The 121,896-nt window shown below is 40.3% G+C and overlaps 1 protein-coding gene across 13 annotated transcripts; it reads left to right on the plus strand.

Moving 5' to 3' along the window:
• The first annotated feature begins 9,797 nt into the window (after positions 1-9,797).
• On the plus strand, positions 9,798-111,799 carry SORBS2 (sorbin and SH3 domain containing 2). 13 transcript variants are annotated; one of them, XM_047092125.1, is made up of 23 exons: positions 9,798-9,894; positions 16,094-16,120; positions 16,367-16,491; positions 33,060-33,198; positions 37,450-37,622; positions 42,326-42,392; positions 43,088-43,132; positions 46,157-46,346; positions 48,891-49,005; positions 56,013-56,171; positions 56,892-56,975; positions 58,752-58,808; positions 63,283-63,332; positions 65,935-66,119; positions 68,503-70,086; positions 73,332-73,420; positions 75,018-75,064; positions 80,537-80,651; positions 80,737-80,865; positions 82,787-82,990; positions 105,575-105,624; positions 109,496-109,602; positions 111,479-111,799. In XM_047092125.1, the coding sequence occupies exons 1-23, from the start codon at positions 9,834-9,836 to the stop codon at positions 111,538-111,540; spliced, it is 3,864 nt and encodes a 1,287-aa protein (XP_046948081.1). In that variant the 5' UTR covers positions 9,798-9,833; the 3' UTR covers positions 111,541-111,799. The 13 variants fall into 13 exon arrangements, with proteins under 13 accessions (XP_046948081.1, XP_046948082.1, XP_046948083.1 ...); XM_047092120.1 differs by lacking the exon at positions 58,752-58,808 and having other exon boundaries at positions 9,834-9,894; XM_047092122.1 differs by lacking the exon at positions 58,752-58,808 and having other exon boundaries at positions 9,834-9,894; positions 16,436-16,491.
• Positions 111,800-121,896: the final 10,097 nt, after the last annotated feature.

Genomic DNA, 121,896 nt, shown 5'->3' on the forward strand with positions numbered 1-121,896 from the left:
AATACTTCTAATCCTGGGGCGCCTGGGTGGCTCAGTCGGTTGAGCGTCCGACTTCCGCTTAGGTCATGATCTCGTGGTTCATGAGTTCCAGCCCCGCACTGGGCTGTGTGCCGGCAGCTCAGAGCCTGGAGCCTGCGTCGGATTCTGTGTCTCCCTCTTTCTCTGCCCCTCCCCTGCTCGTGCTCTGTCTCTCTCTCAAAAATAAATAAACATTAAAAATAATAATAACAATAATACTTGTAATCCCTTTTAAAAAGGGGGGAGGGGGTACCTGGGTGGCTCAGTCAGTTAAGCATCCCACTTTTGATCTGGGGTTGGGTCATGATCTCACGGTTGGTGAGTCGGAGCCTTGCATCTGGCTTTGCGCGGACAGTGAGGATCCTGCTCAGGAATCTGTCTCTCCCTCTCTCTGCCCCTTTCCTGCTTGCACTTTCTCTCACTCCCTCAAAAATAAATTTATTAATTAATTAAAAACTTAAAAAAAAATACTTCTAATCCTACCACTGCCAGGGAAAGAAAGACAGAGCCAGACACGCATTGGCCACTCAATAGTTTATCCAAAGAGAATGGTACACACGATCCATTCCAAAGTTAATTCTGGTCAAAATCTGGTGCATAACCTCAGCATGCATCATTTGTATTCTTGTGTTTAAACTATGTCTCTAAAAAATCTAACATCCCTCAATGGTTTCCTACCGCTTAGACTGTGCGTCCTTTCTTCTAAGTAACATCTGAACTGTAAATAGGTCAATTTCAAAATAACCCTAGCGATTATTGGATTAAAATTATTCTATGGAAAATATTTCGGGCAACTTCTCGCATTAGCTGAACTAAAATTTAGTCCTATAGTTTTATAGATGTTCTTGGTGCTTCAATTTGGGTCTACAAAAATAAAATGACTTACACAGAATTCTTGGCCAAACTTGAGGAAAGGATTTTGCTCCTGCTTGTTTCAGAATAGGATACCCGATAAACAAGCGAATTCAAGGAGAATTACAAGATTATGAGCACAAAGTCATGTTGGTGTCTTAGCCTGAACAATCAAACATCTTCTCAGGACCCTCATTCAAAAGGTAAATTAGCCAATCTACTGTTATATGCCTGTTGAGAATAAAGATTGCTCTGATCCATAAGAAAAAAAGTGGACATTAGATCATCAAAAGAAACTCAAGCAGAATTAAAAGATTACAGACACAAGGTCATTGATGAAGGTTTGGGGGGGGGGTGCAGTCCGTGGGGTCTAGAGCCAAAGGCCAAGAAAGAATTCTTGGGGACATATTTGGTGCAAAAAGGTGATTTTATTAAAGCACACGGACAGGACCCTGTGGGCAGGAAGAGTTGCTCTGGGCTTGTGTGGAGTAACTCATTATATGCTCTTAGGTTGGGAGGGGGTCAGGGATAGAGTCAGTCTCTAAGGTATTCTGGAAGCACGGTTTCCAGGACCTTGAGGGACTAGCTGTTGCTAGGGAAATGCCATTTATTACCGTTTAATACAACCTCAGTCATGAGACCCTTTAGATCCCGGGGCCATAAACTTGGAGTATGATTGCCAGCATATATGTTGGGGCAGTTGAGATAAAGGAAGTAGACTTACAGGATCCTGGAGGTTACAATAATGTTAAGCTAAGGTTCTCTTTTGCCCCCGGCAAAGTGTCATCCTTGAGGCAGCTGAACTTCTAGAAGGAGGTCACTCTGCCAGTTTCAAGGACGTGTCAATGGGCTGCAGGCAGTAAGGGAATTTAATATTTCATTTGCCTTACTTTCCTACACTACCATGGCAAACACTTAAACCCCTTTCCTTTGTTTTTGGGTAGCCAGGAGTATCTGAGGAATATCACACATATTTCACCTGGCAGGGGGGGGGGGGGGGTGATTGGGGAGGGGAGCCTGTATTTTGCCCTCAGCTTGCTCCACACTCCCCCATCAGTCACGTTTTTCCCAAGCATGAACAACAAACCCAATCTATTGCCATATGCGTATTGGGAAAGAAGGCTGCCGTGACCCACACCAAAACAAATAGGTTGCTATATGCAACTTAGTATACATATAAAGTTGTTTTTTACATAAAACTTTGGCAAGAACTGAACTTAAGTAAATACAGCTCCCCACCACCTGTTGAAAATCATTTTGACGCTAATGCACAGAGTTCTTTGCTCTGTGGGTTATTTGCTGAGGTTCAAGGTGGTCTGCATTTTATCATCAGTTTTCACTCTCTTGGCCCTGGTTCAATTCCAATTTAGGAGAATACTTGAAATACTGTCTCTCCTCGTAGCATGCAAACGCTCTAGGAATTTGATGCTTTCCAGAATAATCTATGCTTGTTCTGTAAATACGATCAAACACATTTTTCCAGGAAAGAACAGAAGAGATTGGATTTGCTTTAGCTTAAATTGTCTAAAGAGGGTTCTCAGTTGTGGACTTGTTAATGGGTTTAGTACAAATCATGGAAATTGAATCATGCATTTTTATTAGTCACCCAAGAAGCCTTTCGGTTTCAGGTTCTTCTGGAAAGCTCAGTCACCCGTGGCTCTTCTTTTCACAACGTGGAAAATGTCTTGCCTGATCAGGAAGTTAGTCATTTTACATTTTGACATCTAAAACAATGAGAAGCTTAAAAACCTCACGAAATTACATTTATAAGCAACAGGATACATCACTTTAAAGATGAAAATCTCAAGGATTTGTGGCGCCTTTCTTTGTTCCTGCTCATCCTATTTTACTTTTTGAGTGGCATATATTTTGTAAACATCTGCATTTGAATTCAAACAACAAATGTTGGCAATTAGTTCCCTAGCTTAGAGTGAAAACATTATTAATTTATATTGGCAGCTTTTGTATTCTGAGAGTGAAACTTCCTTGTGTTTGTTTTCTTTACCGATCAGTAGTGTTCCAAGGCAAACACTAATCTTTGTCATTCAATTCAAAAACTTAGGACAGGGGCGCCTGAGTGGCTCAGTCGGTTAAACGTCCAGCTTCAGCTCACATCATGATCTCACGGTTTGTGGGTTCAAGCCCCGCATCGGGCTCTGTGCCGACAGCTCAGAGCCTGGAGCCTGTTTCAGATTCTGTGTCTCCTTCTCTCTCTGCCCCTCCCCTGCTCATGCTCTGCCTCTCTCTGTCTCTCAAAACTAAATAAATGTTAAAAAATAAATGAATAAATAAATAAACAAATAAAAACTTAGGACAGGTTTCAACATAAAGTGTTCTGAAAAGGAGTGATAAAGCACAATTTGGGAAATGTCTGTCCTTTACAGTTCTCATTTTCTGGAGACTGTTTATCCCTTCTTGTTTTAGCAGTTGCCTCTGACTTGGTCACAGACATCCCCTGAGGCTTTTCTTTTCCATTTATTTTATCCATTTAAGGTTAACATGCTAAGAGTTTTGCTACCGAGAGATTAAAATAAATATGTTCGATGGAGCTTTCTCAAGGCTCCTGCACTGACCACTGCCTCGTTCCCTCACTTCTCTGGCGTCTCTTCAATACGGGCCATGCTGAGGCTACCGAGTAGAGCTCTTCGCAAAGGGCCACATTTGAAGGGGGGGACGGGGAGGGGGAGCACGTTCCTCTCGTTTGTGTGCACGGAAAACGAAGAGAGAAAATTCATCAGGGTGAAGTTTCCCTCACTCACTTTTTAAAATCACTTGGCCTGTGAAATTTCACTGTAAAATTCACTGTAATCTTTAGTCACTCAGTGTCGGACACGGCAGCTCCAGGCAAGAATAGGACACCCAACACGATCAGGTGACACAAAAACTACACAACTAGGATTCTATCGTCTGTATTGTTTTCAGTTTATAGTTCTAAAAAACAAGGTGGGGTGGAATATCATTACTGTGGTTTTACCCATTCTGTGTGTTTGCTGCTTTAGTGTTTACCAAGTACGAAGGTATTCGGAAGTTAAGCTAATCATTAAAAAAGAAATCCTTGTTGGGGCTGCCTGGGTGGCTCAGTCAGTTGAGCCTCTGACTCTTGATTTAGGCTCAGGTCATGATCCCAGGGTCGCGGGATCCAGCCTGGCGTCAGGATCAGCACTGAGTGTGGAGTCTGGTTAAATATCTCTCTCTCTTTCCCTCGGCCCCTCTCCCAGGCTGGTGCTCTCATTCTCTCTCTCTCTCTCTCTCTCTCTCTCTCTCTCTCTCTCTCTCTCTCTCAACAAAAGGAAATATTTTTCCTCTTGGTTCATAATTAAGTCTCCTATGATTTAAGTGTGTTTTTTCCAGGCTATATATTTCACCATCTTCTCCCCGCCCCTCCAGGTCCTGGGAGAGAAGATAGGTATCATTGTACTTAGCTGGTGTTTGCATTTTGATTTTGTTCTTATAATTTCACAGTAGTGATGGACAAAACCAGGCTTTCTGGAAGAGGTGAGCTTCAGTGGCCATATTGCAAGACAATGATAGCTGATGAACAGAGCCAACCATTTGAGGGCAGGAGAAATGGTCAGAAAGGAGGAGAAGGCAAGAACTCTGGCAGGGACAAGAAACACAGGGAGTTCATTTGGTGCTCTTTGCAGAGACTGAGGGAAAATGTATTTATCAAAAGTCTTTCTTGACAGATCATGACAGACTGCTTCATTTCAGCCTATCCCCACTTGTCCATAATGTCTAAATAAGTATTTTAAGTGATCAGATGAGAGAGTGCTGACGTACCTGGAAACCGAATATATGGGGGCTAGAAAAGTTTGTGTTCATCCAACTCAGGAGCAAAGGCAGGTTGTCTGGGGGTAAACCTCTCTTTCAGAGCTCTCGCTCTTAAAAGAATTGCTTCCTATGACAGCACGTCCTTCCCTTTTGGTCTTGGTGTATGGAGAAGTAAGAAACTCTAAAAATGGGCTGAAAGAATATGCCAGGGAAAGAACTAGGTCATCTCACATGACATAAAATAATGCACAATATCTCAAAACTTTTTCTGCAGCCGGCAACATTCCACCAACCATTTCTAGTGAATTAACCTCAATTGTTACACAGCAAATACTAAATTGGGAAGAACCACAGCATCAGGTACTGAAGCAGAAATAGGTTTTATATTTCCTGTGTCTTAAGAAGAAAAAATAGGTGCATCTCATCTTTCTTGACTGTTTCCTCAAAATATATGCTCAATTCATTAACTATTCCCTGGTAAGAAACTGACCCACTAATAAATTAAATAATGTAAGGTCATGATCTCAAACAAAATAAATTAAATAATGTAATAAATTGAACAATGCAAGGTCATGATTTCAAAGTACAGACTACCTTTCAAAATTCTGGAAGAGGACACTTAACAACCAATGACCCTTTGGGGCTTAGAAAACAAAAACTCTTAGCATAAATGTTTGTGAAAGAAATTTAATTTTTAACACAGTTGAATTCCTCGCCATTTTCATCCATTAGTGGTCACCATTAAGCAAAAACCTAAGTTTATGTTTATGATCAAGGACCAATAGTAACTGAAGTTTAATTTGAATAGAATTATACATTCTGCCTACCTTATTCACCCCGATTTAAGATAAGACTAACGGTAATGTGCTATTAACTCCCAGGTACACCAAAAGCAAAATGAAAACACTTGTTCATGGTATTTTGTTCCACATACTAGTGAGCAAATTAATGCATCATTTTCTTTCTACAGGAAAACTGAAGATTTTAATAACAAACCCTCCAAGGTCAAAATGAATACAGGTATGCTGTTTCTGTTAGTTTCGACCCTTTCAAAATCATCTTGGCCCTAAATCATTAAGTTTAGTACTCTGCTGATCTGATTCATCTAAATTCATTACTTGACTTCTCTGTTTTTGTGCTCCAATCTTACAGCTATCAAAAGTAGACTTTTCTGTTTTGTTATCTACTCTTACTCCCTTTTTCTATGATCGTATCTTGAAATGAACAGGAGTTCCTAAGCCCTAGGAAAAAGTAGCGTATCATTTGATGCATACATTTGTAATTTCTCACTTAAAATAGGCTAAATTCATAGGCAACTTGCTGCAGTAGAAAATATTCAAAGTCCCCCTTTTGTAAACACTTCACATTAATGATGTTAGCAGACAGAGTGCCAAAGCTTCATGTGAGATCAGCTTAATTATTCTAGACATAATACACATAAAGTCATAAGTACTATATTTTTAGAATGAGAACACTATCTCCAAATAGCTTTAACAACACCGAGGTCTCTGAACTCTGTATTATGTAATGATACACGTTAATGGTGACAGTGTTTACGACACATGCTAGGTACATATGAATTTTCTTTCCACAGTAGAAATATTTTGAGTTCTATTTTCACCTTTGCCCCCTTGACACTTTTATATGGGCTATCAACTGATTCTGAAAAACAACTTTCTCACTGCAATTCTGGAACCTGTGTTCACAGATAATGCCATTTCCTTCCACAAGTGGCCCCTGGAAAGCTAGCCAGTTACTCCGTGGCAAAGGGAAAAGGGTGGCCCGAGATATTTTCTCACATCAAGCGGCTTGCCTGGTTGCCATCTCTTAGTGTTAGCAAAATGCTCTGAGGGACGACTAACAACCATTGGTGAGAACCAATATCCGATCCCTAGATCAAGTGTAGAGATATGGACACTTGTCTTTCTGTCCGTGATCCTGTGGTTGCCCCTTAGCAGAAACCTGCTCTAGCTGACCTCAGAAAAGTGTGGGTCAGCTGGCCCCCAAAAATGCAGTTATAAATGTGGAGAGTAACAGGCAAGATGAGGATATTGGAGACAGTCAAAACATATAAGGAAAGCTGAGAAATCAAGAGAGATGATAACCCTAGAGAAGAACCAAGTAGAGGCATTTGGACAGTTGGAGATGTGGGACCGATGTGGGAGAGTTAGACATGGGAAATGAAAGGAGAACTATTACAAGGCAAAAGGATTGAAGAAAGCAAATAGAACAGAGAGAACACAGCTGAACAGGAGAAAGCATGGTGTGAGAGTTGTCACTCCAGCAAACCGCCCACTTGAGGAGGTTATATTCATTAATTCTTTGCAGGCATCTCCTCACGGATTAAAGTTGAATCTAACTTCCCAATAGCCTTCATTTTGTGGAGTGCTGATTTGCCTTTATAGTATAACCCTATTCATGACGGAGGTGTAATATGTGATCATACTAAATATGCCATATTCATTACAACGCATGTGGTAATTAATCTTCCTAGTGTTGGAATTCAATCCTTAAATAGTAAAGTAGGCAGGGAGAAATTCGTGCGTTTGTTTAGGTCTCTGGGGTACTTGAGCCAAGTTATCACTCCAAGTCTGTTACATGAATGCAACCCCCTCTAAAGCATGCTCTCATTTAAAAGGAGTGAGTGTGGCTCTGTATAGAATGCTGATTTGCAAAGTTACTTTGCTTACCTGGGTGAATTTACACACATACAGGCATACAAAATATGATATTCGAACCTATGCATACAAAGTGGGTTAGAAGTGACTGGACCCTTTTGTTTAAAACGCCACAGTACTAAAGACAGCATCCTCACTTTGAGATCTCACACCTATCTTCAAGGAAGAGCAGAAAGTATCAACACGTGAGTAAGTAGATACAGAATACAATAGATTTTTCTGTTCTAGCAATTTCACAGATGTCTCAGCTTTTCGAGGGGAGCTCTTTATTAGACGGTGAATAAAAAACGGATTCTCATGTCATTTTATGTAGGTCTTAGCTTAGAATACAGACACAGTTTAACACTTTCTGGTTTTACAGTGCCGAGATAGCTTGGGAATTTTTAGCCATCCTCTCAAGCCAAAAGAAATACTTCACGGTTCTATTTATTAAGCAGTAGGTGCAGACAATAAGTACCCATGTTCTACCAACTGAGAAGCAATTTGAAAAAATAATGCACTTTAACTTAAAAAAATAATCATTTTTTTATTCTTTATAACCACATTAATATACTTATTAATGGGATGTGTGTGCCTGTTGGACGCACACACAACTTCTCAGACCATGGAATTAGAGTGTACATCACCACTCTCTTTTCCTGGCCCCAAATTATTTTCAGAGGGTCCTTGCTTTTTGCCGCAGTGATCACCAAAACCCAGCTTTTCAAAGATGTGATATCATCTAAAGGCAGACCACACAACTGACTACGTTGAAAATGGGACTAGCTCAGGCTAGTAGTTTCGTGCAGTGTCTGATAGGGATCGCTGTGTTCTCCTCAAGAACATAAAATATCCTCCCAAGCCCTTGTGAAGCTCCTGATGGGGCCCGGGGCGCCTCAGCACGCAGTTTTGGAACCATGGGTTGAAGGAGTAACCCTGAGTCTCCTTACTTTGAAATTTTCAGATGTTCAGAATTAACAGAACTAGAAGATAAAACTTCCCGGAGGTCAGTGTCCGCTTTCGACACGCTTGACTACACGATCCTTTTAGACCACTCATAGCTGCTATACAGCACACATTCAGTGACATTGCCTCCATTTAATCCGAAACACTCCTCTCTTGTAGATTTTATTTATTTATGTATTTATGTATTTATTTATTTTTGCCATTTGCTAAAATCCTCTTGGTGCCCCCCTTAAAGGTATCTTTAGTACTGTGTGTTTCTACCATTTGTGTCTCTCTATGTTTGGCCTTTGATTTATTTGACTTCGCTTCTGTTGCTTCGTTTTTCTGCTCTAGTTATTATCTGCATTAGGAAATCGTGATTTTCAACATATATTCAAGAAATTCTAGTTGGATATGGGAATCATTCCACCACTTGTAAATTCTACTGATCTTACTGCTTACGGTTTTGCCAATAATTAATTCAAGTTTCACTTCCAAGCTCTCTTAAATTCTCTCGCTTCCCATAAACAAAGTGCATCCTTTTCTTTAAGAAATAAAGGAAAGGGGAAAAAAAGGAGATTAGCCTGTGGCAATATACAATGATGATGTTATCACATTGGTGGTTATAGGATTTGTTTTTCTTGTTATAGCCTCCAAAAAGAATTCAATTTCAGTTGTTTTCATTCCCGGGGAAGGAGCAAAACTATTTATTGCACATTCCATACACAAAGGAATGTGGGAATGAAATTGGAATCTGTTCCTAACTAGAACATGAACCTTCCGATTTTAGAAGTCTTGCTACTCTGAACTTCTCATATCATGTTAAATAGCTGATGCATTTTCACTTATTTTATTTCATGTTGTGATTTCCATACAGTGTAAGTATATAGATCATCATATATATTGTTCAAAGGTATAAAAGCAATTTAATTTTTTAAACATTGGTCATTTCAATCCTGTATATATCAATATTGCCTTTGATTCCAAATAGGAAGACAGAGAATTTCTAAAATGATACATGTTTCTTTATGAGTCCTACAGATCAAATAGACCATGCCTGTATCAGTTAATAACTTTTACTTCAAGAAGTGATTCAAGCTACTTTTAGGAACCATAAATAGCTAAAATACAGTAAAACCTAAATGATGGATACAAAGCATACTACATCATATGTCTCAGTCCTGAAATACAGGCTGTCCATAACTCCAAAAGCTACTCACACTGCTTATAAATTTAATATTAATTGAATCTAAATGGTACAAACGAAGTTGAGCTCCCTATTTGTGTTTTCATTAAAGAAAACCATTAATATACTAAGTGTAAAATCTGTGTTTTCACTAAAGCATCGGCATCTATTGCTAAAACAGACTCCTGGTTGTTTGGTTCTGTTTCGTCTTAGTTTGGGTGGGTGTGAAATTTTCAGATGTATCCCATGGTTACTCATTCTGGCTGTTCACCTTCCTCATGGATGTCTGGCACATTCCACCTGAAAATGCATGATAGTGCATGTGCTTTCTCCTTTGCTGTGGCCTCTGCTATATCATTTTTTTGCTTTCAGATAGCGGTGGGTGTGCTCGCAAACGTGCTGCCATGTCTGTTACATTAACATCTGTGAAGAGAGTTCAAAGTTCTCCAAACCTATTGGCTGCAGGTATAATATCACTAACTCACAGAATGTCACAATCTACTGGCTTTATCTGACCTTTCTCTCCTTCCAGAATTATCCTGTGTGGATGATGAAAGTGGCTGTAAATACCTTTCTGATGCCCTATGAGTTCTTATTTTTCTTGTCTCAAGAATAGCTCCTATCCCTTATGACTGTTTTTATTCTAAAAATAAAAAGCCAAACGAAACTGATCTCTGGCAAAAAGCATCTTAAAAATCTAATTAAAAACAACAGTCCCCTGACAAAAATGTGTTGCGTAACAGCTACAAGTGTTAATAACGAATTCAGTTTTTTTTTTCCACGTGAACTAAAGCAATATCATATTTAGTTAAGATAACTTCCACATGATTTAGTTGTTTTCTTTTTATCTGAAAACTGTCGGGTGGTGGGGGCACGGGGTCAGGAAGAGGGATTTTCAGAAAACTGAATCATTATGAATTCACTTCTTCACCAAAGGTTGCAAACAATATGATAGAACAATAGTTTTGAAAAAGACCCTAAAACGTCCTTTAATCCAGTCACCAAAGACCCTTCTAATATATATTTTAAACGTCTTGATCCAAATAAGATTAATTGGTACCCTCAGATATAAATATCTGCAGAAAGCCATTGAGAACGTGATATGTCAGCATCCAATGAGGTGGGTCTCTGGATGACAAATGTCTATCTGACTTACCTAAGCCTGTGGGCACAACGTGCCCTGAGAGGGGCTGTTGCTGCGGAAGGTGAAAGTGAACCCAGCACCCCCAGTGTCTGTAGGCCCTGAAATATGCCTAGACCTTATTGTGACTGGTTTGTGGGTTGGCTGGTTGGTTAGTCGGTTTGATTGTGGGTTGGTTGGTGGGGCTTCCTTGTTTTTTTATTTATAATATTTGTAAGTTCGGGAGAAGTTGGAAAGAGATTGAGAGTGTTTAGATCATTTTAATTCATACTCTGCATATCAGTGCCTTTAATACACATACATTTAGTGGTTAATTATAGTGAGAATGTCCTTGGTTAAAGCCACTTGATCCTAAAGTACTCAGCTATGTTGAGGGAAAAAACAAGCTTTCACGTGCAGAATCCCACTCTTAGCCACCACCACCTCCAGGTCACAAGTGTATTTCAATGTACAAGTTTAAATACCGGTCCAGGTGGTTCCATAATATATTTCATTTTTTAAACGCAAATCTCATTGCAAAGTATGTAGTATGACATCATTTTGGTTAAGAGAGATCTTCGTGTATGTATTTGTACATGTTTATTCCTGTGTATATGAGCGTGGAAAAATGTTAGAAAAACTCAAGTGTAGTTTATGTTGGATACCCGAGAGAAAAGGGAAGAAAGGGCAATAGGAAAATAAATAAATAAATTGATTGATTGGTTGGTTAAGTAAATAAGTAAATAAATAGAATTCCAGGGCCAGCAGGTGATTGGAATGCCTAACCACAAATGCCACCGGCATTTCAACCAAGTAAAATTCTGGCCCAAGCTGCTCAGACGCGGACCATCTGAGGGTACCATCTAGGGAATGTGGCACTACTTTAACAATGCCAGATTGTTATGATTTACAAAAGTTTACTAATGGAATAGTAGCATATTGAAACAGAGATTGCCATTTTGGAGACTCAAAACTAGAACACCATCAGTTTCGTAACACTCAATTTAGGAGAAAATATTTAATGCTTCAGAATCCAAATAATGGACAAGATTTAGTACTTTAGGAATATGAAATAATCTTCAGTAATAAGAGTATGCAATGGCTCTGGACCATTTAAACTTTTTAAAAAAATATTCATTTTTGAGAGAGGGAGTGCAAGTGGGGGAGGAGCCAAGAGAGGGAGAGGGGGACAGAGGAGCCGAAGCAGGCTATGCACTGACAGCAGCAAGCCTGATGCAGGGCTCGAACTCACGAGCCATGAGATCATGACCTGAGCCAAATCTGCATGCTCAACCACCTGAGCCACCCAGGTGCCCCAACCATTTAAAATTTTATATCATTAGGGGGCCCCTGGGTGGCTCAGTCGGTTAAGCCTCCCACCGTGGCTCAGGTCATGATCTCACCATTCCCAGGTTCAAGCCCCGTGTTGGGCTCTGTGCTGTCAGCTCGGGGCCTGGAGCCTACTTCGGATTCTGTCTCTCCCTCTCTGTCTCTGCCCCGCCCCCACTCATGCTCTGTCTCTCTCTCTCTCCCTCAAAAATAAATGAACATTAAAAAAAATTTTAATTTTGTATCAGTAGGAGTGAGATTTCTAGAGAATGAAGTCCCCCTGAACTTTGCTTTTCATTGTTACATTAAAACTGGATCTCTTTTGTATTTATTAGACACATAAGACATGATTCCTTTCTCGAGGAACTTTTAATTATGTTTTGAAGAAAGAAATCAGCCTCTTTTTATGCCTCTTACATGATATGGTAGCCTTCACAAGAACTAATTCGACATAGTGTTTTTTTGTGAATCAAAAGAGGATTAGCAAGTACTTACTACATTAGGTATTATTAAAATAAAACAACCTTTAAGTAAAAGACTACCTCTGCAAAAGAGTCTAAGCTCCTCTCTCTCCCCGCTCAGTCACAGAGTCAGTATGAGCTGCTAGCGATCAACTATTTGTCCTTTAAATCAGTGTCTTCCTCTTTATCTTTTAGGAGAAGTAATGTCCCAATGGGCAATTCGTAGCACACAGAGATTTTCAACCTAAGCTAGAGCCACAACAATAAGTATGCTGGCTATAGACTATAGAGATAGCATAAGCCTCTCAAAGGACATTTTATTTTACCAAAATGCGTGGCAGTCTACGATAACACCAGTATGGTGTTATGCTTTGGGACTGGACCACTGTGGTAAGAAACTGGGTCTTACCAACACCACCTGTGTATTATATATACACCCTTGGGAAATTCCATCTGCTTGGACTTCAAGTTTCCTTTCTTAAAAAAAAAAAAAAAAAAAAAACCAAAAAACAAAAAACAAACCAAGAAAAAATGAATTTTTTGACATTTCCTACCTCTCTGAGAATATAATCATTTCCCAAACTCACAAGGATTTGTCAAAATTAAATAAGAGTAAATGAAGAAAATAAATAAAAAGGCTTATCACAGCACTTAGAGACACAGTAGGCGTTCAATTAGTTGCCTTGAATTAATACGTTTAATTAATTCTTGCAAAGCATTTGAACCCTCTAAAGAAAGGAACTATAAGAATTAAAATCATCATAATTTTCACAAAAGTATAGTTTATGATGTCTAATATAGCATACCAGTGGAAAGGAATTTAAACAAAACCTCAGGGGAGAGATTATGATATAACAGGTACCACAAACACAGCTACATAAACATCGTAATGGTGGAATCATCAAATTGGAAAGGACCTTTGAGGGCATCCAGCCCAATCCCCGAACTGAGCCACGGAATGCCTCAACAAGTTCTGTGACAGGTGTCCACCACCTTCTGCCTGGACACAGGGAGTGTTCATTGTACCAGAGAAGAGACCTTGTAGTTCTTAATTCTCACACACCCTATTTACATGCACATGCAAAAGAGTCAGGGAATGATAAATCTGTCCCATTTACTCATTCTTTAATTTCCAGAGAAGCAATGACCATCAACTATACAGAACATTAGAAACTAAAATCTCTGATCCCTGGAATTCAAGCTCTATTTTTTCACAAATGAACAATCATGAATCACGCTCGAGATACTGGGCAAAAACCATTTCCCCCACGAATCTGCCAAATCATTTACATGCTAGACCTTTAAAAAAAAAAATCCTATATTCTCTTTATTTGACATGGTTCCAAGACGCTTTCTGTTACCTGCTCCAAATCACACTTGCCCTCCCTTTCCTCAGCTTTCTTGGCAGAAATTAAATAAAAGCAAGGCTATGGTGAACAGTATTCACGTGGGATGGTATTTATCTTTCAGTGCCTCTGAAAAATTATAATAAAATAGCAAATCAGGACTTGATGTATTAGCTTTATACAACTGGATTTATTTTAAAGAAACAAATGTTGTACATTTGACTATCCTTAAGAGACCACCCCCTTAAGAGTAGACTTTAATCGTTAACATAAGACTCATTAACATATGGGTTCATCCTGAAGTTTTAATCCATGGCCATTTTTCTCCTTTCTCCTTGCTCATAATTCTACACACTTGTGTCTACCATGGTAAGCAGGGCTATTCAGTAGAACTCATTTGAGTTCAATGAGTAGAACTCAATTTGAGTACAGTTTGAAAAGCTCGCCATTATTAATATCTCATATTTCCTGTAGCATATGTACAGTTTCATTTGGAAGTCCCTGGGCCCAATACAGGGGAAGAGGGAAGCCTCTGGTTGAACCTAGAGTGACTATCTTGTGAGTCTTGCACTTAATGTTTATTCCCCCGTAGATTCCATAATCTCCAGCATGGTCACCAGTAAGAAGAAACAGAATTGCCCCTCTACAAACGACCAATTAGATAAAGTGTATTTCAAGCATCCTTCAAATCTGCTCTAAATATACCTTCCTCCCCTTCACTGTGTCTATACCTCTTGTACTTCCAAGCATCTGACTCCTTCCACCTCCAGCCCCGGCATATACCCACACACCCTTCATTATAAGCTCAGTTTTATCAAACTAAGGTGAAATAAACTCCCTACGCTTACACAGATAATTATGATATAAATAATAATTATTAATGCTCCTTCCCTTTCCATTGCCATTCCAGGTCCCAAAACTTGTTCCTTGTCCACAAACAGTATGTGACACCCAGGTGGTTATTACATCTCTCTCCCTGAGGGCCCCAGAGCAGACTTCTAATGATTGCTCTTTGTTGCTACACCATGTTTGTTTTCTTTATAGAGTCCTCATCTTTATGAGGTGATTGAGAATTTCAATCACTTCTGCTTCCATTAAATCCTAGAAATAGAATCTAGTAGTAAGCATTTCACATGTAAGTCTTCAAAGTTATTGCTTTTCTTTGCGGTAGCCATTTTATTATGGCAAAATGATTTTGAACTCATTGGAGACAAATTCCATACTAAATTAGCAACTATCACAAAGGATGAAGATTTGTCAGTCTTCTCTAACTCACGTGAGCTGGAGACATGGTAATGGACTCTGTGCTATGTCACATGTTTGTTCCTTTGATTTGGAAAGAGTCTATACCAAATATTTTTATCTAAAAATCAAACTCTCGTTTCTCAACTCATTTTTATCACTCCAAATTCATGTGTTTAGATTTCAAAGTATCCCATAAGCGTTAGAAAGAAAATGAAGAGTCCTTTTCACATGTAACATTCGTGTTCTATCAGGCATTGAAATACAGCAATTTAATAATGGTCTCGGGAAACCTTGAGGAGGAGTCCAGGACTGGACAGAAGATCAGGCTGGATGACCCCTAAGGTCCTTTCTAAAGTTCAGGCTTTATGATTCTGTGAGAAGTTGGCCACGTGGTATAAAAGAACAAACTGATTCCCTCAAGTGTACCTCGGTTACAGAGTATTCGTGAATGTATAATTCAAATAAACCCCATAGTAAATATGCCATTGAGCCATTTTCCAACTATGTTAATACTGAACTTGTTTTCCATAGCTTTCTGCAAGACAACGGAATATACCGTAACAGCTCTTTCATATTTGAATACAAAATGATTTTAAAATGGCAACAAGAAGAAAATTCAAAGTCCAGAGAACGATTTGAAAATATTGCAGAACATGGTGGAAACACCTACACTTTCTTAAAATATAAAAATGAAATGCAGGCTACAAAAAATTGACTGCTAGCTAACATAGGACTTGAGTGTGATTACTAACACGAGGGCAGTGAAAACTAAGTGTCTCGTGGCTTGATTTAATGCTTGGAGAAGCAGTTATTGTTTTCAAACCAGATACCTTTTGATCCTTTAATTTGGTATTTAAAAATTCATATATCCAGCTTGGGCAATAAGAACATAAAATTACATGGTTGCAATATTATTGAGGGGGAAAAATCAGTGTTTGTTATATGTGTTAATTACATATTATGTTTAATGAATGATATTTTAATTGAAATAAACATAAATGCACAAACCTCTCATTTAGTAGATTGGACTTACTTCGAGTTTTAGAAATGAGATCATGTTTGCAAAAAAAAGAAAGTGGTTGTGGTTCTTTCCCAAATGATCTTTACTAGACTGTTCATTTCTTTTACCCTGGTATTAATTTCAGCATTTCTTTTTCTTTTAGGACGTGATTCTCAGTCACCAGACTCAGGTACAGAAAAGCTATTCTGAATGACCATTACATTTGTTGTGAGTTTTTTTTGTTAACATATTTGTAGTCACATTGTTGACCTCACAGTAAACTTCAATTGCATATACACTTATGTCTATGAAACTGAATTTAATTTCTAGAAAGAAATTAAATTCTATTTTGGAAATAAAAATAAATTTTACCAAAAAAAATGTTAAAAGTGAATGTAGATATTTTTGTATCCAATTTGTCTTCCCTTAATAAAAGCTTGGAGCTCTTACAATGATCGAAATCAAGAGACACTGAACGGCGATGCTACATATTCCTCTCTTGCAGCAAAAGGTTTTAGAAGCGTTCGACCAAACTTACAAGAAAAAAAGTCACCAACTCAGGTAATCTTGCACAGCCTTGTTTACTGTGTTATTTTAAACATGGTTAAAAATATGCGTTAGAGTCTCTTCTCCAGCAACATGTGCATATTTAGATGCATCTTTTATCTTTAATGTGTTTTTGCTTTCGGATCTGTATTCCTTGCCAAACTTGAATTCACAACATAGAAGACAAGTTTTAAGCTCAAAACGGGCTTTGTGGGGCTTTTTTTCTGATTCAGTTCATAAAAGTACGATCACTTTCTACATAATGTTTATGATATTTCCTTAAATTCATAAAAAGCTGTCAGCCGATGCTTTGGTTTCGAAGTTATGCGGTCGGCCATACGTTTATTCAATAAATAGGAGTTATGCAACTGTTCATTACATTAACTGAAAGAACCTTGTGTTGGAGATCTCAGTAAAATTGTGCCCCAAATCTTAAAAGTGTTACCGAAACAGTGTGAATAAATATAGGGTACCTATACCTCAAAGTCTAAAATTATGCATATATCCCAAGGTCTAAAAAATTTGCCAAGAGAACACATGTTCATTTTTAACATAATTTTCAAAAATATAGATGGAGTCAAACTTCATAATGTATTCTCCATAAAAACCGTTTTCTACCAGAGGGCAACTATCGAAAATAAATTACAAGGCATTCTAAATGGAACAAAAATGATCGTTTAATCTAGCCAACAAAATGTGTAGAATAATAAAGAGATATGACATTGTTTTACTTTCTTTAAGGGTAAGGTTGACGCTGGTTTCTTTAATGACTAACTTTGACTTTCTCTCTGTTTTTCCTTCAACATTATTTCTCTCTCCGGATGCTTTTGGCAATCCAGGCACCCTTTCCACCGCCCAGAAAAGAGAGCTTTTGTAGTTCCTTGATAACCAGCCACACACAGGGTGACATTTTAGATCAACTAGTAACTAACACACAAACTCCCTCCTGTACCAAGTACTTTACTAGCAGAAAACCTCTTGAAGGAACTATGTATTCCAATGATGACTCAAACCAGACAATTGTGTATTCGGAAGAATCTAACACAACTGTGTCATATACCCAAAAAATCACTAACCCACTCCCAGCAGCTGCCAGCACTGGTCCCCCAACAAATGCTGACACCAGCACCCCATTTCTACAAGAGGATTACACGCAGGACTCTCAAACTCGACGAATTTCTACACTGAAACTAATCCATAACCAGGATCTAGGAAGTAGTGTCCACTTTAATACTCCACGGTTGTCCCAACCTGTTGAGGTACCATCGTGGCTCAAAAGGCCTTGCTCACCACCCCCTAACCCAGTGCCTGGGATATACACAGCATCTCTCTCCATTCAGATAACTCCCGTTTCAGGACACGATCCTGAAAGCCACAAACAGCTACCTGAGCTTTCTCCAGAGACCACAAAGATACCTCTTCAGCAAGAGAGACAAAAATCTGCAGTTGCTGCGGCCTCCCAGTCCTCAGACTGCCGGGTGGTACATTACACTTTCCAATCTCTTCTTACAGGTGCTCAGTAGAGACCCTAACTCCTCTGATTTGGGCTTCTTATATAACCAAATGCTTTGTTAGTTTCCGAGCAGGAAGGGAAAGGAGAAAGAAACCGTCTTCTTATTTCAAACCCTACTAAGTTCATCAATAGATTTCTAGGTATCTTTTAATTAAAAAAATACATATCAACCAATGTATATCAAGCAATATATATTGTGTATATGTACACAATATATATATATATATTGTTGTATATATATATATACAACCAACCAATATATATGTGCATATTATATATATAATATACATATATATTATATATATAATTTTATATATATATATATATATATATATAATATGCACAGATTTTTAATCCAGAAATCATGTGCTAACATTTCTTCCCTCTAAGTATTGATGAATTGGTTACCACTGAATACTCTGCAAACCACCTCAGTGCTCAAAGTATTTTTAAGTTTCACAGAAATATTTTTTATGTCAGGCCTTTGAGTGCCTTGATTTACCTCATTGACCTATATAACATAATTAGCAATTACGATTCACTTCGGCAGGGAACATGTATTTTAATTCATCCAGCATTTACTCCTTTGTACCTCAATATTCATTTTCACTGAAACTTGATCCATTTCTACCTCTTAAAATTTATTTCAGGACATAGAGTCGTCAGTCTTTAATATCCAGACTGTTAGGAAGTAAACCCTTATTTCCCTATATGTAAACTGCTCTCATAGTGTCATTCTACTGGCATTTATTAATCATTTAGAAGATAAATGTTCCTCTTCTTGGTTTCTGCAACACGATATAGTGTTAAGAGCATAAGCTTTAAGGATAAACAGCAGGTTTCAGTTCAACTCCATCACTGGCTATGTGATGAGGCAACCTTCTTAACTTCTCTGTCGGTCTGAGCAAAGAAATGAGAATAATAATTAATCCTTAATTCCTAGGTTATGGTAGGACTAGGGAGATAGTGGAAGAAAACTACTCAGCACAGAGCAAGCACTACATATGAGGTAGCCATTAATAAAGATAAAATACAGCTACAGCAGTAGTGGGAGTACTGGAAACGCTAATACCCAAGTAAATAATCTCTATAATACGATTTCCTGTAGCTGCACTATTAAAGATCATCCAAAACACATCCTTGAAGAGATATATTTTTAAACTTTGTAGAAAATCAGACATCTGATTGACACCACATCCCTTTTCCCACCTGTACAGCAGAAACCTTAAGCTTAGATGATTAAAAAGACAAACAGGGCGGGGGGCGCCTGGGTGGCTCAGTCGGTTAAGCATCTGACTTCGGCTCAGGTCACGATCTCGCGGTCTGTGAGTTCGAGCCCCGCGTCGGGCTCTGTGCTGATGGCTCAGAGCCTGGAGCCTGTTTCAGATTCTGTGTCTCCCTCTCTCTGGCCCTCCCCCGTGCATGCTCTGTCTCTCTCTGTCTCAAAAATAAATATTGAAAAAAAGAAAGAAAGACAAACGGGTATTTTCATACCTCTGCTAAAAAGATCTCCATCAGCTGATTGTGATATGCAAAATTAATTCATTAGCGAAATTTCTTTGAATTAAGGTAATATCTTTTGAAAGCCCCTATGAAATATGATAACAATAATTATAATAGCAACTAAAAATACTAGGAGTTTATTATATGCAGGGAAACTGAAGTTCGATAACTTTCTTTTTCCACGGTTTTGTCACTATCCATGCCGACCAGAGATAGTTGGTTTCACTACATAATCCCCAGAGAATCAGCATGAAACACAAATTAAGCCGTTGAGAACCTGTCACTGTTATTCACTGAGCAATTATTTACTGGGTATCTACTATGTGTCAAGTCTGTTCTAGTCACAGAGCTGTATTTGAAACTATCGAGAATTAAAATCTTGCCAGAGAGAGGCAAAACTTAATAAAAAAAAAAAAAACTTAGATTATATACATCAGAAGGAGATTCTGTAAATAACTAAGCAATACTAAGCAGGAATCCGGGGAGCAGAGTCCACGTTATTTGGGGTAGTCCAAGGATCCTCACTGAGAAGACCGAACAGCTTTGAAGGGGCAAGACTATTCCTGTCAGAGAGAGCATCGTGTAAAGGCTTTAAAACTGAAGCATGCTGGGGCTGCTCGAGGACCAGCAGGGAAGCCAGTGGAAAGGAGAGGGAGAAAGGCAGGCACGGAGGAGGCAGAGGGGACGTCAGAGGTGACAGTGGCCAGATGACAGCAGTCCCTGCAAACACTGCAAGGATTTCAACTTTTACTCTCAATAAAAATGGGAGCCACTGGGAAATCTCAAGGCTACCGCAATTGTCATTTAACTCGCGGTCTAACTGAATCATTCTGGCAGCTCAGGGGAGAACAAACTACGCTAGGGTGAAAGGAGACCAGGCAGCCAGTTAGGTGGCTTTTGCAACCATTTACGTGAGAAATGATGGTGCTCAAGGCAGGGTAGAAGCAGCAGAGGTGAGGAGAAATCAGATTCTGGATGTGTTGTGAAAATAGAGAAAACAGGACTGCCTGTCAGACTGCATGGGGGACGTGAGGGAGAGAGAAGAGTGAAGACTGACTCCAAGGTTTTGAATCTTTGCACCTGAGGAGGATGGAATTTGCCAGCCTTTGCCCACACAGACTGGATAACTTCGGGTAGAGCAGGTCTGGGGGAAAATCAGAGGTTCCACTGGGATATGGTAAGTTTGAGGTGTCTATGAGATATCCACATGCAGGGGTGGAGTAAGCGGTCCAATGTAGGAGCCTGGCATTCAGGTAAAGGGTCCAGGTCGGAGATACCAGCCTACAGATGGTTCTCGTAGGCAAGAGACTGAATGAGATCACCAGGGCATGAGTACTGAGAAAACAAGAGGCCCGAGGACTGAGCCCAAGAGCATCCCAATAGTAAAAGAAGGAACCAGCAGAGGAGACTAAAAGAAGCATCCACTAAAGGAGGAGGAAATCCAGGAACATGTGGTATCCTAAAAGCCCAGCAAGGAAAGTATACGGAGAAGGAAGAGATGGTTAACTGCACACAAATACTGCTGACGGGGCAAGTGTACGATGAGTTCTGCTAAGTCATCCTGGAATTAGTGGTGGGTACGGAGACTTTCTTGGAGTGGGCTTAAGAGAGACTAGGAGAAGAGCAATTGGAAAGACATCCTTTCAAGGTCTTATTATTGTAAGCCCTTTCATCCAGTGATTCTCCCTCTCCGAGCCTCAGTCTTTCATCTGTAAAATGGGGATAATAACGGCATTCATCCCCTGTGAAGTTTGAATAACATACTGTATACAAGGAGTCTGGTGTAGGGCCTGCTACATAGTAACCCCTCGATATGTAGAAGTTGTTATTTTAAAATAGTATCCTTTTTCCAAACTCTACCTCTGATGGGGAAAAGGAAATCTGTTGTTTTCCACAACACATTTTTTTAGGAGTGGATTATAGTTTATTTCATCTGACCTGCAGTGTGTTCCATGATGAGAGTGTGTTGCCCTTTATAGCATTTTGTCAAAAGGTGGAATGACATTATTGCACTTTGGGCTCGCTTTTATTGATTGATTGATTGATTGATTGTAGTAAGAATATTTAACATGAGATCTACCCTTTTAACAGATTTTAAAGCGTATCGTTAACTATAGCCACAATGTTGCAGGGCAGATCTTCAGAACGTATTCATGTGGCATAACTGAAACATTATACCTGTTGAACAGCAACCCACGTCCCTCCCAAACCCCCGCCCCTGCCCCTGGCAACCGATTTCCTGTTCTCTGCTTCTCTGAGTTTGACTGTCTTAAATACCTCCTGTAAGCGGGATCGTGCAAGATTTGTCTTTCTGTGACTGGCTTATTTCACCGAGCATAAGGTCCTCAAGGTTCTTCCGTGTCTCACGTGACAGGATTTCTTTCTTTCTTAAGACTGAATAGCATTCCATTGTATGTACATATCACACTTTCTTTACTCCATTCTTCCACTGATCCATATTTAGGCTGTTTCCCCATCTTGCCTATTGTGAAAAATGGGCATTGTTAAGTCTCATTTTCCACGTAATGGCCTCTCACAATGGTGACCTTTGCATTTTAAATACTTACACTCCGCGTTCTGGTGAGAAGTCTCATCAAATACTGAGAGCTGTAGGCTACACTCTATGAATCAGCCCAATATAGGCTCCATTATAAAGAATTAGCCTCCCAAGAAATTACCAGACCCAAGAAACAAAAATTCTCTACACTGAGAAGTGAAAAGGAAACTCCAGTGTTCTACGAGTTCCGTTTACTTTTTTTTTTTTTTTTTTTTTTTTTTTTTTTTTTTTTTTTGCTGTTTTTGTTAAAGTCTGTCTGTTGGTTTAAGAAGAAAACAGCAACCTACTTTTAGGAATTTCTATTCTCTCCATATTTGATGATTGAACATATTGTTCGATTTTCCTACTAATTTATAAATAGAACCAAAATGAGGTGTGTTACCCGACTATCACTGTGGGAACAGATACCCTGTTGCTAAAAAAGTCACATTGTTCTTCAGTGTCAGATAAGCGGAGGTCTAAGCCAGAAGCTTTGAAAAGACAGCAAAAGCGACACCCTAAATATTTTCCCTGGCATTGGTGAACGCTGTTCCCGTTGCTTCAGGAGGATAATCTCGACCCTTCTATTATGAAATAACCTAATCAATCATTTGTCAGAGCCTACTTTCACAGCTGTGGCTGCACATATGTTAGAGACTCAGAGGAGAATTTTATCTCGCTGTCATGCAGAGGAAGGAGCAAAGTCATCTCTGTTGCTCCATGCAATCAAGATGTCTAAGTTAAGGAAGGCAGAATAATGAATAAATGTCAGCAGCGCAGAATGGTAAGAAAGGTTTAGAATACAAAGTATGCTGTCTGGACCAATCCCAACAATACCGCACCGATCGCTCACGTGTTCCATTAGGACGGCCAACCAACATCCCATATTCTTCTCTGTGAGTCTGTTACGCTATCAGCTGATGGCAGTTTTCATATTAATGTTCTCCTTACCCTGCTCTTTGCTTTGGGCAAAGCGTGCCTGTGCTTTCCAGGCATTTCATTTTTTTTTTTTTGTACTAAATGCTTTTTTTGGTACTATACTAAGGACTTTACGTACATTTCCACACTTAATTTTCACCAGCTTTAGGAGAGGGGTTTTACTAATGTCCACATGTTACACATGAGGAAACGGAGGCCAAGGGAGACTAAAGGACCTGCCCAAGTCTGTCTGACTCCAGATCCACAGCTCTTCCAGTAGCTTCCACTGCCTCTACTTTCTTTTTTTTTTTTTTTTTCAACGTTTTTATTTTTTATTTTTGGGACAGAGAGAGACAGAGCATGAACGGGGGAGGGGCAGAGAGAGAGGGAGACACAGAATCGGAAACAGGCTCCAGGCTCCGAGCCATCCGCCCAGAGCCTGACGCGGGGCTCGAACTCACGGACCGCGAGATCGTGACCTGGCTGAAGTCGGACGCTTAACCGACTGCGCCACCCAGGCGCCCATCTACTTTCTGAGATAACCTGACTCCTGAACCCCACCTTCTGGCAACATTCTTAAAATACGACACCTTCCTAGATTCAAAATCATATTCTCCATCAGAGTACCACAGAGGACAGTGGAAATATTCACTCCCCTGGTCAGATACCACACTGTGTGTCCGAATCTGGGTGACAGTTTTGGATCACTTGCACCCACAGGTAGGTACTATAATGCTGTTAAGATCTCTGGTAAAAGGGTCCTCCTTATGAGACTATAGGGCAATCTTGTATCACTGAAATGCCAGTGGTACAGCCAGGCCTTCGGGGAACAGGGGAATGACCAGTTAGCTACTCTTTCCCCATCTTAGATGCCACCTAGATCCTTCTGTCCTCTGTGAGTCAGCCTCGTTCTCTCTTAGCTTCTATCCTCTCATTGCTTCAAGTGGTCTGTGGATTCCTATGACATTGTCTGGTGCCAGTTATGCATGGACTTGTGTCTGGGGTTGTGGGGAACACTACTGCCTGACTGGGACATTCAGTGTCATATAATTCAAATTCCCCGGCAGGAGGAAGTGCCTAATTGGCCCAGTTCAGTTCAGTTATTCTCCTGAACAGTCAGCTGTGGCCAGAGAAATGGAATCGCCTAATACAAACATGGCTGCCAGGTACTTCCTCCCCAGCATCCTCAGGAGGGGCAGAGAGAGGAGGTTGATTATTACAGAAGCAGGAAGGGGGGGGGGCGGGGGGGAGGTAAAGATTGACTTTTATTTTTCCTAAAAATTCTTAAATTGTTTATTTAAAAATTATGGAAATTCAAAGTCTTAACAATGAGATGGATAATTATATTATAAAACTCCATTATAAGTACCCATCAGCAATTTCCATTATTTGGTCATCCATTTTCAACGGTCAACTCCAGTTATCCTGGTAGTGTTTTAAAATCAACATAAGACACCATTCCCTTAAGTTAGTAGAAATTTTAGTACCTTTATCCAACGAGTGAAGAGAAAAAAAATAATGAAAGAACCATTATGACACCCAACAAAATATAAATGATTTCTCAGTACAAGGGGACTGATTCTTATGTAATTCCCTCCTAGATTTTTTTATTCAAGTAAATTACTGTCTACTCAATGGAAAAATAGAGAATAAAACCAGTCAAATCCCTTGCTTGATATTTCTCAAGTATTCTGTATGCTCCTCAAGAAAGGAGACCTACAAGATTAAGGTGCCAGACCACAGTAGCATGTCAAGCCAACTGGAGCCCAAGACAGAAATAAAAATACGTGCCCATATATATATGTTGTTATGTATTGTTAATTTTTTCTAGAACATTGAAGTCATTTTTAAAATATTGGGAAGTTTAAAAAGTAGGTGCATTAAAACCAACATTACGTTTCAATATTTTATTTACACAAACAGAATTTACTATAATCTTACTTCCTCTTAATTGAAAATTGTCTTCTTTGTGATCATTGTTAGTCAAGGGGAAATTGTCTAACACAGCTATTCTCTCCACTGAAAATGAGTTCAGGAAAAAGAAGATTTGGGAAATTTTACTGATGGGTTTGCTTTCATTAAAAAATCCAGGATACAATTTTTTCCTTTTTCCTTGGTCTTCAGTGTGACTTGTCATGCTATTTAAATTTTTGGTATTTGGTTCTGTATGGATTTTTGGGGGGACATTGATTTTGATTTTTTTTTCTAAGATTGCATGAAAATAATGTTTGTCTCAATTACTGCATTTTTTTTTTTTTTTAATTTTGAGAGAGAGAGAGTGCATGCACAGGGGAGGGGCGGAAAGAGAGAGAGAGAGAGAAAGACAGAACCCCAAGCAGGCTCCATGCTCAGTGTGGAGACTGACGCAGGGCTCGATCTCACAGTTTGTGAAATCATGACCTGAGTTGAAATCAAGAGCCAGACACTGAACTGACTGAGCCACCCAGGTTCCCCCCAGGTACTGAATTTTTGTCACTCCTTTCAATTTTGCACCCAAGATAAGGGTCTCCGCATGTCCCCTGAGGCCTGGAGTTGCCGGACTATGCTTCCTTTCCCTGTGCCCCAGTTTTATACCAAGCCCACAGCCGACGACCCTTTCCTCACCTCCAGCTTCTGGATGTACAGAGTCAGCAAACTGACGGCCCACGGCCTTGTAACTATAGATACGTTTGGCTGGCCTGCCACGGGGTTTATTTTATTTCTAATTTGGCCGCCTTTCGGGGGAACATGCCTTCTCCATCCTACTGTGGTTCTCACTATTCCCTCTTATCTAACGCCTGACCTGATCTACCCATTCTGGGTACATTCCTGGCCCTGGGTAGGCACTTGAGTTGGCAAGGCCTACGCACGACCAATACACCTTTTCCGCTGCTGAAACTCATCCTTCCTGAGCCTCCTCGTTCCTTAGTTCCTCAAGGAGTCCAGCCTCGAGTGAGTGATCTCTTTCATCCACAACTTCACCTTAGCGTTCTGGGTTGAATTCATGCGGACCCAGATGTTCAATGCTGCTCTCTCTTGGAATATTGAGTACCTTGGGGTTTAAGCGCTGTCCCTTTCCTTTGTAGAAACCAGGCAGCAGCAAACTGGTGTCTCTAGGTCCTCTCTCCCTCCCAGCTCAACAGTTGGAGAAAGTGAAAAGGAACTTATACCCACAAAAGTTGGGGACTGTGGGCCTACAGCCAAGCACCTTAACCTTACATGTCTTGGAAGATGGAGACGCAAAACAACTCTGATGATTTTCTGCAGTCATCTGTCTGTCTGCCACGAAATTCAGCAGGAAAACAAATTCTCTTGTGTTACGTTAGCGTTTCCTACTCCAAGTAGTCTGGATTGACTTTTCAATCCTCTTCCCTTTTCAGGCTCTTGCCCCTACTCTTATCACATTTTCCTCAGAGAAACATGTAGCATGTGGTTTTCTCTCCTGCTGTTGTCTAAGAGGGCATCTCATCAACGAGGAGACCAGGGTCATGCAAAAAACTAGTCTAAGATGTAATTTACATCTTTATGGCAAGCTATTTCAAAGCTTTTGTGTGAGTAACCTATAGACTTGATTTTTTTTTTTTTTTAGTTTCATCTATAGCAATTTAAATGTGGTATGACTCACCAAGATGCATTCCATCTGTTACACACACGCGCATTAGGACTCAAAATTGTGAGCATATCAGGAGGTAGGGAGAGAAATTCGCAAAGTGAAAGAGTTCTGCACACAAGCTCTTGAAAGAACAAATGAATGGAGAGAGACCATTCCTAGACACCATGCCACACAAACAAACTGATCATATTACCCATGACAACCGTGGTTTTAGAGACAATCTGCTTTAGCATTTGACATGTTTCAAGTCCAAAAGGATACATACGGTAAGCCAATCCAGGGAGAGATACAGTCATTGGCTTTTCCTCTTAATTTTGAAGGGGAAAGAACTCCTTTGAGCAGATAACTCAAATCCTTTGGCATTATTTATATTATTTAACGGAATTTTCACTGAGCGTAAGTAAAACTAAAGAGACCCATGTTACATGGAAAGCTCTTCAGTGGAATTACATTATTATGAGAAATTCCATGGACACCGTACTCACCCAAGATAGCTTTGTATTGAATTGCATTCAGAATTCTAGCAAAATCCTTACATTTCAAATTATAATTATTGTAGTTTCATAATATTATAGTTTTACTTCGTAATAGTGTAATTTTACTTTATTATAAAAATGTAATAATAACATGCATACATTACTACGAGAATCTTTTAAATTCTGGGTAACTTGGAGATTTGTGTCAGTTAATTCTAGAGATTTTTAAACTGTATACAGTAAAGGGGGCATCTGGGTGGCTCAGTTGGTTGAGCGTCCAACTTCGGCTCAGGTCATGATCTTGTAGTTCGTAAGTTCAAGCCCCACATCAGGCTCTCTGTTGTCGGCACAGAGCCCGCTTCAGATCCTCTGTCCCCTCTCTCTGCCCCTCCCTGACTTGCGCTCTCTCAAAAATAAATAAAACATTAAAAAAAAAAAACCCGTAGAGACAGTAAAAAAGTATCACTTTCAAAACAAGTGTGTTTAAACAACAACAACAGCAATCATATTAAATAAAAATAGGATAAGGAAACCTGTCTTTTTATCCAGGGTTAGAATTTCTTAACTTGTCAGATTAATCGAACAAGTTGAGAAATCAGATTGTTAGATTATGGTATCCACAATCCCCAAAGTTTATGCGGAATTTTATGTAGGCGTGAATTTGTACACTTTTCTTAAGAGAAGAGTCAATAGTCTTCATCACATTTTTTAAGCTGTGACTAAGAGAAACCTTTTTACGTATTTGTTTTAGAAGTATTTGTTTAAAAGGCTGAAGAAAAAAATTAATTATGACTTTTTATGAGAGGAACAGTTGTATGGCACCAACTGTTAGGAAAACGCTGGCTGGCCAAGAACACCAAATAGTACCACCTAAACTTTTCCTAGGCAAGATTTCTAAGTTTATACGGTTTTCTTTAATTCATTCCTCACCCTGGTATTAATGTCCTGCAATACTTCTGGCTATCTGGCTTACAACTGGCACCACACCAAACACTCAAAAACAAAAACAAAAACAAAAACAAAACAAAAAAACCTCTATTCTGAAGGGGGAAAGGAAGAATTAAGAAAAAAAAATTCTTTTTTGCTTCAAAGTTTCATTTGCTCATGATGAGGCTGATGTTTATCATCACAGTTGACATGTGTGGGTAGACATGACGATGGTCAGAAGAGATAGCTAGAAAGCCTGTAATGGGCCATCCGCTCTCTTCCTTTGACAGACAGCCCCTCCACCATGGTTTTTAGCCTCTTGGGTTATATAGCCTTGGAGGCATTAAAACTTATTTTTCCCCAGTTTCTTTCTCCTTTACCTAAGACTTAAAACCAACAGTGGCTCTAACCAACTAAGGTATCTTCTAACCATCATCAGGGGCTGGTTTTTGTCTTCACTTCATTTTCACAAACAGGTGTCTCCATTTGCACAGTTAGGATATTTTAAAGTTCAATTCTTTTAGTGTTTTATAGTGAAATCAAAATATCCTTTCCACTTGATTGTTTTTAGTTCCATCGTTCTTTAGATCTGTAAGTCAGAAAAAAATGGGGTAACCTGTTTTTTGGGGGGGGGATTATTTCCAGGGGGGAGGCAGTCGGGGGAAATCTGCTATAAGATTTTTCTATTGAAGCGAAAGGAATTCTGCTGGCCAATAGACGACCTGATATTATTTTGCTGTCACAGGGACACAATACAAAACTTCTGAGGGAAAAATTCCATGATGCCAAGCCTCTCAAGCCCCCACCCAAAATTACAATGCAGTGCTACGTGAAAACTGGTCTTATTTCCAAGAACACTTACCGGATTTATTTTCCTCACTTTTTCATGCTTGCTCTGTACTGAATGCCGGTAACTAATCCTTTGAATATATTTCTTAAAAGGGCTTGCAAATACAGCTGATGATTAAGCTGAATAAAGCCTTCTCTGCCACATTGCAAAAAGAGATGTTCTTATTAACTGAATAATTTATATCTCTTGTTATGTTTCCCTCATACTCAGCCTGGAAACCAGACCTTAGCTGCCCATGTGCCAGAGGTAAATGCTTCACAGGCTCACAGGCAAAGCACACCAGAAGCCTCTTCACGCTTTTCCTTCCGTGGTGCTTTTGAACTGAACCACTTCTTACCTGACGGCGACCCCAGCCCAGCCTCACCGACTCTGTCACCACCTGCTGATCTGGGGCCTTCACACCTGCATAGACCCCCCCCTCCCTCCCCGAGCCTTTCACACTGCTTTTTGCAAACTCCTTCCCCTCGCTCCTGTCCTCCCTGCCCACAGCCACACCGCAGACTCTCTCCCTTACAGACTTGTCCTGCTCCTCCGGTGAGTTCTCCCCAACCATCCCGCATGCGCTCAGGAAGCTGACTCTGACATCCCTGACCGTTCTGCTTAACTGACTGAGCCACCCAGGTGCCCCTGACGTCCCTGACCGTTCTGAAACGCCTTCCTGACCGTGGGTCAGAGGTCATCTGTGACAGACTGCAGCACCAGGTGGCCATGCGGGACATTATTCTTCCTTCCTTTGCCTCCGCCACTTTTTAAACAGATCCCACGGGCCAGACACAAGGACTGATTGATTTCTCGTCTGGCATCTCACTTTGCTGCCAAGCGTTTTTATTCACGTGGGTGTAAATTATACCTAAACCGATTCCGCACAGTCTGTCCAGAAAATGCTCTACAGTCATCCTCATAAGCCTACTTTCCGCTGAAAAAGTCAACTGTCTTCTGATTCATTAAAAAAAAAAAAAATTTTGATGTTTGTTTATTTTTGAGAGAGACAGAGCATGAGTGGAGTGGGGCGTGGGGGAGTGTAAGGTGGGAGGCAGAGAGGGAGACGCAGAATCCGAAGCAGGCTCCAGGCTCCGAGCTGTCAGCACAGAGCCCGACGCGGGGCTCAAACTCAAAAACAGAGAGATCATGACCCGAGCCAAAGTCAGACGCTTAACCCACTGAGCCACCCAGGCGCCCCTATTCTGATTCATTTCAGAGTCGTTTATATTTACACTGTGTTGCTCTAGCTAATGGGTTGTACAGTGATTTGTTTGATAAGTAGTTATCTCAAAAAAAGAATAAATTATCTCAGAAATTTAGATAAGTATACATATATTATGATGATCAAGTTATAGCAAAAGTCTTCACATTTTTCCACAATTTTAACCCAGTCTTAAATCCTGGTAGATAACAGTTTACCTCTGAGATTTATATGAATTTGTCCTGTGTGAATAGTTCACATACCCTTGTTTCTCGCATACATAATTGCTGACCGCATGATGCTAATTCTCCCTTCTCTTTCACTAACCGCTACATCTTTTGAACCTATCTGTCTTATGGGGGGGAATGATGTAACTACTCCTAGTCTACACTGCAGAAATTTAGCCCTCTGATCTTTTGGAATTGTTTTTCCTGAGCCATTCTGGGTTAGACATTTATGAATTCATTTATTGTTTTATATACCAATAATTCATCTTTCATTTAGAGCAATACATAAATACTCCCCATACAAATGATATCATTTAAATATGTCTATATGGCAAGAGTCCCTAGCAAATGATTTATGAATAACTAAATGCTTTCAGATTTTAAGGCACAGATTTTCTTTTTTTTTTTTTTTTAAGTTGATTTATTTTGAGAGAGAGAGAGCATGAGGGTACAAGCAGGGGTGGGGCAGAGAGAGAGGGAGAGAGAGAATCAGAAGCAGGCTCTGCACTGGCAGCATACAACCCAACATGGGGCTCAAACCCACGAACTGTGAGATCACGACCTGAGCTGAAATCAAGAGTCAGACACTTCACGGACTGAGCCACCCAGGCGCTCCTAACGCACACATTTGCCATCACATAGAATGTATAGACAATGGCTTCGGTTTGAAAGGTATCTAACTTTAGGCAAACAAAAAAAGTGGAGAATTTTTTTCTAAAATTGATTTTATGATGAAGTTTGAAATAAGCACCATTGTAAACAAAATTTTAGTTGTGCTACATAATTTTTATGTCATGTCAATATCATAAACCTGAAAATTTCATGCACGGAGAAATAGTATAAGCCACATGCTTTTCAAGACATCGCAATTATAGAAGACAAAAGACTTTTTAGTATCTTTCTTAAATACTTAACAATGCTTTAAATGGGGTTTAGTGTTCATTCAATGGTTGGGTATAAAACTTTGCCATGAAATGTTCCCATTAGTGACTGGCTACAGAAAAAACAAAACAAAACAAAACAAAAACCCCTCACTTTGCAGGGCTAACACCCTACCTGCCAGTACAGTGCCAGTACAGTACAGTGGTTCTGGGATTCTCCATGTTCTACTATGTTTTCAATAGTTCTCCGTTTTTGGGGCGCCTGGGTGGCGCAGTCGGTTAAGCGTCCGACTTCAGCCAGGTCACGATCTCGCGGTCCGTGAGTTCGAGCCCGCGTCGGGCTCTGGGCTGATGGCTCAGAGCCTGGAGCCTGTTTCCGATTCTGTGTCTCCCTCTCTCTCTGCCCCTTGCCCGTTCATGCTGTGTCTCTCTCTCTGTCCCAAAAATAAATAAACGTTGAAAAAAAAAATTAAAAAAAAAAATAGTTCTCCGTTTTAAAACTTCAAGGAATAGTAGGGCCTTTAACCAAAAACACAGAACAGTAATAGCATATAAAATTATGTACTAACCAATTCAATTTGCTATACTTAAGACTCCTTAGGAGCCTGAAAGGCCTACATACATATAGTCTTACAGGCACACTCAGAGCTAACTAGAACTGAACTTAGTTTCAAGTTGCAGTTCAAATTGCACATAGGTCGCCCCTGAGATAATTTTCCTAATAAGTATTACACTATAACAATAAAGTATTTTCTAAAATTCTAATGGTATGATTTCATTAGTAAAATCCTGGTCCGTTTAACATGATGAAAGATGAAGTCTATTTGCAATATTTATTTTCTTAACCCATAATCAATATTATTGAAACTATCAAAATAGGATTCAAGCCAACTTTTCTAAGTTTAGTAACACAGTAACATGATGGTTTTTCATAAGAATTCTGCTTTTAACACTCATTGTAACACATTATAGCAATAGTACCATAATTATATTTACAAAGAACAACCAAACCAATTTGGGCAAGGTGGCAAAAATATCCTCAGGTAATTTATCAAACTTGTAGACAGTCTCTGAGGCATTTGGGTGGGCCAGTGCCTCGGATCATTTGAATGTCCAGCGCTGTTCAGGTATAAGACCTATAAGATATGGTGGTTTGTGACAGGAGAGTGGTTTCTGTAATAGCTCAGAGAAGCACTTAATCAGTAAGCACAATCACTGTGATGGAATATTTATTGACCCCAGGGCAGATGTGGTATGGCTATAAAGATATGAAATTAACTCTTGGCCATTTTCAAAACATGAGCTTTAAAATGACAAATCAAGGAAATATGTAAGTAATTGACTACCTACATTTCAGGCCTGTATTGTAGAAGTTTAATTTGTTTTAGGATCAGTAGAAAAGTAGAAAAGGTTCGCAAATGATGGTTCTTTATCTGTGTTTGTGTGTATTCAGCTGTAAAGTATTTTAACCAAATGCTCTTACTAATGTTTCGTCTCATTTGCATGCATTATGTAATCTCCCCCGTGCCCAGGCTGGGCGCTGTGTTGCGGATAGAGAGGCATCCTTAATAGTGGTGAGCTCAGCCTCTGTGAACTAAGTTGATCCAATTCAATTAGAATACGTGTCCATTGAATATCTACTATGTTATTAGCACAGGTCGAACATTATAAAAAAACATAAAAGCAGCACATATATGACTATCTCCAACAAGTTTCTTAAGATCTCGCTGGGGATATAATATACTCAGATATAAATCAATCAAAACAATAAATTCTCAAGAAACCAAAATGAGACCCATAAAGTACTAAATGAGATTGGAATAGGGAGAAGCCAGTGGTTTATCATGCCTTTCTGATGATTTGCCAGAAAAGATTGATTCTTTTAGAATAGGATAGATTGCTTCATGATACGTAAATCCAAACAGTTGTGTTCCTTATATTCCTCACTTTGCCTGGATGTCTCAACTCTCTTCTCAGAGCCAGATAACAGTGAATGGAAACTCAGGAGGTGCTGTGAGCCCAATGAGTTACTATCAAAGGCCGTTCTCCCCTTCAGCTTACTCTCTCCCAGGCTCGCTCAACTCAAGCATTATCATGCAGCATGGCCGGTCACTTGGTAAGTCTTTTGCAGTCATGATTTTCATGACAATTTCATATAACAAGTACAAACCACATGAGAAAAACATCGGAGTAATTTTTCCAAAGAGGTGGGATATTCAACACTCCCGTATTTAATGAACCTATGCTAGGGGAGGAATTAAGAGCAGAGGAGTCACTGGAGAAAATAGGCATCCAGCTATCCCAAGACAATGACTACATCTATATCTGAGCCTGGAAACAGCTATTAAGTGTTTGCGGTTTGAAGTAGAGAGAAGGTGGACAGTCAGGCAGGAGAGTTCTCCCCACCGGAACATTCATGTAGCGCATTTCCATGGATGGCAAATACCATCCATGTTCAAAACAGCTCGTTCTTTTATGGAAAAGCTTTCACTGTAGAAAATTCTCTTGGCATATATACAGAATTGCTTCACAGTTAAAACAGGCTAACAGGGGGACAGCTGCCTCACAAAAACAGTAAATAGTAAACTATCGCCTCACAAAGTAGCAAAACGCTCTTTGAACGGAGACCAGAAGACCATTGGCCTGGGACAGGAGTTCCTTTAAATAATGATCCCTGAAGTTGCTATAGAGAGAGTTCTTAATCCTTTGAGGATTAGGAATTAGATGAAAGAGAGAGCTCTCCTCAAGAAAAAGAAAAATGCACATTTGAACATTCATACACACTTTCAAGCGTATCATTTCACGGGCCCTGTGATTTTTTTTTTTTTTTTTTGAAGCCTCCTGGATAAGAACTTGTACTGTATGATCACAAACACTTTTATGTGGCAAATATAGTAGGACTGTTTAGAAAACAACATAAGTATTTCTTAGTTTTTAACAATGTAAAAAAGCAAAACCCCAAAACACTAAAAACCAAACCAAATCAAGCCGTCGTCCGAATTCAAGCTGAGAAAGGTCCCATGATGTTGAGGGACCGGAAGGCTTCCCTCCGGACAGCCGGGAGGAAGGCAGAGGAAAGAGGGCAGGCAGCACACCTCTCAGAAAGGCTGAGACTGATCCCTCCAGCCACCGCCAAACAGCAACAGAACACAGGCCTTCCACTCTCCTTTCCTCCTTGAACAGCAGGCAGGACCTCTTCTCCCCCAGCACCGTTTGTTCGTTGAAAGACATGATGCCATCCAGGCTTACCCGGGAACATTCAGCGTGTGCGTTATGGAACTCAGCTTCTGTGGTCAACAGAGCCTCTGGAACACTCACATGGAGCCCTGAGACTCACCAAAGAAAAGTCTAAATATACTTGTGCCTTCTCTAATGGTGCTCGTGGGGATCACCTGTGAATGTTATAATGCTGTCCTTTTAGAGTGTAAGAAAGTAGGACGTCCTTGTGCCCAGACACTGCTCTGAAACAATCAGTCCATGGTGCAGTATTGTAACAGGAATCCTTTATATCGAGACTTTTACAAAATGTTTATTAATTTATTTTGTGAGAGAGAGAGAGAGAGAGAGAGGGAGGGAGGGAGCATGTGTGTGCGTAAGGGGGGAGGGGCAGAGAGAGAGAGAGAATCCCAGTTAGCACAGAGTCCGAAGTGGGGCTCAATGCCATGAACCATGAGATCATGATCAGAGCTGAAATCAAGAGTCAGACACTTAACTGACTGAGCCACCCAGGCCCCCCATACCTAGATTTTTTATATAGCTATGCATCATCACACTCCTTTAGTAAAACTACAAATTATTCTAGCCATAATGTTTTCTCAAATAATTATCATCAAAGTCTGACTCTTTTTCCTCATTACCTGTCTTAATACACACAATTTTGTCCCTCCCACACCGAGAAAAAAATACATAAATACTTGAATGTAGACAGTCTTTCTTATTAGAACATACTGATGGGTAGATTTACATATAAGCCATACTACAAGGAAAGAAATGTCCCTTGTCCCACTGGAACAAATTCCAATCAGCCAGTGCTGAGATAGGTTCTGAGAATATACAAATCTATCCTGCTTCGAGAAACTTTATATTAAGCTGAGGACAAAAGACTACAAAAATGAGAGTTAGTGGACCTATAAAAGAAATATACAGTAAAAGGCTAACTTATATAAGCTATAAACTCATTGACTCTAACGAACCATATGTGAAGACAGAGTTCATACTCTTTGCTTGGGCTGGGACTTTGCACATAGGAGGTGCTCAAAAATTATTTATCGTTTAATAGAAATACCGCCATCATGGTTCCTGACTCAAACACGTTTCGGAACTAAATGGGAAATCAGAGTCAAATATCACATTTGGAATTGCTTGGAAAAGATACCGTTTCCTTCCTAGCCTTATTCATTCTTCATCAGAAATGTATCTAAAATGCTTTTCTGTTGCAAACTAAACTGAATATAGCCATAATAATTAGCAGTTATTAGTGTTACAATAGATTTTAGCTTACAGGAGTCCTATCTGTAGTTATCCTTATAATGATGAGTTAAATCTTTTAAAATCTTACTTATGAACTTTTATATAAATTTGTTACAAAAATACAGTCATATATGGGGCACCTTGCTGGCTCAGTCGGTTGAGACCAGCTCTTGGTTTTGGCTCAGGTCATGATCCCAGGGTCATGGGATCAAGCCTCCCATCAGGTCTCCCTCTGCCCCTCCCCCACTTGTGTGCACATGTGTGCACTCTCTCTCTCAAAAAAATTAAGATTCTCTCTCCCTCCCTCTGTTCCTCTCCCCTGCTTGCACTCTCTCTCTCTCTCAAGTTAAAAATAAACAAATAAAAAAATACTATCATATGTTTTGCGATAGATAGATTACATATATATTCACACATATATGCATATATATGTCATCAAGTAGTGGTACACCTTTCTGGGGTGCCTGGGTGGCTCAGTCGGTGGGGAGTCCGACTTTGGCTCAGGTCATGAACTTGCTTTCGTGGGTTCGAGCCCCACGTCGGGCTCTGCGCGGACAGCTCAGAGCCTGGAGACTGCTTCGGAGTCTGTGTCTCCCTCTCTGTCTGCTCCTCCCCTGCTCGTGCTCTGTCTCTGTCTCTGTCTCTCTCTCTCTCAAAAATATTTTTTTATTAAAATAAATAAATAAATAAACAAACAAACAAACATTAAAGAGAGAGAGAGACCTTCCTTTCTGAGTACCAGATCAGACAAACTATGGCAAAGAATCATTCCTGCTCACCAAAATTGCAAAACAGCAGGAAGTCGTATTATCCATTGTACAAAATGAATGGTAATCCTGTTGATCTTCACAAATATCTGTGAACCAAGAGTAAGTGGAATGTATCGGACGTATGTGTCCTCTCTGTTTCTTATGAAAGTATACTAAAAGTTACTAACGATGGCATGAAGCCAGGAACACGATAAATCTCATCTCGTTTATATGCTCGGGGCAATTTTTATACTCAGGGGGCAAGTCGTGGGTTTTATGCTTCAAAGTAACAGCCAAGATATCTGGCCATCGTGTCTACTTAAATAAAAACCAGCACTAATAATTTGAAATCATCCATTTAACCCATGAGCCTTCACCCCATCTAAGTATGTGTTTGGATGTGGGGATTTCTTAATGTGATTTTTGTTTTCACTTTATTTATATGAAATTGCTGCTGTAGACTCAACAGTCCTATCTTCTGCTCTAAGAGGACATTCCGGTGCTTTCAAATAACAGTAGTCAGCAACTTCACAAAGATAATGTCTCGGTCTGCCTCCTCGTCTATAAAACGGAGCCCCCCCACAGGGCACCAGGGTGGCTCAGTTGGTTACGTGTCCAACTCTTCACTTCAGCTCAGGTCATGATCTCACCGTTCCTGAATTCGAGCCCCGAGTCAGGCTCTGCACCGACAGTGCAGAGCCTGCTTGAGATTCTCTCTCTCCCTCTCTCTCTGCCTCTCCCCTGCTGGTGTTCTAAAATCTCTCTCTCTCTCAAAATAAATAAATATTTAAAAAACAGTAACAAAATAAAAAGTAATTAATTAATTAAATGGACGGTGAGGTGAGCTAATAGATGTAAAGTACTGTCTTAACACAGTGGCTGCTACACGGCCACACGGTCCTTCCACAAATGTCACCCTCCCCCTCCCCCTTCTTCAGACAACGGACGAGGATCTTGTTGTTACTGTTCTGTTGGGTATATACCTACATGCTAACAACGAGTGGCTCGAATGCAAGGTAAATGGGTCAAAAGAGAAAGCGATGGAAATAGATTCTACGATACAGTTGGCATAAATATACAAGAGGCGCCGTCAACTTATGAGTCCTTGCGCATCAAATACATGATATGTCACCAAATTTTCTCGGCAGATTCCACAGAGACCTATCCCCAGCACGCGCAGTCTCTGGACGGCACCATGGGCAGCTCCATACCACTGTACAGATCCTCAGAGGAGGAGAAGAGAGTGACGGTCATCAAAGCCCCCCACTACCCGGGGATCGGGCCCGTGGATGAATCCGGAATCCCCACCGCAATTAGAACGGTAGGAAATGCCAGCGTGGTGGCTGCAGGGCTATGCCCAGGCTCTACAAAGGCCGGATTGTCAACGGCTTTGTGCATTCCTTTGGTCTTATATAACGAGGATTGCCCTCTATGCCATTTGAGTTCTCGTGAATATTATGTTGTATGTGGCAGAGAAAGAGGAAAAGAACTGTGGATTGAAGCTAATCGCAGAATCTGTGTTTGCATCTTAATTGAAAATCACGAAGATTGTGAGTTTTGTTGAACAATAAAGGTATATTTTGTTTTGTTTCACCTCTTCCAGGGAGCGTTAGGGCAATAGAGAGAAAGGAGAAGGAACGAGACAAGGTGAATGCTTTGACTGCTTTGCAAATAAACCAGGGATTTGTTTCTTGAAATGGATGTGTGTTAACATCAGGAGATTGGGAGCCGTGGATTGGCAGCTGGGCGGTGAGATGATTGCAGCAAAGGGAGTTAATGTCATGGAAAGAAAAAAAAACTGTGAAGAAAAATACACATTTTAGTGTCCCTCTTCAGCTGTGCCTGCTGTGAGCCCTCAGGGATATTAAGTGAAAGTGTTTGGATTTTTTTTTTTTTTTTTTTTTTTTTTGGCTTTCAACTCTGCCAAAGCATTGCTCAGTGTGTCAGGGCAGCCCCTTCTGGCAAAGCTCAGCAGCAGCAAAGGCAGCTACTGAGAGCCCGGGGCAGGCAGCTGCTCGCTGACCAGTCTACTCGCAGAGAAGGTTTGTGCTAGCCGGCAGAAGGAAGACTCTGGAAGCCAGGATGAGGGCCGCAGCACGTCTGCAGGTGAACTGGGGGGCTTTGCAAGGAGAGGGCTCAGGCTGCATACTCCTGCCTACCTGGCAGGGGTGTTGCCAAGAGCTGCTTCCCTGGAATGCAAACCCTGGGGGCGGGGGGGTGGGGAGGGGGTGCAAAGACAATAGTGGATAGAGGAAACGAATGGGAAAGAGATCAGGAAAAAAAAAAAAAAGCAGTGGTAAGATTGCATTTCTCATAGATGGGGATTGCGCGTTCTGAGAGAAGAGTTAAAAAATGGATTATTCCAAGCATCTGTATCAGAATTGCAAGCCAGAAAGTCAACCTGCACAGCAGTTGATGGGGTTGTAGACGCACTAGATTCTGGGAACACTGAATGTGACTAATTATCAAGTCCTAACAATCTATGTTGGAACCGATGATTGTCATATTTAAGTCACAGAAAAAGTTCAGGGATTGTGACTAACGGTCTTAAGACAACTGCATGTTTCCGGTGATGGTGTTTTGTCATTTGTTTCCCTTTGAAGGTTTCTGACTCAAAATGGTTTAACTGGAATCTTTTTTCCAAATAACGTAGGGATGCAGTGTCAGACAGGTATGGTGTCATTGGTTTTGCTTAATCGACCCTCGAGTCATGGTATATTCACAAATTAGGATATTCCTGACTCTAACTTGTTGTAGATTCTGTCTGAAAGGATTGTGTCTGAGACCTCTGGGTGTGTTTTTAACATGATAAATGATATATAAGAAACAACATGAAAAGCTGGACCAGTTTTTTTTATCCATCCGACATAATTTTCTTAAACAGCAAAGACTTGCTTCTTAGTTTTCCAAAGGAAAAATACCAGACATTGTCAAAGGTTAGTGAAAATCAAGTAATATTAAAATTCTAGTGGTCTTCCTACTTGCAAATCAAAAGCATGTTTAGATATGCATATGCAAATACATATACTAAACATTCGGTGCTGGTTCCCCTTCTGTAAAATAGGAAATAAAATGTAAGCAACCCAGAAGTTCCCTATAAGGAACCGTAATTTTTAGGCACAGCTGTGTTCTTATTTAGACTTTTAAAATTGTACGCACAAGGTACAGGTCTGTGAAGACTCTTACTTGCGTTCCCTGTTTTTCAGCCTCGCCAAGCACATCCCCAAGTATAGCTGTGTTTATAAATGTTGAGTCAGGCCGTCTCTGAGCCACAGCAGGCCAAGAATCTCCAAGGTTGTTTTTCTTTCTCATCCGTGTAGAGAGTAATGATTATCAGACTCAAATTGCTTTACATGGACTTTCTGCTCAGCGTATCCACCAAAGGCAGTACTGTCTCAGTGTATCATGTTGTAGCCTCATTTTAGGCAACCAGCCTATACCAAGGAAACAGAATTTTGTAAGCTAGAAACTCTAGAAAGCCAAAAGTCAACAAATGTACCTTTGAGTTATTTGAATGAAGGCTCCCCAGTCTGCCCTCTCTCATGTGACCTGGGACGTCTGGGTTAGCCTTTTACTGCCATTCTTAACAACAACAAAAATCGCTGGGGTTCAGATCCCAGGAGGCTGTCTAATTAAAGCCAGCTAGTTAAGTGAAATACAAGACTCTTTTTTTTTCCAGTTCAAATATAACACCGTTCGAGCATTTTCAAAGCTGGAAAGGGGCAAAAATAGAATAGAATCACTGTATACTCGTACGTAGAAAATATGTGTCTTTTCCCTTTTTGGAAATCTCTGCGTGATAAATCAACATCGAGTTTTGATACTTTGTAAACTGTAGAAAAGTAAAATCCAGGTGAATTCTGCCAAGATTATAGACAACAAGTGAATCGTGAATTGCTAATAGTTACTGCCCATACAAAGTAACCTTGAAGGACACATACAAAAGCAAACTTCCTTAAACTTGAGTAGACTTCTATTTACTTAATCTCAGTATTAGACATAACATGTCCATGATGCCATTTATAAAAGAAACTTCAAATGCGCAGAGTGCTTCTTTTAGAAAGGGACAAAGAGTTTTAGTGTTGCCCTATACCAGTTTCATACTCCTCTTTGCCAACCACTGGGCATTTCCTGGCATCTCTGTGCTCACCATATAAAGCTAGCAGATGGCAAAACTAAGCTCCTGCCTGATATGTGCCCTCCAGCAAGTGAAGAAAAAAAAATCCTGTCTGTCAAGATACACTGCCATATACAGGGATATAACTCACTTATTTAGGCTTCCTTGTTGCTATTTGTTGTGTCCAGGTATGGCTGGGAAACATGTTTGCACCGACTTACTTCTTATTTTCTATTGCTGAAGACATAAAGGAAACAGAGCTTAACAAAAGAGAAACTGATCTTTTATGAAAGTGTCCCTTAAAGATACATGTTCAGCCACTTTATTTAAATCAGCCAATAATAACTAAACTCCTGATTCATCACTGCACCCCTCCCACCAGCTCCCATCATTTGAAAATAAGGTCAATTAACAATCTCCTCAAAGCTTTTCCAATGTAGAAAGAGCCTACAATGAATGAAGAGGTGACTCAGAACAAAGTCAAGTAGTTCTTAATATTAATCTATATTTGTTGTGATTATCAGAACCATGTACGCTCAGAGACCAAAATAAATTAGATGCGGCACAAAACCCTCAATTTCCAGATGAAAAATGCAATTACCACATTTCTGAGGGGGAAAAAATAGGATATAAAATCTAAACGAACGCTCAGTCTTTTAAAAAGTACAAGAATATTTGTGTGGCAGTCCTAACAGAATATTTTATATCAAGAGAATGGTCTTGGAAAATCTGGTGTATTTATCACTATATACAGAATGATTGGGTTTCTTGCTGGAGTATTTCTGGAAACATTGAGATAAAGATCTTGCCAAGCAAAATCTTTAATTATGATTATAAAAGTGTAGGTCTACTTTCACAGGTATGTAATCAGGTAGAATTCCATCCAATAACCTGGGTTCTTTCATTATTTTATTCTATAAATATGTTATGTTCCCTACTGACTGTTACTATTTATTGAGCATTTCTTACATTCTAGGCATTGTTTTAGGTCTTATATACATGGTTTCATTCCATTTCCATCACAATCCTATGATGTAGATATAATTATTTCATCTTAGGAAGGACAAGCTGAGGTTCTAAAAGCTTACCTAAATGATCCAAATTCATACTGCTGGGAAGTATGAAACAATAATTTCATACTTATATTTCAATTTCAAACAATAAAGGAAGCAAGACTTGAATCTAGGTTGAGGTGACGTTAATTTCTTCTTTCCACTACAACCCAGTTTCTATCATGTCCAAATCCAGGCGTGTGGAAGGAGCTTCTACTCTCAAGGAATTTATAATTTAGCAAAGCAAATGCTGCATACATTTATTTATCATGTTAAAAAAAGTTTTAAACAATGTCTACATTTTTTTAGATTTACCGCAGGACCCTTGACTGTACTACATTCGGGGTTTTATTAACTTAACCTAGTAAATATCATATTTTTATTTCTCTAAGTCTAAGCTGATCAGAATACAGTAAAAAATATTCCCTAGTTAATTCTAAAAATAATGTTTTCAACAGAACCCTCACGAAAATGTTTTTAAGGATAATGATAATTAGCACCAAAAGGAGTTCAACAAACTATTACAACACTACAACTTTTATTCAGTGCATTTTATATAAATATGTTTGTACAAATATCAACTGTCTAATGCTGGGCGCAAGTGCGATTTGGCCACAGCATATAATGTCCCAACTCAGCCTAAATTCAGCCTAAAGGGGTAACATATTTACAAACCCCATGCATAACTAGGTAAGTTACTAGTATTGTCATCATGAAATAGGTTTTTGTTCTTTTTTGTAATCACAGACAGAAACCTGCTATTAGAAAAGATAAAATGTAGAAAGAAAAACGTGGAGGGGCAAGCAGTGTTGACTCAGAACCGGTTTTGTAACTACTGAACATTCTCTCTTACAGACAGTTGACAGACCGAAGGACTGGTACAAGACGATGTTCAAGCAGATCCACATGGTACACAAGCCGGGTATGTGTGTTGTTCTGTTCTCTGATCGGATCCTCCAGGCCAAAGGGTATATACGTATCCTCCTGTAGAGTTCCGGTTCACACAAAACGTTAAGACCCTAGCAACTCCATGGCGGTCCCTCTTTCAACATTCCTCCTTGTTTTCCTTCTACCGTCCTCAAGTCACAGACACCTGAGCTGCTGCCTCACCCCTGAGCTGCCAAGAAGCCTCTTATAAGGTGACCCTGGAGGGGTGCCAGGTGCTCTGGTCCCTTCCTCCCTCCCCAGCCACAGTCTGGCGTGGTGTGGGGTGTGGCGCTGTCATTGTTCCTCTGTCCACCCATGCCAGCTGCTGATTGAGAGAGAGAGAGAGAGAAAGCAGAGGTAGGTCTCACTAGCTTGACAAAAGATCTCGAAAGCACTTCCGGAGTTAATTCATGATTCAGAAGAGAAGGCTGGCCCAGGAAGTGAGGAAAAAGCCCTGGCCCTGCATGCTGGGGAGAGGGCAAGCGAGCAAATATGTTATGGACCAGTGAGGTCAAACCGCAGCAGCTCGGGAACAAAGCAGTATTAGAAAATTCGAAAAATGGTGTTACGCACCAGGCAAGAGACCCTGGTTTTCTACCAAATTGTTTTTGTTTCTCTGAGGTTCTACTGTCTTGTTACGATATGGTGACCGAATGTGTATTACCATGATATTTATGTTTCATTTTCTAGATGATGACACAGACATGTATAATACTCCTTATACTTATAACGCAGGTAGGACGGGGTTCCTTGCTCGCAATGAATACTGTATGCTGGGAATCACTTCCCACTCACTGTGTTACCACTGTTTGAGCGCATGTTTTCAGTGTAGACAATTAAGAGGATGCTTTTCTTTTTTTTCTTTTCTCAAAGCATGCATAACAAAAGGATCGATCTTTTCCCATGGAAATGAGAACTAATACTGTTTTGTCTCCTTCATTCTCACACTGTCCGTTTATTTGCAGCTTCAGGAATGTTTAACCAAAGTATGAAGGACGGCTTGAAAGAACACACTGTAACTGGGGTACAAAATCAGATAAAGATCTCTTTTTATCAGCAGAGAGAGTGATCACAATTGCGTAAGATCTTTCAGATACGCTTCACAAAAAAACGAGTCAAGCAAAAGTATTTTGTGACTTTGTCCATGCTTTTGCTCCCAAAATGCAACCATTCATTGAAGGATTTTTAAAAATCCCACTCTGCTCAGGCCACTTTTCTGACTCCGAGTTGCCAACAGTCATAATGGCATGACTGCAATTCTGGGCGTTTCTACTTGTATTTGAGGGCGTTGGTATCTTATGAAATGGTTGCAGGGCTGGAGTGAGGGATCCCTACAAAATGATTCCCTTTCCCCTAAGCGTCACATTAGGGGATCCTATGTAGGGCCTCCTGTCACCACTCAGCCCCAGGCTAGTGACTGTTGAACGGTTTCCTTTCTTTTTTTTTTTTTTTTTTTTAATTTTTTTTTTTCAACGTTTTTATTTATTTTTGGGACAGAGAGAGACAGAGCATGAACGGGGGAGGGGCAGAGAGAGAGAGGGAGACACAGCATCGGAAACAGGCTCCAGGCTCCGAGCCATCAGCCCAGAGCCCGACGCGGGGCTCGAACTCCCGGACCGCGAGATCGTGACCTGGCTGAAGTCGGACGCTTAACCGACTGCGCCACCCAGGCGCCCCTGAACGGTTTCCTTTCTCGAGAGCAGGCTCTGAGGCTTAGGCTGTTCACCTGCACCCTTGTAAGGGGTCCCCTGGCCAGCCTGGCCTCAGGCCTGCATAAGGTTCTCCCCTCCTTGCTGCCCGAAGGCCAGCACTCAGGCCCTTCAACTGTCAGGGACTCTGCTAGGAGTCTCCAAAGACAAACAGAGAAGAAAAAACAGGCAGAACGAGCTTAGCAAGCTGCAAGACCTCTGATATTTAGGTCCTCACTCTTCCAGGTGACAGCAGGAAGCCCAGTAAAATCTTTCCCTCAACTTGTATCCCAAGCCACAGGTACTCCAAACTCACCTCCTGTGTTTAGCTTGTTCTAAAACAAAATTCAGCCAAGTAAATTTTAAAGATAGTATTGGATTTGTTCCACGATTCACGAATGCGGCCGCATCCAATCTAGCCCATAGAAAGGAGCCCTGAGGAGCTGTACAAAATGAAAGACTTTTATAGGCAGAAGGGAGCCAAACAAGGAAGTTACACTGGGAAAAAAAAAAAAAAAAGAGAGAGAGAGATTATTGCAAGATTCCTTTTGCTTTAAGGGGAGGGCAGGGGTCTGTGAGTGAGATGACCTCACCCCTGCTGGTCAGGTGATGCCTGATTGTCTGGTTTAAGAGGCCATTTCTGCTCAAAACTGTAATTAAGTCTCCACTGGGTGACGGGGGTGCTTAGCATAAGTGACTCCATTTTGGGCCTCTTACGTTTTTAACAAGCTGTACAGTTGACGTCTGACCGTGGAACCCAAGCAAAGCAGTACGCGTAGACACTGTCTTTCCATTTGTCATGGCAAGTTGTACGGACCTCAGGAGAAGCGGATGAGTGAAAATTGACTTAACTCACAAGTCTGAGGTGGCAGGAAATTCAGAATTTTTATTACTATCTTTACTATTGAAATTCTGTAGCCGTTAGTAATTAATAAATTGAAGAGTAATAGTTACATATAACCTTGCAGAGCCCTTTTGAGATAGTTTTGCCGTTTAATTGGTAGACAAAGCAACTGTAACTAGCCTGTTCCCCCTCTACAAACCCTGAGTCCCACTGTGCTATGTCTTGCCTCTCTTCTTCCTGAGCCATCTCTGCTTCCCTCTTCCCCGACCCACCCAAACCAGTTCTCCAGGGCTCATCCTAGTGCCATCTGCTCCATAATGTCTTCTCTGACCAATCCACCATCCTCTAAAATGTTTCATTCTTCATACGCATTTTCCTCATCTGGCCTTTGTCAGATTACCAATTAGTTGCAATCACAGTTCTATTCGTGTCTCATTTCCTCAGATATACAACAAGCTCGCTGAGGATTTTGTGTCCTTAAGCCTTGCACAGCACATATACAACTTGCTCAATACTTTGTTTGATTGGGGCACCTGGGTGGCTCCGTCCCTCGAGCACCTTGACTCCTGATTTTGGCTCAGGTCATGATTCCAGGGTCGTGGGATCGAGTCCTGCGTCAAGCCTCACGTTGGGCCCCAGGCTGAGCAGCGTGCAGCCTGCTTAGGATTCTCTTTCTCCCTCTTCCTCTGCCCCTCGCCCCACTCATGCATACTCTGTAAAAAAAAATAAGCTAAAATAAAAAATTGAAAGACTATATTTTGCGTGATTGCAATTAACATGTCAATTATCACAGGTAAATCAGAGCTTTTAAAGTAATAGGAGATATTTGGAAACAGTTCTATGAACTATTTTTAATCTTCCCCTGAAACCTTAACTATGTTATTTGTTTATATTATCCAGGAGAAAATTTGCTGAGTATCTGTAGATTTATACCTTATACCAGTCTGAATCATTACTAATTTAAAAATGACTGTTGAAGATTGACTGCAATCAATGACTGTGTACAGAACCTATCGCTAATAAATTAATATATTAATAATGATTAATAGATTAATAATATTGATAAATCGATTAAGAACATACCGCCTGATGCATGCGTGATGAATATGCTTGCCGATAAAAACTTGGGTAAAATCATTGGATGTTTTGTGGGGTATAAACAATTTAATGCACTTTTAAAATGTTTTTCTGCTTCTGTTTGTTTTATTGTGCTGTGTTTCATGATAGGCCTGTACAACTCACCCTACAGCGCTCAGTCACATCCTGCTGCAAAGACCCAGACCTACAGACCCCTCTCCAAAAGCCACTCCGACAACGGCACTGATGTCTTTAAGGATGCCTCCTCCCCCATCCCTCCCCCGCACGTTCCTCCTCCAGTTCCACCACTTCGACCAAGAGATCGATCTTCGACAGAAAAGTAAGGCATTTTCCCCAGAAGTGGCCTCTGTTTAGTTTAGGATACAAGTAAGCCCGGATGGCACTCAGTAGAAGAGTCAGTGCTTATCTTAGCAAGATACTGCGCGTATAACCTTATTAGTCAACATATATGCCATGTTGACCTCCCCTGTTGGGATTGTGACAAGCACTTCCACAATCTTTTTTTTTTTTTAATGTCTATTTATTTTTGAGAGAGAGAGACAGACAGAGTGCAAGCAGAGGAGGGGCAGAGAGAGAGGGAGACGCAGAACCCGAAGCAGGCTCCAACTCACAAGGGGTGAGATCATGATCTGAGCCACAGTCAGATGCTTAACTGACTGAGCCACCCAGGCGCCCCAAATGTTTTCACAGTCTTGGCTCATAATATCATAATCACATGAGCACAATCTCAGGGTGCCTGGTCATGATGTTGTGGTTCATGAGTTCGAGCCCCACGTCAGGCTCTGTGCTGACAGCTATGAGCCTGGAGCCTGCCTCGGATTCTGTGTCTCCCTCTCTCTCTCTGCCCCGCCCCTACTCGCACTCTGTCTCTTTCTCTCTCAAAAATAAAATAAACATTAAAAAATTAAAACAAAAAACATGCACAATCTCTACTTTTTGATCAATAAATGCATATCAGAAGATAAATAAATAGAAATAATGGACATGTACTTCCTTTGGCATAGCATGTCAGAGATTATGCCGTTTTCATTTTCCTCAGATTCAAAATGTTAGGTCTGTTCATGACTTAAAATTTCCCCTCTCATACACAAAAGCCTCTCTTTGAAAGCAGGCAAAATTATTCATAAATAATAAATAAGGCATTAGTAAGTGTCTACCTGTGACTCATTTATACCAGCTTTTCAAGATGATTCTAATTTTCATTTCCCCACTGAAATGTTTTTATAGAAACTATTTACACGAAAATAAAAATTTATAAACACACTGTTACTGTGCATTTTTTTAATTAGGATTATGACTAATAATCCTACTTATAGGTAACCTTTATCGAGAGCTCACGATAAGCCAAGCACTATGCTAAGTGCTTTTCCTGGATTATATCATGTAATTCTGAGAATGACTCAATGAGGTTTGTTCTACTTTAAACCCATTTTAGAGTGAAATCAACTGTTTTAGAAAATTAAATTATTCAGCTCATATAGTCAGTATGTCCCAACTCAGCTCTGATTAAAGCCATAGCTCATGAGATACAGCAATTAATGAAAATATAAGAATTATTTAGCATCGGTACTAATTTTTAAGCATCCACCTATCATAAACATCCCATAAATATTATATTCAACATGCCATTGTACCATTAAGAGTAACTGGTGATCAAACTGGGTATGAGATATGAAAATAGATATACATCATGTATGAAGAGATCCTCACTTTAATACCAATCTCCTCGTGATAAACTCTAGGTTTGTAAGTGTGATGTCTTAAATTTGAGACATAATTGTCTAGACACAAAATCGTATCTCTGCCACTTAAAGAGAACCAAAATTAACTCAAATTTAAATGTATTATATGTCCTATGTTTAGTGGAAATAAATCTCTCATTAAAAAATATGATAATCTCTTAAAAATTTCTAGATGTCTTTCACATACATTGCCTCATGTGATGCTCAAAATACATCTGTTGAATATCAGTCGTCAGTTACTGGTAAGCCAGGACTTGTCCCCAATTGTCCTGTCTCTTAAAGCATTTCTATTTCCAATGTGCTTCGGAGTGAGAATTTAATCTCATTCCATGGGTCAGAATTGCTCCCATCTATAGTCAGAAAATTCTTCTCGCAGAAAAAAGATCCTCACAAAGGAAGCCTTCTATAGCCCTGGCTACCTAGAAAAGCTTTACTTTCAAAGTCCCTCGTTGACCGCCTTTTGAAGGATATTAGTTCAGGAAAAAGAGCTGCTTCCAAGGTCTCTTATGCAATAGGATGGCTGTCTCACTCTGGTTTTCCAAGGGTAAGACCAAAGGAGGCTCTGCCCTACCACACAGCTTGCTTCTCTGGTTGGCGATCCAAGGGACACTTTTGTCCTTTTCACAGACACGCTGGGATGCCATTTGCAGGATAAATAAGATGAAACATGGCGTGTGCATTACTCCTTGTCGCTTTGGATCAAGGATGCCAGGTCACAGAGTGGTGCAAAACTCACGTAACTCAATGGAGCATAACCGCCACCTATTCTAAACACAAGTATACACAGCTGCTATTTGTACATGATCCCAAGGGTTTACAGGCAGATCACTGGCAGCATGCGCGTCTGTAAACCCCTCGTGTGAGTTACGGAGCCAGCAGGATCGTCACTTATGAGAGAAAGAAAATAGAGGAAAATAGAACATGAAATAAAAGTCTTTCTTTAAATCATTTATGTAAGACAACATATAAATGGGGTATGTTATGCAGATTAACTTTTTATCCTGAGATACTTTTTAAAACTCGATACTAAAATTAACTTTGTAAACAGATAGCCAATGGTTTCATAGAACAGCTTGAGGCATAGAGAATTATTTTATATGTAATTTGTTGTTTATTTCTAGGCATGACTGGGATCCGCCAGACAGAAAAGTGGACACAAGAAAGTTTCGTTCTGAGCCAAGGAGTATTTTTGAGTATGAACCTGGGAAGTCATCAATTCTGCAGCACGAAAGACCAGTAAGCACTTGTCATTCAACAGAATGCCAGTTCTCTAGGCTTCTGGGTTCCCAAGTAGACCTGAATTTTGTATCGTTTAGTAATTTTTGTCTCAAACGTAACCTATGTATTTGGCATTATTTAAAAATCAAGTTTATTTTGTATCACGATTCGTGCATATTGCCTGAGAATTGAAGACACACGCTCTAATTTATTGCCCCTACCAACCAAATATGGGATCCATTTGCATATAACTATAGCTGGGCCTCATCATGGCCCTGAGCTTAATTTTTTAAAAAATTCATAACTAATGGCTTGTCTTATTAGTCTTAATTGCTAGTCTCCATTGCTAATGAGAAAAATCATTCATTAGTCTCTCTGATACAAATGAACCCACACAGTTCCATCCCTTGGCTTCCGTATCTGTTGCTTAATATTTCTTTGGATTAAGGGGAAATTTCTGAAATGCCTTTCAAAAAAAAAAAAAAACAGTTGTTTTAATTGATTCTTATTAAATCTCTCTCAGGTTACCAAGCCTCAAGCTTCCTGATTGTCGATCTAATGGATCAAGATTATATTTAACTTTGCAGAAATTTTGCTAGTTATTTAATGTATGCAAACAAAAAGAGATATAAACTTGAAAAGAGCCACTTGCCGCTTCAAAGTGCAATTTAACAAACAGGTTATTCCTCGGTCTTGGTTTTTACTTCCCTCCATCCTCCTTTCCAAGTCCTTTGCTTTCCTTCGAGATGAGATAAGTGCCCCAGGATCCCTTTGAAACTGTGATTCCTTTGCATTTCTATCAAAACCTGCTTCTAGAGAGCCATTTGCAATTTACTCTCCTCTTTGCCTTAGAAGAATTTGGGGTGGTGTCAGTAAACAGGAAAAGGAGTTTTCTTTGTTTACTCCCTTAAGAGTATCCAAGAAAGCACATTATTATATATAATGCAAGGCCAGCCCTGAAATTTGATTGGAAACCTTTGCCTTACCACACCCAACATAAGCGTCCTGCATTTAGCTTTTGAAACCCTGTATTTATGGTTATGTTCTTGAGAAACATGTTCAAAAACCTTATAATCACATAATTCACGCATAACATTTATCTAAGCCATCTTTGCTTTTCTTCAAATAACCCACATCTTTTAGGGTAACAGAACTTCACCAAAAAAAAAAAAAAACTGAAAGAAAAAAAAAAGGAACACCATTGGTTTGCAGGCTTAGTGCAAACTTATAACCCATTTACTAGGTTATATGATTGAATATCAGGATACGTTGAAATTTCTGGGATGAGAATTGCGTGAACCACGATGTGACCATTGCATAAAATTGAAAACAGAAAAATAATTATGCACAACAATGAGACTCCGATTTAAATATAATTAATAAAAGGCTCATTAATAATCATTCTAAGAATGCATAAGAACATTGTGATTATATTGGAACACTTTAGGAGCTGTGATCTCAGGCAACAGGATTGATTTTAGAAGCTTCCTCACCAGGATATTTCTATTATTTACTCATTCAACATTTACTGAGCACCAACTATGTGCTAAACTCGGTATCAGGTGCTAGGGACACAGTAGTGAACAAAACACAGACTCTATCTTGAGGAACTTTGAGTCTTTCATTTAATGGGTGTGCAGAGTTAGACTTGTATTTTAAGAAGAACAGAAAGTTCTGGAAGTATTTGTATTGCTGGAGATTTGGGTACAGATAGGGCTCTGCAGCCACAGGAAAAAGAGGGGAAGGAATGGAAGGAAATGAGAATAGATACCTTATGGAGAAACAGAAGGAAGCAACATTTCTGTTCCTCCTAAACAATTTTGCTGGGGGCCAGCATTATGCAAAAAGGATTTGGGCTAGGAGTCTACGTAATTTTGGCCAGGCTTTTTTATTCTAGGACCGAGCTATTATCCTCTTTTTCTTTTCATCAATCCTGAAATTCATTCTCATTGGCTCTCTAAATTAGAAAAAAATCCAAAAGGCTAAGTGCACAGTGGTATCTCAGAGACTGGCTATATACTGATGTAGTTTACGTACAATTCTGGCGTATCTAAAGATACCCTCAAGATACAGAGGATGAAGAGCAGATTTGCTAAATGAGAGTGATGTAAAAGCACACAGACAAAACTTCAGGGTTTCAATGGAATGCTCTCCTGCATCTTTTTCCCCAAAGATGGTGTGTGAGCATTCCTTTGCTCCTCTCCTATTTAACTTTTGTAAATTATACACAACCTCTTGGTAATTTTCTGTTGCCTTTTTGAATTCCTAGATGACCCCCTCCTCTGCCCAGTCTTCCCAAGTGTTATCTTGGATTCCCTTCTCCCCCAAAGATCTCAAAGTCCTACCACTAGGACATATGCTACAGATATCCCTTCTTCTGGTCCACAATGTACCCATTGCCTGGATTACAGTGACAGCCACCCAATTATTCTCCCTAATTATCCAGTCCAGTCTCTGCACCACAGCTAGGGAAAGCTTTTTCTTTTTCTTTTTCTTTTAGGTTTATTTATTTCTGAGAGAGAGAGAGAGGGCGCACAAGTGGGGGAGGGTCAGAGAGAGAGAGGCAGACCCAGAATCTGAAGTAGGCTCCAGGCTCTGAGCTGTCAGCACAGAGCCCTATGTGGGGCTCGAACCCACGAACTATGAGATCATGACCTGAGCCGAAGTCGGAAGCTCAACCAACTGAGCCACCCAGGCGCCCCACAGTTAGGGCAATCTTTAGGAAACTTTATAAAACTTCCTTCTCAAAACTTTCTCCTGGCTCTCAAGTATCCTTAGAGCAAAATCCAAATTTCTTAACGTAATTTCCAAAAAACCTTGTGATCTGGGTTCCTGCTGACCTTTTCAGCCTCATATCTCTTCCTGCCTACTAACCATGTTCCAGCTAGACAGACAGCCTTCAATTTCTGCCTTCCTGGACTTTTGCACAGGCTTTCTCTCCGCCAGGAGGGAAAAGCTCTTTCCATCACCTCTCTCTTCACTGGAAAATCCCATCTCACCCGTGGCCGTGTCTCTTTTCCCCAGGGCATCATCACTGACTCCTCCACCCCGGGTGTAAAGCTTCCCTCCTGTGTGTCTGTAGCACACATTTCCTCCTCACACACCGAAAAGTAATGGCCTGTTTACTTGTCTGTGTCCCTCACTGGATGTTAAGCACCTTGAAGGCAGGACCATGTCGAGTGCACCCGTTCTATCCCCAGCACCTAGCCCGCTAGCACTTAGCACACATGATGGGTGTTTAATTTAGTGAATAGTCATCGAACTAATAAGTGCATGAAAGAATACAGGTTTTACCCTTGTGGTTAGTGGGTAAAACTGGTGAGACAGAATCCCTGTTTTGTTGCTTCTCTATGAAGTTGATACATTCTTAGTGACAAAAGGCACAGTGGGTCTCCATCACAGCACACACAATAGATTTGACACACTGCTATTCGCAACCGTGGCTCACAAATTCCATGATTCCCTGGAGTAAGTACAAGGTGGGCAGAAGAGGCGTTACTCTTTGAATAAAAGTCTTTACCCAGACTCTGGCCAAAGGGATCCCCTTCTTCTTTAGGAATCAATGAAATACGCATTTTTACTTTTAACAGGAAAGTAAAGGTCAATGCAACTTTTTGAAGCATGTAGATATTCATTTGACCATAAACTTGAAAACATTGATTAAAAGGGCCTAACATTTGATCTACAAACGTACTTGCAATTGCCAGGAATTTATCTTTAACTGACTTGAACCACAATTTATTCCATAAGGCAATCATACAAAACTCTCTGCTGAGATTATATTGATAAAAACTTGACATCCCATCTGGCTTGGATATATTTATAGGTGAGCCCAAAGTAAAGTAAAGTAAAGTAAAGTAAAGTAAAGTAAAGTAAAGTAAAGTAAAGTAAAGTAAGCACTTATTCAGGACCTCTCTACACATGATAAAATAGAAAACAATATGAAGATATTACCTTTCTCTACAATAACTTAGCCAGCACAGAATGATAAAAGCAGACAGAAAGAATCATCGCATGCACTGTGCAGAGTTGAAATGCAATGTAAACCCTCAGTGAACTTACACTTCCTTATCCGTGAAGATTGTCAAAGCTTAAAGTATAAAAATTTGGGGAGTTCTATCTGATGGTTTGAACCATAAGGAATGATCCCAGCTGACAATTATGTATATCATCGATTGTGGAACCACAATAAATATAAAACATAGTAGGGAATGCCATCAAAGCTTTAAACTCTCATGAGCATAAATTTTGAAGAACTAAGTTACGTTGGCACTTCTTTTCGTTTGGAACAACACATCAAAATTCTATGCCTGCAGTGAGAATACGGAGAATCGTAGAGTTCTATAACCCCAAAAGCAACTAAATGGTTAGAAACTATAGAAAACAAAAACTTTAAAAACTGTTCCCCATTGGTTGCCTTTAAATAAGAATCCTGTCTGATTTATAGTTTTAGGTTTTCTTAAATACTTCCTCTTGCACTGGTACATGACATTTGTTTTTAGCACAGATTTGCTGGGTTTTTCAAAATGAGAACCAAAAAGGTTAGAAAGATGTGCAACAGTATATCTGCTTTTTTGTTGTTTTTAATGGGCAATTAGAGTAAAGCATAACCACGCTTCCTAAGTGAGTTTTTCAGTGTTCCCATTGGTGTCAAACAACTCAAAGGAACTTTCAGGTTACGCGTGGAACCTGAGATTCCAGGTGATGCATGATTTAGTGAGATTGTGAGTGTGTATTTGTGTATTTCTGCTGGCTGACCATCTGTATATGTATCACTAACTTTTGCGAGGCCTCTATGTACCTCAGCCGTGGATCTAGATGGCTACGTAATACATGACATTGTTGCGGAACCAAAGGGATCCAATAGGTCAACCACAGCGAAAAGACAATTCTTGCTCTGTCATTTGCATTTCTTTACCATCAAGTCTGTACTCAAGTATATGCCTTTCATTAAGTTCCAAAGTTACAGGTAATTACCAATTACCATTGTTTGAGGCATTCTCTCTGCTCATTTCTATTGGCATGGTTCTAGATAGTTGCCCAATGAGACTATAAATTAAATTTTCAATCTACAAAACCATAATTCATGAAACACTGTCATTTTAAGATATGATGCAGGAAGGTAGATATTCTCCCTTTTCCACATTCTGTCACAGAAATATATCTCCATAAATCAGGATTTTGTATATCTGTTGGTTATACAGTTTCTTAAGGTGGAAGTCAAAGTGAAGTTGTAACCACTGGTAAATATACTTATTTGTTTAGTAAATTTGCTGCCCTCTGCTGTTCAAAATACTTTTAAACAAATTTGTTTCCTCTAAGAGAAACTGCTATCTCCCTTTAGCAAAACAAAATACTGTACATGAAAGCAGAGATTATAGAATAAGAATTAGTAATATTACTAAGTATATCATACTAGAAACAATGACATGTGAAAGAACCAAAGATTGATTTTCTTCTGGAAGAAGTACTAGGCCTCTAGAGACACAACAAAAACTACTAGAAAATTCTAATATCCATTACCCTAAAAATCTGCTCCAATAGAACTATTCCATAAAATAGCCATAAGCCGCAGCTATTATCTAAATGATAATTGGAGAAAAACAGTATTTTACTAATACTGAAGCCTCAGTGAGTCCTTTTATCCTATTGAATCATGTGTAAATTGAATCAAGTTTTCTGCAACATTTCCCATAGTAATTACAGGATGTTCTCCACATGATAACAGGAAAGCAAAATAGTATTTTAAAAGAAGGAAAAGAACAATCTCAACACCAGAACACCATTGTGGTTTCTTTGTGGATGTGTGTGTTTTCTTCCTGTGCTCATCCAGACACAGACTTCGTGATATCAGTGTAAACGCTGTACAAGCACATGATCATATTTGGCTTTTGTCACTTAGCATTCCACCATAAATAATCCCCAGAGTTACTACACAGTCTTTATCAACACGACCATTGCAAATTTTGGATAACTTAGGCCCTTTCACTATTTTGTTATGATGCCTCAAATTTCTCCCTCATTGTCTATAGCTACTATTATAATCTCCTATTATAAAACATTGAAATAAAAAGCACATCTCTAAAATTACTTTGATTATAACTGATCGTTGCACACAGACTGTATATTATTAACAAAATGATTGGGAATTCAAAAAGTCAGTAAAAGGCTTCGACCAGCTAATGTCAAAATAATCGCTTTTGTTTGAATGTGGAATATCTCAAAGCCCTCAATATTACCAAGAATATGTCCTCTTCTGGACATGGTGGATGGCTTTTAGGGCGCTGGTGTGTGTGTGTGTGTGTGTGTGTGTGTGTGTGTGTGTGTGTGTGTGTCTGACTTAAAATATTACTGTCAAATTGCACCATGTTTGATTAGTGTCATGTAATAATTTATCCAAGAAGCAATAACCCATCTGTAATACTTTAAGCATTTTCATTTAGTATGTAATCGCCAGCCTGCATCAGTCTGATCAGCATATATTATGCAAAAGCATTAAGGATATCGTTGGAGAAAGCAAATGTTCCATGTCTGTTTTTTTCTATTACTAAAGCAATTGTATGTATTTTCTCAAACTGCTAATATTAACACTCCCAGTTTTTCTATCTTGAATACAATATTCAGAAACCACCAGAGGGGAGAAAGTTATAAAAATTGGTTTTTTCTCGAAACCAGTGTGCCAACCAAATCAGAGTGGGACTCCATTGTTCAGCCTCTCCCCACCCTTAGCCAACTACAGTACTGTGAAAACCCAACCCCATCCAAATCCATTTCTCCAGCTCAAGGTAGACGGATAGAAGTGGATACTTGGGGTAGCTCATTAAGCATGATCATTCTTTCCTTTCTGGGAGGCTCCTTGTCTTCACATCTTGTCAGTGCTCCAGACCATTCCTAAGTTCTCTGGGTCTCCCAAGGGACATCTTGCCTTTTCTGAAACATTTCCTCCTGCTAACTGACATCCTCTTCATGGCATCAAGAACCTCCATCTAATCAATCAGTGTTTCCTTCGCCCCTCTTTCTTGCAGCCCCCTCTCCCAACAACTCCGACACCTGTTCCAAGGGAACCTGGCCGGAAGCCTCTTTCTGTCTCACCACATGGAGGAGTAACTGGTAGCCCCTCCCCTCCGCCCAGGACTGGCCTCCCCATTCCAAGCCCGCGCACCCCGGCTCTCTCCCCCATCTGGGTGAGCTCCTTCCTTCTTTACCTTATCTAATGCCCCTCGGGAAGCTCAGGGGTGGCCCCCACTCTCCAGAGGTTAAGAGGACAATCAGATCCCAGCTACTCACCACCACCTCCACCTCGCTGCCTCTTTCTTTCCCAACTAGACCCCAGGTTCTTCATGCCAGTCGACCCCTAACCGCCTCCCGGCACCTCTCACTCCTCCCCCACACCCCGCTCCCCACCTTTGCCCTCCCCTCCCCTCCAGGCTCTCCCTATATCTGCACCCAAGCGAACTGTCTGCAGACTGCAGGCTTACACGCTGGGATCAGTGAGGGCAGGGGCGGTGGCGTGACTCACCCGGATGAGCTCCTCGGTGGCTTAGTCGAGTCTATTTTAACTTTAATAGGCTAAAGTTAGCCTCTTTGAGGTGTGCTCCCCGTGCTCATTTCGCTCACAGCGTTTTTCATGGTTTATGCCTCCAGCTAAGGAGAAAACTCAAAAGAGAGGACACAGGTGGACAGAGAAAGTGACTAGGGGCCTAGGTGATGCCATCGAAGCTCATCTTCATATCCTGATTTTACTCATTTTACTTTACTTCCTTTGTTCGTCCTGCTGCGATTCGTTGGATGAGTCGGTGCCTGTTTGCGTGCGAATGCGCGTGCGTGTTTTTCATACCACACGGCGTTTCCCTCACTCAGCTCAGTGTGCCTTTTCCTTCCCTTTTCCTTCACATCTGCTCCAGAATGATCGCATAAATCCAGATGACATAGATTTAGAAAATGAGCCCTGGTATAAATTCTTTTCAGAACTGGAGTTTGGACGCCCGGTAAGTGAGGCCAGACTATTAATGTAAGAAAATCAGGGGAATGTTGTTTGACTGATAAAACATACTATTATCGGAAGAGATAGGTGCCATTCACAGAACAAGAGCCGAACCTGTGCTGCATATGCAAATTCGGTACAGCTGAGCCCACATTCACTTCTGTACCGAAGGGTTCAACATGCCCAGACACCTCCTATGCAGCTTCTCTTTACCCCACACCATGCCTTAGGCTTACTTTCTAGCCAAAGAAATTCAAAATGCTGAGACAGGTCTTGTCCCGGAATAGTTAGACAACTGTTGCAGATTTATTGAAGATTCATATTTGTTTACAGTCCCTTTTGGTCTCATTCAATCACAGGAAGTACTGTGGCATTTATAACAGTAATTACTATTATTAGTAATAATAGTAACTATTATTAGCTCCCATTTGCTGAGGAACGACCAAGCCACCTGGAGAGCGCTGGGTTCTGAACTCACTGTCTCAGTGAGTCCTCTGGATGCCCCTCTAATAAGAAGAAAGCGGAGACCAGAGAGGTTAAGTAATTTGCACAAGACAGTAAGTGGTCGAGTCAGAAGTTAAACCCGGGGCCTACCAAACAAACAGAAAAACTCTGGGCAATTCCCACCATAATATAGTATCAGTGTATTCCCACTAGAAAATACTCATTTACTCACAGGAATATAGGGAAAGAGAAAAATAAATAACCCCTGTGGACCTTGATTTCTAGTTTTGCTAGTGAAACATCTTGTCCCCAAACCCGCCAAAGGCAGACCTTACGAGAACTGCATAGTCTGCTTGGGATAGTCAACCTAAGCCTTAAATAACGATTTCCTTCATTAAGTTTTATTGGGGAATTCTATCTACCAATAGCTGTGCATTTGTTATTTGTCAGTGTATTTTTTATATTACTGGTGGTACTGGTACTTTTAAACTCTCTAAGATACCAGTTATTCCACTGCACAGAATTTTACGGAAGATCAAAGAGCATAATCTTTCTTTTACCATGCCATATACTGATTTGCATACTCATAAAGTGACCATAATATTGGTTCCCGGGGCGGGGCGGGGCGGGGCAGGGTGGGGGGTGGTTATAGTCATCCCTTTAGTCCATTAAAATGCAAGGGACACTTGGTTAGATTCCTTATCTTATTGAACTGGATCAAAAGTGACTGTAAATAAATATATACCAAAAGATTTTTCCTAGAATTTCTATACTTAACAGGAAAAGTGTTTTCTCTCATTTTTTTCCTAATTTGTATCCAAGTATTCACATAAATGCATTTTATTTTAGAGGAATAAAAATTCTCTAGCTTTATTTTATGCATATTGTTATTACTGATTACGTGGTTTGTAGGGACCATACCGATTTCTGTTCTGAGCATAAATTATCAGCATTTTTCTGTAATCATTTTTAGCCACACATGGAAACTCACCAGCTATCCACCTGCTCCTTTAATGTTCCTTTAATACACCTCGCATTCCTCTGTGGCTAGAGACTAGGAGTGCTCATTTTGATCTGATGAAATGAACTTATAAATTTACTAATCAGATCACTAGTAATTTTGCCCAGTGCTTGAGAATATTTTACGAGCATTGCACCCTTCCTCCTGGGCCACCCCCATTTTGCTCCATTCATGCACTCTTTATGTGTATCTGATGCTGTCAGCACTCAGTTTCTAACTGTTGTCACCTTTTCCACATGTCCATTCCTTGCTGCCATTGATTCTCCTCCATATTCCATCTCTACACTTCTGCTTATGTGGTGCATCTACACCCAGCCTCCTAAAAAGCCTCTGGACTATGTTCAAGATCATTCTTCTGGTGTTTCCAATGAGGTAAAAACAAATTATTCTCTTTTTCAGATTTCTCTCTTAGGAGCCATTACTGTGATTCTGAACCATCCGCGTTTTAACAGTTGACCATAGGGTCTAAGCTATTTTGGAGAACCCACCTTTGCACCATTGTGTTGTATACAGTATCATTACTTAGACATTAATTATACCAAAGTCGTTGGCTCTTTCTGCAATGTAGGCGGAGAGTCATGCCAGCCATAGCTTTCAGTGGAACTGTTCAACATAGTCCTGGCGTGTGATCGTTAAAAAATCAAAAGTAGCACCCTGAGCGCATATATCAACCACCTGTTTTGATCAGATTGCACAAAATACTAGGCAGAGTCATTTTATCGTCGTGCTTGGAGGTGCAGAATGACAGTTTAGATTCTTAATTACATGTTGATGCCCCACATATTCTTAAAATTTATTTTAATTCTTTCATTTTCCTACATACAATTTGTGGATTTTAGCATCAGATAAAATCAAGAATGGGGCCGACAAACAACTGGGACACATGTCACGATTTCCCAGTTCAACACCCTTGACAGGCATTACTAATCCTTCTCAATGCTATAATCCAGGCTGCCACTATAATAGATTATGACTGGCATATGAGATGAAATGCATTTGCCATCACTCATGACAATCTGCTAGGCAAAAAAAAAAAAAAAAAAAAAAATTCCAGGCAATGTCAAATTTTATTTGATTTAGTCAAAGAGAGTATGAAAAAGGAAAAAACATTCCAGACTCAAAGGATTTTATCCTGCTCTCTGCAAAGAAAATTGAAATTATTTTGGAAAGCATATTTAAGACTTACTGGTTGACATAAGCAAAAGTGACAGTTTTGCTAAACATCAGCTATATAAAAGCCTCTGTGTGGGAATTCTTAGAAGTAGCTGGAATGGGAGCAAAGTGCATAAACTGGTTTTACACAGATTTTCTGTGGTCCTAAATATATACAAAAACACTTAATAAATACCTTATTTTCATCAGAAAGTCTTAACTTGGTAAAAAAAAAAAATTGCAACTAGAAAATAAAACTACTGAGATACCTATGCTTCAGGAAGTACTACTGACACACAGTGGTGACAACTGGAATTGCAGGCACAGTCTCAGAAGAAAATAGCCAACTTCCTGAAGCTTCAATTTTGCAATTCTAAATTATGCATCACAGTGTACATTAAAACAGAGAACTAATCAAAATATTTATATATTAAATAAAAAGGAAAATAGAGTAATCAAGAGCATTCTAGGTTACTGAATGTAGTCATTTCTAGAGGCTTATGTTTTGTAGACAGGCCTATAGCCTAAAGACAATCAAATACAACAAGGAATTCTATTCTGTATGTTATGTTACCTTCACATCTGAATAAAGGGTATCATTTCAACATATGAAGAGCCCAAGAATTTACTTTGGAATTCAATTTGGTCAGATATTTTTTCTGATATTTTGGTCAGATAGTTCTAGGATGATTTTAAGGTGGTTGGTTCTTAGAGAAGTGAAATAAAATTCAGAGATCACCAAGTCCAACTCACTCATTTTTAAGTCAAGAAAAGTAGAGCCCCAAAATTAAAAACATATATGCCCAATATCACAAGGTAAGAGGGTGGCAAGTTAAAAATAAAACATAGATCTCTTAACCTCCACTTCCATGAGGTTTCCTCTCTACCACACTTCTTAGCACATCCAAGAGATGTATTTGGAGTTCAAATCTTTCAGAAACAAGTTATTTACTTAATACTATTCCTTGTCAACTATTTTTGTAAAATGAGTTCTATAATTAACATTACACAATAACTTGGGCTAAAAATTGTAGAAATTTTATACATTCTACATGCTGTGGTAGTGGCCAAAGAAAAAAAATCACATAAAAAAGCACTTTGCTGATGATTTAACTGATTTGCCATTATTTCTTTGGAATTGAGAAGGAGTGTTGTACGATTCTGTAGCATATTACTCTCACATCACGGTTTTTCAGAGTGTAAACAAACACTCTGCTAAGGTACTAGATATTATCTTTAATATCTTTATGTAAAACATTTCTGGTAAGATTTGTAATTGATTACATATCACCCTGGCTACCATTTATCAAGTGCCTAGCATATGCCACGAATAACAAACTTTTTAATCAATACAACTGAGAAACTGGCATTAATGACGAACCATTAAGGACTTCTAAGCAAAGTTAAATCACATGATCACTTAGCAGAAAGAGTGATTCAGTGTCCATACTTTATCAGAATGAACTTAATTTAGGTATGTTAAAATAATGGTAATATGTAAATAGTAGATCATAATAGGTAAAATAGCTAACCCCTTTTCTGGACACAATCTCCATTTCAGAATGAGTGTCATTTATATAATTATCATTCAAGTTTTTCCCTTGGTCATCTATCTAGACCTCCTCCTGTTTCCTTGTAATTTAATATCGAATGTCTTCCTTTGACTATAAATAAAACTGGTTTCAGTTTCTTTCGGATTATGGAAACCAGCACAAGGAGGAATCATTGTCATTTCTTTGCCTAAGTCTAAAACACAATAAATTTATCAGTATAGAGCGTTCACTTCTTACACTATGTTTTCTCTCATGTTACAGTTTTGTTTAGGCTCATCCCAAGCTGGCAATTCAAAATCTCTGATCACTCTAGGGATGTTCTGAAATTGACACTTTTTGATAATCAACTGTGGTTTGTCATTTCTGTGAATGCTGTGCTCTACACAGATGGCACAACTCTGAGGCTATTTGATGTTGCTCTTCTACAGACTTGTGGAGTTAATGTTTCTAAATCAGAATATTTTATTCATTTCCTTCTTTGTTTTCCCTCTTATTTAGTGTTTATTTTTTTCACTTTTCCAGTGTACGATTCAGACTTTGGAAAGTTAAGTAATTATGTACATTTATCAGACTGTGGACCAAATTTCTTTCTTCTAATTTTATATTTGTCAAGAACCTAGGAATCCAAATATTTCTAGGAATTAAAAACATTAGACTATGCCTTTTCTGTCTCAAAGGAGGGGCGACAGTCTCTTGCAGAAAGGTGCTTTTGTTTGTTTCTGGGCAAGGTTCCATTCGCATTCGGTAAGAAGAAATTAAATGAAAATATTAATTAACAGAACCAACTTTAGAATTATGCATAAGAGGGCTTGTCAGACTGATCTACATAAAGAATCTCAAAATTACATACTAATATTTTAATTGGTTAATTGGTGCCGATTTACAAGTAGAAAATAAAGTTATAGAAATAGGTTTTAAAGCGTGGTTTAGTTTCCACTTAAGTAGGTTTTTAACACTCTGGTTAAATATTTCTGTGTGATAGGCACTTAAATAGAATCTGTCAAATCCTGCCTTTTTGGTTGACGTTTTTAAACTTTCATACGGAAGGCCATTTTTAAACTAGAATTTCAGCTCTTCATCAGACCAAAGTTTGTGATAAATAATGGATCATCAAATGTGGCCCGAGCACATATACAGTCTTACACATATATACTTGTATACATTTTCCTATACATTCTAGACGTCGCACCATAACCACTTTCGCTCATTCTGCAGTGTCATTTCAAATGTTCAAGAGCTCAAAACAGATCCTCTCTTGCCTTTTAGGTATTTCAGTAATTATTCTAGGAGATGGCCATGGGGAGTAAAAACTTCCTATCTAATAATTTTGCCTAATATCTGTTTCATTGTCCTGTTCAGAATGAAGGGGTATGAAAATGGTGTGCGCAACAGGTATTTGGAATTATGTGTCACTTTGCATTATCTATTTTTCTTTGTTCCTACAACCATGGACAACGGAGAATTGGTTTTCTCATGGAAATGTTAAAAGCCCACTGCTGTTTATAAAAAGGTTATATTTGGGTTCATTAATCATTTGTTTAAACTAACCCTGAACTTAACTCATTTGAAAGATGTCAGTCTGTACCTGATTTAAGTCCCAGATAGTTTAGTTTAATTTCAAACCAAATTCGGTGGTATTATTAAAATGCCATGTCTGTGTTGACAGAGGAAAGATGTCTCAGTTCTGCTCAAATGTTATACTTTGAAGGTAACGCCTGGCAACATGACAAAAAAATTTATAAAGAAGGTTTATGTTGTATAAGGGTCGAATGATGCCTACAAATATTTTTTTTTAAACAACAAACCATCCCTTAATGTAGAAGATTCCTACTTACAGTCTATTTCCTACAAGAAGGAGCAATTAACAACTTTTTTTTTTGCCCCAGGCAATGTTTGGTTTGTGAATAATTTGAGTTACAAAGAGAAATACAGCGCATTATTCAAAAGAGAAAGTAGATAGGAAGAAAGTAGAAATCGAGTTACATGATTTCTCTTTGAAAGACATTTTATGATCAAAATACACGGTATTTTTATCTCAATTTTTATAATATTCATTTTAGGATACCTAATTTAATGTGCACGGACAAATGAAATTTTACCTTGGTAAAAATTTTCATGGAACTATTTTTCTATCTTAACAGGCCTCCTTGTATCAATCCTCAATAGACAGAAGCCTAGAAAGACCCACTAGGTAAGAATGTCACTACATTATGCAACCAGAATATTCAGTGAAATAATAATGAAGATTACGTTATCCGTCATTATTATTCTAAGCACCATACTTTATGAAGTTGTTTTATTGTGTTTTTGCATCACTGAATATCAGCATATTCAAAAATTTATAAAAACTAAGTGAAATAATTCTGGGTTCCTCTACCAAGAAATTCTTCCCTTCCCTATCTCCTCTCTATCCAGTTTTCTTTTCTTTAAACGGGAACTATAAACATTTAATTTTCAATATTATTAGATGATACTTACAATGGCATATTTGAAAAAAATGTGTAAATTATTAGAAATTTTCTAAATCATGTTCTATACATATCTGTTCATTATACTCTGACTGCACAAATCAAAAACACTGTTGCTACCAATAAAGAATGGCTTACTATATACCACACATTCTAAGTACATAAACATATTCAATCCTTAAGACACCACGGTGAGTCAAGTACTATTCTCCCCACCTTAGGTCTGAACGCACTAAACTTAGGCTTCATTACTTACCAAGTTTACATAGCTAGCAAGGAGCAGAGACAAACTAGAACTGAGCCAGAATAACTTGGAACTACCCCTAACTGTCCCACGAGTCCACCAAGGTTAAGTCCTGCTGATAGGCTTTAAATATCACTTAACTTGAAAGCATTACCGAAATTCAGGCACAGCTCACTAGCAAGAGTGAATAATACAAACTCTCAGCCATATTGTATCACCAACAAGAAATATAAATTTGCCCTTCTACAGATTTCTCTCAGCGTTAAGTCAAAAACTTTGTAAATTGGGTCCTTTGTAAATTGGGTTCATGGGGGCCATTCAGTGACATCAATGTCACTAAGTAAAAGCCTCCTCAAATTCCTCTCATATCTTTTACATCTATAGACACTCCTAAAGTATTTGAGTTTCAGAGTTCTCATCTGACCTAAGATTCCTATTAAGACTGTGCACAGACCCTCACGTGACAGGACAGTGACGGCCAAAACAGGTCTAGGAAAAGACGGCTATCCTCTTCAGAAGAACAAAGACAAATTCTGAGGTCCAGCTCCAACTCTATGCTTGCAACGTGTGTGTTGCATCAACTCATTTACGCAATAGTGGTAACGTGCACACCTCGCAGGTTTGCGTGTGGGCTGTGCAGACAGTAACGGCAGCAAAGCAATAGTGTATTGCTGCCTCGTGGGAGCTGGTGTTGCTGTTACTGCTGTTGCTGATGTAATTTTAGGTAATGGTCGGACAGACAGCGTGCCGCGTGATGTGTATCCTTGTTCACTAGCGTTTGTCCTGAGTGATCCTATATTCAGACCGAGACCGTGATAAAAATGTCCTGCCATTATAGACAGTTTACAGCATTTCATACAACCGGATGAAAGTCCCCTTAAACGGTTTGATTGCTGGCCAGATCGTGATTCATTCATTACTTCACTGGGAAAATGTTAGAATTTCAGCGTAAGTGTTTTCAAGCTAAGATTGGTAGGAAAAGCCGTAGGGAAACCTTGGGGTAAGAGGAATTTGTCTCATCAGGTGACTTCCTTTTTTCCAGTCCTTTCTTTCATGTCGGCACGCTTCCCCGGATATAGTCATGTTGTTGGAACTCCTCTTTACAGAGAAAAGATACATGACACAAATCCTACCACTGAATTGTCAGTCACAACGTACAACACCAATAGGAGGATTTGTACTTTAAAATGTGATCATGAACTTATGTCTGCACAAAAAAACTGCGCATGGATGTTTATAGCAGCTTCATTCAGACTACTAAAACTTGAAAGCAACCAAGATGCCCTTCAGTAGGTGAATGGATAAACGAACTGGTGCATCCATATAATGGGAAGTTATTTAACAATGAATATAATGAGCTATTCTATTGGAGCTATTCACGCCCCAAAAAAGGCCTGAAGAAATCTTAAAGTCAGGATATTGTGCAGAAAACAGCCTTAATGTAAACCATGGACTTTCATTACATTTAATAATAATGAATCAAGATGGCTCATCTACTGTAACAAATATATCACAGTGATAGAAATGTCAGTAACGGGAGGAACAGCACGCACCAGAAAAGGGAATGTATGGGTACTCTCTGTACTGCCCAATCAATTTTTCTATAAACCTAAAACTTCTCTTAAAAAAAAAAAAAAAACAGTCTCAGGGGCACCTGGGTGGCTCAGTCGGTTAAGCGTCCAACTTGGCTCAGGTCATGATCTCGAGGTCTGTGGGTTCGAGCCCCGCATGGGGCTCTGCACAGATGGCTCAGAGCCTGGAGCCTGCCTCGGATTCTGTGTCTCTCCCCCCCCGCTCCCCCGTCTCTCTCTGCCCCTCCCCCGCTTGCACTCTGCCTCTCAAAAATAAATAATAAACATTAAAAAAATTAATAAAAAATAATAAAGTACAGTCTATGAATATTTTTAAAGAGAGGATAAAGAAATAGCGTTTAATAGCAAGGAATGAATTCTGAAAACTGCAGTTCGGGGGAACAGAGGTAAGAGTTGTACCACTGTCACTAGCACATTCCATCAGTCTTTCTGGTTGACATACTAGCCTCCTCTAACAGCAGCCTGACTGAAGCTGATCTCTTCTTTTAGTGCCACGAGCATGGCCAGTGACTTCAGGAAAAGGAGGAAGAGCGAGCCTGCGGTGGGGCAGCCGAGGGGCCTGGATCACGGTGCACGCAGGACCAGCCCAGGCCGAGCGGACCTCCCAGGGTCAAGCGCCACCCTGACCCAGTCCTTCATAAGTTCCTCCCCTTCTTCCCCGTCAAGAGCAAAAGGTGAGCAATTATAGATTGATGGGTAAGCAATTTACTAACTTAGTTTTAACCTAGGCTACCTGTGACAGCTGGGCAAGATTAACCGTGCAGAGATAGAGTTTAAATACAGTGTCTTGAATACAATCCAGTTTCATAACAATAGCTTTCTTTTTACACAGACTAGGTCAGGTTGGTGAGCTATGTGAGTGGCTTAAAGGACTCTATCATCTAGCATATTCAATGCTTTTTTCCTCCAAATGTATCATTTGTGGTTTTTTTGAACAAATTCAGTACCTAATTTATTGTCAGGCCATTAAAAGATTACATTTATAAATATTTGCGTATTTTAAAAAAATGGTCTAAAGTTACTACAACTAGCAAAGTTAATCACATCTATAGAGTAGGAATTAGAAGTAGCAACAAAGAACATTGTTGCCTAAAACGTACTTTGATTTTTTTAATTATTTAATTCGAGATAAAATTTTGTCTGACTTACGGAAGTTTATTCTTTCGTCATCTGTTCTATACTTTGGCCAACATTCACATAGATAGTAGAATATCCATGTTACGCGTGTAACATGGTGTTTGATTCAGAACAGTCCACTAATAAGAACCAACTGGTTTCAAGCCATACTTGGAAAATTTAGATTCACCAAGCCATTTCTCCATATGGCCTCTCTCCTCTCTGGAAGTTCAGTGAGCTGTGTTGAGAGAGGGCAAGTCTCCTTCAGGTCTCTGGAAGACTGGTTAGTGCATTATTGCTGTGGTAACAGGAATATTCCCAAGACGGAGACTGAGGATTAAACCAGCATCTACAGGTACCTAAGGCCATACCTAATTTGGGGCCCTGAAATCTTCCCCAGTCTCCTGGCATTGAAACAGAACACAAAAGGAATTTGAAATGTGTAAAGAACTTGCACTCTAACAGAAGTTTCCCCTAAATAGCACAGATTCGGCCACACGTATCAAACGTAAGCACGAAAAGCGTGGCCATGTGGCAATCAAAGCTAAGTGGTAGCTGGTTTGTGTGCAAAAGACAGGCTGGTTTGGATGCCTGGACTCCGGATAGGTGGGAGTCACTGGCCGTCTTCCATGGCCTAGTAAAAGTGGGCCTACTCCCTGGCCCCTTTTACGATACCTTTCATCCAATTAACAGAATGAGTGAGCCCCTTTTACGATACCTTTCATCCAATTAACAGACATACATTTATCAGATTCCACTCATTTATGCAAATGAATATTTTAAGATAGTAAATAGGTCATGAAATACCATCGATTCGTTATGCTCGGATAGCACCCCAAAATTAAAAGGATTCTGATTAATTTATATATTTGTTTTTACCCTAGGGAGTGTTGACTCAACTTCCTTTCCCAAACATTACATATCTGCTTGATGTGCTTATCTACTTTTGCAAAGTTTGGATAAGGTTGTAAGACAGGAACTATCAAGAGAGAGATTTTCCTTCATCAGGTTTCCTTCTAAGATGAAAATGTCCCATTGGATGTTAATTTGGCCTCTCGTTTATGAGTTAACACAGCAGAGCAAAAGAAAATAATATTTCTAAACATATTCTAAATTGAGGTCAGTTTTAGCTCTTATCAAATTGCAAATTATTTTTTTTAAAAAAAACAACCTCCTTGGAAAAAACTAAGATGCATTAACCTCTGATGAGAATTTTATACTATATCCACTTATTCTTAAGAGAATCTGCCTCATAGAATGAGGCAATGAATGAGGAATGAATGAGGTAAATTTGTATGTTTAAAGAGGTTGTACTGTGTGTCTTGGAGAAATATTAACAGCAGTATTTCAAAGCATCTTGATTTTACAAGTTTGGAAAATGCTTTGTCTTGTTGCTTTTTCTATCTAACGCCCACGAAAAGTTACTTAATACAGTTACGGAAGTAGTAACTAAGTGCAAATTTATAAATTACTCTTTACCTCTCTACCATTATAAATCAAACGAGACTCAAATCCTGACCCTATTCAGTTGATTAAACCTCTACCACTTTTGGCCTTAATTGGTAAACCTTTAAATTACACCGGGTCAGGCTATTAGCTTCCGAGGTACTTTTGTGGTTTGGGCAAACCTCGTTTGCAGAAAGATGTATGAACACGATACAAATAGGTATCGAAACTACACTAACTACTTTTTATATGTGGTTTTGTTAACTCTAATATCTGCGAAGCTACATTCATTGAAAAAGTATTACCCTGCCTTAGAATTAGGATTTTCTTCCTCTAAAGTTGAAGCTACATGTGTAACAATCCGTGTCTAGACTAAACCATGCCAACTGCTTTCCCTCTGCTATGCTATCTGATGCTAACTGACATGCTTCCTCTTTGTGAACCTTTTAACTTCTCCACATGTCTCTCTTCCACCACGCTGGCCTGGATTAAAAGGTGGGGATGATATGTATCCATCCCTTTACAGTTACTCAGGGCTCAACGGCAACCCCTCCAATGAGTTAGATTACTGTAACTCTTACAAGAGACAGCATTTGGATGTCCCTCGTGACTCACAGAGGGCCATCACGTTCAAGAACGGCTGGCAAATGGCCCGACAAAATGCAGAGGTCTGGAGCAGCACTGAAGAGACAGTCTCCCCCAAAATCAAATCCCGTAGTTGTGATGACCTGCTAAATGGTGACTGTGACAGCTTCCCTGACCCAAAAGCCAAGTCAGAAAGTATGGGCTCTCTGCTATGTGAAGAGGAGTCCAAGGAGAGCTGCCCTGGGGCCTGGGCTTCCCCCTACATCCAGGAGGGCCGTGGTAACGGCCGATCGAGGCTCCGACACAGGTCAGCCCATGACGCCCCAGGGTTCCTAAAAATGTACAAGAAGATGCACCGCATCAATCGCAAGGATTTGATGAACTCAGAGGTGATTTGCTCGGTAAAGTCGAGAATCCTGCAGTATGAAAACGAACAGCAACACAAGGGCCTACTCCATGGCTGGAGTCAGTCCTCCACTGAGGAGGTGCCCAGGGACATGGTCCCCACTCGCATTTCGGAATTTGAGAAGTTGATTCAAAAGTCAAAATCCATGCCAAATTTAGGAGATGATATGTTCTCTCCTATAACCCTAGAATCCCAACAAAACGGTTTATGTCCCAAAAGGCGGTTTTCCATCGAGTCTCTGCTGGAGGAAGAAAGCCAGAGTAGACACCCTTCTCACGTACAACGCAGCTACGAGCCCAAAACCCTGGTGCCGATTCACATCGAAGTCACCAGTGACGAGCAACCGAGAACTCATTTGGAGTTTTCCGACAGTGACCAAGAAGGAGTTGTGTCTGACCACAGTGATTACATCCACGTGGAAGGGTCGTCCTTTTGCAGCGAGAGTGACTTTGATCACTTTTCTTTCACGTCCTCTGAGAGCTTTTATGGATCCAGCCACCATCACCACCACCATCACCACCACCACCACCGGCACCTCATCAGCTCCTGCAAAGGCAGATGCCCTGCCTCCTACACCCGATTTACCACAATGCTGAAACATGAACGAGCTAAACACGAAAATGCCGAGGAGCCCAGAAGACAGGAAACGGACCCCGGCCTTTCTAAACTTGCGTTTCTAGTCAGTCCCGTGCCTTTCCGGAGGAAAAAGAACTCGACTCCCAAAAAACAGGCTGAAAAGGCAAAATGTAAAGCGTCTGTGTTTGAGGCTCTGGACTCTGCCCTTAAAGACATCTGTGACCAAATTAAAGCTGAAAAGAGAAGGGGAAGCTTGCCAGACAACAGTATATTGCACCGTCTTATCAGTGAACTGTTGCCAGATATTCCGGAGAGGAACTCATCACTTAAAGCTCTAAAAAGGAGCCCCGTGCACCAGCCCTTCCACCCACTGCCTCAAGATGGTGCTATTCATTGTCCATTGTACCAGAACGATTGTGGGAGAATGCCTCACAGTGCCTCTTTCCCAGACGTGGACACCACCACCAACAGCTACCACCACCAAGACCATGAGAGTGCACGGAGTCTCCAAGGTGGATGAGCTTTTCTTTCTCTGTCCCTGTGGTTCAGGCACCCGCCATCCAGCTCTTTCATTTTCCATTCCTACATCTCATCATTCCTAAGCCGTGAGACCACTCGGCATCGTTATGTGTTTTTGAAGCAAATGCTTGTTGTGCAAACATGTCTTCCTGAATAGTCTCATTTGCCCATGTGATAATCGGGCTTGACGTGTGGCTTAAAGTGATCACCAATTCACAAAAATTTATTCATTCAACATCGAAAGGGAAAACCATCTTGTAGCTTAATGTTAGGGTTGAAACAACATACGTCGAGACAACCAGTTAAACTTATGTTATCAATTTAAAAGGATCCCATCAAGGAAACCATGATTGAGTATCAGTATCCTTAAGAGACTGATGACTCTTGTTTTGTCGTAAAATGAATCAAAACCAATAATCTAACAAACAGCTTTTACTTGGTTATTATATTAACTTTATAGTCACTCACTCAATAAATAATTTCCTTACATTCAACATCGAGATACTACATCCAAACACCCAGGAAGAAAAACTGACCTAGTCAATGTAGTAATTGATGGACAATGAAAAGAGAATAGGATTTGTTGAACAACCTTTAAAGGGCACATGGGATAAAATTTTTGTGAATACATCTTTAAGCTGTATAGACAGAAGTCTCATTTCCATCATTCAGTGTATTCATTTTCTTTTCCTTTCCATTACCTTATTTTCTGTTTCCGCTGAAACAATCTTATATTGACATTTGAATTAGGCCATTTAGGTTAAAAGTGACCCTCAACTCCATTTTCATAGATGGATTATCACCTTGGAGTGGCAATATGCGGACAAATAACAGTTCAAAGGCAGAGGACTTTTTTTGAGGTTTGTTAGGGGTTCTGATATTTTTTTATACAAGTTGTATACAATTCTCTCTCTCTCTCTCTCTCTCTCTCTCTCTTTTTAATTCTTAACAGACATCTGTTCACTATGTAAGTTTTCAGAAGCTGGAAAGAACATTCCCTGCTGGAATTTGGATTGTCAACAGTCTGCTATGCACTGGGCATTGCAAAGCGCTCTACACACACTATCTAATTAGCACGGGCACCAACCTAGGTGACAGGTATCATTATAAGCAGTGAGACCCAGGGGAGACAAGAGATTTGAGCAAAGTCAGCTAGGGAGTAGGTAAGAGAAAAGAGATGCAAACTCCTAGTAATTCAATATTTGTAGTATAGAATATAATCTCTATAGGTTAAAAAAACAAAGAAAACGCAAATTTCATATTAATGTACTATAGAGGTGACTCAATTGTTAGCGGCCACTGCACAAATTTGCTTTATTAGTATTTGTCTTTGCTTTCATTTATACCATACAACACGCTTCCAAAACAACAAATTAGAATTTTTTAAAACAGTGCCTACAATTTGAAATTTTCACTGATTGAGACGTCACAATTTAAGTTTATAATAAGTCCGCTACCTTTTCCAGTTTTTCAATATTGGATAATTCCAGCTATTCAAGTAAGTGTATCAATGATAATAATCACCTCTAAATTTTATGTACGGATAGAGTACCTTACTGAAACTTGATCTGAGAGGGCTTTGAAAGGCATTTGAAGGGTATTTGTCTTTTGATAACATACCCACTTTCCAATTTTGTTTAGCCCAATTGAAAAATAGTTTATATGCCATGGATTAGTAAAAGTGATTCACAACTTAATGATCAGTATGAAAACTTTCATAAAAGTATTTCCATTTAAAACAGTAAAATATATGGCACAGAATCTCTCTCATGCTTGAAAATAACTGAGTAAGTTTAACCTGAGATATTTGTGGCCATGTTACCTCACTAAATCTAAAGACTTTGGAATTCACAACCGACAGTTAGACATTTGTCCTTGTATGTCATGTAACAGGTGTCCACCTGCTGTTAAATAGACAATTCTGTCTTATAGTCAAAGTAGTCACGATCTTTAAGTAATGTTTTCTTTTTATGAATTAGCATTGTTAATTCCTTTGTAACTGGATTTATTTTTAATGCTTCTTGCTAATCAATATAACTAAATCTGTTAAAGGGATAAGAGAAAGAATTTACTAATTTTGACCCAGTTATACTGGTAAAATTCTATAACAGAGACTACTGAGATATTCTTAGACTCTAGCTACATTTCCACATACAAATGTGTAAAGTATAAGAAACCATTAAGAGATACTTATAATCATAATTTGGGAATGTAATTATTTATACTGTGCTTTCAGATGAACAAAAACAATTCAGTATTTCATAAGCAGCATAGCAATCAATAGGATACTTCCTGTTTAGAGAATTTTTATCCCTTTGCTTCTTGGCATAAATATATACTTTCTGATAAGGCAGTTGAACAAAAGGGAAGGCAAAAGATAAAGGCCTTTTAAGCCTTAGGATGACATCTTAAAACTCAACAACTGTGTACCAACGGGGTGGGGGAATAGGGGGACAGAGTGTGTAGGGATGGGGCATGGGGAATGGACACGACCATAGTTCTGCCACCATCATGCTTTATTTTTCTTTTTCATTACTACATTCTTAAATTGTTCCATGAGATGTCTTAGTTTTTGTTAATTGTTGCTATGTTCAAATTCTCCATCTTCTATAGGCCCTATAAACGTCATTATAAGTTTATCGATTTTCAGTAAGAGAGAGAGTGTGTGTACGCATGAGTGGTGAAGAGGCAGAGAGAGAGAGAGAGAGAGAGAGAGAGAGAGAGAGAATCCCAAACAGTCTCCATGCTGTCAGTCCAGAGCCCAACTTGGGTCTCAAACTCACAAACCATGAGATCATGACCTGAGCTGAGATCAAGAGTTGGACGCTCACCCGACTGAGCCACCCAGGCTCCCCCTGCCCTGAAAAATAATTACAAATTGGAGGCAAAAGGAATAGAAAGTATTAAATCTCTGAGGTGAGAAATCCCCCCCCGCCATCACCCCACGAGTATGAATTGTCTATACCAGGTGCTGCAGCATAATTACATCAGCAACGTAACAGTTACATTTGGGATTAGAACACTTCTGCAACCTCGGATATTTTTCCCTTTTGCGATGCTCTGGTTTTGTGTCTTCCATCACAACTTTATCGTTTACCTATGAATCTTATACCCATGTCTTCCATTGTGCTATGTCTCTGAATCCGAAGGAGAAAACAGTTGCCACCAGGGACCATGGCTAAAAAACGTCGGCTTTTAATTATGTGAACACTCACTCTGACCCTGTCCTTTCCCACAGACCATGAGTCCCCTAGAAGTTACTCATCCACTATGACTGACCTGGGGAGAAGTGCACCGAGGGAAAGAAGAGGAACTCCAGAAAAAGAGGTAGTTTGTTCAATAGCACTGGAGTCTTTTTTTCTGCAACGTACTTGATAAAGCACTTGCCAGCCAGAGTTTTTTCCAAAACCAGTAAAGAGCCCAGATCAAGAACATAAAAATGACGAGAGAGAAACTAGAAACACCTTCCCTGGAGGTTGAGCAAAGGACTGAAGGCAGCACGCACCCCGACCCTAGCTGTAGATGTCCCCCAACCGCGGTCCGGTTCCGGCAGCCAGGCCCCGCCGAGTCTTGACCTGACACCCGCGAATTAACAACCGTGCTCTGCGAGAGTGTTGAGCTGGGCTGCCCCATGGAGGAAGGAGATTTCCCAGTACAAATTTCGCCCCTGATGTAGAGGGGAGCTCTAGGTCATCTGTGTCGCAAATCAATACAAATTCGACCTAATTTTTGCTGGCCTGCTTTTGCTGGAAAATCACTTGGAAAATCACTGCTCCTAGGAACCAGGTACCAGCTAGCTTTGTGCATGGTCCCGAGCCAGGGCTGGAGCTCAGGTTCACGCCATCTTGGAGCCGTGAAGGTTTGACGGCAACTGAAGCTGGCCTGGGACTGGCAGCCGCTCCAGGAGAATCCCTACAGGTGTCTCCTGCAGCCCAGTACCCGTGGGACCCCCAAAGAAGTCAGGAATGTCCCAGGTTGCCTAACGTTCATGGAATCCCAAGGAAAGAGAGTGGGGTGAGGAGATAACTGAGAAGTAGAAAAGGCAGAGCTGAATCGGCTAGCTAGGGCGTGCAGGGTGATTGAAGGTGAGTGTGTGTCACATCTTATCACGACTAGAAGATGAACGGCCGAGTTACCGTGTCAATAAAGAATTCCTGAACCCTCCAGGGAATGCAAGATGACCAAGCCTATACTTTGGGCCACACACTCGCTTCCCAATGAGAATTGGGCTAATATTTCTTTGCTACTATGTTAGTAAGTGTTAGTAAAAGGGATAATGGCTTCCTTCGTGACTTTTTCCAGTCTTTTTATTACGATTCCAAAGGAGTTGTGTTAACACATAAGACACAGGGCAACTGACCCAGGAAAAGCCAGAATTATACCTGGGATAGATCCCTCTGGAATTGTACTGCAGTGTTCATCTACCTTAGTTTCTTATTTTAAATTTTTTTAATGTTTACTTATTTTTGAGAGAGAGAGAGACAGAGACAGAGACAGAGCACAAGCCAGGTAGGGGAAGAGAGAGACGGAGTCACAGAATCCAAAGCAGGCTCCAGGTTCCGAGCTGTCAGCACAGAGCCCAATGGGGGGCTCAAACTCACAAACTGTGAGATCATGACCTGAGCTGAAGTCGGCTGCTTAACCGACTGAGCCACCCAGGTGCCCCCATCTACCTTAGTTTCTAAGAGGAAATATGATATTCAGTAATTACGGTGAGCCAGCCATCTATTACACTCCTGTTATAGCTTAAATACCTAAGTGAAGAACTAATTGGTTGACTTATGAATTGCATAGAGGGTTTACATTATATATGTTTACTCACTCCTTGTGCTTTCATTTCTTTTTAATTCACATGAAATTGCTTTCTTGTAAAAAAAAAAATCCAAATTTTAAGTTAGCTCTAACTGTTTACTTTCCCTTTCAGAAATTGCCTGCAAAAGCTGTTTACGATTTTAAAGCTCAGACGTCTAAGTAAGTAAGATAAATATTCATTATGTGACTTAGGTTGGCTTTAAATACTTTGGTAATACTTTAAGAGGTAAATATTCTAATGGGGTGTATTACAATATGGTCTAAGTCCCAATTCAGCGAATTCAGCAATCAGCTGTAACTAATGGTTCCTTCACAATTAATTGGGATAGGGCTAATTCTATTTTCATTTGTAGTTTTCTTGAGAAACATTGGGTTTTAAGTGACACTGAACATGCTACTGCACCATGAGTTCAAAAGGATAGGGCAAATAAAACGGAATTAAGAATCTTGTTTTCCGGGCGCCTGGGTGGCTCAGTCGGTTAAGCATCCGGCTTCGGCTCAGGTCGTGATCTCGCAGTCTGTGAGTTCGAGCCCCACGTCGGGCTCTGTGCTGACAGCTCAGAGCCTGGAGCCTGCTTCAGATTCTGTGTCCCCCTCTCTCTCTGCCCCTCCCCCACTCATGCTCTGTCTCTCTCTGTCTCAGAAATAAATAAACGTTAAAAAAAATTTTTTTAAAAAGAATCTTGTTTTCTAGAAGTTTTGTGTCAAGAATAACATAAAAATACAGTGTTGGAGAATAATTAACACTCACTGGGAGAATTTGATAACGCTTATTTATCCAACTATATCCAGGATAGTTTGTGGGATTGAAGGGTAGAACTGTGTACAAAGATTCTTCGAGTAATATCTCCATGTCTTAACACTCAAAACTTGGAGATCCTGAGCAAAATTGTCTCCCGTGGTCCTTTTTTTCTTTTTTCTTTTTCTTTTTCTTTCTTTATTTTTTGAGAAAGAGGTTGGGGGGGGGGAGAGAAGAGAAAGAGAGAGAGACAGAGAGAGAGAGAGAGAGAGAAAATCCCAAGCAGTCCCCACACTCAGTGCAGAGCCCAAAGTAGGGCTGGACCCCACAGGAGATCATGACCTGAGCTGAAATCAAGATTTGTACACTTAACGGACTGAGCCACCCAGGTACCCTTCCTCCTGCACTCTTTTGATGTTAGTGTTTTCGTACTCCTTTGTTGCAGTATTTTTTTTAACCTTTGTCCTTAGGAACTTGTTCATCAGATGGGCATGTGGTTAAGAAAGGCTAGGGAGGGAGGCAGTCTCCCAGAAGTGTCATGGCCCATGTGTACAGACCTTATTTAAGAAACTTTGGTCTCCATTAGAATTGAAGATATTGAAATCATTGTACATTGGCATTAAATTATCCTTTGTTGTTTAGACGGAACATATATAATATATATAATACATAATAACAAAATACTTTATTCATTAAAATGCATATTATATTAATAGTTCTAGAAACTGTCTCTGACATGAGACATGTAAAAAGATAAAATCACTCAGATTTTCGTAATGCTGCTGAGATGGAGAATGAACTAAATAGGAAAATGCTATTTAGAAATTAAGATGTTGGGGCACCTGGGTGGCTTAGTCAGTTAAGCATCTGACTCTTGGTTTCGATTCAGGTCATGATGCCACAGTCGTGAGTTCGAGCCCTGCATCAGGCTCTGTGCCCCCCTCTCTCTCTCTCTCTCTCTCTCTGTCTGTCTCAAAATAACTAAACAAACAAACATTTTTAAAAATTAAAAAACAGAATTTAAGATGTCAAACGTGGCTTAAATCGGGTATTTAAAAAAATCCTGATGAAAGCTTACATCTTTTTTTCTTTTTTTGATGAGATAAGTAACACCTGCTTCGTGTCTACCCCCTTCTCGCCCTTATTACTGCTCTGTGGATGTGGTGCGACAATGTGTCTGATGCATGCCGATTTTATAAGCGAACGGTACAGAACATGTAAATGTCATTTCTTCTTTGTGACAAGCCATCAAAAGCTTTTTTAAATGTATGAACCCCTGAGGAATGACAGGGCATGTGACACGGGCAAGGTATCCACCCAGGGCCCACCGCTTTTTGAGAAGGTTCAATAAAAAACAAGCCGTGAGAGAAAGGTGAGGTGTAGTGCAGAGGCGAGTGTTGGGGTGTTGACTGTGTGGCTGGATTTTGTTTGCTCCAGTTGCCAAGCCTGATGCCATCCTCCAAGGCCATGTCCTCCTGGTGAAAGCTCCGAGTCAGCAAGGGTTCCAGGCTTGCAAATGGCACAGCCCTCCTGCAGGGTTATCTGCACCCCCCCCCCCACCTTTCACCAAATCTTCCTAAGCCAACAGGATGTAATTGTGTAAGGCTTCAGGGAAGTCGATTCAGTAATCACCCATGGAAGTCATCCCACAATGTTAGTAAAAAAACAAAAACAAAAAATGTTTCCCACATACCATAAATACATTTATCTGACTGCCGTTCAATCATATTCCTCTCGTTCTGTTTTCAGGAGATGTAAAGAGCACTCCCCAGTGTAGTTAACCTATTTGACACAAAAATCGAGGTTCTGGACGACTCACACAGCTTTAAAAGGCTCACACACCCAGAAGCACTGACTGTTAACAAAGGCCCAGCCACGTTTTTACGTGCTTTTAATTAATAGCTAGATGTGGGTGCTTTTTTGTGCCTAACATCTTATAAACAAGAGACAGACATATCTGCTTTAAATAAACATCTGTCTTAAAAGCTACCTGTCTTTACCTGATGCAGAAAGTTTAATTTTTTTTTTAATTTTTTTTTTCAACGTTTATTTATTTTTGGGACAGAGAGAGACAGAGCATGAACGGGGGAGGGGCAGAGAGAGAGGGAGACACAGAATCGGAAACAGGCTCCAGGCTCTGAGCCATTAGCCCAGAGCCCGACGCGGGGCTCGAACTCATGGACTGTGAGATCGTGACCTGGCTGAAGTCGGACGCTTAACCGACTGCGCCACCCAGGTGCCCCAGAAAGTTTAATTTTTTAATAACATAGCTAACGATACAGCTCAGTAATTCACCAGACATAATGTCTCAATTGTTAAATAGGAAAAAGACATAAAACGTCATTTCCAGAGGTTGTCAGCGGCCACCATTCTAAAAGGGTTTGGGAGGGAGAAAGCAAGCTTACTATTATGGGACTCAGAAATTCTGGGTCTGAGATGAGAGGGACACAGTTTTGAAAACTGTTAAGTGAGATTTCTGTCCTTTATGTAGAAGGCTTAAAACGTTTAAATACAAGCCTTTAAAAATAGAAAAGATTTCTTTTCATATTTGAAAGAAAAAGTTTTCTCTAATTGACTTGTTTTTTAAAAAAAGCTAAGCTTCCTAGTCTCATTTCCAGAAACAAAACACACCTGGTACTCAGAAAGCTATTGGATTGCAAACATTAAATATTTTGTTTTTTGTTTTCTACATCAGGCATTTGCACAAAAGAAGGGAGTGCTGTATTTGAATGTAAGACTCCTTGAGACTCCTGTCTTTAGGATTACTAAAAATTTAACACACTTTCAATGTGAAGATTTTAACACTTCGAACTGTGCAATAATTCTTTAATTAGCAACAGTTTTTTATTTTTTTTATTTGAGAGAGAGAGTGCACACAAGTGGGAGGGGGTTCGGGGTGGGCAGTGCAGAGAGAGAGGAGAGAATCTTAAACAGGCTCTGTGCTCAGAATGGAGCCCAACTCGGAGCTGGATCCCACGACCCTGGGATCATGACCTGAACTGAAATCAAGAGCCGGACGCTTAACTGACTGAGCCACCCAGGCGCCCCTAATATGTAACAGTTTTTCAATTAATTCTTTTAATCAATGAGAAATACGCTACATCTGATATCCAGCTCTCTTCATGATCCATTCTGCACATATAAACGATCCAACTCAAGATTCTGAACTAAACATTGCAGAAGATTCCAGAATGGGGAGGCAGATGAGTAGGAAAATAGGGCTCTTGGGAAAGGATGTGAAATGAGTGTCCTCCGACAAAACATAATTACGGGGGCGCCTGGGTGGCGTAGTCGGTTAAGCGTCCGACTTCAGCCAGGTCACGATCTCGCGGTCCGTGAGTTCGAGCCCCGCGTCAGGCTCTGGGCTGATGGCTCAGAGCCTGGAGCCTGTTTCCCATTCTGTGTCTCCCTCTCTCTCTGCCCCTCCCCCGTTCATGCTCTGTCTCTCTCTGTCCCAAAAATAAATAAACGTTGAAAAAAAATTAAAAAAAAAAAAAAAAACGTAATTACGAGGGCAAAACAGCAGACAGTTACCTAGATAATGAAGCCGTCAAAAACAGATGCAGTGAGGATGAGAAGGTAGGCATGAATTATCTAAAATAAGTAATGTTTTTATAGCTTAAAACTACATACCCACATCTACCTACTTAGGAAATAAGCAGGCATATAGGTTTCTTCTTAGAAATAACCAAAATGGGGGCGCCTGGGTGGCGCAGTCGGTTGGGCGTCCGACTTCAGCCAGGTCACGATCTCGCGGTCCGTGAGTTCGAGCCCCGCGTCAGGCTCTGGGCTGATGGCTCGGAGCCTGGAGCCTGTTTCCGATTCTGTGTCTCCCTCTCTCTCTGCCCCTCCCCCGTTCATGCTCTGTCTCTCTCTGTCCCAAAAATAAATAAAAACGTTGGAAAAAAAATTAAAAAAAAAAAAAAAAAAGAAATAACCAAAATGGAAAAGCATAGATGGTGTCCTGGAAATACTTTTACTTTTTAAAAACAAAAGCTATAAAGAAGGCGGCAAGCAACCCGTGCATGTCTTTACACTTAAAACATGTTTATGTCTGCGCTCCATTGAAGAATAAAATCTTTTTCTTTTTTTTTTAAATTTTTTTTTTAAGTTTATTTATTTTTGAGACAGAGAGAGACAGAGCATGAACGGGGGAGGGTCAGAGAGAGAGGGAGACACAGAATCGGAAACAGGCTCCAGGCTCTGAGCCATCAGCCCAGAGCTTGACGCGGGGCTCAAACCCACGGACTGCGAGATCGTGACCTGAGCTGAAGTAGGACGCTTAACCGACTGAGCCACCCAGGCGCCCCTAAAATCTTTTTCTTTACACAAAATAGATTCCTTATCAAGATATGCCAGTTAAATATATGCCCGACAACCAGCTTCCAAGACCTGTAAATAAAAATTTTTCTGATGATGGCACTTCGGTGCTAAAGCTACTTATTCTCCTTATTGTAAGCTTTAGCACATCCAAAGGGGCCAGAAAGAAAGAGAAGTTAAGGTTCTGACTATCTCACTAGCTTCAGAACTAACAAGATCAGTGCAGAGCGAATCTATCATTACGCCAAGCCTAACAGCTCCTCCACAGTAAACTAATGATTACACAGCAATAGTCCATCCTTGCCTTTCAATTTCATATCAGTTTGCCTGTGCCTTGTATCAAACACGAGGTTTCTATTTGTTCGGTTTTTGAAATCACTTTTAAAGTTATAAGTGAATTCTAAGGGTTTGCAACGAAGATCCTGATGTAACTGGGCTTGACAGATTATTCCATACTGAAAGTACGTTTCTCAGCCAAATACAGATCAAGTGAGAGTGTTGATCTTAAGAGTAGTGGCTACACATCAGGGGCGGGGAGGGGGAAACCCAACCCTGAAACGTGTCTCTTCCAGGGAGCTGTCATTTAAGAAAGGAGATACTGTCTACATCCTCAGGAAAATTGATCAAAATTGGTATGAGGGAGAGCACCACGGGAGAGTGGGCATTTTTCCCATCTCCTACGTGGAGGTAAGTCCTACCCCTTCCCTCTCCCATGGCTGCTGTTTCCAAAGTCGCCACAGATCAAGAACAGATAACTTTTTTTCCCTCATAGAAACTCACGCCTCCTGAGAAGGCACAGCCTGCAAGACCGCCTCCCCCAGCCCAGCCTGGAGAAATCGGAGAAGCTGTAGCCAAATATAATTTCAATGCTGACACAAACGTGGAGCTGTCGCTGAGAAAGGTACCCTGGCCGTTGTCGTCAACAGTGCTTTTGAAAGGCTGTGTATTTCCAAAACTAAAATAGGTTATCGATTTCCTTGGACGTTTTTGTGTTTCCCCCATGTGCTACAAAGGACTCTATGAGGCCACCCTGAGGCGCTGTTACCTACCGCTCCGTGTCCTTCCAGAAGAGGTCCCCTGGGGGGTGCACAGCTTCTCAGAGAGACTTTCCCTCCAGGCGCAGCATGGCAGGTTCCACGTCTCCTCCAAGGGGCGCCTCAGGCTTAACAGCCAGGAGCTCTACACGTGGAAACATCAAAAGGAAAAGCACTTTCATACACTTCAAAATATTGTTTGTCCTGCTGCCTTATTATTCAAATTAAAAAAAAAATGGGTGTTTCAACATTTACTTTTATCTTGGAATCCAGGAACGGTCCTAACGTAATGAAGGTACTTCTCCCTACAGAGCCTTTTTGAGGAGACATTTTTGTGCAGGGGTCTTCCCCTGATCAGCCTTCTCTAGGCCTCATGACTGACCCAAATTTCACTAGCAACCGATCCAATTCTAGTATCTTAATAATATCAGGAAGAACTCTTTTTCTCATTTTTTAATGTTTAGTTATTTATTTTGAGAGAGAGAGAGAGAAAGAGAGGGCATGGGGGGAAGGGGTAGAGAGTGAGGGAGAGAGAATCCCAAGCAGGCTCCGTGTTGACAGAGCCCTATGTGGGGCTTGAACTCAGGAACCGTGAGATCATGACCTGAGCCGAAAGCAATCACTGGATGTTTAACTGACTGAGCCACCCAGGTGCCCCCAGAAATAACTCTTTTTAATTTGTTTCTGCGCAGAAAGATCAAACGAACTATCTTCATGGTTTGCTAAACCATCACATTCGTTTGTTTGAGGTGACCACGTGTCTGCACAGAGCACAGGCTAGAGAGTCACAGGCAGGGTGGTTCTGGAACTTCTTCGCCTACTGGCGAATCCCTTAGCCAGGGGCAAGGAAGGGAAACGACATGGTTCTTGTACCGGCAGAACCTCATCCCATTCTCCCTTCTCGGCCCTGGTTCTGCATCATCAACCCATTCTCCTCCTCTACCCTCCCAGCGGCAACACAACATTCCATGAACCATCCCGGCTGATGTTGCATACTGTAAAGAGCAGCTTCTGCCAATGCAATTTATAGCTCCAGCAACAGCCTGGCAACAGCAGTGTGCTGCCCAGAAAATCAGTGCAATTTTAACATTAGGGAGATTTACTTCTCCTCAGTTATGTTCTGTGCAGAGGCCACAACCAATCAGTGGTGTTACACGATGGTGTGTCGGCCCTGGGCACAGCTGTGGATTATCTAGGGTACGTCCTTTGCCCCGTCCTGCCAGCCTTACTCTTTGCTCCTGCTTACCACACGTAGATCAAGAAAGCAAAACGGTATGCCATTCAACTTCCTCCCTTCCGGAGCTTGACTTCCGTAATCCATTTCAGATACACAATCACAGCGAGCTGAGTTGCACTGTTTTGAAGCTCTTCCTGCAGAAGGTCACTTCCCCGAATCCTGTCAATGATAGGATAACGCTACTGTCATTGAGGTTTTCCCTGTTAAACTATTCTGCTTTTTAAAGTAACTGATACAAGTCATTTCACATGGTACCGGTGTGAACATGTGTAAGCCCATTCACACAAACCAAGCATCCTTAGGGGAGATTCTAATGTCATTGATGAATGATTACATATCGTACATGTTGATAATCTGTAATTTGGGAACGAGCTCAGAGCCTTCATTTTCATTCCCCTGACAAAAACAAACAACAAATAACAATCATAACAACTGGAGGTATCAAACTTGCCCAGATGGAAAGCTATTGCTTATTAGAAACCATTGACAATTGACAGTTTTTATGTTACCACATCTGTATTTATAATGCATTTTCCTAATATTCATTGCAGGGAGATAGAGTTATTCTTCTTAAAAGAGTTGATCAAAACTGGTATGAAGGTAAAATTCCAGGAACCAGCAGACAAGGCATCTTCCCTGTTTCCTATGTAGAAGTTGTCAAGAAGAATACAACCAAAGGTGCTGAGGACTACCCTGACCCTCCAATACCCCACAGCTATTCTAGTGATAGAATCCACAGCTTAAGTTCAAATAAGGTAAGAAGACATCCTAGCATATTAGTGTCATGTTTGGGAGCTTGATGCAAGATCATCGACATGGGATGTTAGGCATAGACTAAAACATCATACCTATTGCAAAGCGACAAAATGTACATGTTATGTTTCTGAGTGTGCGTGCCATGTCAAGTCAATATAATTGAATCTTTCTGAGGGGTGCTAGCACAAAGGTTTCATGCTTGATTTTGATAATTTTGTTTTCAAAGTAAAATACTGAAAGAGAAAACATTAGCATCAGAAAATCCTATATGATATAGGTCTGTATGTATGTATGCAATTATAGCTGCTTTTTGAAACTCAATTTTTTTCTGCAGCTTGATTTTATTTTTAGATATGCATGTTTTACATGGATTCTATCCAGGTGTAAGTAGTATATATAAGTATAGAATGTATTGATAGGTAGTTAGATAGATCCCAAAATGGTTTATTTCAACAACACATGGTAATTGAGTTGACAAAATTCTATGAAAGTCTTGGGGTATTTTGGTACAGAGAGAAAGTAAAAATTTTTAATTAAGGTCTGTAAGTCAGTTTGTTTATTAGTTTGAATGAAAATGTCATTCTTTCTTAGGAGTCCTCAAGTTTATTTTATTAGGTTTAGGATGATTTCCACTGTCTCACTAGAGCCAGTAGCTAAAGATAATTACCTTTCTCAACATGTAGTTTAAAAGGGACTTTGCTTCCTGAACTGGTTGATTAGAAAAGGCTATTCCAAAAAAAGAAAGAAAAAGAAAAGGCTATTCTACTCTCTTTACTCACAGTGTGAAGTTGTTCTTAATTTTCTATTGAATTATATATAATATGTTGTGTTCTTCTCATGGATGGTATTTAGGGATTTCTGTCTCCTTTTCATTGACTTTCAAGTGTAAAACTTTAAATTACCAAGGAATTATTTCCAAAATATCATAAGTACTTCCCAACATTTTAAACATTTTGTTTCCCATAACTTACTGAAAATTTTAACTGAGACCAAGGCTGGGACATGGAAAACTAAACCATTTGGCCCTAGCAAGATAACATCAACATCACAGACATGAAATCATTTCATGTCCCAAAGCAAGAGAGCATCCCCAGTGACCTAAACTCCTCCTTGAAAATGAGTCTACAAGGATTTTACATATGTAAATGAGCTAAGAATCTACTATCCGAAGAGAAGCATTTTCTTTTAAAAGGGCATTTTATTTATTCTACTCTTTGAAGACTGGGTTTCCGTTGCAGGGTAATTGCCGTAAATCCCTTATCACTGAATAATAGAACAGTTTGGCAACACTGGCTAACAGAAGGGTAATCAGATTGTGTCTGGTTGATAATAAAGTTTTCCAGAATCTTCTTTAGTAGGTTGACTTCACTACCAGAGCTTAGCGTTAGAGAGCAACATCCTTCCTTCAATAGTTCCTACTGATAAAAAGACAATTATCAGAACCTTCAACCATATGTTTGTCTTATTTACCATTCAGTCATCTTAAAAAACTACCAGATGAATTTCAAGGCAACTGTACCTTCAAACAAAATATTATAAGAAAGACTAGGCATTTATCTAGAAAGCCTTATTTAATATTTAAGAAATTCTTCCATAATGTCTTAATTAATACTGGCAATGCAATACTGTAGATCACAGTGTTTTAATCCTTGTTGTGGATATGATTTAAATGTATTTTCAGTTTACTAAACTTTCTCTTAGAATACCAGATTTTACGTTTTATAGAGAAATTTCACTAAAAACTAATTAGTGTTTTATTCTCACTGCTGGGAAGAAAATATGTTGAAAAGCTTATGTCCATAATTTGAAAAAAAAATGCTTAATGATTTCGACCCATCTGGTAATCTATGATATCATTGACTTAATAAGGGAAACTTCTCACTAGTGTTGAACTGGATCATTTTCAGAAAAAGAACTATGATATACTTCTAAGCCATGACGTCCAAAATACACAAAATGTTATGTATCCTATTTTCTAACTGGTATTTGCAAATAGAGGAAAGAACTCATTGACTCATGCATCACTCTGACACATTCAAATCACATTTCCTGACATACTATCTTTATTTTAGGGGAGATCCAAATGGAAGTTGATACCATTTCTGATATTTCTGCTTTTAGTGTAGTTGAATCCAATTCGAATGCTTTAGGGAGGAAAGGTAATTATGTGATTTTTGTATTATAGGTATATTTATGTTATGTAGGTATCTCAGATACATAATTTGGCTTTTTGTAGAAGCAAGTCCATTGTAAAGCTGAGCACTTGGAACCTGTTAACATGTATACTGGCAACCGTCGTGGTAACAGCACTGGAATAGTGGCAGTAATAGTGACAGTGGTAGTCATGACAACAGTGGGATTGAAAGATCTTTCTTCCTTGTCTACATAGTATTCCTGACCATGAGAGAAAATGAAAGTGAAAAGTAATCATCTAGAATTCTTATGCGTTTCACAGAGTTTCAAAATCTGTTATTCTGTTGCATAACAAAGAGCATAAGATAGAATGCTGGCCAATAAGAGAACTTCTCTAGACTATGAAATGAGACTTAGGTAATTTCTGTCTTACTAAAAACTGAACATAGACAGGACCTGCTAGGGGTGGCTATCTATCTTGTAACAGACCACATGTGTAGTATCACTTTACATCAGGTGCTAGGCGGACTAAAGACCACCTGAATCTTCTGTTAGGATGCTCACGTGAGTTTTGTGACTCTTTGGCTTATATACCCCCACCCCAAGGTGACAGGACATCGTATTTCCTTTAAAAAAAAAAATAGCTAAATAAATTCTATTAATGCCCCATTCCTGTTAAAGGACACAGAAGTCAAAAGTTAAGTGGCCTTAGGACCAAGAGCGCCGAGTGCATGAGTGAGGTCTCATCCTAAACAACCAACGAGAAAATGCATCTCCAAAATCTTCCAGACCCAAACCATCTCCCTGGAGAGAATGACAGTAAAATGCCATCCACCAGACTGTCAAGGCCTTCCTACGTATAGCATGTAGCATTCTTTCCAGTTCAGCAATAGAATGTCTTAGAATGTTTCTAGGCAGCCCTTCCAGAACTACTTTTAAGGAATTTCCATTACCATTCTGTTTTGTTCAATACATCCAAAATATACTGATAATAGTAAGATCCACTGAGGTATATTTTTACTTCAGGAGATTAAGTTTCATAAATTATACTCCACAGGTTTACATAAAAGAATGGGAGTCCTAGCAGAAGTTTACTCCCGTTAAAATCATATGTTCCCTTTCTATGTAAACATTTACTTTGGGTTTTTTAAACCTTGAAGTAGTAGTTATCTTTAGTTTCATTCTGATCGGGGGTTTCTGTTCTTGGAAAATATTTTTCAGAATTGATTCACTGGGAAATGTATCCATGTATAATGATGTAAAAATATTTTATGCCATACGCTATAATTACGTTGCAAAACATAAGTGAAAAAATCATGGAAGTTCAAAAGATTTGGCACTCTTTAAATTTTTTTTTTTTTCAACGTTTATTTATTTTTGGGACAGAGAGAGACAGAGCATGAACGGGGGAGGGGCAGAGAGAGAGGGAGACACAGAATCGGAAACAGGCTCCAGGCTCTGAGCCATCAGCCCAGAGCCTGACGCGGGGCTCGAACTCACGGGGCTCGAACTCACAGACCGCGAGATCGTGACCTGGCTGAAGTCGGACGCTTAACCGACTGCGCCACCCAGGCGCCCCAAAAGATTTGGCACTCTTACAGGCAGAAAGAACAGTAAACAAATTCAGGGCATAAGAAAAGGTTTCGTTACTGGTTTTCATTTTACAGGAACATTATTTCAGAGTCATATGTGAAGCCTAGTTTAAAAGAGCTAATCCGCTAGATAAAATCACTTAGGGATTCACTGTCTGACCTTCTTATCGCTACTACAGCTTTACCTTATCATTTGACACCTGAGACCCCTTCCAAATACTAGGAGAGTTTCATTGTTCGGATAACCTTCCAGTTAACATGCGAAGGATTTTATTTAAATTCCGCAAAAATATCCACAAGTCGAGACCACAGCGTAAAATATGTTTCTATTTATTACCACCACTTCCCTGCATTTCTCTGTCTCTGTGTTTTGATGTACGATTTTCTTGGTTTACATTTTAACCCTATGATCCCTGCTCGTTTCTAAGTTGGCTTTCAGTGAACCAGCCCCTCCTCCCACGCACAAAGCTTCACCGGGCTCAGATAGAACAGCCCAGGGGCGGCTGCGTCGGACAGCCGAGTGCCCACCGGCAAATCCTTTGACCCCAACACCGCCTCACTCTCTGGACAATTTCTTGGATGAATTGGAGAAGCTTGGTGCTTTAACCTCACCAGCCGACCAAGCCAAACCAAATGTCCTAGAGGAGATCCTCGAGATTAAGGAGGAGGCCTCAGATCTCCTCCCCTTGCCTCCAGCATCTGCACCTGCCCAATCCCCTTCTTCTCTGCTGCCTTTCCCCCGCTCAGGGGTGACCTCAGCTGCAGTCCGGCCTTCTGAGGCAACACCCCTTCAAGATCCCAGAAAGACAACTCAGAACAAATGTGCAGGTTTGACAAAAGTACGAAAGGGCTTTGGAGGCCCCGAGAAAGTACCCGAAGTCCTAGGTGACAAGTTTGTGGCCTCTGCACACACTAAGGTGGCTCCCTTGCCCAAAAGTCTCCCCGCCATCGGAGAGGAAGATGAGGATATCTATGAGGGGTTTCTGTCAGGCATCCGAAGAGGGCCAGAGTGTCGAGAACCGGATGCCTTGTGGTGTGCCCGCGACAGCACAGAGGTGACACCAAGCCTGCACATCCAAGAGGAGGAAGAAGAGAGGCAACCTGACTGTTTAAAATATCCAGTAGCCACCCCCACAGACCCTAGGATCCCTAAGGAAGACAGCAGTGCAGTGAAAACCAGTACTGAGGTATTTTAACCTTGCCTAATTACCAAAGAACTAACCCGTCTTAACTATATTTAGCTAGTACAGTTAATCACATTACTAAACATCAATTTTGGCATTGCCCTAAAAGGCTTCCTCTTAAGAAACACAAGCACTACGTAAGTTGGGGGTGGAGGGGCATATGGAAACTCACCACATTTTAGTAAGATGATGTAAATGTCTGATGTCATTCCATTACTTGATTGTGACTAGAAATTCATATTTCAAACAGTCTATAATTGATAGTCTTCCTGACTTTTTGTTATTAATAATGATAGCTACATAGTTGAACTCTTACTGACTATCAGACAGTGTTCTAAGAACTCTTCGTCAATGAGATGGGTTATATTATTAGCCCCACTTGAGAAATTAGAAAACTGATACACAGAGAGATGAGTCCAGTTCCAATGGCAGTTTGTAAAAAGGGAGAGAGACAGAACCAAAAGGCACGCCGGTACCCTTTTAACTCTCAGAAGAAATAATTTCTTCAGGTTGGAGACCACTTAAGACTTCTAATGCATTTTCATCTTACAAAGAATCTTGAGCAATGATTTTAATTAGTAAAGAGGGGACATACCCTAAATCTTTAGTTTGTAAATTTTTGTCTTAAGACAAAAACAAAACTTCATTTCTCACATACGTAACCTATGATTTAGAAAGAAAATATGATTACTGGCAAATACTGAAATTAGGAAACAAAATGTTTAATATCATGCTACTCTGCAATCACTTTCCCCCATGGATCGTCTATTTTAAAATCTTAGAAAACAAAAATAATTTTTAAAATCCCATAGTTTTCTATTAAGATCTTGCCAATAACAAATATAGAGGCACGTGGCCTGTACTATAGGACGTTCTTGGGCTTAAATAATGATCAGTGCCCATGAGACCCCTGGACATCCACAAAACCCCGAGGCTTGGCTAGTTCCTCAACCAGGAGAGAAAAGGTCATCTGCACAAAGAACCCAGCCATGCCTGTATTTGTATAAAAAACAAATACACTACCTAGCAAAAGAGATCATTCATTACAGAAAGTCAAGCATGTTTCTAAGTCAGTTATTCAAATAGCTGCTGGCACACATCAGTTCCCCGGCTTTGTAACTAACCAGCTAGAGATCGTAATCTACTTTACAAGCAAGTAACAAAGAGTCATTGCAGGTTTGTAGTTTTCCCTTCATGTTTAGAAGCAGCCATCCTGTAAATATATTCTAAAATTGTAGACTATGGGGGGTTCTTCTGTCCAGCCGCCCACATCAGAAAAATGATCACACTCACTGGGGATTTTGAGTCAGATTCGAAAGAAAAAGTTAAGCAAGAATTTAAAGCAAGAATTTGTCATAAATGTCGCTTCCCAGGGCATTTGGTAACTTGAACATTATTCAACTTTGGGGGATATTCTCTAAAGACCACATAACCTCATTCTGGGCACAAGCGTAATCACATCTTGTCTTTCCTCAATCTTTAAGCCGCCTTCATTTTCTCCGGGAGATCGAACGTCTACACCTTTTCCCAGCTGTGTCCTTCCCTCCCTTCCTTTCCGTTCTCCCTGGGCCTCTGTCTCTGACTTGGCCTCTACACTTTCTCAGACTACCCAGCCCTACACACCTCCCCTTCTCCCTAAATACCCTTATCAACAGGAGATAAATTCACCAAAATTAAAGGTAACTGCATCCCGAGTGTGGTTTATTGCATGCCTTTAAATGAATTTTATTAATTAGATGTATTTAGATTTGTGCCATCTTACAAGTTCTAAGAAGTCGTGTAAATATTGGTTGCTAACTTTTAACATCATTGGCATGGCCTCTATCCCAAAAATTTAAAAGACACGCTTGCATACCCAGACTCAATTTTACATAGAAAAATAAAAAGCAATCATTAGGTATTTTTTTGGAGAACCATCCCATTCAAAGACATCAGCTTGGTGCCTGTCATCTCCTGTCACTTCTCAGTGGGCTCACTGCCTCCCACGTTTCTCACCCATCAGCAGGTTCAGCAGAACCCGAGGGCAGGATGATCTTCAGTACTGTCTTGAGCTCTATTCTTCCACAAAACTGAAGGAAATTAATGAGGATGCAGGAATGATACTTCCCTTGGTTAACAGTTAACAAAGCACCCAACTCAGAGCCTTGCGGGCCAGCAGTTCTCCTAATTTTCAACTCCCCATAAGGACACCAGTAAAAGAGACTTTCAACAAAATTAATGACTGGCCCTGGAAAGGCATTTAGTGGCAACCACGGCATGAAATGACTCCATCCCAGAAAAGCTTGGCTTCTACAATCAGCATGATCCTGAAATCTCTTCCTTTAGACAAAAGGTGATAGACTTCAAATAATAACCCATCCTCACATCCAATGTTTGTGAATGAGAGCCTCTGCAGTTAAGGGAAAACTTGAAGGCTCTGGTAGAGTCGAGTTTCTTTACCAGGAAGCACCAACACCCGAGAAATGCCATCTGCACGATACTCCCAACTCCCATCACTAACCCCATCCAACAAAACAGTCCAATGTGAATGTGAATTCATCTTATGTGTGAAAGGAATTTTTGAAACAGTGGAATGCTTTAAAGACTAGTTGCTCTTCGCCCTTTGAGATTTCATTTTGGCCGGCATGAAATAATTAGGAAATCTTAAAAATAATACTACTTTAGATATTATCTAAGACCAAGAATTTGCCCCTCCCCCCCACCCCCATTTCTTCTGTGGTTCTCTTTTTAAGGCCAAAGTATTTATTCCCTGTCTTTCCCTACTTGTTCTTTAGCCCTTAAACTTAGTCAATAAATGGCTAAATAACTTTAGAATCAGTTTGGATTTTTAGAATTTAGAGAGATAAAGATCACTCACTGCCACTATACTATCAAGGACAAAACCAAGATTTATGCAAGTTCATTCTTCAAGAACCAAGCTCAACTGATACACACGTTAGGTGTCAGTTGTTTGCAGAATGGTATGAGAGAATGGACATATTTACAATAACAATGTTTCCAAAGAATACTTTTCATAACTACATCAAGTAACTAACTCCGGAAAAATGAAGTGGTTTTTTTCTCTATTTTATCTCATACTCAAGAGCAAATGATAACTTTCAATCCCCCACTGAGTTTTTGAAAACCTTATAAATGTCTTTTTCTATTCATTGGAAAGATGTAAGTTGATGAATTCGTTGGTGCTTATTGTAAATATAAATGCAAATTGAAACAGCTGCAAATCTCAGGCCATTATTATAGTTTAACCCCACGTCTGATACTGATAAACTGTGGAGGCTTGAGTCCTCTAAGAAGCCTTCCTATTTCTTCCATTTCAAGAATGTTACACGTTATGCTCGTTACCAAGAAAGTAACCCTGCACTAAAAGCAAAGATAAAATAAAATTTTAATAATGTTTTAGTAGGTATAGCATAGTATGCATGAATCATTACAATTTATCAATCCCTATCAACCATTTAATGCACTTTTATTCTTTTAGTAAAATTTAATGCAATTTTACTCCTGTGAAGTATCTTCTGAGACAATGTAAGCCTGTCATATCCAATCCAAAATCTTCCATAAATGCAAAATTCACCAACACGTTATTGATGACAGAAGGCTGAAAATGTACATATAAATTATGAGCAATATATAAATCAGAAACCAATATTCTCTCTTCTCTTTTGAACATCTTTTTTTAAATAATGGTTTTTCATAATAAAAATTATCATAATTCTCAGTTCTCCTATAAGCCGAACTTCCAATTCCATCTAAGAGACTTATGGCATGTGGACTCTTTATGAAGAGATAGAAGGACTCTTCTTTGGGCTTCTTCCAAGAAACTCAATTTTTGTGGGCCCATTGGGAAGTCTCCTCACTCTAAAGCCATCCCATCCGAGAGTGACCCCCTTGAGCACGGTTTCCAACATGGAATTAAGCCCTGATTCTTCCTAATATGTTCAAATGATCTTTCCAGCTGTTTGTCCACATCATTCTAACAGCTAAATGTCTTTTTTCCTCTATGAGCCTTGATGTTTGTAGAACCCCTCCCCGCATCAGTCGAAATGGGGACAGCTGCTGTGCCAAAAAACTCAAAATAACAACAGCTTAAACAACATACAAGTATATTTCTCTGGTACCCAAGTGTCAGGCATCCAGGGCTGGTATGTGGCTCCAGAATCATCAGAAAACCCAGGAGATTCCATTTTATTTTTGCACATCATCTCCCCAGTGAGAAGCCTCCACCGCCTGGTCCAAAGTGGTTGCACCAGCTCTCGCAGCCCCTTCCTATTGTGTATCCCGTCTGTCAGAACTTATCACATGAGCACATTTAGATCCAAGGAAGACTTTATTCAGAAGGTCCATGTGCCTATCAGGATTCTAGGACGGAGGACAGACAAGAAAAGAATGGATACTGGAACACATCAAGCATTCTCTGCCATAACCCTTTAGAGAAAAATGCTTAATGCATTTCGTATCCACAGACTGCAGATTTGAGGTCAGTCATTATAAAAACTTTCTTCAGTGAGAGTTTAGAAAATCATGTTTTTATTGAAGAGTCCTTTCTCTAGTCCCGCTGAAGTTCCCATAAGGGACTCAAATACTTGTCAAGGACAAGTGGTAGATCCTGTCCACTACTGGAAAGAAAATAAAGCATACTCACACACAAGAAAGGTTAGCTTATTCGCTGTCCTATTAAAAATCTTACTTTGGAAGAACGCCAAAATAGTCACAAGGTGGAGTCAGGACAGTATTCAGTATTTAATTATATTTCACCATTTCCCCCCAGAAAAGCCGTGTTTTCTTCCTCTGTGTTTTGTCAGAAAATTTGCCCCGACAAGCAGTTGAGACTTTTTATGAAACTTTATGGGTATTGAGTGAAATTTCCCTCTATTTTACCTTGCATCTACTCAAATGTGCACACACACACACAAAAACCCAGGTCCGATCTGAGGGTGTCTTGAATCCCACTGTTAAACATTCTATTGAAGACGTACAAATTCTTGTATGTGTTCTTAGCCATCGATGTCGCACTCAAACATCTTCTTCACGCCAGCTTCCCTCTGCAAGTCTTTCTCTGCTGTGCCTGTTGAGTTCCGTATGAAAGCGGCACGTGACGCCTGTGGCGTGAAACCTACAGGCAGCCTGAAGAGCTGTCTGCAGACTGGTGAACCCTTCCCGCTCTGCTGCTCTGCAAGAGTTTGGCATGCTGCGTGCGTGTGCATGAAAAAACAAACCAGGAAAGCTTCTCCTGAAGGCTGCAAACCGAAGACAAGAACTAACTAACCTCTTATGGCTTTTCCAGGCTGACTTAAAAAGCGAGATATTTGTCTTGGGTAAGCCCCCGCGTAGCCCAGTGATGTCTAGGAGACACTGCAGCTCACCTGTCAGAGGGCTCAGCGGTTCCCACAGGGTAGGGTCAGAACGCCCCACCTTGAGCCAGGCACCCTGGCCACTCGCCCCCAGCGGGTGGCTCCTCCTTAATTGTCATTGCTGTGCTTTGCCCGTAAAGTAGGGCCAGAGGTACGCTTGAGACAAAGTGACCCCAACCATGATGAGCTATGAAATCAGATCAACACAAAAATCCTCTGCTGTCTTTAAGCAATGTGTTTTCCTTTTGTGTGTGTGTGTGTGTGTGTGTGTGTGTGTGTGTGTGTGAGCTTTCCAAAATCCAAAAAGGTGTGACCAGATTCTCATGGTACAAAGGAGGGCGTAGCGTATGTCGTCTTCTACGTCCGTCTCAGGCTTCCCCGTTCTCTGTAAATCGCTGTTTTCCAGTCACGGTTTTTAGTGCGAAGAATAAGGCTGCTACCAATCATATACTGAACTCGCACGCTTCCAGTGATGTTTGCTTCTGTGGCATTCCGTTTATTTCAGTTTCTTGTTTTGTTTTGTTTTTCCCTTTAAATCCACGATTCTTGTGGCGAAATACCCTGTTGCTCTGGTGATGTGTGCTACATTCACTCCATGACGCTTTTTAAGCCAATGCTACTGCCCTGGACTCCAGATACTCCCAGGCTCTTGACAGCTTTGATTGAATTTAAAGGTGAAATTACTTTCCCCTGTAACTCTTTGGTTCTGTAACATCACATCAAAAGCGCTTTCCTATGAACGGGTTGTAAATGGTGTTATCAGTTCTGGGGAAGGCAGCCAAGGCTTGTAGGGATTTCCATCTCCTCAAAAGTCAGTCTTTTCACCATTTCTATTTGATAAACCCTGGTTTAACCTCACCTGGTCTATTACATGACTATGCTTTGCAAATATTTAAGGGCCCAATTGATTGCAAAGAGGATTTCCTTTTCTACTTTCAAAAAAATGTAGATACCTCTCTGTGTTTATGCCAATTTTGTGCTTTTTGCTTTGCATAATGAGACCTCGCTTTGTTTCTGAGGTAGAGATTTGGGTTGCCGTAGAGAACGAGGAATGTTGATTTGAAGGGATTCTTAGACTCACTCACACAAGGGCCTTCTAGAGCCAAAACAAAAAGAAAGATTTTTCCACAATTAATGTGGCCCAGCCATAAATTTCCCATGGGTCAATGAGATGCTATGTTTTGGGTCACCTCAAGTTTTTTTTCTTTGCCAGATGTATACATTATGTACTTATATGTGTTTGGGTGGAACATACACTTTCTATATTCTTTAGATTCATCCAAAGTTGTATACCATCATTTAAGAAGGAAAAATAATCCCATAAACATAAACATGGGACTGGTATTAGGGGAATGCCATCGAATTCTGGTTGGCAAATACTACACCTAACATTTTCTGGAAAAAAACTGACTGAAAAACTCTAGAAGTGCTTATAACTCTTCCAAATATTCTTCCACATTAGTATTTATTTATTTATTTATTTTTTTTTTATGAAGTTTATTGACAAATTGGTTTCCATACAACACCCAGTGCTCATCCCAAAAGGTGCCCTCCTCAATACCCATCACCCACCCGCCCCTCCCTCCCACCCCCCATCAACCCTCAGTTTGTTCTCAGTTTTTAACAGTCTCTTATGCTTTGGCTCTCTCCCACTCTAACGTCTTTTTTTTTTTTTTTTTCTCCCTTCCCCTCCCCCATGGGTTCCTGTTGAGTTTCTCAGGATCCACATAAGAGTGAAACCATATGGTATCTGTCTTTCTCTGTATGGCTTATTTCACTTAGCATCACACTCTCCAGTTCCATCCACGTTGCTACAAAAGGCCATATTTCATTTTTTCTCATTGCCACGTAGTATTCCATTGTGTATATAAACCACAATTTCTTTATCCATTCATCAGTTGATGGACATTTAGGCTCTTTCCATAATTTGGCTATTGTTGAGAGTGCTGCTATGAACATTGGGGTACAAGTGCCCCTATGCATCAGTACTCCTGTATCCCTTGGGTAGATTCCTAGCAGTGCTATTGCTGGGTCATAGGGTAGGTCTATTTTTAATTTTCTGAGGAACCTCCACACTTCTTTCCAGAGCGGCTGCACCAATTTGCATTCCCACCAACAGTGCAAGAGGGTTCCCGTTTCTCCACATCCTCTCCAGCATCTATAGTCTCCTGATTTGTTCATTTTGGCCACTCTGACTGGCGTGAGGTGATACCTGAGTGTGGTTTTGATTTGTATTTCCCTGATAAGGAGCGACGCTGAACATCTTTTCATGTGCCTGTTGGCCATCTGGGTGTCTTCTTTAGAGAAGTGTCTATTCATGTTTTCTGCCCATTTCTTCACTGGGTTATTTGTTTTTCGGGTGTGGAGTTTGGTGAGCTCTTTATAGATTTTAGATACTAGCCCTTTGTCCGATATGTCATTTGCAAATATCTTTTCCCATTCCGTTGGTTGTCTTTTAGTTTTGTTGGTTGTTTCCTTTGCTGTGCAGAAGCTTTTTATCTTCATAAGGTCCCAGTAATTCACTTTTGCTTTTAATTCCCTTGCCTTTGGGGATGTGTCGAGTAAGAGATTGCTACGGCTGAGGTCAGAGAGGTCTTTTCCTGCTTTCTCCTCTAAGGTTCTGATGGTTTCCTGTCTCACATTTAGGTCCTTTATCCATTTTGAGTTTATTTTTGTAAATGGTGTGAGAAAGTGGTCTAGTTTCAACCTTCTGCATGTTGCTGTCCAGTTCTCCCAGCACCATTTGTTAAAGAGGCTGTCTTTTTTCCATTGGATGTTCTTTCCTGCTTTGTCAAAGATGAGTTGGCCATATGTTTGTGGGTCTAGTTCTGGGGTTTCTATTCTATTCCATTGGTCTGTGTGTCTGTTTTTGTGCCAATACCATGCTGTCTTGATGATGACAGCTTTGTAGTAGAGGCTGAAGTCTGGGATTGTGATGCCTCCTGCTTTGGTCTTCTTCTTCAAAATTCCTTTGGCTATTCGGGGCCTTTTGTGGTTCCATATGAATTTTAGGATTGCTTGTTCTAGTTTCGAGAAGAATGCTGGTGCAATTTTGATTGGGATTGCATTGAATGTGTAGATAGCTTTGGGTAGTATTGACATTTTGACAATATTTATTTTTCCAATCCATGAGCAGGGAATGTCTTTCCATTTCTTTAAATCTTCTTCAATTACCTTCATAAGCTTTCTATAGTTTTCAGCATACAGATCCTTTACATCTTTGGTTAGATTTATTCCTAGGTATTTTATGCTTTTTGGTGCAATTGTGAATGGGATCAGTTTCTTTATTTGTCTTTCTGTTGCTTCATTGTTAGTGTATAAGAATGCAACTGATTTCTGTACATTGATTTTGTATCCTGCAACTTTGCTGAATTCATGTATCAGTTCTAGCAGACTTTTGGTGGAGTCTATCGGATTTTCCATGTATAATATCATGTCATCTGCAAAAAGCGAAAGCTTGACTTCATCTTTGCCAATTTTGATGCCTTTGATTTCCTTTTGTTGTCTGATTGCTGATGCTAGAACTTCCAGCACTATGTTAAATAACAACGGTGAGAGTGGGCATCCCTGTCGTGTTCCTGATCTCAGGGAAAAAGCTCTCAGTTTTTCCCCGTTGAGGATGATGTTAGCTGTGGGCTTTTCATAAATGGCTTTTATGATCTTTAAGTATGTTCCTTCTATCCCGACTTTCTCAAGGGTTTTTATTAAGAAAGGGTGCTGGATTTTATCAAAGGCCTTTTCTGCATCGATTGACAGGATCATATGGTTCTTCTCTTTTTTTTTGTTAATGTGATGTATCACGTTGATTGATTTGCGAATGTTGAACCAGCCCTGCATCCCAGGAATGAATCCCACTTGATCATGGTGAATAATTCTTTTTATATGCTGTTGAATTCGATTTGCTAGTATCTTATTGAGAATTTTGGCATCCATATTCATCAGGGATATTGGCCTGTAGTTCTCTTTTTTTACTGGGTCTCTGTCTGGTTTAGGAATCAAAGTAATACTGGCTTCATAGAATGAGTCTGGAAGTTTTCCTTCCCTTTCTATTTCTTGGAATAGCTTGAGAAGGATAGGTATTATCTCTGCTTTAAACGTCTGGTAGAACTCCCCTGGGAAGCCATCTGGTCCTGGACTCTTATTTGTTGGGAGATTTTTGATAACCGATTCAATTTCTTCGCTGGTTATGGGTCTGTTCAAGCTTTCTATTTCCTCCTGATTGAGTTTTGGAAGAGTGTGGGTGTTCAGGAATTTGTCCATTTCTTCCAGGTTGTCCAATATGTTGGCATATAATTTTTCATAGTATTCCCTGATAATTGTTTGTATCTCTGAGGGATTGGTTGTAATAATTCCATTTTCATTCATGATTTTATCTATTTGGGTCATCTCCCTTTTCTTTTTGAGAAGCCTGGCTAGAGGTTTGTCAATTTTGTTTATTTTTTCAAAAAACCAACTCTTGGTTTCGTTGATCTGCTCTACAGTTTTTTTGGATTCTATATTGTTTATTTCTGCTCTGATCTTTATTATTTCTCTTCTTCTGCTGGGTTTAGGCTGCCTTTGCTGTTCTGCTTCTATTTCCTTTAGGTGTGCTGTTAGATTTTGTATTTGGGATTTTTCTTGTTTCTTGAGATAGGCCTGGATTGCGATGTATTTTCCTCTCAGGACTGCCTTCGCTGCGTCCCAAAGCGTTTGGATTGTTGTATTTTCATTTTCGTTTGTTTCCATATATTTTTTGATTTCTTCTCTAATTGCCTGGTTGACCCACTCATTCGTGAGTAGGGTGTTCTTTAACCTCCATGCTTTTGGAGGTTTTCCAGACTTTTTCCTGTGGTTGACTTCAAGCTTCATAGCATTGTGGTCTGAAAGTATGCATGGTATAATTTCAATTCTTGTAAACTTATGAAGGGCTGATTTGTGACCCAGTATATGATCTATCTTGGAGAATGTTCCATGTGCACTCGAGAAGAAAGTATATTCTGTTGCTTTGGGATGCAGAGTTCTAAATAGATCTGTCAAGTCCATCTGATCCAGTGTCTCATTCAGGGCCCTTGTTTCTTTATTGACCGTGTGTCTAGATGATCTATCCATTTCTGTAAGTGGGGTGTTAAAGTCCCCAGCAATTACCACATTCTTATCAATAAGGTTGCTTCTGTTTATGAGTAATTGTTTTATATATTTGGGGGCTCCGGTATTCGGCGCATAGACATTTATAATTGTTAGCTCTTCCTGATGGATAGACCCTGTAACTATTATATAATGTCCTTCTTCATCTCTTGTTACAGCCTTTAATTTAAAGTCTAGTTTGTCTGATATAAGTATGGCTACTCCAGCTTTCTTCTGGCTTCCAGTAGCATGATAAATAGTTCTCCATCCCCTCACTCTCAATCTAAAGGTGTCCTCAGGTCTAAAATGAGTCTCTTGTAGACAGCAAATAGATGGGTCTTGTTTTTTTATCCATTCTGATACCCTATGTCTTTTGGTTGGCGCATTTAATCCATTTACATTCAGTGTTATTATAGAAAGATACGGGTTTAGAGTCATTGTGATGTCTGTATGTTTTATGCTTGTAGTGATGTCTCTGGTACTTTGTCTCACAGGGTCCCCCTTAGGATCTCTTGTAGGGCTGGTTTAGTGGTGACAAATTCCTTCAGTTTTTGTTTGTTTGGGAAGACCTTTATCTCTCCTTCTATTCTAAATGACAGACTTGCTGGATAAAGGATTCTTGGCTGCATATTTTTGCTGTCTAGCACCCTGAAAATCTCGTGCCAATTCTTTCTGGCCTGCCAAGTTTCAAAAGAGAGATCAGTCACGAGTCTTATAGGTCTCCCTTTATATGTGAGGGCACGTTTACCCCTTGCTGCTTTCAGAATTTTCTCTTTATCCTTGTATTTTGCCAGTTTCACTATGATATGTCGTGCAGAAGATCGATTCAAGTTACGTCTGAAGGGAGTTCTCTGTGCCTCTTGGATTTCAATGCCTTTTTCCTTCCCCAGTTCAGGGAAGTTCTCAGCTATTATTTCTTCAAGTACCCCTTCAGCACCTTTCCCTCTCTCTTCCTCCTCTGGGATACCAATTATGCGTAAATTATTTCTTTTTAGTGTATCACTTAGTTCTCTAATTTTCCCCTCATACTCCTGGATTTTTTTATCTCTCTTTTTCTCAGCTTCCTCTTTTTCCATAACTTTATCTTCTAGTTCACCTATTCTCTCCTCTGCCTCTTCCATCCGAGCTGTGGTGGTTTGCATTTTGTTTTCCATTTCCTTTAAAGCGTTTTTCAGCTCCTCGTGACTGTTCATTAGTCCCCTGATGTCTGTAGCAAGAGATTCTCTGCTGTCCTGTATGCTGTTTTCCAGCCCAGCGATTAATTTTATGACTATTATTCTAAATTCACTTTCTGTTATATTATTTAAATCCTTTTTGATCAGCTCATTAGCTGTTGTTATTTCCTGGAGATTCTTCTGGGGGGAATTCTTCCGCTTGGTCATTTTGGATAGTCCCTGGTGTGGTGAGGGCCTGCAGGGCACTTCCCCTGTGCTGTGGTGTATAACTGGAGTTGGTGGGCGGGGCCGCAGTCCGACCTGATGTCTGCCCCCAGCCCACCGCTGGGGCCACAGTCAGACTGGTGTGTGCCTTCTCTTCCCCTCTCCTAGGGGCGGGATTCACTGTGGGGTGGCGTGGCCCGTCTGGGCTACTTGCACACTGCCAGGCTTGTGATGCTGGGGATCTGGCGTATTAGCTGGGGTGGGAAGGCAAGGTGCACGGCGGCAGGGGGGGCAGGCTTAGCTCGCTTCTCCTTAGGTGATCCACTTCAGGAGGGGCCCTGTGCAGCCGGAGGGAGTCAGATCGCTGCCGGAGGTTTGGCTCCGCAGAAGCACAGAGTTGGGTGTTCGCGCGGAGCGAGCAAGTTCCCTGGCCGGAGCCGGTTCCCTTTGGGATTTTGGCTGGGGGATGGGCGGGGGAAATGGCGCTGGAGAGCGCCTTTGTTCCCCGCCAAACTGAGCTCTGTCGTCCGGGGGCTCCGCAGCTCACCCTCCCTTTGTCTTCCAGCCTTCCCGCTTTCTGAGCAGAGCTGTTAACTTATGACCTCCCAGACGCTAAGTCGCGCTTGCTGTCGGAACACAGTCCGTCAGGCCCCTCCGCTTTTGCAAGCCGGACTCGGGGGCTCTGCTTGGCCGGCGAGCCGCCCCTCCGCCCCGGCTCCCTCCCGCCAGTCCGTGGAGCGCGCACCGCCTCGCCGCCCTTCCTACCCTCTTCCGTGGGCCTCTCGTCTGCACTTGGGTCCGGTGACTCTGTTCTGCTAATCCTCTGGCGGTTTTCTGGGTTATTTAGGCAGGTGTAGGTGGAATCTAAGTGATCAGCAGGACGCGCAGTGAGCCCAGCATCCTCCTACGCCGCCATCTTCCTAGTCCCCTACCACATTAGTATTTAAAGTAACAGCCAATCCTCACTCAAGAATCACCAAATACTAGATAGAGCTACCAGAAATGCCTCTGCCGAAGCACAGATAGACAAATGGCTTCTGGACAGACTGCATCTCCCCATCTGAGCTAGGCAAGTAGATGTTTTACTGAAACCAGAGATTCTAGGATATTTCAGACCAGTTCCCTTATGGTTAGGTTGGTTCTGGCTTTGAATATTAGCGTGTGCTTAAAACTTGTCCCATTTGTATCTGCTTTTGATAATTAAAAAAAAATAGCTACACTAAAAGAGAGAGAGAGGAAAAAAAGAAAAAAAGATGGCTACATTGCCAAGGAAAAAAGTTAAATATTGAGGATTCCATGAAAACAACATGGCGCTTCATTGGGTTTTCCAATTTTGCTATACTCTTAAGACACATGTAGGACTCTCTGAATGTCACAAGTGTATATTCTATATTGCTCACAACACTGCTAAGAAGTTATGAGTAATGAGCAGAGTTAAAACAGAAACGAGCACAGACTTAAAATACGGGTGGCTACACAGAGATCTTCTCTCAAGAATTTAAAACACGGGAAGGGAAGTAGGTAGTCAGAAAGACACATGAATATCTATTCCACAGCGTTCTGTGGTCTTTAAAGTAGCCTTTCAAAACGAATCCAGGCTGAAGGAACGAACTTTGTGAGAGAGCTGTCCGAAGGCAGAAATTTTTAGCATGTTGCTTCCACTAATCACCATTCGGTGGCAATAGAGCGCAAACACGTTACAGATCTTTTCCTCAAGGTTTGCGCCTTATAACACCAGGGCGGGGGAAAGGCAAAAGATAGTCTCCTAAGATAACTGGCTTGAGTATCCATATAGAACATAAACACCTGCCTAAAAGACAAAATAAAGACGCTGATCCACCTTATCCATCAGAGTCATCTTTTACTATGAGTGCCAGTCAACATTTTAATTCTGTTTCTTCTTTTTACTTATTTGTGATTTAAGAAATGATCTTTGAGTTTGGGTTCACTGATCTGAAAAATGAAGCTGAATTGTTACCATGACTGTTTTTACAGGACTGGGACACTTGAGAATTAATTGGCACAGCTCTCTGACAACAGAGGGTTAAGGTTGATGAGGGCACCTATACATAACGGAGGAAGTGTGTCTGTGGGAACGGATTCCCTGAGGGGGACAAGATTCTTATCACCATCCTGACCAACTCTTTGGTTTTAGAGAAAAGGAAGCTCAGGCACATATCCAAGGCTACACTGGTAGTCAGTGCCAATACCATGAAGACAGGAATGTGCCCTATTAATGCTACGTGTTCCTCTATGGACCAAATATTTTTTAAGTAAGTTAATTCAAATACTGTAGCTAGTCACATTTCCTCAAAACTAGTTCCTAACTATCCAGATTCACATGGAGATGATTCCTGTTAAAGGTAAACTTAGAAAAGTTCCCGAAGTCACCAAGGTAATAGTGCTAATGAAGGCTGCGATAAATCTTGGCCCGAGCATGTGAAAAGTACAGAGACCTGGTAAGTCAGAAAAGGGGGTGGGAGGTTCATTAAAGGCTATAAAGGAAGAGAAAAGACATACTGCGAAGGATTGGTAAAAACAAGGACGTTACTGGCTGGCTCGCCCAGGAACGTGAGTCCCCTTGAGACATAGACCCCTGTGGCATTAAGGGAGCCACATACTTCTGGCAACAGCCCCATGTTCCCAGTTGTCAAAGGGATGATTCATTTAAATAACTTATGGTGTGAGTTGAATTAAAGGAATTAAAGTAGAATTGTAACGATGACAACAAGAGGTCCCATGTGGACTTTAAAAGTAGATTGTTTTATTTCAACGAACAATCTGATTTTTAAAGCCATATTTAGGGGCACCTGGGTGGCTCAGTCGGTTAAGAATCTGACTTCAGCTTAGGTCCTGATCTCATGGTTCGTGGGTTCGAGCCCCATGTCAGGCTCTGTGCTGACAGCTCGGAGCCTAGAGACTGCTTCAGATTCTGTGTCTCCCTCTCTCTCTCTGTTCCTCTCCGCCTCGCACTCTGTGTGTGTATGTCTCTCTCTCAAAAATGAATAAACGTTTAAAAAAATTAAAAAATTAAGTCATATTCCCATTTAACGGAAAAGAGCAATGAAATTCGACCTCCCAGATTTACCAAGCACCGGATGCCATGATAGAAAAGTAAAGCTTTTACTCAACTTAAAAATATTAGAATGACTTAAACATGTAGAAAGAGCACAACGAAATACATTTTACAAAACATTTTCTCTGAAGATAAGAAAAGATCATCAGATGATATTTTCTTATTTATAACCTTGTTCTGCACTGTAACTGCTGCTATGATGTTTTTGAGAGACAACAGTAGCTGTCCTCGAATGGGCTTTGAAATACAGCATTTTGATTTTTTTAATTACATGTTTAAATTTTTTTGAGCGATTAACATGAGCATTTTTTTTAATTTTTTTTTTTAACATTTATTTATTTTTGAGACAGAGAGAGACAGAGCATGAACGGGGGAGGGGCAGAGAGAGAGGGAGACACAGAATCGGAAGCAGGCTCCAGGCTCTGAGCCATCAGCCCAGAGCCCGACGCGGGGCTCGAACCCACAGACCGCGAGATCGTGACCTGAGCTGAAGTCGGACGCTCAACCGACTGAGCCACCCAGGCGCCCCTAACATGAGCATTTTCAATATCATGTGGCTTGAATGTATAATCTTTGGCCAGAAATTTTACTCCTGGAAGTGTCTTCTAAAGAATGTCCAAAAGAAGTAAATAATTCTTTGTATAAAAATGTTTATAGCATTGCTGCTTATGAACGTGTAAAAAGGCTAGACTAACCTTAACTTCAAAAACAAAAAAGAGAAATGGTTAGGAAAACTAAAAAAATATATCTACACCAACGTGAGGGCATATTATTCTGCAGTGGCTTAAAATGAAAAAGAAGACTAGACAACTATCAGAAAATATTAATAGTAATTGATATATATGTATTTTATTTCTGCATAAAAGTTATATATATATGATTGGATGAGGATTTGAAGAAATTTAATAGGATATAGGCTTGTGGATGGCTTATGTTTATTTTACATATACTATTTACTTATTTATATTTTTATGTATGTATTATTTATATATAAGAATTATAGAATTATTCAATATATTTATATTGAATTAAATGGCCTTAAAATGGTTAGAAAATGGTTTAGTTTTGACTTTTCTTAAAATAGTATATTTTATCATTTTAATAATACATACATTGTAAGTAATTTTATATTGATTTATAGAAGTTTTGTATTTTTAAGCCATACACGTTTCCAATCATTTCCATCCACTCTGTAGTCTTAGGTTTATATATTCCATGCACAGACTGCTGAGTGAAATTTCTAAAAAGTAAACACTTCCAATTAATAGACTGAATGCTTAAAGTTTTAGTAATGTAAGTGCCTGGTATCCTTTTTTTTTTTTTAATGGTTATGTATTTTTGAGAGAGCACAAGCGGGGAAGGGGCAAAGAGAGAGGGACAGAGGATATGAAGCGGGCTCTGTGTTGACAGCTGCCAGCAGTAAGCCCGATGTGGGGCTCGAACTCAGGAACCTGTGAGATCATGACCTGAGCCGAAGTCAGACGCTCAACCGACTGAGTCACCCACGTGCTCTAAGTGCCTCATCTTCTTATGCTAGAAAGACAGCTTGGATGGGAGGGGAGTGAATACAGAATTGAGGAAGGGGAGCAAATTATAGACTCATGGACTGAAAGGGACCCCAGAGTTCTCCATCCATTCTTGGACCAGTGGGATTTTTATGGACAATTTGCAGGGTAAAATTCCCAGCCTGTCGGTAATGCACTCATAATGCAGGGACCCACGAATTGGCCCTGATGTCTAAGGACCTGGATCCATCTAACTCAGTGGTCATCAAGAAGTCACTTTTATAAGTGTCATGCAAACGCCTACTTATCGCATTTTAGCACGCAGCCATCATTTAGAAGAGGATGTCTTTGAACTGTGTTGTGAATGAATTGTAATATTTTTCTTTCCCTGAAATGGTAACGTTTAGGTAGTCGGTAGAAACGACGTTGAGTTTACATATTCGACAAACACGTTAACTTTCATTCGTTGCAATATTTGTGTGGATATGTGGGATGCTAAGGTTTGTCATTTCCAATATTATAAGTATCTATTACAGATACTGGTCTTGATGCTTAGTTTAAAAAGAAAGGAAACTCTTTTGAGAGTTCAGTGCACTGGGAATTTCTACCAATATTTCTCTTCTAAGGTAAAATGTTACATGTTACCTGGATATTGTTTGTTACCCTCTAGTTAAAGTTCTCTGTTTTCTCTTTCTAAAAATGCATGTGTTCTCTCAACATTGAGAACAGAGAGTGTTAATTCAAATGTAGCATGGGATGTCTGCCTATCTACATTTTCATCCGTACTGTATGTGAAAATGTTGTCTGTGAAGGAAAAGTAGAATGAATGTGGCTACTTTGCCGTTAGACTAAATGTGGTTTATTTTCCGCTTGTTTGAGAAAACGCTGAAGAATAAGGTTGTATGAAGGTGTCCAGATTTCCCATTCTAGTGATTTGGTGTCTATGTTCTTGCCATATTCCTGGCCTTTGAAAAATCAATGGGACTAAACCCTGACTTTTCCTTAAAGCTTGAACAGACTAGATTCTAGACACATTCCAAATATTTGAACCTTGGTTATTTTCATTTAATTCAAAGCACCCTTCAAAATATTTGGATTATTAATCCTGCAGAAACCCTTTATTTGGTTTTTTTTCCTTCCTCTTGGTTTTTTACAACAGGAAATATTAAATGTCAAGAAAAGTACCATGCCATTATCCAAATTATCTTTTACTTAGTACCAGTTTAAACGCTGATTACATTGAAAATCATTTCATTTCAGCCACAGCGTCCTGTGTTTACTCATGAAAACATTCAAGGTGGGGGGGAACCGTAAGTATTCTTCTTATCTTCTAAGTTCAAGACTAACCTTGACTCACAAAACAGACAACTGGTGTACCAAAACAGAGGACTTTGCAAGTGAAAGAGGACAAAGTAACTAAAATGAGGCCTCTGTGATCGGTCTCTTTCATAACGTAGAGCAGAAGTTCATTTTAAAAAGAAACCCAATCATTTTGCATAGCAGCCTTCGATTTACACGCCAGAAAAACCTAACGGCGCTCCAGCGATGCCTGAGATTTACGAATCTGCCTCCCTCTTTGTTCTACCAACCATGCAAATTCCAGTAACCACGGCTGTAAAGACACAGAAGTGTCCTAACAGTGGTTGTACACATATCTGAAGACCAGAAGAATGTCAAAGTAGACCAGAAGTGATAAGTCAGTAACAAAATTCCAAGGTTGCCTTTTGACAAAGGTCTTCGGGAATGGCAGCGTATTAAAACAGTCACTGTCATTCAGTTAAATGCCTTTTCCCGCTTACAAATTCCCTCTCCTCTCTGACCCACAAGTCACCTCAAATCGAAGGTGTCACACATTGTCTTTAAGATGCTCTTTGGCGTGTGTATCCATTTCTGCTCCATTTTGCCCATAATAGATGTTCAGCGGCGACCTACTTCCCTACTTACTTTAGCCTGTAGGTCAGGAGCTAGACCCCTGGGAAGGAACACAGATGGGAGCACGGACGGAACTAAACCTTGTGAGGTACCCCTGAGCATAAGCAGGACCTCCAGCCCACGGCGCACGCCCTTCCCCCCTGGGGTAGAGCAAGTGGCCTGGAGCCTTCCTGACCTCTGGCTCCCTCCTCGCTTCTCAGAGACCTGGCAGTGAGCTGAAAGCATGCTCTTCAGAAACCATCTCTCACCTGAGACTGCCTGTCACCGAGGCCAGCCAGAAAGGTTTTCTTGTTAGGGAAAGATTATGAAAAGAACACGCTGGAAGTAAGAATCATTCCGAGTTCCATTTAACTGAAAAAAATTTTTAAAAATCAAGTATGACCTGTAATTCTAAAGTTTTGGTTTGTTGCCTTATTTAAGCAAATGATAGGAACACAACACAAAAAATAAATTCCCGGCCTGTTTAGGTCTATTGTGTTACCAGCACATCGTATTAAGCAGCTGTTAAGGAGATTACGCATTAATAGGTATATTATGTTATACTGTTTTATGTCATAGAAAGTTAATACTTCCAAGTGTGGTCATTTGGGTATTTATGGAAACCACAGAGCTCACAGGTGGGAGAAGGCACTTTTTCAAGGTCCTGCTGTGGACTTTAGAAACATCTACTAAACATTACTAAATTTCTATTTGATTACAACCCCAAGGAGTGGGATGATGGGGTGTCACTTAATTTCTTTCTTTTAAAAAATAGATTGGAATGAAAATAGGTACCTAAGGTTATAATGTTGCCGCAATTCAGAATTATAATAAAATGTGTTACAGGAGACATTGCAAGTTATAGAGACAGCTTCAAACTTGGCTGAGCATTTTTTATTTAAAAGACAAATTTCTTTTTGAAGCATCCTGACCTCACCACCATCATTCATCTCACCGACACATCTTTCAAAATAGCATTTTAATTGTAATTCGGCTGCATTTCCTGTCGTGCAACACTGGTTTTGAAAGCCAGCAGAGGCAGAGGGGTTTCCGGAAGGTTTGTTTATGTTTTCCATGAAACTCCCAATTTTTTTCCTTTTCCCTTTTTTTTTTTTATGTGTGTGTGGTCTAATTAAACCCGAATGGTAAGTAAATGTTGAGGAGCATACTGGCTTTTGTCATACCAAAGTGAAGTAGGAGTTTGTGCCAATTTTGTTTTTTTTAGCCCTTGGGACCTTGAGATTCTTCAAGCAGCTGGGGTTTGGTGGCCTTAAATGGGCCTGTCTCCATAAGAGTTTGGACAAGTGCCCAAGGGAAGAAGGCTGAAGCCTCAAAAGCTCAATCAGAGAATCAGTGTTTCCCAAAGGGAGAGCTTCAATGTATATCCATAGAATCAGCAGCCCAGGAATGACTTTCTCCCTCAAATGTGACACTGGCAAAGGGACCAGGTTGAAATCAACTTTCCCCACATGAATATAGAAAAGATAGCGTCCCTTCACCAGAGCAGCCTCCAAATCAAATCCTTAAAGCAAACAACAAAATAATAGGTCTCCTCTAATCAGGGCTGGCCCTGTGGAAATAGTGAAATTAAGCAATGTTGGTTTTCAACACCTCCCTGTCTTTTTTACCACTGCTCTGGGATTCTGGCTACCTTTCTCTGTCCTTCTCCTTAATCAGAATCCTTTTTCAACAGAAGACATCAGATGCCCAGTTTCAAAAGAGCACAAGTGGCAGAAAAGATTCCCTAGCAGGATAAAATATTAACAGGGAAAGACAGCTCTAATGTTGTGATTTCAGGCTTTGGTACCAGCCAGAGAAAATAATGTATTCTAGGAGATGATGTTAGGCATCACATCTCACCAGCTCTTTCCCAGACAACCACCACCATCGCTAACCCCCACCACAAGCCAACTTTATCTGGGTCCCCCAATCTGAAAAAGTTCATGGACAGAGAGGAAAGCCAACGGAGCCATGTCCCTGATTTATGACATGCTGTTTGAGTTCAAATGATAGAATAGTTTTGTTCCCCCAAAATGTGATTTTCTGACTGAATGAAGTAATTAGATGTAAATCATTCTTGTTCCAGCAGTATTCAATATTATCTGCTTTCTAAAGTTGACCTTAAAAATCCAAAGGGCCCTGAAATGTGGTTTTTATTTTCTTGCACTGGCAGAATTACACAACTGTTATAAGAAGCAGCAAAAACAAAAGTTCACTGAGTTTTTAAAATCCCCCTCATTCTATTGGTAATATTTTAATAGTGATAGAAAGTTTTCATGTTAATTGCGTATCAATTGCTTCTTGAACTGCTCAGCTGCTAGGACTTGTGTCTTCACTTTCCGAAATGCCAATCCATGTTAATATGCAGTAAAATACATACTATTTTGTTAACCACAAATTCAATTTTACTGATCAATGTCACCCAAATAAAGGCGTTCAAAGAATTCAGGCAGAGAAAGGAAACTGGTAGCATTCTGTCAGTAATTCTTTTTTACATAAAATTATTTCAAGGGAGAGTTCCAACATCAAACACAATTTCTCCAGGACCCTTTTTAAAACGAAACTTATACCCATAATCTATTGTTTGATATTGGCTCAGTAATCAGTGAGCATAGAATACACCTGCTTGACTTCAGAGGTGAATTACATCAGATTTTCAAATTCTAAATCCTCATAAAACACTGATTCCAACTATAAAACTAAGTGGCTGTAAAGAATTCCTGTTGGCGGAAAAAATAACCTTTTCTTTTACAGTAATCCCCACATAGCGATTTAGAAGACATGACTAACACAGTTTGCACATCTCAATTTAGAATCACTTGAAAATTCAACTTGGAAGTCCCAATTATTTGCTTTTGATTATAGTCAGCTAAACCTGTAACCCTTTCTCATTTTTACATTGCTGGATAATGCACATATCACTTCTTTTATATTCTATACTCTTATTTAATGTCTTCATGATATCTATGAGTGGACAATTGGAATCCAGGCCTGATTTAGAAATGTCAAAATGTTTTAATCCAACTTGTGGATACTCTAACCTTCCACAAATACTCCTCACTGTAGTTTTGAAATGCTATCAATGTGGTCTAAGTCCCATGAAAATCTAAATATTTCTATTTACTTTTCACGCTTACCAAAGATTTATACTAATTTCACACGTTAATAAGAATAGAAACGTTGACAGCAAAATGACTATTGTATAATTTTCTATAGTTTCACAAAGGTGTAAAGATTTGTTTTTAAACGCATCCATTTGTCCTGTTTAAGGTTTCAGGCTCTGTATAACTATACTCCTAGGAATGAAGATGAGCTGGAACTCAGAGAAAGCGATGTCATTGATGTGATGGAGAAGTGTGACGATGGATGGTTTGTGGGTATGTGTACACTTCCTCCCACACCCTCCTTCCACACCCCTCTGGCCGCCTTAGAACTTGCTCGTATTTGCTCACTTGCGATAGGCAAAGGCACTTGCGATGCCTCGGATCTTTCACACGTTGCCCTGCATTTTTTTTTTTTTAATTTTTTTTTTTCAACGTTTATTTATTTTTTTGGGACAGAGAGAGACAGAGCATGAACGGGGGAGGGGCAGAGAGAGAGGGAGACACAGAATCGGAAACAGGCTCCAGGCTCTGAGCCATCAGCCCAGAGCCTGACGCGGGGCTCGAACTCACGGACCGCGAGATCGTGACCTGGCTGAAGTCGGACGCTTAACCGACTGCGCCACCCAGGCGCCCCATGCCCTGCATTTTTAATATGGCTTAGTATCTACTGCTTTGGCCATACGTGATTTTTCTGCTAGTTTTAGTTCCACTTCCACTGGGAGAAGCAAATGTCTTCGAATAGCACCAACCAGGAAAGACCGAGGTCTAAGAACCATAACAACGGTGTTTCCTAAACGAGAAACAGTATCACTCTGTCGGGTGGGCGGTTAGGTGTCCGCAGTGAGGATCTAATTGGAAAAAAACAAGACGCAGCGAGCAGTTCATCTACTTACTAGGTCTGATGTTAAGTGCCCCGAAAGTTCAATGATCCACCTTTATGTTAATTTTTGGTAAAAGTTGAGAGAGGTTCCATTCTTACCACTTAAAAGGCAATCACGTTCTTACCATCTTAAAAGAAGACTAGAGCTTTTCTGAGAAAACTTTTGTAGATAAGAGAATCATACAATGGGACACACAGGAAAGAGGTAGAAAGAAAGAAAGAAAGAAAGAAAGAAAGAAAGAAAGAAAGAAAGAAAGAAAGAAAGAAAGAAAGAAAGAAAGAAAGACAGGCAGAGGGGAGAGAGGAGACAAGATGAGGGAACCAGGGCTTTCTATAGACAGGTAATCAGTGAGGAAAATAATCAAAGAACCGAGCAGACACCAGCCTCTGCTTCTGTTCATATTAATCCCCCCATTTAGAACAAAAGTAAATGGCTAACCCACACAGGTGAAAAGAAAATCAAACCAAGACAAGAAGTTCCAGAATGTAAATGAAACCGTAGAGCCTCTCTTCACTCCATTCGCGCTAGAAATCCTAAGGAAGAATTCAGCACACCAACCTTTATTAACAGTTTCAAAGGAATTCTGTTATGTGAAACCGAAGGCAATCACGATGATGGCCAGTCGTACCTGATGATGAACCCCTGTCTACAAAGAGTTCTTGGCCTTTTTTTTTCCTTTGGTGACTGTAAATTTTTATGTTTTAGCAAGGACTCTGGCAGTGCTATTTGTAAATGAATGAGGCGGCATTCAGCGTGATCTTCTGTGACATCACAAAACTGGATAGTCCCTGATAGGCCATTGTTACACCGCGTGGCACTTTTCTAGTCCATCCCATCACACTGCCAGCCTTGTCTTTATTTAGATTGTCCTTGAAAACGTCACTTCCCCCGTGCTTTTTCCTTTCCTCACTCTTGCCTAGCAGCCTTGGTGATGGAGCATCCTTATACTCAACATCGTTACACTTAAAAACCCACCTCCTCAGCGGGACTGTCTTTCCCTCCACGCGGGGAGGCGGAGCTTTTTTTTCCCTTCAGTCTGGTGCGGGCTGGGAGCGCAGCGCCGAACCTTAGGAGGCAGTGAAGGCGGCAGGCAGTACAAATAAAACCGCTCACTTTGTCTGCTATGCCTTCAAGTGAGTTTGCTCTCTTTCCCAAACCCTGCTGGGCTTGCTCTCTTAGTGAAGGCTTGTAAATGAAGAGCTTTCAAGACCGCAAGAAAAACCGATTATTTCATTGCTGTCCGTTTCATTTGCTGCTTCTATTTTCAGGAACCTCGAGAAGAACCAAATTCTTTGGTACTTTTCCCGGAAACTATGTCAAGAGGCTGTGAATCACTCTCCCTCCTTTTTACGCTGCATTTCAGCACCACATCTGTATAACCTTGCCTGAAAGATACCCTTAGGCCTCCTCCTCCCGCTGTCCTGCCTTCCAGTTTCCAGTAGAAGTTCACCCACTGTCACCATCTCTATCTGCCACCAGACCACCAGCAAAGGAACTTCCTGCTGCCCCGCCCTGGGGAGGCTAGCAGACTCGCTTCCGCATGAAAGTGCATATCCCTGATGTCTGCTCTAAACTTTGAGAAGTCGATACGTGAGATCAGAAAGAAAATCATTATAGTTAGAAAGGGTTACGTATTTGAGGCAAAAAAAAAAAAAAAAAAAAGGAAATGTCTCAAGGAGACTCTCTAGTTCACTTCGAAAGATATTCTCCCCTCAGGCAGCCAGAGATTGTGTATTACTAAATGCTGTGTTTGCATTTTCGCATCCTTAGCTTGGCAGTGTATTTTCCTTTCACGAGTTTGCCTAGTGTCCTGGTTTACACGACATGAAAACTGTACTTCGGCTATCGTTTGCCTGCACTTATATATTGTAATACGCACAGTGATTACAAAAATCTAAAGCAAGAGTAGGAAAGTTAATCCGAATGAGTGTGATTTTGTTGATTGAATGTGAGTTTTCAAATAGGAGCCTTTTCCTGCAGTCTCTTCTGTACTTTTTAGAAGTGCAAACCGTAAGTGATTAAGAGCCTTTGGTAATAATCATGAGACTATAAGAGGTTTAGCTAGACGACAAAAAAAAAAAACAAAAACAAAAACAAAAAAAAAAACCTATTGTGTTGTAAAGTTGCATTGCTATTTTATATTAAAATGTAATAATCAGCATCATGAACAATGAGCTCTTAGTGTTTTATTTATCTGATAAAATTTTAATAAAAACAGTGTTAGTGAGAGGTGCAAAGAATTATCCTAACGTAGACACTTGAAAGTATCTGTAAGCAATATTCATAGGTAAGATTTCACTGTGTGCACACATATACATTTGAGATTGTGTGAAAACAGACAATCCATATGGTATGTTGTACATTTTATGGAAATGTAAAGGAATCCCACACATTATTTTATAGAAATAGAGTACTTCAGAAGCATCACAAGTATGAAGGCTGGTTTTAGCAAGGATTATGATCAATACAATTATTTTTACTATGATAATTATTTTTCTTCTATGGAACTCAGAATCCTGGCTACATTTGAGGACAGGAATATGTTGAGCCTGATTTTCCTGGTGTGTGTAAAAATATTTCCTCGGAATACATTAGGCACTTTTTAGAGGCAATGTTAAATCATTCGGGTTATATTTTCTGCCCTGAAGTAGACATTTACAAAATGGTTTTGGGACCTGAAAGATTTAATGTGGTCAACAGTGCCTGAATTACACATACCTTGAGAACTAGCTTTGTATTTCTTATGACTTTGCATAAGAACTATTCATATTTGGATCTTGAGCACCTTATAGATAAAACTTTTTATGGCGTTTCTTCCGTGGACAGTGATTGATCTTTTCACAACGTACGTAGGCCCTAGCATTTTGTACATATGTTTGCTCTTTTGTACAGACTATTTAGTTGTTGAGAAAATGGGAATTTCCTAATTTGGTCTTTATCCTTCACTTTAAACTAAGCTAAAACACTTTCAACAGATTATCCTTTACATATCCCACAGATCACAAGCACGCCTTGATTGCGCGATTCTGTAAGATAGCATTTATGCAAAAGTTTATGAACTTACAAGATCTGAGCAGCCAAACTGAAATGTACATAAATACTGATTACAGAGGAATCTCATTAGAAAGAAGGTAAAGAAACATCTTTGAGTAGACTACCTTGATTACTGTCAAATTCACAAGCAGCTTTATATTTTAAAGGCTTTGGGTTTGAAATTGAGTCAACTGCATGCAGCTTTGCTGATAAATGAATATTTATCTTTGATGCCATTTATGAGAAAAGATTTCAATATCTGTTGCCTGTCATATTTAAGAAAAATTACTGTTTCTACTCTCTGTATCTGATTTTAAAAGGAAAAATATTCATACCTGGCTTTCAGCTTATTGACTTTGAATTCTTATAAGCGAAGGTCGTTGTGTTTTTCTTGAATAGACATCTAATAAATTTTGCTTGGAAGTATACCTTAGTTTTTCTTTTTGACATTTCTCCGTAAGAAAATTGTGTAGTTTACCCCCAATTTCTTCCGTAAGCCAAGAGAAAATGCATTTACTCTATGTTCTCCTGATACACAAATGGAGAAAAGATGTATATGCATCAGCTCAGAGAAGAAATATTCTTTAAACTCATCACTAAACCTCATTTGCGGAATGAATACTCTTTGGCTGAAAATCACCACTCAGCTAAAAGCAACACATTTAAAAATATTTCTGCCTCAGAAACAGCTATTTTTCCAAGAAGTTAATTACAGGAAGTTGGAAGCACTTTCTCAACTCAACTACCTTAAATTTTAAAATTACTTCCCTAAAAAGCTTTATCACCATCGGCATGGGCAGTCCCTGGTAATACCCACAAGCTTTTGGCAAATTTCAAATTATGTGCTTTTCTCACACACAAATAGTAAAGGGCTAGCTCCCCACCTTGGATCCTTTCTAATAGACCTTGGACCCTTGTGGTTCTATGTGTATCAGCCCTCATCGACATCTATCTCTCGCATTCAGAAACACATACATTCCTCTGTTGGCAATTGCGTTATCAGAGGTGTTTTGTCAAGTTGGTTCACCTTAATTCTCACCTTGGACCCTTCCATTCCATTGGATAACTTCCACTGTATATTAGCTCTCCACCAAAATGTGTTCCCTTTGTGTGAAGAATATGCCCCAGAATATTCTTTTGTTCCTGTTTCCATCAGAGCACTTATGGGTAATTTCACCAGGTGAATCTGAATCTGATAAGGTCGGGGTGCTTATCTGTGTACTCCGGGTGTCTCTTTCCATTGCTCTCTTCAAGTGAATCTCTTGCCAAATGATCAACACCCTGAAAATACAAATCTGGGATTTTAAAAACACACCCATCAAAATCTAGATTCCCTCTTCCCACTTGAGAATTACTCACTTGGGCTTCTCCGTAAAACCTGCTGAAATGGCACAGCAGCCTTATCAAAGCCCCGCGCCCAGGAACCCCCTCCACACCTTTGCGGTTTGCCCAGACTTGTATCCCCGCCATGCGGGTACTGCTCTGAGGTCCAGAGCAACTACACCACGGTGTGACGTGCCTGCGATGCCTCCTCGTTGTGGATGCCAGCATTCCAGGTGGAATCTTGAATTACTTTTTGCTTTAGAATTGCCTCACTTTTAGTAACCTATCTTACTTGATTTTATGTCAACGCATGCGCATCATCATACACCAAAAATTACTTTAAGGCATGCCATTTATGCTACTAGAAGCCTCCCTGGCAGGTGGAGTAGGGTCCCTTGTTGCAAACTCAGTACGGCAGGGCCTGTAAAGCACTGTCTGCTTATCCGCCTCGATCTGCTGTGGACTCACATCTGTGCACTAGTCGGCCCTCTCAGTCAGTGAAAGAGTGGCAACAAGGGACCCTCTGGTACCTTAGGTGCCAAATTTTAATCCCTCCTTTAGCGACACCCTCACTAAAAGCAGGTATGCCCAGCTCTTATTTGATGGAAAGCAAAAAGAACCTGTTTGAGTAACTGTTCCCATGATCATTCACTGCTTGATCTCTGTGTAGGTGGTCAGTTCGCGTGGCCTGATTATTTCTTCCTATTCTTGTCCAGATTTCAGCCGCAAGAGGTGGTATACTTTGAGGAATCAGGTAATCCAAAAGACTAAGTATTCTGTCAGCTTCCAAAAGTCTGTTTATTTAAAGACTGAATCATTCCATCTTCCTTTCCAGATTATAGCCTTCTAATAGCTATTTACGTATAGTTATGGTTTCAAATCATGTCCTCATCGTGAATGATTGGCTCAGAGCACAAGCAGAGACTGGCGTTATTAATAAGTGGTCTACACCAGGGATTGGCAACCTAAGGCCTGTGGACCAAATTCAGCTTGCTACCTGTTTTTTTATGGCTTGCAAATTAGGAATAACCATTGGCGTCTCACTATTTGTATAGATAGACATTGGCGATCAATTTGATGATAGGGAACACAAATTTTGAACCCCAATTAAGTGAAATGTTGTCTCCCCAGAAAAAGGATCTGTTTCCTCTCACTGGTAGATCTACACTAAAAACTTTACCCCAATATTACTGTATTTTGAATTTCATCAATAAACTGGTGGAAATTTGTTTTCTCTTTGTTACATAATTGTGTACATATTATCCTCAATTTTGCCTCCTGGCACACAAAACCTAAAATATTTACTATCAGTCTCACTAGAGACAAAGCCTGTGAAACCCTGGTCTATGCCAACTGACAGCAACAAACCGGAAAACTGACCAGAGGGAAAGGAACACTGAACGTCCGCTGTATTACCAGGCGGTAACTTACATGCGTCCCACGGGTTTATCTTCACAACAAATCTAAGAGGAAATCAGCTTTGTGCCTATTTTATAGGTGACGAAGCTGAGGCTCTGAGAAGTTGATATGAAACGTAAGATGGAAATCAGATTCAAAATATGGTTTGTCTATCTTCCAAGCCTGTGCTCTTTCTTCTGAATCAACCAAGCTTGGTGCTAAACACACTGTTGATCTAACCGTGCGCTCCGAGTTAAACAGCTACATCCGCTTACCTCCTTCCGCCCCATCATTTTCCCAGACTCTGCCATCACGAGGAGTCAGCCACTCATAACAGCCCCTTGCTGTGCATGGGATGACGAGAGAGGGTGTAATAGCGAAATAGTGTTTCCCTGAGGAAAGCTAACTTTCGATTCTAAAAGCACATGGTAACCAGGGAGAAAATGACTTTGATTATTGACGTTTTAATTGAGCATAAGCCTGTCCATGAGTTATGATTCATTATGGCCCTAGGGACTGTTGCTTATGAGCCAACTCAGCTCTGGGAAACTCTGGGTGCTTTGGGAAGTTCTTGGTATTGTTGAGCCACTGGGAGAGAGACAAGCCCAGCATGCTCTAGGAACGCAGTGTGCTTACAGAACATCTTTTCAATATACCAAGTCCCAGGATACGCTAGCCATTCTCCGCTGGACGACTCGCTAAGCCTTAGCTCACTGCTAAATTCAGCCACTCAGCTCAGGAAAATTCCATCTGAGCTCATGCACATACATATATCTTGACCCAAAAAACTTTCAGTGCAAGACAGAAATCTGCCTAGCAAATCTTCACCTGTTCTTTTGGGGTTTCTTGTTTCATCCTTTTCCCTAAAATACGATGGGTGACTCAGTAGTCCCAGTGTCTTCTAAAAATAAGTGCCATTTCAAACAAAACTCTTGTTACCAATAACAACACCCGTGGACAAGTGTCAAGGAAGCTTGAGAATGACTTCTTGAAGCATTTTTTTCCTTTTTAATTATACAGGCAACAGACACTTAACGGGAAAAAGTTAGAAATATAAATGAGTAAAAAGAAGAAACATAGAATCACTAACAGTCCCATTTAGGGTACAGATTACACTTTGGAATACACTCTTCCAGAGTGTTTTCTGCACGTGCAGATTAGTGTGTTTCTAGTACGTAGTGTGCAGGCAAAAGTGGATTCATACCGAACATACTGTTTCATAACCCGCACTTAATATTGAGCAGGACTCTGAAAACTAAGAAGAAGGAGGAGGAGGGGAGGGGAGAAGGGGGGGAGAAATCAGGTTTCCAAGTCAATGTGACACTACCAAGGTTCATAAAAAGAGTGAGGAAAAGTCAAAGTCAATCCCCAGGACTTATGAACCTGTAATTAATTCAAAGTCAAGAAGCAAGAATTACAGAATTATCACTAGGCTGGAAAATCTGTTGCAATCTGAGGAATTGCTATGGGGAGGAGAGAAAAGACGAAGAGGGAAAAGAAAATAACATTTATTAGCCCCCTACCATAAGCTATCACACGTGTGAGGCATTTTTATAGCTAAGGAGTGGCCAAAGAAACAGAGATGTTAAATTGAAATATATGTGAACTTCAGAGCAGTGGAATGCAACCTCCAAACCATCTTGGACGTTAGCAAAGTGCACAGGTTTTGAGTCAAAACTGACAGGACAGATAATCATTTATTTTGAAAGTAGATATATTCCAGACAAGTTAGATCGAAAACGTCTTTATAATGTGAAAGCACAGTGCTGCTCACCCAGGACAATGTTGTTTCTTTCCTAGGGGACACTAGGCAATGTGTGGAGACATTTGTGCTTGTCACAACTCGGGGTGGCAGGTATATCACTGCTGGCGTCCAGGGCGTAGGGGCCAGGAATGCTTCTAAACCCTCCCGGATACAGGGCTGTCCTCACAACAAGTATCCAGCCCCACATGTCTGTAGTGCTGAGGTTCAGAACTGCTGCTCGGGGGAACCCATACTACTTAGGGGAACCATACTGTAGCTCATCTTATTAAACATTTTTTTTTAATCCATGGTTAAAGAGCCGAGAGCCAGAGGCCTAACGGTCTCTATATTCTCCCTACATCTGGCAATACCAGATACTTTGGCAGAAAGCAGTCCCTCTTCCCAAATTTGGGAGGTAAGAACAAAATGCATACAAAAGTAAATATGGAGTAAGATAATAGGTGATTGCTTATAGATAAACATTAATCTGTGGGAAATCTCTGTGGACAAAATGGCCCATCTAGAGCAGAGTACATTCTCTCCTACAGAGGATCTCAGAGAGAGTGTAGTTGTGTCAGGGGCTGGGTGTGTGAGGTAAGATGAGTTCAGTTATTAGGAAGCTGTTCGTAGGTCTCATGGTTGGTGAAGAGAGACTCCACCTCCTTCCAGAAGACATGCAGACCATAGGGGGTTCGCGACGAGGCTAGCCTGGGCTCTGAGTGAGAACCTGGAAGGTGCCGTCTCCTGAGGCTTAACTTGAGGCATCCAACTGTGCCCCTCAAATCATTCACACCATCTGCAGCGAGAGTCACATCTACGTTCCTAGTGAATAAAAGACTGGGAACATTCTCGTCTCTAGTCAACACCTACAGGAATAGTGACCATTTAAACACAAAAGGAGGAGCACAGTCTCTGATATGGCTGACCTATATCCCCCCAAATTCGTATTTCAGTTGAAGCCCTAACCACCAGGACCTCAGAATGTGACTCTAATTGAAGGTAGGGCCTTTAAAGAGGTAAATAAGGTAAAATGAGGTCAGATGGGTGGCCCCTAATTCAGTATGACCGCGGAGATTCAGACACAGATGTGCGCAGAAAGTAGACCGTGTAAAGACCCAGGGAGAAAACAGCTACCTCTAGGCCAAGAAGAGAGGCCTCCAGGAGACTCCGTTCTTGTTGACACTTTGATCGTAGACCCGTAGCCCCCCAATGTGAGAAAATAAATTTCTGTTGCGTAAGTCACCCAGTCTGTGGTCCTCTGCGACGGCAGTACTACAAAAATAATCCAGTCCTTCCCTCCGGACCTCTCACCTCTACACACTCTTCCTTCTCGGCTCCCCAATTCTCGGTGGGCAGTACACGTATCTTGCTCCCCAGACGACTGCAACTCCCCCTCCCCCAACTCTGTCCTTGATCTGACATTTGCATATAAAAACAAGATATAACAAAGGATAACTATTGAGTAGTTCCTGCTTACGCCTTCACGGAGAGAAGAGACCCCTTTTCCCTGGCACCGCACGCGTGCGCGTGCACGCGCACGCCCACCCACCCACATAGAGCCACCTTAACAAAAAATAACCAACGGTGTATCCTGTAACGCAGGAAAAAAATTCTAGGTCCCAGGAGGTAAAACTTCAGCAAGATCTTCTAACTCACTGTTAATTACACATAAACTTGCACTGACAGGAAAACCCACCATCGACTTATCTTACAGCAGAGGGCTCTGAGTCAGTAGCGGTATCCATCACAGGGAAAGGAGTCCCTATCTCTGATCTTAACTTTCTCCATTGTCTTTGCACATCAACCTGCACATCAGTCAGAGCCTGGGTACCTCCGGGGAGTCTGGAAGGTTCAGTAACAACATACTTTATGGAATCATAGGTCATTGAAGAGCATTGTCCTGAATCTTGAGAACGTAAGATCAGGCGCTGAAGCACAGTCTCATTTCAACAAATTTGCTGAACTCATCTTGGTGGCTAAAGGTGCCTGTATGGGGTTTATTGAGAAGCTACCCAAAGCCTTTCATGTCTCCACAAGCTCCAGGGATTTCTGGGTTATTCTCTTGCTAGCCGTTCAGAACTCTGGGTCCCCAAGTTTTGCAAGGGCTGCTGCCACCATGGCTACCCCCTCAGTGGGAGGCACACCTCAATTCTAAATGGTAACTGCACAACTTGGAAACGGTGAGCTGCTGAGGCCAAAACCAAAGAAAACAAAACAATTAATAGATGCCTGGATCTTTCCAGAAGATACCTCAAGTACTCACACTCTTTTGAGATCTCTAGTTGGCACCTAATTCCACAAGACCAGACTACTTGACCTATTTTGTGTCACCAGATAGTCTCAATGTGATGCTTCAAGAAGACATCTCAAATATATACTCAGAACAGCCTTCAAAGGAGGTGTCAAAAATCTGCTAGTTTTCCTTCCACAAGGAATGGAGGGTGGCATTGAAACTTTAAACCAACTCTTGTTTGCCACTGAATATAGAAAATGTATATAAATATGTCAACATTTATAAATATGTAAATACATATATATTTAATATATATATACATATACATATGTGTGTGTGTGTGTGTGTGTGTGTGTGTGTGTGTATATATATATATATCCTTATGGGCTGGGTTAAAATATGGAAAGATAGAAACTGAAAGCTAATAAAATCAGAAGTTGTTAATTGGATAATCATGAAATATCAATGTTCCTCCTTAGGGTATAAGTATTAAGGTCATGATGAGTTATAAGTTCAAGAATTTATAAATAGGGGCGCCCAGATGGCTCAGTCGGTTAAGTGTCCAACTATTGATTTCAGCTCAGGTCATGATCTCACGGTTCATGAGACAGAGCCCCACTCTGGGCTTCATACTGATAGCGCTGAGCCGGCTTGGGATTCTCTCTCCCTCTCTCTCTGCCCTCTCCTGCTTCTGTGCTCTCTCTGTCTCTCTTTCTCTCTCTCAAGACAAACAGATAAACTTAAAAAAAAGAATTTATAGATAATACTTATGCCAGAAAAATTCCCTTGGACAAAACGGCAAGGAGTCAGTATGTCTCTTCTAATGACTCAATCGTATCAAGTAAAATTGGTGTCAAAATTACATTGGCAGAAATATTGGTGTTATTGGGTCTATAATGTAATACCAACCAGTAGCACATTTTTATTGTCACTGCTCAAGACACTAGACTCTATCTGAGCCAATGCTACTCGTTTTTGTTGTTGTTTCCTATAGATGAGCTTTGATACAAGGACTAAAATTCCAAACAAACTTGGCATTCAAGGCATTCTGGCTTGAACATTCCCGACCGAATGCCACCAACATCTCCACTAAACACCCTTGGGGATGACACTCAAAGCCATTGACACAGCAAGTCATGACTCTTTCTGATAATTCCACTGCGCTCCTCTTGGTGACTCAATAGCAATACAGAATGTTTAATTCAAAACAGAAGAAAACACACAGAGAGACATCAAGATATTCAGAATCTGTGTATGTCGCCATGGACCAGGCCAGAAACATGAGATTTGCTTACTTACACAGAGTCGCTGACAGCATAGGCTTCTCCCTAGAATTACTGGCATTTCCCCCCCCTTCGCCTTCAGCAAAAAAGGATAGCTACTGGAAGACAGAAATGAATTGGAACTAGCAAGTTTATCTTTGATCTACTCCCTAGGAGAAACACTGACACTGTTCTAAGTATTTACAACAGGGCCTGTCCCTCACTCTTTTTCTTCTTCTGTCTCCTACTGGAGGAGTCTTAAAATGCTCATGAACTCTGAGCTAGTGCTATCTAGACCTCCCACCCATCCAGGATCCCTCAGCACACACAGTTATGCCTTTGGTCAGCTGTCAAACGATACGAAAACAAGCTCAGTGCACATCTGCCCATGGATTAATGGGCATGGCATTTCTTTCAGTATCAAAGATAAATTGCTAGACAGCTGTATTGAAAACCACAACATACTTCTCAACACTGATGATACACGGAGGAGATGACCTATTTCCTAAATGGGGTCATGAATAATCTTCCTCCCTCAGGAGACATTCTTCCCTGCAAGAAAAGATTTAAAGCAACAACAAGGGCCACGGTGCAAATTTCCAATCCAAAGGTGTCTAAGCCTCCTTTCTGATGATGTGTTGTATGGGTGCTGATAATTATTTGATGATAATTATTTGGGGATCATTCTGGAAT

Source organism: Lynx rufus, unplaced genomic scaffold (genome assembly GCF_022079265.1).
Source record: "Lynx rufus isolate CCGP_SWC_20201006 ecotype Redwood Valley unplaced genomic scaffold, mLynRuf1.p SCAF_3, whole genome shotgun sequence".
NCBI lineage: Eukaryota > Metazoa > Chordata > Mammalia > Carnivora > Felidae > Lynx > Lynx rufus.

What these genes read in the sequence shown, in the direction of transcription:
- SORBS2 (XM_047092125.1), top strand. Translation starts at nt 9,834, where the DNA reads ATGTCTGTTACATTAACATCTGTGAAGAGAGTTCAAAGTTCTCCAAAC. An exon ending in TCCCCACCGCAATTAGAACG is followed by an intron (nt 37,623 to 42,325) that starts GTAGGAAATGCC and finishes TCTCTCTTACAG; the next exon opens with ACAGTTGACAGACCGAAGGA. An exon ending in CGGCTCTCTCCCCCATCTGG is followed by an intron (nt 56,172 to 56,891) that starts GTGAGCTCCTTC and finishes CATCTGCTCCAG; the next exon opens with AATGATCGCATAAATCCAGA.